The following is a 140,821-nucleotide window of genomic DNA, read 5'->3' as shown; positions in this document are numbered from 1 at the left end:
GGGAGGAAGAGGAGCACATCTCATCTTTGGAAGGAAGCAAAGGAAAGAAAGGTTTCTCATCGAGCTTAGCAGGGCCAAGTAAGTTGAGCTCAGTGTCTCTAGCAGGAGACTGTGATCCAGGAAGGCCGAGTGTGAGCTCAGTGGCCTTGAGGCTGATAGTGGCTTTGTCATCATCTGCAAGGCCGGAGAGATTTGAGCTTCCAACAGAGGAACAATCAGAGAGACCCAAGTAGTTATGCTCCTTGAGTACTCCTACAATGTTCCTGGTAGAACTTGCCACAGAGCCATTGCTCTGCAGCTCCTCTTCCGGTGACATTTTGAAAACTTATCGTTCCTTCAACTGCCAAAAAAAACAAACACATAACAAAAACAATAATTAGGTTTAAGATTGCATCTAATTAACAACTAAGAAAACATTCTTCTACAAAATCAACCAAAACTAGTAAATCGCTTCAGAAATCAAAGATACTAAACACTCAGTCACAACTCGAAATAAAAATCATAATAGGAAAAAAAAAATGGAAACAAGTCAACTCAGTAGAGTCAGACGCAGGAGGACTTGAACGAGACTCAGATACGTTCTTCTTCTTCTTCTTCAACCTATTCTCAGATTTCACCTTCTACTAGAGATTATTCATGCGTGAAGAGCGATAACAGAAACTACTATCAGCTACAGAAATTTAACCTAGGTATGGATAAAAAACGAAGAAGAGGCTCAATAGCTCGTGGATCTAGTAACTACCAACACAAACTCATCAAGCTCGAGTACCGATGAATCATCGAAGAAGAAAGAGAGAGAGAAGAGATAGTTATTATAACCTGAAAGGCAAAGCGAATCGCTGCTGGAAAATAGAGCTCACGAAGAAGATCGATTAGATTCAGATATTAACAGAGAAGGAGAATAATCAAGGAGCTGTAGAAGAGAGAGAGAGAGAGAGAGAGAGAGAGGTGTTAAGTTCCTTCCATTAAAGCACAAAAGCTTTTTTTTATTATCATCACACCTCAAAACTCGTAGCCGAGACGGAAATTAAAAAATAAAAAGATAAAAAATATTAAAGGAAGTGGCAGAATTGTTAATAACTGGAGAACGTTGCGCATTTACGTTTACGGTTTCTTTATGATGATTCTAATCCGACGGTCGAGATTTAATCCTGGTGAGAAATCCGGAACGTCCGATCTGCGCCAACGGGTTTTGAGCCGTTGATAAATTGCGGGGAGTATGATATTTTTAAGTTTCCCACCCGAAAGGGGATGGTTGTCTGCAAATATTAAATTCCCATCGTGTCCTCTGTCTCTAATGACTGATATTACCCTTCCTTTGCGAATTTAATAATCTGAAGTATGAAGGGTATAAACGTAGTTACGAGATGAGTAAAAGAGGAGTGAGAGGGGACAGGAAAGCGGCATCCCAAGTCGGTTTGCCGGGTGGTGAATGGGACATCTAACCTCCTCCACTTTCTTCTCTCTCTCTACTTTAATCTTTTTTCATTTTTCTAATTAAGTTCTTAATCCTTTTGATAATCTTTCTTTTGGTTTAATTTAATTCCGCCACCTCCCCTTATTTCTTTTAACTTTCATTATTGCACTTCCTTATCCTCCATTATTTCTTTTATTTTACTTAGATTGGCCCGACTAGATGGGGCCCATTAGACTATTGTTACTCCTCCAAACCTAATTTTTTTCGATTTTGCGCTTTGTATTTTTTTTTAATCTTTTGTTACTCTTTTTGGTTCATTAGTCTTCTAGTATAATTATTCGTCATTCCTAGTTTTTTGTTTTATTATTTTCTGTTAAGGTACAATATTTTTACATTTTCTCTCTTGTCAAAAAGGTGTATATACAATGATAATACTGGTATTTACTTATCTTGTTATTACATTTCACTATTTTTCAGTGTCCGTCTACAAAGACGGAAATTTTGATTGTGGTTGACTATGGTGAATTATATGTTTAAAAGTAATCTAAATTTTGATCCGCGTTTTTTAAGCGCAGTTTTATTTTTGAAATTAAATAACTTTTTCATATATAATTTCTATATAAGACAATGTATGAGTTTGCGTACATTTATTCGGGTGTACTAAACTGTACCAAATTGAAAAAAACAAAAATTAAGCTGAATTTCATAAATAATAGAGCATATACTATATCTTTGGAATCCAAAAAATAGAAATCAAACTGAGAACCAAATGAGTAATAAAATTTTTAAAATACAAATTACATACCTACAAACGTTGAATTAAAAATCCTATATTTTTTTCCAAACAACCTAAACTACCCGATTTAAAGCGCAAAATATTTTACATTTGAGAAAATTCAATAAAACATATCATATGCATTCTTAGAATTTGTAATGTAAATAAACATGTTCTATTTTAACGAATATTTTTTTTTACTAAGATTAATCATTTAGTTCATATATAAGAATGTAAAATCAAATCTTAATAATTGAATGCATGTAATTAATTAAATTAATGTTTCATAGTTGAATATAAGATCAGATCTTAATAATTGATTGCATGTAATTAATTAAATTAATGTTCATAGTTGAATAGTTGACATTGAGACTTTTAGTTACCAATTCACGTAAAAATGAAAAAAAATTGTTATACACCAGAGATTCTCCATTACAACATATATTAAACATAACTAAACCATTGAAAGTTTTATATTATCAATGGAACTATATATGGTAATGATCATTTCATGTGTAAACATGTTTGAATAATCTGTCATATATTCATGAGGATCCATTGCAAGGTAATTACATAATAGATTATGGGAGAATAATAAATGAGTTCATTTAAATTATGTAAAGTATTTATATAGTTAGAGAAATATAAGAAAATACCAGAAAAATAGTTAAGTCTAATGAAATGGTCCAACAACTTTGCTTAAATAGATTTTTAAAGAATTTTTTCACTTTAATAGTATAGATTTATTTTTTATATTTAGAAGCATACAATGAGTTTAGATCTATTAATAAAATTAAGTTTATGATAGCTAAAATAGACCTATGAATATTATTAATTTTATTAATAGGTCTAAGTGAATTTAATATTATTATGCATGTGTCATTTATAAAGGATATACTGGAATGCATAATATTATCCTGCATGTATAATATTAATTTTATTAATAGGCTTAAGCGAATTTAATGTTATTCTGATTAATAACTCTATATGCAATTTTTCATAAATTATAAAATCAATCGCTATATTGAATATCAATAAAAAATCATTTATTGTTTCTTAGATAGAATGCAATAATATTTTTTTAATCAAAGAGTTTCATTATATTAGTAATGTAATAAAAACGTAATTTTAAATTAATAAATTGCATGCAACATATTTTAAAAAGGATTATGTGTGATATACTCATTTAAATACCTTGCAATGCGGGAATATACTGGTGAGGAGGTTATGGGAAGTTGAAAATATATTGTTTATAGATTTTGTTAACAAAGAGTTAAGAAAAATATAATATATGTTAGAATAGAGAAGGAATAATGTATAAGAGAATATATCTATTATATTGCAACATATACGGTTGCAACATATACGGTTGCAATCGTGCTTTTAAATTAATAGACTCTTAAACTAAAGATAAAAACATATGTGGTTGTTATAGTGGTTAACTCATCAAAAGAGTAAAAATCGGATAAACATATAGTATAATGTTATTGAGTAATAAAGTGTTATAAATATATAAGATAATATCAAAATAAAAATTAATTCTAATGAAAGGGTTTAACAATCTTACATAAATAGATTTTTTCAGAATTTGTTTTTTAATAGTATTGATAAATAAAAGAATAAAAAGAAGGTAAAAAGGGATTGGGGAAGGGGGCATAATAATAAAAGAAGAGGCGGTGAAAATGGAGGAGTGGAAACACGCATGGGAAGCAAAAGATATGGCCGTTGGATTTTATGGAAGGAGGCCTGTGTCCGTCCATCATGAGTTTCTCTGACTGTTTTTAATCATCACTCTCCCGTACCACTATGTATTTCAATACCCCTCTCTTTTATAAAAGAAAAATTAGTTTTTATTGCAAACTAATCGAATTAAAAGACCATAAACATCTCCAGAAATAATCTTTATGCACGACGAGAAAGTAAGAAAAAACCCTTATGCACAGTCAAAAAGTTTATACCAACAAAAAAAACTTTGCAAAGTTCTAGTCTTTAATATTGCAATACCATTCGTCTTCAAATAAAATACTAAACCATTACCATTTGACTAGAATTCTACAAATTTCTTTTGCATTTTATAACTATTATATGTAAAATTCTACTGATCTAAATGTAGGTGAAAACATTAGAAAATCACCATAATTTACTTTTTTCATGAAAGGACTTATTGTAAAGAAGCGGAGTAAACGAATGACATTTAAAGTATAAACATTTAAGGTTAATAAAATTATGTTATTCGTTAACTACAATGTTAATTTTGTATATATAAAAACAAAAGCATATTGAAAAGGAAAAATAGAAAATAGAAATGATATTAACATTTAAGGTTAGTAAAATTATGTTATTTGTTAACTACAATGTTAATTTTGTATTTATAAAAACAAAGGTATATTGAAACGAAAAAGTGGATTAAAAGGTACAAGGATACAAATATATTTTTTTCAATATGGCATAATTAGCCAATTTTTCAATAAACAAAGGAAACAAATTATTAAAACATCCTACGAAATTTACCTATTTGTTATGTTACCAAAATAAATTGTGTTCTCACAGTTTTTATGCTAGAAATATATCTCAAACAAGATAAACATCTAAAATACAGAATTTAATATAAAAATGTCTGATTTACTTAGACCATTTTCAATAGTTTACTCTATTTTTTCTTTTAAAATAGAGTAATTCTATAATATATTTGGATGTTTCTCCAATGATATTCTATTTTAAAATGAAAAATAGAGTGATGAACAAAAAATAAAAATAAATATTTTATATATAGAGTAAAAAATAGATTTATACTATTATAGAATATAAAATATAGTAATATTAGAGCATTTTTATTTTAAATTTTATTTTAGAAAAAAAATAGAGTGGGATTGGTGATGTTAGAAACAAAATTTACTTTTCTATGCCAAATTTTAAATTGAACGAAAACGGAATTTCGGGGGAGGAGAGAAAAGAAAAATATTTAATATCTCAGGTACTTCAAAATGTGTGGCTAATTAAATACTAGTGATTAGTAAAAACACACAATAATAATCCTGATAAATTATTACAACAAATGCAAAAGTAAACAGTAGATCAGATTAGCAGTGCGAGTACAAATAATGCGGGTTGAGACAAGACAATGGGACCCATAGTGCTTTTGTCCTTCACGCTTATTTTATTAGTCTTTGATTAATTATGATTCTTTACAGACTTCAGGTAATTAAACTAATTTCAGTAATAACGACAAGACACATTAGACTCTGTGACTTGGGCCAGGCTTGGACACCACACACACATATAAACTATTTTTAGCATGAGGCCTTTTAACAATTCTCAGATTAAAACACAGGCCTATAAATCGTTTCCTTCTTAATGGGCCACATCAACCAGGCCCGTGAAGTTATTATGCTTAGGTCTCGTTACGTAATATGTACGAAAGATATTTATTCGTTAGTCAAAGGCAATAATGTTGCTCTCAATCTTTATATTTGTGTCCATTTTATTTGATATTTTTTACAATACATACTCTAGACCTAGACGACTAATTAATAGTTTATCAACTTGTTATATGTTTAACGCATTATAATACCGTCAAACAACAAGCTATTAAAATCAAAATTTCTCAGATAATTTAGTGAGTTTGGGAATTCGTATAATACAATGTAACAAGGCGTGATCATGAATGTAGGAGATGACCATTAAATAGAATTGACCAAAATCAGATACACCTTCGAGTTTTCACATATAAATCTCCAGTAAGATATTTCATCCCTCCTAATAGATTACATAAGATAACATTTAAAATTGTAGATATATACAGCTGTATATGAATTGGATTGAAGGGAAGAACAAATTTTCCTAAGTCTGTATTGGCTATTAACATCAGTACCTAAGTCTACATCAACATGGTCCCATACATCTTAGTTTTATTTGCGCGATAGCCTTGGATTATTTTGCAAGATACAAATGCATAGTAAATAATATTCTCTAAATGAAAAAAACCGCTATGTATCTTTAAGTAGTCTGAGGTTACAGAAGGATTGATGTCGTCTCAAAACAAACTCAGCATGCTGCATACCATAATTAGTAGATAATATGGAGTCCATTATATGAACAATCTAATTGAATCGTCGATATATATGTTGTATATATTATTGTTAAAAACGTTTAATGGAATTTAATATTGATATGAAAAGTGTAATTAAGTTGGGTTTAGTGGATGCATACTCACCTTGAAAGACACGGTGACGACCAATTCAAAGACCCATTTAAAGTTGAGTCTTCAGACAAAGAAAACTTATTATGTAAAAAAGTAACAAGTCTACTTCCAACTTTCAAGTAAATATGTAAACCTGTTCTATTTTATGTTTATACGTTTAATACCATTTCAAATGTTATAATGATATATTAAAAATAGTGGGAATCCAAATAACAACGTAAAAAGGCAAAGAATCAATGGTAGTGAACGGATGTTGTTTTACCACAACCATTAAAAGACAAGGATTGGTGGCAGTAAGGGATTCTCATGCCAATGTGAGCGTTTGTGTCTTGAAGAAACGATTGTTGACTGAAATCCAAATATCAACGTAAAATGCAAAGAAGCTATGCTAATTTGATAAATGGATCGCATGTTGTTTAATCACAGCCATTAAAAGAAACGGAATGGTGGCAGCATGGAATGTTCTAGTTCTCATGCCAATGTGGAACGTTTGAGTGTCGAAGAAACCAGAGTTTTTTGTTTCCAGAAGTTGGGAGACTTTGAATAAATAATTAAATTGTAGACTAACTGATTTGTGGCATTATGTGCAATTACTACTGCAAAAACAAATACAAGAAAAAATTGAAGTCAGAATAAAACTAAAGAGTTTTGTCAAATTCGAGTTCCACACGGCAGCTACTCTTTTGTTTTCATTAGATAGCATAGAAGCCGTAAAATCTATTGATAGCATATACGGGTTACTTGATGATACTATCCCATGTTACAAAAATTAAAATATTGTTATCTAGTATTTTATATTGTTCATATGTTTATCTTCAACAATCAAACATGTTCACTCTATATATTTTACAAGTACATAACACGTCAAACCTTTCAAAACTAATAAAATAAAGCAAGCCATTACCCATGAGGCCATGAATCATATCTTATCATCGATTTCTGTAGTTTCATTTGTTTACTCATTTATAATTGATGGACCGATATGTCCCTTTGGAACTCAAAGGGCCAAATGACCAAACCCAAAAACGCTCAGGTCCATTCTCGTAATTTCAAGTCGAGTGTGGTAGTTTTGAGTCGCAAGGTTTTTTCCTTCATTTTTCTTTTTTTGACAAAATAAGGTTTTTTCTTCATTTGACAACAATTTATTTATCTCCTCTAAAGATGTCAAACCCATTTTCTAATAATTTTTTTTCAACCAAACTATCAAATTAAAGAAAGAAATAGTTGATACGCACGCAGTACCGGCAAAAGTCCCAAACATTTGACGTAGGAATATGTTTCATAGTTATCCATAATCTTTGAGCTAGTTCCAATGTATTACAAGTTTTGGCCCTTTTTGCTATTTTAAAAAATTTAACCTATAATATTATGGGGTTTGCTGGATAGGAGGAGTAAGCACGTTTTGTATTTACTTGCATTCCAGATTTTCTGTTATAGAGCCCAAGTGGATAATCTATGAATGAACCACGTTCGCACAACTAATTAATCCTTAATTTTTGATTACTAGATGTTATTGCTTGGTTGTAAGTCATAGCAAATCATATCTTGTCTATCATGATCAATCAAAATTGATCGCCTGTCTATTAATGGATATGAAAACAATCGTTTTGTTGGCTGAAACTGATTGAAGACATAATCAAATTAAATCCCCTGATGAGAGACTTATAGTTGAAACTTGAAAAATCAAGAGAGCGTATATTTGTGAGGGAGACATGTTCAGTGTTAAGTGGGGACTGCTTTGTCTTCGGACGGTGTAGGAACCAAACACAATTCGTCAATTCCACAATATCTGCTTTGAAGTTCAACAACTTTTTATTATAACAAAGTTACTAGAACTTTTTCTCAACATGAAAATAAGAACACCTTTAAAATGTCGGTATTTGATCAAATATATTTTTCTTTTTCAAGGAATACCAAACACAAAAGGACGTACGTACGATCAAGAAGTACTCAACTTCTCTTCTAATCATTACAAGCTGGATGTGCCTGTTAACACGCACCCGCACAAATCAATGCACTGCACATGGCCATATAATTAGCATCATTTTTCATAGTGGGTGAAGTCAAGCTATATTATACACACATATATGAAATAACCTCCAAAGCAATAGACGAACTCGAATCAAAATTGTATCACGACACTAACACAAATTGATTTAGTACCTGTACTGGCCATATTGTTAATTTTCATGTGAATATCAACAATCCTCTATATATTAATTGAAAAACATTATAACTTTTTTTATTGTCACGTGTTAGCACTATGATGATTCTTATAATCATTAGAAAAATAGATTGGCCTATCTAATTATATAATAAGTTTTTTATTAAACGAATCATAAATTCATTATTAATTTTTTTTATTATTTTCTTAACTAAAAATTACAGAATTTCTTAATGTGGCTAAAATATATATATATGATAATTAATAATTTTGAATAATAAATATTTGATAAAAATTAGTGTATCTTGTATCATATTTGTTTAATTTTAAATTATTAAAATAAATAAAATAACTACATTAACCATATAATAAAATTTAGATTTTTCTGTATATGTATATTTTGAATTTAAAAAACGACTATAAATTACTAAAACTATTAAAAGTCTCACATTCAAATTTTGTGATTACAACCATGATTTAAAATTATTGTTATGACAAAATACAAATGATTACAAAATCATATAAGTAAAAAGTCTTTTAATTAATTATTAAGATTAAAAGATATATATCATTTTAAATTAAATTATATACCATATAAAGTACATAAATATTTTAATTTCAAATTTACTTTGAACAATTTTTTGATAAAAACTTTGTACAAAAATTGACACTTAGTTTTTAAAAATAATAAATTATTAAAATTATTAGTCTCATAATGAAAATTTTGTTATCGGTAATTAAAGGTTTTTGTTATAAAAGATACAAATGATCAAAAAACCATATAAGTAAAAAGTATCATTTAATAGACATTACTATTAAAAATATATTATGTATGTTAATATCATTTAAATTTAATTATATATCTAATCAAATAGAAAAAATATTGTTTGAAATAATAAAATTAATTTATATGTTCGGTAATAGTTACTAATTTTTAATTATTCAATATATATTTATTATTTTATTATATGTAAAACATATAATATATACAATAATTTATATATATAATCTTTTTTTTTTAACTGGCTTTCGTATTGATAAAAACACAAGAACAGAATTTTACAAGAGTTATACAAAGAAACAGAGCAAAAGAAAAAGAAAAACAGATGGAAAGTAAAAAACATAAGGACACGAATTCCAGTTTGAATCAGTCCTAGAAGGGAATAAGCAGAGGTTCACAAGCGGAATGAAAGTAAAATTGGTACGACATAAAATCAGACAGATCTAAAATGGTCAGACACACAGACAAGTCGAACAAACGACTCCGAGTCTTACATCTTATTCGCCATCCAGAAACTGTTAATCCAGAGAGGAGCCGGAGCTACCTCACTCTCATCCACACTTGCGAAACCACTGACGATTAAGCACACAATGGGTGAGGGACTTCATACCTGAAGGATAGAAGACACAAGCAACACCACTGGACGACAAGAGCGGGGAGTTAAGGAAGCTGCTTGGTGGAGGAAACAACAAGACCTGCACTAAAAGGAACAAGACTAAATCTGCCAAGGATAATCAACTGAAAACACCTCGACACTGGGATGATGAAGCCTTAATCGTGCCGTCAAAGAGGAGTAACCGGAGAACCAAGACCACGAACCCGATAAAAACCTCCCACGATACTTCTCTTAAGACAAGAGAAAGTTTCCTTCTCAGGAGATGGGGTCGAACGAGACAGAACGAAAGACCTTGGAGATGACAAAACCATATCCCGAAAACCCAGAGACTTGGAGAGCTCACAACCAGGAGACGGGCCTTCCTCTCACCATGGCCGTGAACCGAAGAGAACAAAGCAAGGGGTAGCTTGAACAGACAGCCAACGCCTGAGTACCAGACACCTCCACGCGCCTAATCCATCTTTTTAAGCGACACGCGCCGTCGGGAGAATAAACCTGACACCGCCAAGATTTTCAACACCGACGCGCGTCAGGTGAGCAAAGCCCACGAAGCCCTACTTGGATAAGGTTGAAAAGCCGCTTCCGCCTAGACACCAAGGCGAAGAGCAAAACCCACGACCATCATCCCAAACCGACACAGACCGGTGGAAACCAGATCTGTACCAAAGGCGCCTACTTCGAGCCTCACGCGCCTCCATAACAGACTAAAGATAAATCTCACCAAAAAGATCAGAAAATCGGGAGATCTAAAACCCTAGCCACCCAAAAAGCCGACTCTTCAAATCGTCGCACCTCCACAAACCTCACCATCCCACCAAGGTTATCGGCGTCTACAGATCGGGAGAAACCGCCATGGTCGGACCCCAAATCTATCTTCACACGAGAACCTCAGAGCTTTAGCATATCGGCAAGGGAGAGGAGACAAAGAGACGAAGCAAAGAGAAAAAATTAGGAGGGAAAAGGAAGAGACCCGACGCCAGCGGCAAGCCGCCTACGCCGGAGATAACGAACTGGTTTTTTTTTTTTTTCTTGAGAGAGGTTAGAGGATGAAGAGAGAGAGGAGATCTAATTGATATATATGTAATCTTTATTTCGCGTAAAGTGCAGATATATTATAGTCTATTATGATTTGCGAATTAGCACCATACATTATCAATAAATATTAAAGAAACTTATCACATCATGATCAATATTTTATCTTGAAATGTACGAACTACTATCATCATTATTGTAAACGTTGAAAACCAAATCGATCAAATAGAGACAAATAATGTGATATTTGTTTTGATTTGGTAGCATAATAGTACTTTTACCCAGAATTAATTTTTATCGCATTTAAAAACGCCAAAAACTATATACTATATAATGCTAAAACTCATTTAAAAATTAAACAGAATATCGTCGGTGGAGATCGACGAGCTAACACCTCGAATAAACAAATGATATTGCGATTTTGTCGTTCTCATTCATCTTAAAAAGAATGAGAATAGAATTATGTTACCACAATACTCTCTTATTGCCCGGCTTGATGCGTACTTAAACTGCAAGAACACGTGAAAGCACAAGGCATAGACGTGAATAAAAGTTTCAACTTGGGTTTAAAATTAAATAATACAGAGGAGAGAGCCTAAAACCGAACTTTCTCGAAGTGTAAACATTTCGTATAAGACAATGAGTAGTATATTTGGTGGGAGTAGCTAGTTGAGATAAGAGTATATGATTAGGGTTAATTAATGAAAATTATGTGACAACGGCGAATAATATTTAATACGCTAACATGGTGGACCTTGGAGTCCACGTCTTCTCCGTACAGGCGGCCTCTCTCTTTCCTCTTTCCACGTACATTTTCCACTCTCTCTTCCCTTTTTTACGCTTCATTTTTACAAAGATTTGATTAAATCGAGTTTAATCATGTAATTATTGATCGTCGACCAAAAAAACAATTGACTAAACATCTTCAACAAGCCACCAAAACACCAAATTTGGTGTGATTTCATTTCCAACAAGACACCAAATTTGATACTATCCCATCAAATTTAATGTAATGTGAATAGTGTTACACCAAATTTGATGTAAGACTATTCATCACATCAAATCTTTAAAATACATATTTTAATATGTTTCATTTAAAAATATAGTTTAATTACTATCAAATTTGTAATTAAACATAAATATATTGTATTATTTTTATTTTAAATTTACTTTCACATTTGGTGTAACAATATTTATCACATAAAATTTCTAAAATATATTTTAATATGTTTCATTTAATAATGTAGATCAATTACTATCAAATTTGTAATTAAATATAAATAATATTATATTATTTGTATTTTTTAATTTATTTTCATATAATTAAAAAAAATATTTTATTTTCTTATTATATTCAAAATAAATTAGTAAATAACTATAATTATTTATCACTTACAAATAATAAAATATAAATATAACCTAGATGTAAGAAAATTATTATTTATCAATTACAATAATAGAAATATAAAAGTTTTAAAACTGAAAATATCAAATAATATATAATATTACTTTTGGTGTAAGATTTGGTGTTATTGTTGGAGATGATATAAAAAAAATTAAAATATCAAATTTAGTGTAATTTTAACACCAAATTTGGTGTTATTGTTTGAGATGCAATAAACAATTTTGCATTACAATTTTGAAACACAGGAAAATAATAAAATATGTCGTCTTATGTATATAACATACAAAAAATATTATAAAATAATATAAAACATAACTAATATATATATATATATATATATATTTAAAAGTACTATAGCTGATATAAAAATAAAAATTGGACGTAAGGAAGCGATAAGGCAACGAGTTTGGTCCCGTTATTCGGAGATTCGAATCCTTATGTCATAAAGTACAGTCATTACGAAATCGATTTTCTTTTACTTTTGTATCATAGACTGAAACGCAAAAAAAATGTTTTCAGCTACGAGGAACATTACTCGGATGCATGTACGACTCATTTAAACAAGACTAGAAAATAATAAAGAATTTTTTTTTGAAATATCAAGTATCAATACATGTTAACAAAATGGAGGAACTTGATAAACTATCAGAAAACTTTCGTTATCAATTAAGTTGATTGGAGGCTACTGCTATTAGTTGTTATTTATTTTTGTATTGTTGATCAAAATACTTCTATTTCATAATATTTCTAAAATTATGGATCCCATTTTCTTTTTCTACATAAAAAGTCCAGCTCTGGAAGTCTTTGTCTTCGATTTTGTAAAAGAATCTCACATATTATTCCTATCAACATCTCCACAGAATACAAGTTTGCTAGTTTATCGTCGTGGGAAGAAGATATTTTCTCTTTATAAATCATTGTTGTTCTCACTAGATAGGTGAAACTTGTTTCCAGTACAAAAAATTACCTTTAAATGCCTGCATCATAAAAATGGTAAAATGGAAAAAGGTTCAACAAACAAAGTCAAGAAACATAATCCTTGCTTTTTGAAAAACAAACAAGAAAAATTATACCCTTTGATGATATAATAATTAAGGGGAATTAGAATTTCAAAGGCGAAAAGAAAAGGGACAACTTTAATACTTTATTGTACAGCATATTTGCTTTTTGTACTGAGTAAAACTTTATAAGTTTTTAACAGTTGTAAAATAAATAAAATATTGTTTTCTAAAACCCATTAAAATAAAAACTTTCTTTTATAAATAAACCCTCTATATCTCCCCCTGCTTCGTCGCTTGTCCTCTCACAAACTCACAAACTCTCTCTCTCTCTGTTTCTTTCTCAAACACATGATCGAAGAGAACCATCTCACAATCTCAGCCGTTGATTATATCGCCACCGTAGATGGAGAACACTCAAGATTTCTCTCCGCCCCACATGGATGCTTCTCGGCCGTCACTGGGATTCCCTCTCGGCACAGCTCTGCTTCTCATAATCATTTTCAGTCTATCGGGAATATTCTCTTGCTGTTACCATTGGGATAAACATCGCTCTCTCCGCCGCTCTTTGGCCAATGCCTCGGGTCATCCCTCAGCCACTTCCGCCGACATAGAGTCCTCTCCGTTCAAACCTAGACCCCCTTTTCCGGTATAGTCTCCTTTCCCTAATATTGCAATTATCATATTAATTCCAAAACTTCTTAGTTTGATAAATTACGACGATATTACCAAAAAGTAACAGTTTTACCAAAATTTTGGTTTCATTTCATTTTTCATTTTATTTTTTTGCTAATTTTTTTTATTTCCGATCTCTCATAGAAGATTACAATATTATAACTTGTAAGAAAAAGATAATTTTAGTTAAGTAGTTATTTGTTTTACTTAGTTATAATTTATTAATATTTAAGAAAATAGGTGAATAAGCAGGCACTTAAGTTATAATTTATTTGTGATAGAAGTCGGAATTTGGAAATTTGAAAGTAATAATAATGTAAAATGAGGAGGAGGGGGGGGGGGGTTTATAAGTAATATAAAAAACATTTATGAACATAAAAGTAAATATAGCGAGTTTGAGTATTAAGTTTAAAAAATATTATGGACAGGATTTGAAGAAAAACCAGAATCTGAGCGTACCGGTGTTGATGCCTGGAGATAATACGCCGAAATTTATAGCATTACCGTGTCCTTGTGCACCGCATAGGCCGGAGAAGCTCACCGTCGATGTTCAAAGTCCGCCGCATTCACCACCTGTGAAGCCGCCGCGCTTTCCCGTTCCTCTTTATTAGATTTAATTTAGCTACATGATAACAAAAAATGAGCGAAAATGTAGAAATGTCTCGTTTTTGATGTACATATGGATCATGAATTTACATTTCAATTTTTTCGCCCATTTTTGTGTTTAGTTGGTAACACTATGGAATGGTTTGATTGTGCGAATGAATAAATAATTAGAGAATGACGCTATTTAGAACCAAATAAACTATGTAATTAGAGGTTAATTTTGTTTTTTAAAGCGTGATTATTTGATTGATGAAACAGAATAACTGTAAAATTGCACGCATAAAAAAAAAGATAATAATGTTCAAAAAAGAAAGAAAAAAAAGATAAAATTTCATGGTTATTTTTTGGTGTTTTAACATTGTTCAGTGTTCATCGACTTGAGCTTATTACATATGTATGCCGTATGCAACAACAAAACACATGGCACGTTTCGTCAGACGATATTTTCGATGTAGATGTCCTGATTCAATTCTGTTTCCTCTGGCTACAAATATTAAACGATAGACGTTCACTGGAAACAAAACTACCTACTTATATATATTTACCATAAAAATATAGATTTCAACCAATTTAGGACATCTCGAGATCTGTTTGAATCGTACCATATATAGATAGCCAACGCAGACTGCATTTTTCTTCGCATTGCCATTTTCATTAGTAATCCAATTTTTAAAAGGTGTTTTATGCTACCACGTTTGATGCTTAGAAAAAACAAGCAAATAAATTTGATTTAAAGCTTACAACTTACAACAAGAAGCTTCATGATTACTCGCCGAACATAGTAAACATCGAAATATAGATGAAATAATTATTATTTGAGTTTGATCAGCACTACAATTATTTTATTCAGCCAATAGATATTTAGCGCTTGGATGGATTAGTAAGAACCAAAATGTTTTAAAACTCCTGAAAAACGAGACATTTTTTGTTTTATGGAATTACTGAAATTGACGTCTAACCACCAACAGTGAGATTGGTTTATTCCTATGATAAAAATATGAATTAGACGTTAGGTAGATCCCCGTAAATCTCTATCCCAGCTCCGTTAATTTCCTTTCTGTTCTAATAAAGTTTGGGACCCTCAAAATATATACTTTATAAAATTAGCACTGAAGTTTCCAAATGAAAATTGACGTCACTAAGTTTGTTAAGCAAGTTCTCAAAACACATCCCCACCACTTCGACAATCAACTTCATGACCTAATTTCACTGCTTCTATATATCTTATTCCTGTATTTTGTTGATTTGGCATTTTGAAATTCGAATTTCATCTTTTGCTAATTCATTGGTTGATCATAATATTCTAATCCACATAATACCGAATCCGATCGATAGAGATTTATCCTTTGTTCAAATCCACTAATTATCATTATGCAACCCCCTCCCCCCAAAAATGACAAATATTACTAAATTAACTCCGAATCAGATATCTTTTTTTTATCTTATAAATTTTAGAATTTCAGACGCATCACAACGACAGAGGATAATAATACCAGAAAATGTCAGAATAAACTAATTTCATTCAGTTGAAGCACAAAATGCTTGGAAAGAATGAATTCCATATATTTTTTAAAATGTTACGAAAAATGCAGTAAACAGTGTTGTATCATGTGCGTCCTACACTGCAAAGTACACACTGACTGTACTTATTCCATTATGACGTTATCTTTTGCTTCGCGGTTCTTCCGCGACCGATTTTTCTGCTTCAGTGGAATTCATTTTCTTGGTATTTAAATATAAAGCATATACACTAAGGAAGCCTCAATATTAACTATGAAATCTAAGCGATTATGAAGACACCAACATCATGGAAACATCCATCAGTATATCTGAGCTCAAGTTTCTGTTATGTGTGACGTTTTGTGTATTCCATGATGTATTATACCCTCAAACAAGAAGAACATGAATCAAGTTCTTTCTTTCTCAACGTAACTTCCTAGATTTTGTTTTTTGTACTACAGATTATTTTTGAAAAGAAAAGAATAATTTTTATTATTGTAAATGCGAACTAGTTTTATTTCATAAAATTGTTTGGTTAACAGATCTGAGTCATCTGACTATAGTTACTGTTAAATAAGAAAAAGGTGAGCAGCTTTATTCTCATTATTTTCGAAAATTTTGTTACCACGTATTTAAATATTGTCCCTAGAGTATTATTGTCAGAATATAAGATAGATTGTCATGAAAAACAAATTAAAATAATGTATAGTCATATGAAAGCATGTGAGGGCACCGCAACCGCCGCTGAAACCTAGGGATCATGCCAATTGATCTCTTTGTTTATTTTTGTTTCTTTAACTTGAAATTTATACAATAACACTTTTATAATTTCAGAATCCGTTGAATGATGTGAATATGAAAACAGGGTTTCATCAGATATACTATAAAACATTTTTGGTTTGGATGCTGCAAAATGAAACATTTTACAATCTCTTAGGAAATAAGGATATGTTGTTATTATTCGAAAATTCAAAACCTTCAATAACTTGTAACTCAAATAATTCTTTCCATACACATTTTACAAAATAGTGGAACTAAAATCAACCACAGTATTTTGTGAAGGTTTCAAATAATTCTTTCGCAAATAAGTTAATAATAGATTTCTGAGATAGTTAGTAACAAATACAATTCTCAAAATAACCTAACAAACAATAGTCAAATGGGAAAAAACCATAAAAGGGTTTAAATAAAATTTAAAAGAAAATGGATGAAAAGTGGAGTATAATGTAAAACGTACGGATGATAAGTAATACTAGTAAGCAAGACAAGGGCGGGCCGGAGATTGACGAAGGTCACATGGGGGAAACATCTCGTAGTGCTTCTCTTATCCCTTCTTATTTCCTGACGTCAGCTTTTTCATTTTTATTTAATCTTTGTATTCTTTTTTTTCTTTAATACTCCCTCCGTTTTTTATTATAAATCGTTTTAGAGAAATTTTTTTGTGCCAAATTATATGTCGTTTTCGGTTTTTTATGTAAAATTTATTAATAATTAATGTTGTATGACCAATGGTAATATATCTTATATTTTTCTATTGGTTGAATTGTGGTTAGGTAAATAATTAATGATGTTTTTGTTTAGAAAATATAAAAAATTAATGGTTTTCTTAATCTACGTGCATAACTGTAAAACGATTTATATTAAAAAACGGAGGGAGTATATTTTAGCGGCTGTTGCTCAAAAGAAAACAAAAAAAAAAAAATTAGCGGCTACAATTAAACTAAAGATTTTTCGAATATATGACAGAAAGATTGTGTTTTTTTTTCCTCTAATCTTTAGAGATATATAAAACGGTTGTAGTGGAATCCATGTAAATGGTTAGGTACACGTAGTTTTGATAATTATAAAACTCGACATGGATTAATACCAACCCCTAGTTTTCTTTTGCTGTTAAACACACAATTTGTTCAGAAACCTGGATTGGCCCAATAACTGAAACCATTCAAATCTTAAATAATGCAAGTTAATGTAGTCTGTGGACTGTAACCTCTCGGAGGTTATTATCCATCATAAATATGGGCGACACTAATAGGATTATTCACGTGTAAATGATAGATTCTTGTATTACGGACGCTATAATGTGTTATCTAAGATCAAACTATTTTAAAAGTATTTAGATGAAATCTTCATAATTTATTAGAAAACTAATTGGACCATCATCATCAATTCATATCCGTCCCATATATTCTCTTTTATCGACTTTATTGATTTTCTAACATCTGTCAGGTATGAATGAGAAAGGACTGCTACACAACTTGCTGGGCTGAAACACAGTTCGAAAAGGATTCATCATTCGTTTCCAAGATGCAGATAATGTTAAATAAGGATGTGGGCAACGTTATGTACTTTTGCAAGTTGCATACACTAAGATACTTGGTTAGACATGACTAATGTATATCTTCTTTAAACAATCATATTTGCTGTTTCAAACCGGTTTTATGTTAAAACGAGACATTGTCATTGTTTTAGTTTATTTCATAACTTTCAGTTATGTTTGTGCAGATTTCTAGTGAATGCCTGCTCATTTTTAGTTATCTAACCAAGTGAGAAAACGAGTTAAATGATTTTTAGGACCTGTTTATTGCCCTTTGCTCCGGATTATATGTAACCTTCTTTCCAGTGCTACTGGGTCTCCGGATTATATGTAACCTTCTTTCCAGTGCTATTGGGTATTAATAGTGGCAAGTGCTGTAACACATGGAGCTAATAATTTTATATTAGAGGGAAATCGATCCTTGACCCGGACCACCAGAACAACTCTTCATCTAGTGGAAACCATTAGGCCATGACGTGGTTTTGTGTGTATACTTTCTTTATTGGTTTAACTTCATTCTACATAAATGATGATCTTTAGTCCAATGATTGATTATAGTTCATGAAATAAGTCGAGGGAATCTAATCTATTAATTTAGAGTCTTATTTGAATTTTGTGTGGTATATTTTTAATTTGGACTTATTGAACATGTTGTCACCAAATATAAAGATGTGTTATCTATAATATCTTCTTTTTTTTATCTTATATGGTATTATCTTATAAGGTAATTTTAGTAGACAAATTTACGGCGCAACATCATTAAAGATTTCTGCAAATCTTTTGGTAACACTATTAGATTTAAAAATAGTTTGAAATGACTTTAATATTCATCATACATTTCATGAACTCACTGAATATTATATTGGTCTCTATGAACTTGGTGACCAACAGTTTATAGGTACGTTATACCAATACTAACCAAGGTATAGAAACTTAATTGGACATACTTTTCATAAGTAAATAAAATATTATACACGGCTTAATTGTTTTGATCCAAAATATAGAACATATACCTTTTTGAGATTACTTTATAATTAGCATGTAAAATATACCGCTATTTTATAGTTTGAATAACATTTATCTAATGATTTCTTAAGATGAAGATTATTTGTATACATAAAAAGTGTCATAAACCAGAATAAATTGAGAATTAACATTTCTACTAAACCAATCTAATCTATTAATTTAAAGTACTATTTTTATTTACTGTTAACAAGTCATACTAAGACCATCTAAAGAATTAGTTAATATGACATATTTGATTATTTACATTAATAATAAACCAACTATAAATTTAAATTTTATTTTTTTAATTATAAAAAAATCTGTTGTGAAAAAACTAGCAAAATCTTAATAAACTTTTAATTATTTTTTTATAAAATAACATACTAATTAATTTCTTAATTATCAATATTATATTATAAATCTATGTTAATTAAAAATTTATTATAAAACAAGAAAACAAAATTGTATACTATTTTTTATAAACTTTTAATTATATTCTGCATTATTAAAATAGCAGTAATATATGAATTAAATATGAAAAATATTAAATAGGTAAATTGAACTATTTTATTTTTAAAATTGTTTCGTTTAAATAAATTACCACTCTTCATTAAAGTGTATTAAAATTCATAAGCTATAAAATATTTTGTTACAAAAATAAATTTGTTAACATAAATTTATTAACAACATAGGTTAAACTTTTATATCTACAACTACAAATTATCTTTTTATTTATTTTAAAATCACAACAATTTACTGTTTAACAATGTTTATAATCAAAAATATAATAGTTTATAACTAACTTTTAGTTCATATACTATCTAAAAATATGCTATTCGAAAACTATGAAATTTTAACAATTCACTAAAAATATTATGACAAATCAAATTTTAATTATAAATTTAATATTTATATTAATCATAATAAATATGTTGAAAGATATAAAAAGCGTACCGAAAATTAAAATTATTTTTATAAAGTAATGTATTAATATAGTAATAAAAACCAATTCAAAAGTCATATAATAGTTTTCCAAAAAACTTAAAATTATAATTTCAAATTTTGCAAAAGATAAAATCATAGATAATAAAGAATAAATTTTTAAAATGTAACATGAAAAACAAACTATGTTATAAAAATTAAAGTAATCTATTTTTTTTTGAAATCTTAATTTTATAACAAAAAAAAAAACATAACATCATAACATCCAAAAATATTTTATATCAATAACATTTACTAAAATAATATGATAGATGCTACTATGTATACTTTCAATTTACTAAAATAATAAGTCTGTATTATTTAAACAAAACAGTGTTACACAATATATAACACTAAACTAAAAATTATATATTTAAGAAATTTATAATAATATCAAAGTAATACATTTATAAAATGGAAAATATCCGCACGGATGTGCGGGTCAAAATCTAGTCTATTCTATGTTTTTGGGCATAAAATCATTCTAAGAATATTTCAACAAGAAACATTATTTAGGTATTTTGATTAAAATATTAATTATACTAGTAGCTTAACTTAACTTATATAGTCGACATTCAATGTAGAAGTTGCTGTCAAAAGAAAACTTATATAGTCGACAAATTAAAAACTTAACTTATATGAATACTAGATTATATGATATATCGTGGATCCTTTTCAATGGTGGAGTTTATACTTGGGCCTTCAAACGAAAACCCATTATCTCTATGCTTTAATTGATGTTCGTGAACGGACTAAGTTATTTATACTCTTAAAAGTCTGGCGGACCAAGCCTAATCAAATCAATTAGGGTACTACTATGCATGTTATAGAAATCAAATAGAAAATCAAAGCCTTTGAGGCCCAATATATTAAAATAAAATAAATATGGGCTTGCCCAAATCAGGCTTCTTGGAATTATTTTTTATCGGCAAGATTAATTTAATTGACATACTGACACAGTGCCACCTAATGATGAATGCGCTGATGGTGGAGGGCCCGCAGGTACGGTCATTAACATTATAATCACTTTCATCATTAGCCATTAAAACTTTATGATTATAAGACGCTGTTTATTTAATGTATCTTTCTGATCAGAGACATCGGTCACTGTCATATATACAAAACCCTAATCTCAATTATCGAGTCCTTCACCCTTTTCCCCAAAAGCAAACACAATTTAAACCTTTTTCTTGATCAAATGACCAATATTTTAATTCATTAAAACATCATTACATCTTAATCCGATGTGGATTTTAGTTAAGGTTACAACCTACAATGATTCTCCAAGAAAACATCTGTCTTTTCTTTTATTTCCTTTTAAAATATTACAACTCATAATGTTTTCCTAGAAAATACAAACTAAAATGAAAATAAAACCAAACTTCTTCTAATCTTCAAAAGTGCTAACATCATTAAAACAAATTTTGGTTTATTAATTTCATCATTAAAACGCCTTACAAACAATTTCCTCCATAACCTGCGTTTCTAAATAGTGCTTGCTTTATATCTTCCGAGGTGATGAAATCTCTCTGCTGAGCTGCCTATAAAGACACACAACACACACACACACAAACTCATCACTCTTGCCATTGCAAATGTATTATTTGAATCATATATTTCTCTTTACATAATATATAGTTTTAGTACCTCGGAGCAAGAAGCCTGCAAAGAGAAATCACTAAAGCAGCTTATAACACATTGTTCAATCTCCAGGCCTAGAGTCTCTAATGTATTAACAGTTGATAGAAGCAATCCCGGTTTGGGAGAGCAACATATGTCAACCCGAGTATCTACGACTCTCCTGTCCACTTCAAACTATCCAAAACACAAAAGAATTTTAACAAAATTAGTCCGCATCAAACCACGATTTTCTGAAAATTCGAGGGTATTTATGTAACAATTCATGCACAGAGGGACTGGAATGTAAAACTATCAAAATCAAGAACAGTGACATGAAAAATATCATCATCTTTGTTTATACCTTTGGTGAGTTTCTGACCATAGGTTCGTTTGTGTTGAGATCCTTGATATCACCGAACAGCTTAGAATGATGTGAACCATTGCTATTTCCAAGTTCTTGTTCCTCCTCTTGCAATTTGTTGATCTTGTCTAAAAGCTCCTTCATGTAATCTATGGCATCTCCTAATATCGATGTCCTGTCCATCTAATTTTAAACATACCAATAATAATTATTTTTATAAACTTAAATGGTTAATCATTTATATATCACTTTTCAACCGGTTCTGTAGATTCCCATAAAAGTAAGAACATAATAATTATACAATCTTGAAAAAGGTTCAAACAAGAAGAAACAAACATATAGCATTGAAAACATAAAAGGCTATATATTTTTAATCAATTCATTCGTTAAAAAGGCCGAATATTTTGTTGATTTCTTGACCAAATTTATTTTAATTATTTGAAGCAAATATAAAATCTTCAAGGAAAACAAAAGTTGTAGCTATATAGGGTTTAGATTTTCAGATTTAACTAAGTGTTTAAAACATGAAGATTAAAAAGGCTAATCTCTTTAGGAACCCCATATAATAATCATACATTATACACTCATTGAAAAAAAACTAGGAAGAATATTTCGTTGATTTTGACCATTTTGATTATAATTATTAGAAAATGTTATTTCATTAAAAGGTTAGAATATTAATTTACCTTACTGATTTTGGGAACAATGGACCGGAGCATAGAGAGTCGATCATTAAGTCGTTTTCTTCGACGTCTCTCGGCCATGAGATTCTTTGAAGGTTGGCCTTCGAGCTTTTTGCTCTTCTTCTTGTTCGTTGTCTCTCCTCCACAGTAACCAACACTGAAGCTTTTGCTCTGATCAGACTCCATCAGTGGAGATGGATAGGACGTAGGATTAATGAAGCTATCTTCTTGAGAAGTTGGAAGCATCAATGGAGGTGAAGGGGAGGAAGAGTCGATAATCTCTTGTAACGCCTCAAGAAAAGGGTAATCGAATGTTGTGGCCACGGAGGATGTTAACGGAGGAGATGAGGCGGAGGGTGGTGGTAATAGTGGTGTTTGGTGAAGAAGCAATGGAGGTGGTTGAGAGATTAAATCCATGAAAGATGAAGAGTATAGAAGGGTATTTTCGTCTTCTTCTTCGTTGTTGAAACAGAGGTAGTCAATATTCCATCCATTTGGGAATAGTTGTTGATGGGGATGATGATGATGATCAAATCCGCCATTGAAGCTCAGATTGTTGTAGTTGGTGTTGATGTCGTCGGTAGTTTCTTGCTTTGTCTGAACAAGAAGCTCTTCGAACACGTTCATTTGAGTCGACAGTTCCATTTTCTGTAATAAAAGAAGATAGAACAGAGTGTATGTGAATGAGAGAGAATATTGTGGATTAAAGAAGATGAAGTGTAAGCGTATTTATATATAAATCTGGAGAGATAGATGTATGAGTGAGAGACTATACTGTTGATTAAATTAAAGACTCTAGTCTTAAATTTGTGATTAGCAGTAGTACTTTTTATTAACTATATTTTAATACTATTATTAGGAGCTTAATGCCTTTATATAATGTATGGCTCTATTTTGTTTGGTAACACATTTTTTTGTTATCTCTCGTGACAAATAATGAAAACATTTTTGTACCCCTAGCCTCTAGCTAGGAATAGATGAGCTATATATTACAAGACTTTACATGAATAAATGTAATTATTGTTTTACCAAGGATTGCCTATGCAAAATAAAAGTGCTAATGGTAATCAAAATTTACTCACAATCATATATAACGCAGAGTCTTTAAAAAAAAAAATTAACACTCGTTTGTAGAAAGTTGAGAAACAAATTATACAAGAGGTTTTAGTTTAATGGTTTATATTATGGTAGTATGTGGGGTTAGCTTTTTTAGAAATTCTATAAATTCGTCGGTCATAGTTCTACAATATAATATCTATCTTTTTGGGATTAACCGTAGATATCTAAGCTGAAACCAACTAATTCTGCCAAAATATAATAATGATAAATAGTTATGTTTTGGATTTTTAAGTGAGACCTAAAGCATAATATCATAAGTCTGCATAAGCAGACGACAACTTAATTCATACCAAAATTTGAATCTTTCGTTGATAGATTTATGTTTTGTCCTAAATTCTTCTTTTGCAACCGTTTGATTATAACTCATACTTGTTTCAGTTTTGAATATACCTCTTTGTCCGTTGTGTACTGTACGTAGATAGATTTCTATGTCGAAATAAATACGATAAAACATTCATATATTTCTAGTTTAAATGAAGACGGACAATTTATATTTTACACAATTCCTTAGTATTAGTGGTTAAAGAAGACGCTGTAAATTAATCTCTTTACAATAGGTATCCTCAAGATGTATTTTTTTTATCAAACCGTAATGAATCTAATAATTATTTGTACGTAATTGACAAGCAACAAGAAAGAGAGTATACGTTGATTCATTCCCTTTCATTGCCGGAAAGCTTTGATCCCACAAATTTCGTGTCTCGACCAAAACGGATCAACATTTTCTACCCCCTTCGTGCTTTATGTATTTATGTGTATTTGTCTGATATTTTTCTATATTTAAAATTAATGATGAAGTCTGAGAGAAAATTACTAATATCTGGTCACATAAGCACACGTAGTTGTCTATTGTGTATACGCAAATAATTGCGTCTAAATCTTGCCTTAATTCGAAAATCAGCATCAAGTTTGATTTTAATTGCAATTTGACCCTTAAATCAAGGTAATGTTTGTGAATAGTAATCCGGGCTTTTTTTAATGCATAGCATAGGCCGCAGAAATAATTGCCCTACTTTCATATTTGTCTTACGTTTGATATTGACGTTTATTCTTTAAAATTGCGCTTTTAAAGTCAAATTTTCATAATTAGAAGGCTACTTGCTGCGGTTATTCTAAACAAATCACCGAAAAAATTGGAACTTTCAGAATTTTCGTTTGCCATCAACTTGGTAGGGGGGTAAATTAGCAAATGTGAGACTAAAAGGGTTAAATCAAAAACTACACTTATAGAAGCAAATCTAGCTACTGGACTGCTTAAATATATGAATACTTGACTGCTAAAAATATATTATATATATGCGTGGTTATATCCGTGGAAAACCACGCATATGCCTAGAATGTAGCTTTTTGATTTCATGTGTAATTTTTTATGTTTGCATGCATGTGAACTTCTTGCTCCATCTTCAGTGCCATTCTCGTATATAAAACCGTAAAAACAAAACTTAAAGAAAGTAAATAAACAAATAAAGGAATAGAAAAAAAGAAAAAGCACATGGCAAAGGGAGCTCCATGTTCACGAAAACAAACAAACTGTCTAAGGCCTCTCTCGTCCTTTCAGTTCACTCACTCTCAATCTATATTTAAGTAATATATATACTTACATTGATATAATACATGAGTATATACACATATGTATAGAATTTGAAAATAATAACATTTAAAGTATTTCAAAATTCCCTGACCTAAACCAAAACGAAAAAGTATTATTTCTGAAACATTATTCTTTGATTAATCTTATAGGGCATGCATATGCACTCCATATGAAATATTTCCATAAGTAAAAACATAAATAAACTGAGTCTGCATGCATGCATTTACAATTTAACATATTGTTTTATCCACCATCTATATTTTTTTTTTGGTATGACCACCATCTATAGTTGCTGAAAACAAGTTAAACAAACAAAGAATCCGGAAGTCTGGCTGATCTTTCCTTCGGAAGTGGATGTTTTTATTTATTACGTGTATATTTTTGAGTTCTTAGTGTTTTATCATATTTTTATGTGCTTAATGCCCGTGTGGATGTTTTTGCAAACATATTGTTTCGAGCACAAAACATTTTATTTTCTCATGTAAATTAGACTAAATTGGTAAGAATGGATAGTCGTAACAGTGTTACAAAAAAAATACTCATACACTACAAAAAGGTTAGTTTACATCATTTATTTTATATATTTGTATTAGTTATAAATGATCTAAATTTTTTTGTAGTAATTAACATTTAAATAAATGACTATGAAAGTGGTGATGCAAATAATTGACATCACTTTGTTTAATTGATATAATTTTATATAATAATATCAGTTTCGTTAAAGTGATGCAAATTAGATACAAATTAGAATAAATTATATCAATTTATTGACCTGATGCTAAATTAGTTAATATTAACATCAGTTATTTAAAGTAATGCTAAATTATTTATTTTTGTTTCACTTATAAATAAACGATTCAAAATAGTATCATTTAAGTTTGTCACGCAAATTAAATGATACAATTCATCTTTTTTTTTGTAGTGGTACGTAACAGTTTACTTATCTGCCAAAACTTAGTTTAAACTTATGTGTTGTCGACATATGTTTCTCTATGGTCACACATCGACAAATGAGTACAAGTATTTTTATAGACTTTTTAATACGTGTATAGGATATACATGTTCATTAGTATTATACAAGATGAGCGATGCGAGGAAGAAGATGAGACGGACAAGTATGTGGAATGGATCGAGGCTTGTTTGTATTCGGAAGACTGTGATATACGTGAGAGTTTGTGGGGGCACATTGAGATTCAGTGAACTGTCATCAACTGTATCATGACCCTGTCCCTAATTAATGATCTTCTTCTTCCTCTTCACATGACTAGACTAACCAAAACGCTGCTCGGCAAGATTTAATTATAACTTCGTCTTCTTCTGTACGTACTCGTCATTTTTATTAACTTCTCTTTGTATTATAATCATAAGTCAAAAGACTCAAAACCCTTGCTGGATCTATGAAATTTCGACGATTGGGATGGTTTGAAATTATTGTAAATATTAGTTTAGCATATTTGATTCTCATCTACGTAAAGGAAATATTTAACTTCTAGATGTTAAAACTAGAGAGAGGATAAAGTAACTGATAGTACTGGACTACTGGTACTCACTGCCAGCTAATAACGAGTGCACTTTGATTACCAGCTAATGAATCTATAGTTGAACCGGATTTCAACTTCTCTCTTAATCTAAGTAGTTTGGTCTTATTTTATTTTAAGATAATTCTTAATTTAGCATTTGGAGCATAACAAGAAAAAGGAAGGTTAAACATAAACAAAGATTGACCTGATTCGGTTCTCAAGGTGAATGTATGACAAAGAGAAGGGGCCAAGACCACGTGAATTCTCCAAGCATTATCATACGTGTCTCTTTTTAAAGCATCCACGTGTCCATGTTACCATCGCTAGGCGACCCAGGCATCTTTTCCGTATGCTCCAAAAATAAAAATATGAAAGAAAATAGTTGTTCCTAAAAACAAAATTTAACAATTATACTTACTGACAAAATGTGATTTGTTATTAATTTGGAAAAGCTTATGGACTACAGTTTATTTTAATAATGATAATACATGGTGTGTCATATAGAGAATAAGCTTAAATCAGGGGATGCTGTGCAGATGCAGATTTTGATGCAGAAAATGTTTTTTTTTTCATGTTCACATGGTTTATTTTAATTTTGGGGAACAGTTATTTTGACTTTCGCAAGAAAGCATATTATTGTCTAATTAAGGACAATTCCTCGATTCATTTTATAATCATACCAGGTCGATTTAATACCATTTTAGTTTAGAAGACCACAGTTATGTCTTTTTTCTTTATAGTGAATACCGTATATATTAAATATACCGAAAAGAATTTTCAAATGATTTAGGAATTTTCCTAGCAGCTATAAAATATATATATCAATGCGCCAATGTCCAATTATTTGACCTGATTGAGATTTGAGAATCTGTAGCTAAAAAATGTATAGTTGATTGAAAATCTATATTTTTCTCAAAACTGAATAATAATTTATTTTTATCGTACGTAGGGAGATTTTGTTTGCATTGCATGAAATCGGTGGACAGCCCATAGTTTATCAATATTCTCTCATCAAAACCGCTTTTCACTTTTCGTTGTTCACTCCTTTTTTATTATACACTTGGAAAGGACATTTTTCTTTCTTCGGGCCCGTTTGTGGACGCCTAAGTTATATACTTGAATTCTTTAATTATACAATTTAGGTTAAGCACGTTAACAAATAAAACATTTAGGGTAAAGGGATGACTAAGGGCATCTCTAACCCTACTCCATTTTTTACTTCAAACTTAATTATGAAGTAAAATCTTCTCTAACCTACTCCATATTCAACTCCAAAATGGAGTAATAGTTAGGGTTACTCCATTTATAGAATAATCTTACCCATTACTCTATTTTGGAGTTGAACTTTTTCTATTTATGAAATGGTCCTTCTAATTTTTAATTTTTTATTTCATACATAAAATAATATAATAGCATAAAAAAATATAATATTCTGCAAAAGATTATTTAATAGTTTACATAAAATATGCATAAACTCATAAAAGTCAAAACTAAGAATAAATAATATAATATAAATAAGTAATTTAATAATTAATTTGGTAAATTGTTTTTGAAACTACCAAAATCGGTGAAGTATTATTCATACGGAACCGATGAGTTTTTTTAATCTTGTAGGTCAAAATTTTGATTGATAACATTTGTACTTGTTGAACTTGATATATGCACAAACAATAGGACCCAATACATAATTCAAATAACAAAACAAAACTTTGTTTTTTCTTTATGTTCTTTTAATGCATATAAATATTTTTGAATTTGAAAAATTGCATATGATAAAAACTGCATGAATTGTAATTGAAAGATAATCTCTAGTTATATTTTTAATGATAAATACTTAATTAAATAAAATATATTATTATGGAAATTTTGTAAAAATAAAAAAGTTGTGTTAATTGTTAAATTTTTATAAGTTGAAGGTACTACTAATAATTATTAATTAAATGAAAAAAAAAATATTTTTTTGGAGTAAAAAATAGAGTAATATATTGGAGTAAAACCCAACTCTATTTTGGAGTTATACTATTTTGGAGTAAACTTTAGAGTAATACAAGAGGAATACACTTTGGAAAAACCGAGAAATGTTTATCTAACGATGTTAAGACCCATGCCTCTTAGATTTGGTTTACACTACATATGTGCAAATTGCTAGTCGAACTATTGGAGAAACTGAAGACCCCAGCTAGATTACCCGTACGATTAAAAATATAAAATAAATTATGAATCAAATTACATCATTTATCTTTCCCAACGACTATTCTAAAACATGAGTTCATGGGCTGTACTGTATCTCACCAGAAATGTAATGGAGAAACAACCAACATCTCAGTTTTCCTTCGAAGAGATGAGAATACTTCTCTCTCAAGCGAAGCGAGCATTATCAAAGACGGTTTTCAGCCGTTTTCAAATCCCATTGTTGGATACTTCAATAACGGTATCAACCTGATATTTTTATTCTTTCAAATCGTGGGTTTAAGATTTCAAGTGAAGTTTTTATACAAGTCTATTCTCTCTTTTACCACCTATCTTTCGTCTTATTTTAAGGTCATCTTTGGTTATAATCGTTTAAGCTCTTTACTTTAATATACGTATTTGGTATTCACGAAAAAAGAATCAAATTAAAAATTCAGCTGGAAATTAATTGTGTATGCTGAAAGCCACAAATTTATCTTTAAAATTGCTTTTAGTTCATTATTATTTTGCATCGACAATAATATTTTAAAACCAAAACTGCACAAACTCATCTCTATTTTATAGAAAATGGAAATTGCTATTTTTCTTCTATATAGGGAAGAAATAACAATCTATATTTTTATCTATATTTATTATAGAAAATTTTCATCTCTATTTTAGAAAATACACTGGAAATGACTAAATCACAAATTCAAAAATAATATCTGAATGTATCTAGTTTACTAGATGACTTCCCGCGATCACAGAATAAAAAGATAAACGACCTATTTCCACACCAAAAATATCATATAGTAATAATTTCACACAATTTTTCAATCTCGACCTAGTTCCACATATTAGAAGTACTAAAACTTATTTCTCCCCAGTCAGAAAGATCGAAACTCATATCCCTATAAATGAATGTTTGACTTGGTTTAAATGGTTTGAACGTAAACCAATACCAAGTTAGTATGTTTTGGACCGAATTTAAAACCCGAGCCAACATGAGATCCAAATACAAACCTGACCTAATTCTCAATCAGACTTTGGTAAATTTTTAAAATCAGATCGTATCGATTCAATTAGGTTAGCCATTGGTTAAGTTTCAAATTTTTGAATAGTAAACCGATCTAAATCAGATTGTGTGGATTTTAGTTCCTACTTAATATATTATGGAGATACGGGTTTTGATCTTTTGGATTGGGGAGAAATATGTTTTAATACTTTTAATATGTTGAATTAGGCCGAGGTTGAAAAATCGTATAGAACTGTGTTATTATATGATACTTCGGGTGTGGAAATAGGTCATTTATCTCAGATAAAATCATTTAAATACACTTGCGGTAAATAAGTTTTAGACAATTATCTCAAATAGCTATTTTTAAGATTTTGTCACAAAATAACTTTCAATAAGAAAAGTGATCAAAATAGCTCCTTTTTATTTTGAAAATTTTAATTTTTAATTTTTTAAAATTTGAAATCAATCCTCAAAATTCCACCCCATAACTCTAACCCCTAAGTATATATAGATTATTTAACCCTAGGGTATAAATGTATTTTTACTCTTTAATAAGATCTTCTTTTGGTCGTTTTTTTCATCGAGAAATATTTTGTGACAAAAGTTTAAAAAGATTATCCTAGAGAATTTCTCTTATAATTTTTACTTCTTTCATAATTGTGAGATGAAAAATTTCTTAGGATAACTTTTTTAGGTTTTTATCACAACAATAGTCCTCAATGAGAAAAATGACTAAAAGAAGTTTTATTAAAGAGTAAAAATACATTTATACCCAATGGTTAACTAATCTATACTTAGGATTTAGAGTTAAGGGATGAGGTTTTTAGGATAGGTTTTCAGATTTAAAAAAATAAAAAAATTAAAATTTTCAAAATAAAAGAGGTATTTTGGTCATTATCCTTATTGAAAACTATTTTTGTGACAAAAACTAAAAAATGACTATTTGAAAGAATTGCACAAATTATAAAAAGAAACTACCATATGAGTTTTTGTGTCTACCACTAAAGAGAAATTTAATGTTTACCACTAAAGAGACATTTTCAAAAATACATTCTTCATTAAGTGGCAAAAAACTATTATACTTTTGTCCTTTATATATACAATAAATAAATATTTAAATAAATAAAAAATAGATAAAAATAAAAAATAATTTTTTTATTTTATTTGAATTATACTATTTCGAAATTCTAACCCTAAACCCAAAAACTCAACTCTAAACCCTAAATCCTATATTTGTTTTTGAAATACGAACCCTAAACCCTATATTTGTTTTTGAAATACAAACCCCAAACCATCAATCTTAAACCCTATACTTTTTTTTGAAATACGAACCCTAAACCCTGAAACATCAACTCTAAACCCTAAATCCTGAAACATCAACTCTAAACCCTAAACATTCAACTTTAAACCCTAAAACATCAACTCTAAACCCTAAACATTCAACTTTAAACCCTAAAACATCAACTCTAAACCCTAAACCCTAAACTTCAATTCTAAATCCTAAACCATCAACACTAAACCTTAAAATATCAACACTAAACCCTAAACCCCAAAAAATTAACCCTAAAACATCAACTCTAAACCCAACACCCTAAAACCCTAGAGTTGATTTGATGTTTAGGGTTTAGATTTGAAGGTTTAGGTTTTTGGGGTTTAGGGTTTATGTTTAGGGTTTAGAGTTGATGTTTTAGGGTTTAGATTTAAAGGTTTAGGGTTCGAATTTCAGAAAAATATTGGGTTTAAGGTTTACGTTTAGGGTTTAGAGTTGATGTTTTAGGGTTTAGATTTGAATGTTTCAGGGTTTAAAGTTTAGAGTTGATGTTTCATGGTTTAAAGTTTAGAGTTGATGTTTCATGGTTTTGGGTTTAGAGTTGATGATTTAAGGTTTAGAGTTGATGTTTTAAGTTTAGATTTAGGATTTAGGGTTTATGTTTAGGTTTAGAGTTAATATTTTAGGTTTTAGATTTGAAGTTTTGGGTTTAGGTTTGGAGTTGATGTTTCGGGGCTTAGGGTTTAGAGTTGATGTTTCATGGTTTAGAGTTGATGTTTTAAATTTAGATTTGTTAACCATATGTTTTTTTGTCAAAGTTAATCCAAGGGTTATAAATGTCTTTTACCCTTCGTTAAAGATGAGGGTAAAAGTGGTTAGTGTAAACATGAAAGTGATACTTTGAAAATTGTATTTTTTAGCAATTTCCTTAGTATTTATTATTTATATATGACAGAATTTTCACTAATTAAAATCTCTTACATTACATATGACAAATAAGAATTGGTCCTAACTCATCAAAATCAGATTAAATATAATTCTAATTAAATTTTAAAAATTTATTTTTTATATTAATAAATTATTGATTCAGATAAAAACTAATAAAAACATGACAAATAAGTAAAAATTACTTAAAATTATGGAAAACATAACAAATCAGCAAAATCACATATTTAAATTAAGGAGAAATTTTAATTCAACCACAAGTTTGATACCACTTTTCAAATTTACCATTAATGAATGACTATTTTCTCCAATATCCTAAATTTGTGATAAAATAACATTAAGTTAATTTTTAAAATATTTATAGAACATTTATAATTACAACCCCAACCCGTTAATAATAAACCCTTAACAATAATCACTAAAGCATAACCCAAAATGTTATTATTTTTTTTTGATTGATGATATTTTTGAAAATTTGTACTTAACTTGTGGTATTTCTTATAATTTCTGTTAAATTAGTCAGAAAAAACTTATTAAATTAATAAATCAGCAAAATAACTGATTTAAATTAATGACTGAGATAAAAATTAATAAAAAAAATGAAAATAAGCAAAAGAAAAATTGCCAAAAATACCACATTCCTAATACCACTTTCATGTTTACCTTAACCACTTTTACATTCACTTTTAAGATGTAAAAAGACACTTATAACCCTAGCGTATAATAATCTAGACTTATGGTTTAGAGTTGAGAGTGAGATAGGGTTTTGAAAATTGGAGTTCGAGATTCTAATAAATATATAATAACTACTTTAATTTTAAAAAAAATTCTTTAAAAAAGTTTCAATTTTTTTCGAACTTCAAAAATAAAATTTGAAAAAAGCGAAAAAGAAAAATTCGAAAAAAATTCAAAAAGTATAAAAAGTTCGAATTGGAAAACGTATAATTCCAAAAATATATATTTATAAAATAATAATGTAATATATATATAAAACAATAGTATAAGCGTCTTTTGTCACTTAATGAAGAAAGTATTTGTGAAAATGTTTATTTAGTGAAGGTAAACATGAATAATGGTATCCACAATGTAGTAAACATGAAAATTCTCCTAAAAAAATATCTAAAATCATGGAAAACATGACAAACCAGCAAAACTACTTTTCAAATTTTTTTTTGTGTCATCAGCTTATACAGACTCTGTGAACCAAACTGGATGATCTGCATCTATGTGAACGACGAAAGACAGTTGCACCCTAATACTGCGTGCTAGACTATCCGCCTTTGAAGTTTGCGTCCTTGGTACATAGATGATCTATGATCGGAGGAAACTTTCTTTCAGGGTCTTGATATCTTCTAAATAATTTGCAAAAGCTGACCATTTTTCTGGTTTCGAAACCATCTTCACCAATTGAGAACAATCTGTTGCAATCGTAACCTGAAATTGCCGTAAACTCCTCATGCATTCCATTGTCCATAATAGCGCTTCCATCTCCGCATGAAGAGGAGAGAGGCTAGCCCGAACATTTCTCGCCCCTAACAGTTCATCAAATCCTTATAGAGTATTGAGGCAACCTTGTCCGGAAAAGATATCACCCTCTTTCCAGGAACTATCTGTTTAACACCATCTTCTTGGAATTGGCGGCAGAGTCGTAACCGCAACTTGTGGTATTATCCTCTGTTCGTTCAATATATGTGCCTCAGCCCAAAGTGTGAATTTTGTTTTCGCCCATTTAAGCGTATCCATAGGATCAATGTCCAGATTACTGAAAACTTTTGATGACATGTAAACTTTCTGATGCATAAATTGTAGTATAGTTTTCAATAAAAATAAATATAAACATAAGATAGTAAATTATTATTAATAACAAAAAACATAACCTATTTTAAATAAATAATAATTTTTTTATTTATTCTTAATATGTATAAAATAAATTTTAACAAAAATTAAGTTGAAATATATATTTTATAAAAACCATACTTACTGATTATAATATTTATCCGATATCAATAACAAAATAATTTATAAATTTCCATTCCAAATAAAATTTACAACTAATAAGATTATGTAAAATAATAATTATAAAATAATAATTTAAAGTTAATAATACAAAAATAAGAACAAGAAAGAGAACTAAAAATAGGAAATTTCCATGTTTACGACATTGTTGTTATCATTATTCATGTTTACCACCACTAAAAAGACATTTTCAAAAATATTTTATTCATTAAGAGGCAAAAGACTTCATATCATTGCTCTATATATATAAAATAAACAATTATTTAAATAAAAAAGTAAAATATTTTTAAAAATATTTTTGAATTATAATTTTCCAAATTCTTACTTTTTATTAAAAAAATTTAAAAGTTTGAATTTTGTTTTTTCAAGTTTTCTTTGTGAAATTCGAATGTCATTTTTGAAATTATTTTTAAAAATTTTTAGTATTAATTTATATATTTATTAGAATCTTAAACTCCATATTTCGAAAACTCTATCCCACCTTTCAACTCTAAATCTTCTGTCTAGATTTTTTTTTTTTGACGCTGGATTCAATCAATGGTGTAAAGAGTAGTAATACAACGTCCCCCCAAAAGCAACACACACCTCCAAACAGAGGATTGAGGAGAAAATAAAAGGAAAGAAGATAAGAATAAGAAAAACACCAGTAGGTGCTGTAAATAATAACCAAGACCACGATCAGTTAAAGGAGCAAGGGCCCACCGCAGCTAAGTTCCAACGATTTTACACACGAACCACCAAATTCAACTCCTCCTCTCGTAATAGGGAACTCAGCCATGTTGGACCACCTGTAGCTACGTAAGATTGGTAGCGATGATCTCTTGTCACACTTAGTGCAATAGAATTGGCGATCCTGTTTCTGCTAGCAACTACATGTTCCAAACTCACTCCATCAAATTCATTCAATAAGACACTAATGGTATCAATCAGATGTCGCCATTCCGGGTACTCATGGGGTTTGAGAAGCGCCTCTCGAACTTGAGTGAGTGAGGACTCAATGATTACCCATTTGATTGTTAAGTCAATAAGCGCGCGAATACTCCACAAAAGAGACTGGAGTTCTGCTTCTATATTCGAAGTGTGACCAAAGAATGCTCGTCTACTATGTGATAGAGGGATACCACCAGCGTCTCGCACGATCCATGCTGCACCGCCCATACGATTATGAGATCCCCAAGAAGCACTTACATTGCATTTCAGCCAGTTCCTCGGTGGTCTACACCAGCGCAAGGGAAGCACCGAAGAAGGTTCAGCTGGGTGATTAGGTGGAGCTTGTGTCGAATTCAAGCCTCGCGAAGTTTCTGCTTCTTCAAAGGCCTTATCAAAAACCAGAGAAGGGTCCATACGGTAATGTTCATAGCAGAAACTGTTCCTGGCATATTATTGTAAATGTTTTTTTTTTCTTTTTCAAAAGTGATGATAAAAGTGGTTAAGGTAAAAATGAAAAGTAGTATTATAAATGTGGTATTTTTGGAAATTTTCCATTAAAAATCTGTGTCTAACACAAAATCAGGTGAAATTGCATATTATTGTTAAATAGATTTCCAGAAATAAGAATAAGATATTGCTAAGGTGGTTTTGGAAATATAAATAATATTTTATTTACAAACAAAAAATTCCAAAACGTATAATATAAAGCTTTTCATACGTGGTGTGTTTCGAATTTATTATTTTCACTTGTACTTTAGACATAAACTTTAGTTATAATTGTACTTCAACTCTAAAACATGGGATTAGTCATGATGTTACATTAAGTTTTGATTTAACAATTTTACAAAGAGCGTAATTCAAAATTGTACCCTTGCCAAAATACATGATATCTCAAACTTAAAAAAAAAATTAATGCATGATTGGTGATAATTTTGAGTTATCTATGAGTTCAACCATTAACTCAAACTAAATCAATCAAAGAATAGCATATACATAAAGGTATATGTACGACAAACCCATTTTCATCCATTCCAAAACCTGCATTTTATACAATCACTAATATAAAATAACTAATAAGAAAAGTAAGCTGATAACCGTTTAAAATATTTTCATCGTTTTGTTACCAATGTCGTTAACATACATCCAGTAGATATATTGTAACTGGACTGGACTGCGTATGAGTAAGAAAGCAGTTAAATGGCAACGTCATATTCTCGATCCGTTCCACATATATGTGTACGTTAAAGTAAGAGCTCACGAATAGTCAGCATGTCACACTCATTATATTTTTATTCGTCGATATGCCTTTGCAATCATGCTATGTATTATGGCATTTTATTAACGGCATTTAATTGGTCCATATAACTTTTCACTATCATAACTTTAAATTTGAGCATAGACTCACATATACACACGTCTCGGGTCCCCCGGTTTTATCTCGTCGACTCTCCCCTATTACCTATACTGATGTCGTCATGATATTTATACTCACATATTTCTTTGTGCGAACTAAATTTATACATTTTGCACTTTACGTGAAAAGAAGGGCAAAAGATCATTCCCGTTTATTCTGAATTTACGAGTCGCAACTTAAAATAATACTCCACAAAGCAGTATATCAAACCGGCGGCGGGTTGTTTATCTTAAACAAAGAAATATGTCCTAGGCACTCCAATGGAACACCAAATTTGGTATAATCTCATTTTCAAAGAGACACTAAAAATTATACAATTCCATTAAATTTAGTGTAGAGTAAATAGTATTACACATAATTTAGTGTATGTGTAACACTATTCATCACACCAAATATTTAATATTCATATTCTATTGTGTTTATTTAATAATATAGGTCATTATCATTATTAATTAGTAATAAACATAATTAGAATATATAATTTGTTTAAAAAAAATATTTTTAAAAATTAAAATAGATTTATTTTATTTTAAAGTAAAAAAATCACTAAATTATACTTTATAAAATATAGAAGTTAATAATTATATGATTAAAATGCATATTAAATTTGAAATAAACACTCAAAACATAAAATAAATATATTAGTTTGTTATGTGTTGTTCATAATTAATAGTTAGTAATTTTAATATAATATTTTATATAAAATAAATACATAAAAAGTATAATATTGTTAAATCCAAAAATATAAATGTAAATAAATTTTATAAACATAAAATTACAAAAATTTAACAAACATAATAAAGTATGGTAAAATAATTATTTATCAATTACAAATAACAAAAAAATAAAAATTATTAAAACTGAAAACATCAAATAATATATAATATTACTTTTGGTCTGATATTTGGTGTCATGGTTGGAGATGACAAAAAAAATTATGACACTTAAACCTAAATTTGGTGTCATGGTTAGAGATGTCCTTATAGATACGGATCTATGTGGACAAATGGAGTGTCAGGTGACACATGTTAGAATTATATAAAGAAGTTTTTACCATGTAACACTTAAGATTCTATAAAACATTTGGTTACTTACCCCATCTATTAACCCCCCCATAATTCAAGCTCGACACTAAGGTAGTGCACTTTTTCATTGTTTTTCTAAATTATTGTTATATTGGGTCAAATACCCACATTCTCTGACCCGCTTAAAGATGATTCTGAGTCTGCCATTGTGCCCTTAGCATATAATTTTTAGCTAATTTAATTAGATGCTCCATAAAAATCTTAAATGGTTCAGTGATCAGGTATATATATGAAAAAATTACAAAGGTATATCATGAATGAAAATATTTTGTTGGTTTCGACCTACTGATTGATCATACGATTGTTGTTTTTATATCAAAAGTTGTTAGTTGCAGCTCCACACAACAAGCGCGTGTTTGTCATAATTAGAAGCCTACATTTTTGTATCCTTCTTAGGAACTATGAAAAATATATTTGATCAGCGAAAATCAATATTCAAGGAAATCTTGGATATCAAACATATATATATAAATATAAATGTAGATAGTGCCTAATAACTTAACTGGGAATGAATATGATTTTAAGTGGTATAACATAAAATAAATATGCTATTAGTATTACTAATAAAATAGCATGATATGTATAAACATTAAAACTAACGATTTACATTTTATAGTTTTGAGGATAACAAATCATTTTAGTCATTAAAGAAAAAAAAATACTTCGACTTGTTTAAAACATATTAAAAAGTTGTTTCTTAAAGCTGAGATACTAGTTGTTTAACTATTCGAAAACCAATCTATACTATTATTTGAGAAGTGAATTTGCTGATTTGTCATCGTATCCATAATTTTAGGCAATTTTACTTATTTATCATGTTTTTATTAGGGTTTAGCTAAAACATTATTAGTTAGGGTTTAGCTAAATCATTAATTTATTATTAGTTTTTAGTTGAGTTACTAATTTATTACTTTAAAAAATACCCTTATTGAATCTTATATATAATTTAAACGAATTTTATTTTTATTTTATTAATTTATATGTTATATTAAATATTTAGTTAATTTTTATTTTTTTGTCATATTTTTATTAGGTTTTATACTTTTGGTTGGGTTATTAATTTATTATTAGTTTCTAACTTATTCACTAATTTATTTACTTAAACAATACCCCTAATGAGTTTTATATATAATTGAAAACGACTTTTATTTAATAATATTAAATTTATATGTTATATTAAATAATTTATTATAAAATAATATAATTATCAAAAAACATATTAAAAATAAGATAAGTTTTATATATGTTTTTATTAGGGTTTAGGTAAATCATTAATTTATTATTAGTTTTTAATTGAGTTACTAATTTATTACTTAAAAAATACCCTTATTAAATCTTATATATAATTTAAACGAATATTATTTTAATTATATTAATTTATATGTTATATTAAATATTTAGTTAATTTTTCTTTTTTTTGTCATATTATTATTAGGTTTTATACTTTTGGTTGGGTTATTGATTTATCATTAATTTCTAACTTATTCACTAATTTATTAACTTAAACAATACCCTTAATGAGTTTTATATATAATTGAAAACGATTTTTATTTAATAATATTAAATTTATATGTTATATTAAATATTTTATTATAAAATAATATTAGATGAAGTTCAGGAGGGTTATTAATTTAATAAAAAAATATTGGTAACCCTCCTATAAAAAATTATTTAAGGGTATTGTTTTATAAACCTCTTGGATAATACTTGAAACCGGTAACAATTTAAATAACGTTTTTGTTTCATAATGTAAAGAAACACATACATAAGAAGAACTTTTTAAATCCACGGTTATAATAAACCCAAAGCTCCAGTTAAAAGAAATAAACCCAAAGCTATCCGCTAATTACATTGTAGAATCGAGTTTTCGAGAAATCAATCAGTCAAAAGTTTTTGAATCTTTATTTTTATTTGAGGAGACATCAAAAATCAAATTCGACACGATACCTACTGTACATTTACTTGGGAGCAATGGAACGACTTAACAAAAACAATGGAACGAACATAAAAAATAAAAAAAGAGTGGGCCAATTCAATTATTACAACATAGAAGGAGAGCTTTATGAGAACACGAGCCAGATTCAGTTAATCATGTCTATTTTTGGATATATTGTTAATTTAATTTTGTTTTTCACTATAGGCTTTGTACGAATCATCCATCAAAGAGTCACATCTCATCTTACATTCACATGTCCAAAACTATTTATTTCACGCTACAAATCAAGTTAACAATTAATTCGTATCTTCTAAATTCTTCCACATCTCTAATGACAGCTTGCCACAGTAGTTTTTTATTGCCTAAGTCAATGCATAATAGTATAAACTGGAACCACTAATGTTATTTGTTTGCTCGTGTATGCTTAGTAGTTATTACTATTAGATATTTTAAAATAAACATACTCTATAATCTCTACCCTGAAGTAGTCGAGTAGGAGAGATTGGAGCAGTTTGTACACCAAATGGGAGAGAGGGCAATTATTCGGGCCTCCACTCAAGTGGGCAAAGGGAGCACTTGTTTGGGCCTCTAATAGTAAGAAACTATATTTAATCGGCTATTACATTAAAACCCATTGGTTGGTAGCCCGTTTATAATGATTTCCGATATATACGGCTAGGAAGCGTCAGTAGCCCAGTTATCATGTAAATGAAAGAATCCGCAAATCAACCGGTTTTGGTTCATGATCCTAATTGGTCGGTTAGTTCAGTTGATCTACTCCTAATAATTGGTTCAAAGAGCAAACATATAACTGTTAAGATAATTCAATTTATTAGCGGCTAAACTGCAATTTACTTTTTGTTTTGTCTGAATCGTTCGAAATATACTATTAAGTCGTTTGGAAATTTCGATTTACATGGAAATTTCGGTAAAATTTGAAGAATATTTCCTTAGAGCATCTCCAATAGTTGACTTCATTTTTATCTTCAAAAGTTTACTTTCTTCAAAATGAAAAAAAATGAAACAACATTCACTCTAATGGTTTACTTCATTTCTTTCTAATAAAAAGAATATTCCAATTATATTTCATCTCCACTTTATCATTAATTATTAATAGACACCTTATACTTTTTTATTTACTTATTTTACCTAACTATTTTTTTTAACAATAATCCAATATAATTATTATTTCATATAAATTTAATATTCTCATATAATGAATTTATTACATAACATGAATAAACAAACATAAAACATCATAATTTGTATAAAAACACCACATATTTTTTTTTCTACAATTGATTAACAAAAGTGTTTAGAATAATAAATGAGCTTATTTATCTTTGATTCTTTTAAATCGAGTTAAAAAGTTCTTAAAAACAAATATTCATATGCTTTTTGATATAAACATCTGATTAGATAAAAATAATAGTCAAAATTTTGAAATTAATTGGATTATATTAAAGCATATAGTTTATTTTGGCAAAAGATAAGAATAAATAAAAGTTAAGAACCAATTTACAATGAAAAAATTCATCTCAACAAAAATGAAGATATGTACAGTAGATCTTCAAATTTGAATCAACATTGTTTATTACTTCATTTCGAAGCAAAAAATGAAATAGGGTTGAGGCAAAACTTACTTCAAAATGAAGCAAAAAGTAAAAAAAAAAGTGGGGATTAGAGATGGTCTTAAGATATACTACAATAACTGTTTCTAGAGAAATTGCATTCACTAGCCTTCAAAAAAATTATAATTAAGAATCTAACTAAAAAATAAAAGGTCTCTAACATTTTTACAATATATATTATATTGCTTTTATTATTTATCTATCATTTTTTGCTTTATTTTCTTATGGAAATAACTTTTTCTCTTCTAATTAATACTATTTCTTCTATATCCACATATATCACATCATTTTTACCATGACCATTATCATAGTGCTTTTATCTATCTATCATTACAGTTTCTTCCAAAACCACAATCACCAGTTACTTTGTAGTCATCATCACCGTTCCAGTTAACGCTACCATTGATGTAACCACCACCACCACAAATTTTTCTTTGTAACCAAATCCGTAATCCTCATTTTCATATTTTTGGCATCACATTTTTCAAAACAACCATCATCTCTTTGATATCAGTCACTACCTCTTCCGCCTTAACCACCACCACTCATTTGTACTGTAAGTTTCCGGTTGTACTATGCTATTTGAATAATATGTATAATATTTTGCTTGTTACTATTCTATTTTAATTATGCGTCATATTATGTACTATGTGCATATTTTAATATTTGGGCTAGAGTTTATATTTTTTTTTAGGGTTTAGTAAATAGTGTTTTGAGTTTAGTTTATGAAATGTTTGAGTTGACGTTGGGTAAATATTACATTTTTCCCTACAATCATAGACATTTCAAAATTTGAACAATATGTATTATGCTAATGTGTTTGTTACTATTGTATTTTGACACTAGTTCATATTATGTTAATGTGCATATTTTGATATTTTAGTTAGGGTTTATATTTTTTTAGGTTTTAGTGATTAATGTTTTGGGTTTAGTTTATGGAAGATTAGAGTTAACATTGGGGTAAGCATTAACTCTTTCACTGCAATCATAAACATTTCAAAATTTGAAAAATATGTAATATGCTATTTTGTTGGTTTTTGATAATTGTTCATATTATGTACTATGTGCATATTTTGATAGTTGAGTTATGGTTTATTTTTATTTTTAGGGTTTAGTGATTAGTGTTTTGGGTTTAGTTTATAGAAATTTTGGGTTGACGTTGGGATAAACATTACCTCTTTCTTTGCAATCATAGACATTTCAAAATTTAAACAATATGTACTAGACTATTTAATATGTTCCATTCTATTTATATAGTCTCTTTCTTCAATCTACATTAATTATGTCGGTGATCACCACGAGCTCCGCCACAAACGTAGTAATCTTTGTTATAAAAGATCACCATTTTTATGTACATGCAACCGCTTCATTATCCATAACCATGACTACATAGTTTCCACCACCGTTGTTGTAATCACCACCACCACATCTTCCGTCATTGTCGTTGTGGTAACCACCGCGGTACATACTCCATTGTTGAGGATCTTTGATTTTCTAACCGGCTACATTCTTGATTTTTTTGGTTCATATGTTTTTTTACCATCAACATTATCATTTATTTTTTTCACAAAAAAATTGTTATAAAAAATGATAAAACCGGATGAGACTTGGGAAAAAATATTATTGACTTAATAATGTTAAAATCATAGCTATGATTTTCATTTTGCGTCTAAAATTAGTTATTTGAAAAATTAACCTTTGTTTTTATGAGGAAAGAAATAATAGTTCTTTTTTTCAATAAAAACAATATTACCACATAGTCATATGGTAGTGTGAGCGCACGCACTTTATAATAAGCGCGTGGTTGTTAATAAAAAATATCTCGTGCGTGCATGGTTAGCTGTCGTGGATCCCATAATTTTCTGAAAATTGTTCTCACTTCAGTTGTTGGGCTTATACGCTATCCTTAATTAACATCCACATTTATTTAATACAGATATGAGATATGAACTATTTTCTCTTTATACCATTTTTTTTTCTCGTGGAAAAACTTTTTGCAAGTTTGTACGTAATTTTTTTTTGAAACAGATAATGTTTAAAAACTGATAAATAATCAAAATGGTTAGTTCAAAATCAAACGATGTGTAAAAAAAAAGGAAACTTATAGTAAATTAAAATGAATATGAATATTAAACAATGGTCATGACAGTAAAGAAAAAGTAGGTTGGAAGAATTTTGCCCGCGGCACAATCAAAAGATTCAAAACTCAAAAAGGTTGTATAAATAACTAATGCTCAAAATGGGCTTCCCATGGGGAAATGCTTTTCGTTTTGTTTTTTTTTTTTTTTTTTTTTTTTGTCTTTTTTTAAACACAAATGCTTTTCGTTTTATAAAATAAATTTTTCAGTCCAGATTTTTTTCCATTGGTTTTGAAAGTATATAGGCAAAAACTGCACTCATTCTCTCAATAATTGTGTATTATTTACTCTTGCTTGACCTCTCTCTTTTTTCTCTATCTTCTCTTTTGTTATCTCTCGTTGCTGTTCATGTTTTCCTCTGTTTCTGAGAAGAATGAATCCTTGTTCACTTCCAGTTTCTTGGCTAGTTTGAATTAGTTTTTTTTTTCTTTTCTTGTGGAGGATTATGATTTATGATCAAAAGGCAATATTTAAAGTCTTGTGCAAGGGCGAAGCTAGACAATTTATCTAGTGCACAACCTTATTTTTCCATCTGAACCAACAAATTTTCTATGTTTTTGTGAAGTTGGTATTCGACTTATGAGCCCAATGGGCTTATGATAAGTGAAACTCGGGAAGACAGAAGCTGGGCCGCGGAGTAGATTCACTGAGGCCCAAAAGTCTAGCTCTTGTATAAGAGTGAGACGAGAAACATAGGATAATTATCTCTCTAACAAACTCTTTCTTCTTCAGCTAGTGATAGAGTGCCATTGTAGCTCGTAGAGAGAGAAAGCTTCTGTAAACACTGATCTAGTGGATTACCAGGTTCCGATCCTGAAGCAGATGTACCCGGTGTGAAGGGAAACTCTAAAACGTTGCTTGTGTCGTCTCTTTTCTTGCTTTCGTTTACGTTTGCTTTGCTTGATCGTGATTCGGAGTCGCGACCTACACACGAGAGATAGAGAGTTAAACACACGAGAGTATTGAGAGAGATTGAGAGAGAACAACCAAGATCGAGCTAGATTCTTTCACAAGTGGTATCAGAGCACGGTTCAAGTGCGATCAGAGGAAGGATCAAGAAACTCGAAGAAATCAGAAGGATCGGGAAGAGGCGAAAGAGATTCGTCAAAAGTACTACGAAAGATCTCAACCAAAATCTCAGGGAGTGTTTCTTTCTCATTAGAATAGAAACGAGGCATCTGATATTGATTTGATCTCGCTTAAGGTTCTGGATATTGTTACTGTGGTATTGTATCTCGTTATCTGCAGGAAACATGAGAAGAAGCAATCACCACGAGGATGGATCCAACGCCGGGAAAGTTCGAGGTCATTAAGTTCGATGGAAAGGGAGATTTTGGATTGTGGAAATTCAAGATGTTAGCGCAACTAGAGATCCAAGGACTACTCTCAGTCCTGGAGGAAGGAGCTACCACATCAGATTCAACCAAGACCGTTGAAGTTGCAGATGTGAAGATTGACTTAAAGAAATCAGAGAAGGATCTGAGAGTAAGGAGTCTCTTCAGCACGTGCCTATCAGACGTGATTCTGAGGAAGATTATGCACGAGACGACTGCACTAGGGATGTGGAAGGCACTGGAACGTGACTATCAAACAAAGTCACTACCTAACCGGATCTACCTAAAGAAGAAGTTTTCATGCTTTAAGATGGAAGAAGATAAGTCAATTGAGGAAAACGTCGACACCTTCTTGAAGTTGATAGCAGATCTTGCCAGCATAAAGATCTACATCACAGATGAAGATCAGACAATACAACTACTTTCAGGACTGCCATCAGCTTATGAGCCATTGGTTCACACACTCCAATATGGGACGGGAAAAGACACGCTCACAGTAAATGAAGTGATGACTGCGGCTTACTCAAAGGAGGTGGAGCTGAAGCAGAAGGGACTGCTGACTCGAGGGAAACAAAGCGAAGGGCTTTATGTGGATTCAAGAGGAAGGCAATCCACACGAGGAGAGACAGCTAAGGGAAAGCCTTAGAACAAAGGCAAGGGTAGATACAGATCAAAGTCTAGAGGGAGGTCCAGCACAAAATCAGAGAAAGCTTGTTGGATATGTGGGAGTGTGACCCACTGGAAACGAGATTGTCCAGACAGAAAGAGAGGTTTCCACCAAAACAACCAACAAGACGCAGCAAACATTGCATCTAGACTACCTGGTCCTGTGGCCCTAACAGCGAGCCTGATAGTTTCTGAAGATGACTGGGTGCTAGACTCAGGCTGCACATTCCATATAACACCCAGAAGAGAGGTGTTATCTGACTTCGAAGAATTTGAAGGAGGAAAAGTAATGATGGGAAACAATTCTCACTGCGTGGTTAGGGGAAAAGGGAAGATAAAGATCCTAAATGCAAACGGTTCAACAATTACTAAGCAACGTGCGATATGTGCCAGAGATGGGAAGGAATCTCATTTCCTATGGACAACTAGAACAGACAGGGTGCACCTACACAGGAAGAGACTATCTAGTTGAGTTCTACTTAGGAACTACGAAGGTCTTGACAGGAAAATACGCAAATGGTCTGTATTATCTTCAAGGAATTGTAAAACCAGCAGAAGCAAATTCTTTTGAGGCAGTAATTGATCACACTAAGAAGTGGCACTCACGGTTGGGGCACATGAATATTCGATCAATGGAAACACTGGTCAAGAAAGGATACTTAAACAAGGAAGAAGTAGGAAGCTTGGGGTTTTGCGAAGCTTGCACAATGGGAAAATCGCATCGACAGAAGTTCCCAAGAGCGAAACATACATCAAAGGGAGTGCTTGAGTATATACACTCAGATCTTTGGGGTTCTCCAAGCACGGTCTCAAGTTTATCGGGGGCTCATTATTTCCTAACTTTCATTGACGATTTTTCTAAGAAGGTGTGGATCTACTTCTTAAAGACTAAGGATGAAGTGTTTCAACGATTCTCCGAGTGGAAGCTACTAGTAGAAAATCAAACTGGGAAAAAGATAAAATATCTCAGAACTGACAACGGCCTGGAGTTTTGTAACCAGAGCATGGACAAGCTGTGCAGAGACTCGGGCATTAAGAGGCACAAAACATGCCCTTATACGCCCCAACAGAATGGAGTCTCCGAGCGTATGAACAGAAGTGTAATGGATAAAGTGAGGTCTATGTTACACGAGACATAAACAGATCTCCAAACTCTTCTATCGGGTTCGAGATTCCAGAAGTCAAATGGTCAGGGAGGTCAATTTCTTATGATCATCTAAGGAGCTTTGGATGCGTTGCATATGTTCATCAAGTAAGGGAGAAAACGAGTGCTAGAGCTACTAAAGGAGTGTTCTTGGCTATGAAGATGGAACTAAGGGCTATAGAGTATGGCTCGTTGAAGAGGAGAAGATAGTAGTAAGTAAGAATGTTATCTTCAACGAGCAAAACTTCTTCAAAGATATGAAAAAGGATGAGGACATTGATAGAACACCTGAAGAAACTGCGAAGAGTAAATGAAAGAAGAAAGTCTCATTCAAAAGCGTTCTAGTAGAAGTCGAAGGAGAGGACTCAAACTCAGGTGGAGCAGTCTCGAAGGTTTCAAAAGAAACTGGAGAATCTTCAGGAGAGATGTCAACAGAAGAGGTAGAAGACTCAGGAAGTGACACTGATGAGGATGATGATTCGACTCAGATAGAAGACTTAGGGAGCTACGTCTTAGCAAGGGACAGAGAACGCCGCACAATAAGGCCACCCTCAAGGTTTGAAGATGCTGACCTTATAGCCTATGCTTTGGCTAGTGCAGAAGACTTAGAAGAAGAAGAACCTAGAAACTACAAAGAAGCAATGGAAAGCAAGGATTGGAGGCTGTGGAATGCAGCTTCAGATGAAGAGATGGACTCTTTGAGGAAGAACCACACGTGGGATTATGTCGAAAGGCCTAAAGATCACAAGGTCATCGGGTGCAGATGGATACATAAACTCAAACCAGGAATACCGGGAGTTGAAAAACCAAGACATAAATCGAGGTTGGTTGCGAAGGGTTATGCGCAAACAGAAGGTGTAGACTACAATGAAATCTTCGCCCCAGTCGTCAAGCACGTATCAATCAGGCTTCTCCTATCAGCAGTAGTAAACTATGACTTGGAGTTGGAACAGCTTGACGTTAAAACAGCTTTTCTCCATGGAATATTGAAGGAGAAAGTGTTCATGGAACAACCTGAGGGATATATACAGAAAGGAAAGGAGAACATGGTGTGCTTGTTAAAGAAATCCCTATATGGACTCAAGCAATCTCCGAGGGAGTGGAATCACAGGTTCCACACATTCATGATAAAGAATGGGTATACCAGAAGTGAATATGACCCGTGCGTGTACCTAAAAGGGTCAAGAGTTGAGAACATGGTCTATCTATTGCTCTACGTAGACGACATGTTGATTGCGTCTAGGGAAGGAAGTATTATTCAGAGGCTGAAGGATCAGCTCAGTGCAGAGTTCGAGATGAAGGATCTAGGGGCAGCTAGGAGAATTCTAGGCATGGATATCATACGAGACAAGAGAAGACAGACATTGATGCTTTCACAAAGTGACTACCTAACCAAAGTTCTAAAGACGTTTGGTATGAGCGAGTGCAGAGCAGTGAGTACACCGCTCGGATCACAGATCAAATTACAAGCCTTAACTAAAGATCAGGAACGTGAGCAGGAAGAAGAAATGAGGAAGGTACCGTACTTCAGTGCTGTGGGCAGCTTGATGTACGCAATGGTAGGATCAAGGCCAGACTTGGCGTATGCAGTAGGTTTAGTCTGCAGATACATGAGCAAACCGGGAAAAGAGCATTGGTTAGCAGTGAAATGGATTATGAGATATATAAAAGGAGCTCTTGGGATAAACTTAACTTTTACAAGAGGGTCTGACTTCAAGGTGAGGGGCTACTGCGACTCAGACTATGCGTCAGACTTAGACAAGAGCAGGTCAACTACCGGATACGTCTACACGGTGGGAGGTAATACAGTGAGTTGGAGATCGTCGCTTCAAAAGGTTGTGGCCCTGTCAACAACAGAAGCAGAGTATATGGCGTTATCAGACGCAGTCCGTGAAGGCATATGGTTAAAAGGCATATGTAAAGAATTGAAGCTAAGTGACGAGGTGTTTGAGATTCACTGTGACTCGCAAAGGGCTATCTATCTAGCCAAGAACTTCGTCTACAGAGAAAAGACCAAGCACATTGCGACTAAATACAATTTCATCAGAGAAGTTATCGCTAATGGAGTGGTGAATGTTCTTAAGATTCATACTTTGGTGAATCCGGCGGATATGTTAACTAAAGCGTTACCTGGAGAGAAATTTGATGGTTGTTTGGCTAAGCTGAAGGTCATCGAAACCTGAGAAGATCGGCAACAGTCATCTTTGGAACTGAGAAGGTGACTGCAATTGAATCTCGTCTTGGAAGTCAGAGAGATGTGGGAATCAGAAGATTCAGCAGAACCCGTGTGAATATGCAAGGGTTGAGGTACCGGGATCAGATTGAAAGACACGGCGGTGACTGGTCAAGAGAAGACAAGCTCACGGTGACTTTCAGACATGGAGTTTCGACTGAAGGAGAAGTCGATACCAAGGTGGAGAATGTGAAGTTGGTATTCGACTTATGAGCCCAATGGGCTTATGATAAGTGAAACTCGGGAAGACAGAAGCTGGGCCGCGGAGTAGATTAACTGAGGCCCAAAAGTCTAGCTCTTGTATAAGAGTGAGACGAGAAACAGAGGATAATTATCTCTGTAACAAACTCTTTCTTCTTCAGCTAGTGAGAGAGTGCCATTGTAGCTCGTAGAGAGAGAAAGCTTCTGTAAACACTGATCTAGTGGATTACCAGATTCCGATCCTGAAGGAGATGTACCCGGTGTGAAGGGGAACTCTAAAACGTTGCTTGTGTCGTCTCTTTTCTTGCTTTCGTTTACGTTTGCTTTGCTTGATCGTGATTCGGAGTCGCGACCTACACACGAAAGATAGAGAGTTAAACACACGAGAGTATTGAGAGAGATTGAGAGAGAACAACCAAGATCGAGCTAGATTCTTTCACAGTTTTGTTAAGTGAAATTTAAACTATATATAATAATCACGTGTGCACAGGTCTCCATAATGTATGGTTGGCTTCGCCCCTGGTCTTGTGATAGGTGAATGATGAAATCACGAACATTCAATTTTTTGGGTAAGTTCTGCTCTAGACATTACCTTATTTTTCTTGGTAATAATGGCTCACATCTATATTATTAAAACACAAATACAACTATAAATTCACTCTTTTAACTTGTAATTATTTATAATGAAATGCCACTGAAGTATTAAATAACTCTAACATTAATCATTGTCTTTTTTATATTAATAACTAATTTTCGAAAACGAATACAAAATAAAAACTTGGCTTCTACCTTCTTCGTTAATCTGGGGGAAAAGGAACCGTCTACCAGTTGGGAAGCTAGACATTACATCAAGTCATTAAACCGTAAAATAAGTAAGCATAATACATGAAAGTAATGAATGACATAGAAAACATTTTTAATTGCTCCCATAAAATTACTCACCTAAAGTTTGTTTTCGTTTCATCCTCACCAGTAGCTCAATAGCTGCTCTAACATGTACCAAAAGAAATAAATGTTTAAAGAATTTTATTATTCAAAGTACTTACAATTTTTCTAATTCGTAAGCTACACGTTCATTCATATCACTCTGGCGTCAAAATCATAAACAAGTGTTCATGTGCTTTATTTTTTTTTGCTAAAAATGTTCATGTGCTTTTTTATGAATCAAAAACCATGTTATATTTTTGTTATACTCTTAGCATACGTTCATTCAAATCAGATTCTTAAATATTTCCGAATCAGATAATCTGTTACCTACTATTTAACCGCAAAAAAATCAATTATCTTTTGTATTTCGAAAAAAACACATTAACAAAAACTCTAAATTTACGGAATATTCTGTTGAGTTAGTGTACAAACTACTTCCTATATTTATGAGCCAGCCTATAAATTTAAGGAAATCACTTAAATCTACCATTTACTTAGGATTCTCATTTATTTCCAATTCAAATCAAGTATTTTTAAAAATAGTAATTCATTCATCATAATAATTACAATTTATGACACCAATTTAATAACTATTATTAATTAACTATAAATCATTTATTTTGTTAGATTATTCTCTAACCAAACTTGCCATTATTCTCTAACCAAAATATTGTTTAATTAAATTTTACTATAAAATTTAATAGATTTATTAAAATGTGACATGCAAACTTTAAATATTATATACTCATGTATTATTATTTCATTCCACATAAAAAAATAAATTATAAATGTTTTATTAAAACATATAAAATTATTTCTCAAATAAATGTTAAATAATTTGATGATTAATATTATTTATATATATATCTTATATATTAAAACAGAAGTCACAACCTTGATTCATGTGTGATTTTTTTTAAAAATGGACCTAATAGGCCTATTCATAGAAATTCATACTACATTTTAATTCAGACTGATAATAAATAGAATTTTTAAAATATTTTAATCATAATATCTTTTGATATCTTTTCATTTTAAATATAAATATATTTATTTTAAAATTCTAACAAATCCGTTTAAAAAGATTTTTACAAGATCTTCATTTTTGAAATAATATTTAAATATTTTCACTAATTTTGAAATTAGTTTAAAATATTATTATACATTAATATATTCAGTTATATAAAATGAAAAATAAAAAATCTATAATATTTTATTTATTATACAATCATAATCAATCATCAATTAAAATAAAATTATTATATTGAGCTAAATATAATACAATTGTATTAAATTTATATATTTATATATTTTATTTTCGTAATTATAAAATATTTATGTTCACAAATAAAATTTAATATGTTGGTAAGATTGGTTAACATTATCAAACTATATAATACATGTATAAAAATTAACATGTATTTCTTTAAAATTAATAATATAAAATCTTTATAACTACTTTAATCATAATATATTTTCATTTTAAATATAATATATATTTATATATTATATTTTAAAAATTCTAATAAATCTGTGTAAAAATATTTAAACAATAACTTAATGTATTTTAAGTTATCATTTAGAAATGAAAATAAATAAAATATATCCTATTTTATCTACTTTTATAGTCATGATCATGTTAAAATATAATTATCATACTAAAATAAATATGATAAAATTATATTCAATTGAAAATTTTATAAATTTTATATCCATAAATATAAACTATTTATTTAAAATATAATATGATGATAGAACGGCTTAAAATTAAAAAACTATATAATACATGTCTAAAAATTAACATATCTTACACTTTTATATATATAATAATAAATTATCTATAATGAATAAGCATAAAAATATTGGTAAAAAGAAATCCAGTTTCGAAATACGGGTCAGAATTTAGCATAAATTAAATACAAAATATTTTTTAAATATATTTTCTCATGAATATATTAATTTGCTTAATAACTAAATGCAAATACAATAAGATAAATATATAATAAGAAGTGGCAAATACATAAGGTTTAAACAATTAATTAATTATAACATGTAAATTATAAAATTATTGTATTTGAAATAGTTATATAAATATTTAAATATATGATTAACAATTAAAATATATACCACTTATGTTCTAAAATAATAATTTATGTATATAAAAGTGAAAACAAACACCCGTGCGGTTGCACGGATCAAAATCTAGTATATAATTTATAAGAATATAATTTTTTTAATTTAATATTTTCTTCAAACATAAACATAGAAGAAAATGTATTTGACTTTTAAAAATTTAGAGACACATCTGTTTTTCTTAAACACAAGTAAATTTTACTTGACATATTTTATTTTATTTTGGAAAGATAGATTTATTAATATACAACACAAACATACTAATTTGTGCTTTAATTTATAAATAAATACGTCAAAATACTATTTGATGAATATGTTATATAGGATATCATTTTTGGTTTAGTATCCAACCATAATATGAACAATCAACAAATTATAGAAAATTAAATTTTTTTGATCTATCATAAATTTTATATACTACAAATCGAAAACAAACATATGGATGCATGTCTATGCAACCATTACATCTTTGTACTCTGAAGAATTTTATATATTTATTTTATTAAAATAAACACCCGTGCATTCTAGTTTTATCTTTACAAACTCTACAATAAATCGCTTTTCTGGTCAGGAATTATATTAAATCGTTTTTTCCTTCTTAAAATCATATAGAATATGGAAAATGATTTGATATAGACTTTTTTCGGGCGTTAGCAATTATAGCCCAGAGATCTGAAAGGAGAAGCCAGCCCAGCCCATTAGTGATTTGGGTTCATAAAAACGGATAGTAGTTTCGTAATATACTAATATGCATTGATAGGTGTTGCCCTAAATTCGGTCGCTGTCTATATAGTCGGTGACTCTGTGCGGTCATGTAAAAATGATTTTTGTTTTTGTTTGTTTCTTTTTCTTGTCGAAATTTAAATTTTGTTCGATATACTATTGCAATATGTACTTGGTAAATTTAGATAATTTTCTAAAATTATTGGTATCAAAATATTATGATGTATATAGTCTCGCATAATCCTAAGTGAAACTTCTTCTTCGAATAATTAAAAGTTCAAGGAGTTAATCAAAAAAGGTAACGAGTAATCCTAGCTGTCTACACGTGGCCATCGCTGACCTGGCAAAGAAAAAGCGACCAATGGGAGAGACTAAAACCAAAAAACAACAAATTTGAATAAAGAAGAAAACGTCACAGTGGGACCCATAAATTTAAACAAAAAAAAAAAAACACACACGACGCCTCACGAACAAACGGCTTAAAACACGCCACGTGTCTACGTACGCGATCTTAGCCATCCGTGGCAGATTTCCCGGGCAGCAGAATCTGAACCGTCAGATCCAAATTAAACGGTTAGATTGGAACGAAGGTCAGATTCCAAAGGCCTTTAAGAAGAGATGGTGCCTCCCATCTTTTTCCTCATCCCAGTCATCTCAAAACCCCTCCTCCTCTCATCCTCCCTCAAGCTCTCAAAATTTTTTTTATTATCCGATCGCCGGAATATTAACCGGTGACGTAATTTTCCCGCCCTTTTTTTGGAGGCTAAAACTTTTCTTAAAAAAAAAAAACAAAAAAAGCTGGAGATTCTATAAGAGCGAGAACGAACCTCCCCGCGAAATGACCCTGAGACCATCGCGATTCGCATGGCACCAGCTGTTTTGTCTACCTTAAACGAACCGTCCTTCCATGGACAATGCGGCGCCGTTTTTATGAGGAAATTTACAAAACAATCCGTCGCCGAGAACAGCACTACCCCTCTTCCTCCCCTCTTCACCCCTAACCCTAATTTCGATTCGAGCAATCCGTCTAATTACGGAGGCTACGCTACTTTTAACCTCGCTGGGTACAACTCGAGTCAGCTCAGGGAGCTGAAGAAGCGCTTTACCTCTGAGCTCGAGCAGATTCGGATCCTCAGGGAACGGATCGAGTCGGGAACGTTCGAGTCTCAGCAAGTTCGAGTTGAATCGAAGAAGCAGAAACCGAAGAAGCGATGCAATCCGTTCGCTTCCGAAGAGACTCCTTCGAACCCGGAGTCGGAGAGAGTGTTGGCGGCTATGTTGAATACTTGCGGTCAGATGTTGGTTAAGCTGATGAAGCACAAATGGGCCTGGGTGTTTAACACGCCCGTCGATGTGGTTGGTTTGGGGCTTCATGACTACCATCTCATCGTGAAGAAGCCCATGGATCTGGGCACGGTTAAGCTGAATCTCGAAAAGGGCTTTTACATTTCGCCGCTTGATTTCGCGACGGATGTTAGATTGACGTTCAGGAATGCGATGGCGTATAACCCCAAGGGGCAAGATGTGTACTTTATGGCTGAGAAGCTTCTTCATCAGTTTGATGTGATGTTTAATCCTGCTTTCAAGAAATTTGAAGCTCAGCTAGTGAAGCTCACTGGCTCAACGTCTCGTTCTGAGCCTGTGGTGAAGCAAAGACAGTGGAGTCAGAGTCCAGTGGAGGCGAATGTGAGGAGAGGAACTGAACAGATCTCAATTGCGAAGAAGTTGGATTCAGTGAAGCCCTTACAACCTACATTGTCTCCTCCTCAAGTAGTTGAGCCGCCACGGGAGCGAACTCCTTCACCTTCTCCTCCTCCGGCTGTTCAGCCTCAGCCTCAGCCGGTTAGTGAAGTGGAAGCACCTCCAGATGTGAGTGAAGTAACCAAAGGGAGGAAAGGGAAGTTGCCGAAGCCTAAGGCTAAGGATCCTAACAAAAGGCTGATGACAATGGAGGAGAAGTCAAAGCTTGGTATGAATCTACAAGACTTGCCTCCCGAGAAGCTTGGACAGTTGGTTCAGATTCTTAGGAAGAGGAACGGTCATTTGGCTCAGGATGGTGATGAGATAGAGCTGGATATTGAAGCTGTAGACAATGAGACTCTGTGGGAGCTTGATCGTTTCGTGACTAATTACAAGAAGATGGCTAGCAAAATCAAGCGCCAAGGGTTTATCCATAACGTGTCAACTCCTCCAGCTGCTAGACACATGGTAAGCAAACAATCTCTTGATCCTATTGAAACAGCTATTGTGTCTGTAGACTGTAGTTAAATGTTGTTTCTTACCTTGTCTCTCTCTCAGGCTTCGGAGGCAGAAATGGGTAGTGCGGAGAAGAGAACGAGGAAAGGGGATGCAGGGGAAGAGGATGTAGACATTGGAGAAGACATACCAATCGAAGATTACCCATCTGTTGAGATCGAAAGAGATGGTACTGCAGTAGCAGTAGCTGCTAGTAGCGGGTCTAGCTCTTCAGGCAGCTCTAGTTCTAGTAGCGGTTCTTCCTCTAGTGGTATATTTTACTTTAACCCTTTTCCAAAATCCCCTACCTCAAAAGGTTTCCACTTTATTGTGTATCGCTGACAACATTGTATGGTTTTGATGCTAATTTGCAGATTCAGGGTCAGGCGGGAGTTCATCAGGTAGTGATTCTGATGCAGATAGTGTTCAATCGCCATTTGTGGAAGCAAAAGAAGCTTAAGGATAGTCTATTGTTCGGCCTTCAAGCTCCAAGAGAGGTGGAAGCGTGGGTGTAAAGGGAGGAAACCTTAGGAAGCAGTAGTAGTTAGAGAAGAAGATGGTATGGTTAGATAGAGAGAAAAGATAGTTTGATGGAGAGGAGTTCGTTATTTAATTCACCTTTTAGATTTAGAAAGTTGTTTAATTGTATTTGTGAGATGATGAACAGGGAAGGTGAATCTAGGAGAAAGAATCAACGCAATGTAGTGTTGGAACTATTTTTTGAACATTATGAATAATGTATTCATATGTCAAAAAAAAAGTTTTATTTGAATGAGAAATGGAGGTCTAATGTGTGTGATTTGAAAAACTTGTATAAAGTAGCAAATACACACATTGGATATTTGAAATTGGATTTGGGTTTTTTGATTTGTTAGTTGGACTTCATGTTCATTGACTTAATCTTATAAACCAAATATATGTTGATCTTTTATATTGATAAAATATAAAAAAGAAATCCATTTTAAAGTATATTATTTTGTTTGAATTGGTCAAAACAATAATAATTTTATTCTTTAATTTCTTGGTCAAAATGTGGAATAAATTCACATAATAATGACAAGAATTAAAAACTCCATTAGTGCACTATGGAGGTTTCATTTTTGTGTTGAAAAATGAAACTTGTGCTTCTCATTATATTTCTATATAAAGGCTTGTGAGCCATTTAGAAAACACACACATTCATACAATCAAGAAACATTTCTCCCACTCAGAATAGTTATGCTAGTATTTTTTTTATTTTGAGTCTGAGAGTACATCACAGAAATAGGTTCGATAGATTCTGTTTTTCGGTGATGGTAAACAGAAACAATGCTGCAGTTGTATCTTGGGAATCTGAGCGCCATAAAACCGTCACACTACGGGGCGTTTAAAGATTTAAGGAAAGAGATTATCTATCTCGACTCTGCAATTCTTCTTTATTTTTATATTTTGGTATTGAAACTTTAGTTTATGTTCTTATTATTCTTTACAAATATCAGTTGTACTATGGTAGTAAAATAAGGTTCCTACACTCTTAAATCTTTAAATATTGTTTATGCTTTTGCACTAACAATACTGATATTTGTTAAAAGTTATTGTTTTTTTTAAGAACAGGTTAAAGATGCTGGAATCGGATCTTGTTTATCATAAAAACAGGAATTCGAGAATTCATGGTGATGAAAAAGCAATTGTTATGATCTTTTCAGATCGATCATGCGCAGGGATTTCTTATAATAATCTTAGCTATTGTTTTTCTGTGAATCTTCTTTATCATCAAGCGTTGATCATTAGTTACAGATTTTCTGAAAGAAAAAAAAAAACAATTTGATTTGATTTGTCTTTTGACGTGTTGAAACCATCGTGTTGCACTTTCGCTTGATTTTTAAAATTATTTTGAAACAAAAGTGTGACTTGTATGATCTAATCATGCTTATACGACTGGTTTTTATCAAAATTCAAGCGTTTGATCTTGCATATATTAGCAACTGTGGAGCGTTTGTTCTTGTGGTTTTTTTTTTAAAACTTTTAATGCATTTACTTTGTGTATTTGTTTTGCATTTAGTTGTGATCAAATTCGTCAGTTTACATGATCAAATAATTTATTTGTTCAAAATCTGTTAATGCTTTGACTTGGCTAAAGATAATTATTTGTTTTAGTTATCAAGAATGCTAACGTTTTTTATTTCTGTTTCAGATTTTTTGGAACAACTTAATTTGATTATTAAGTGTTTGATCAAGAGGAAAAAAAATGATTCAAGTTTCAAAAATATGGTGAAACCGTCGTCAGAAAGAACATTTTGATTCTTAAGGAATCATGTTGTATAAATGGAAATGGATTCGTGAGTCGACGCCCCAAATTAAGTTTGGGAGAGGTCTGCCACATAAGAATCATTTTTCATTTAGAAAAGATAATGTTGTTGATAATGATCAAAACATTCATATTTTGTCAATGCTTAAACGCTAGTTGTAAAAAGATTGACCATACAAAAACAATGAGAATTTTCAGACCAATATGACTGAAACTAACATGTGTATTGTAGTTTATAAAGTCAATATGGTTGAAAATAATCATATAATGGTTTTGATGGTAAAATAATATCTTGTAATGATATGTTTATTTGCTAAAAAGCAAAATATGTGTTTGGAAAGATCCAAAACATACAAGTTGGATTTATAAATCAACTTAAGAAAACTATGAAAATAGTTGGATGTAAAATGTGAATTTCTAAGAATGAAACACATTTTTCAAGAAAATTGTAATAATTTTTGAAATTGCTTTTAATTCATTTAAATCTAAAGGAGTTGTAGATTAATTTTCTAAACTCTTAAGAGATGTTAAATGTAATTATGCATGTTTTGAGCTATCTCAAGAAATGTGGGGGGAAGCTTTGCTTACCATATAAAGTCGTTGGCAAGAGGCCAAATGAACTTAGTGATAGTTATCACAATATATTTTTTTTATTAAAAAAAAACAAACTAGTGTCATACACTGAGTTTTGTGTATAATAGTTAATTGTATCTTGAATAAAAGATGACAAAAATCATTAGACAATTGATCTCGACTAATCTCAAGAGATTATGTTCACTATGGTGACAACCTAGGATCCTTTAATTAAAGGTGTGTCATGAGATCAAATTGTTATATCATCAAAAGGAATGGGTCGCCTGTGAATTAAGATGAGGTTTCGCGGTAACTCTACCTAACTGACTGGAGATCCCAAGAAATAGGTTCAAGGAGACAACTAAGTGAAACTAAGTCTGCCCAAAGCACTGTAAGACTTCGGTCTATACCCAATTCCTATGATGATTAAACAGTGCTACATGTAAGGAATACAGGATAAGCATTAGCTTTTAATGATTTGTGTCCATAGCTTTGAGATATGAATGGAGTAGTACATGATACTCTTCTAAACAAAGTTAATGGCAAATCACCTTGTGAGTGTGAAATGGGGCCGTTTCTAGGAGAATGAAGGAAAGGCTATATTCTCCAAGTTCACTCATGATTAACCAAGACTGTTCACGGCCAAAATGAACACAATAGAGAACCTAATTCTGTGAGAGAATGAAGCTGTGTTATGGCTATTGTCTAGGTTTACACCAAAGCCCGGGAGGTTCAAGACATCATGGCCACCTCCTGGCCGAGTAAATCCGATAGCTATTAACAATGACTGGTTCAAGGCTGAAAAATTGCTACCAACTCATCATGCAGTGGATTTTTCGTTTGTACTCTCAAAAGTCCTTAGTTAGGTCTTGTCGAGTCTTGTCTAGGAAGTTGAGTCTTGTCTAGAAAGTCTGTCGAGTCGTCTAGTGTCTAGAGTCATTTCTATTCATGTGGGGGATTGTTGGAACTATTTTTTGAACATTATGAATAATGTATTCATATGTCAAAAAAAAAGTTTTATTTGAATGAGAAATGGAGGTCTAATGTGTGTGATTTGAAAAACTTGTATAAAGTAGCAAATACACACATTGGATATTTGAAATTGGATTTGGGTTTTTTGATTTGTTAGTTGGACTTCATGTTCATTGACTTAATCTTATAAACCAAATATATGTTGATCTTTTATATTGATAAAATATAAAAAAGAAATCCATTTTAAAGTATATTATTTTGTTTGAATTGGTCAAAACAATAATAATTTTATTCTTTAATTTCTTGGTCAAAATGTGGAATAAATTCACATAATAATGACAAGAATTAAAAACTCCATTAGTGCACTATGGAGGTTTCATTTTTGTGTTGAAAAATGAAACTTGTGCTTCTCATTATATTTCTATATAAAGGCTTGTGAGCCATTTAGAAAACACACACATTCATACAATCAAGAAACATTTCTCCCACTCAGAATAGTTATGCTAGTATTTTTTTTATTTTGAGTCTGAGAGTACATCACAGAAATAGGTTCGATAGATTCTGTTTTTCGGTGATGGTAAACAGAAACAATGCTGCAGTTGTATCTTGGGAATCTGAGCGCCATAAAACCGTCACACTACGGGGCGTTTAAAGATTTAAGGAAAGAGATTATCTATCTCGACTCTGCAATTCTTCTTTATTTTTATATTTTGGTATTGAAACTTTAGTTTATGTTCTTATTATTCTTTACAAATATCAGTTGTCCTATGGTAGTAAAATAAGGTTCCTACATGTAGTACCGAGTGATGTAAATGGTTGGAAAATCTAAAAAAATATCTTATTTGTTGAAGAAGTTCGAGTTTTTCATCTTATATCAATCAAATCAAATCTAACTTTGGAAGACTAAAGTACTACCAAATGTAGTGAAAAACTACTCAAGCGGAAGCAGAGGCAGCCAAGAGTCCATTGTGTCTTAGAAGAGGCTCTGGTGAAGGTTCACGTCCTCTGAACTCAACAAACACCTGAACATAGTTTCGAGTCATTAAGATAGTATTGTCTCAATGGCCGTAAAATACATATTGAAGATATTAACATATGACAACAAAACATATACCTTGAGAGGCGCTTTTCCTCCTCCAAGTGCAAGTACTGTGTTTCTGAATCTCTGTCCTGTTTCTTGAACAGCCTGTTTGCATCAAAAAACAAGTTTCATAATCTCGTTCCTCAACTTTTTGTCTCTATTTCAGTATAGAGTTCATATAATATATAATACCTTGATGTCGTCCAGTCCAGCGTCTTCAAACGCTGAAAATGCATCTGCAGACAAAACCTCTGCCCACTGCAAGTTTTTTATTCAGAAATTTGGGTGAGCATTTTACAGCCGGATAGAGTTTTGATATACAGAGAAATTCAGAATTTTCTTTATACCTTGTAACTGTAGTAGCCGGCTGCATATCCTCCTGGAAATTCATGGACATGTTTATAGGTGAATGGTTACGATTAAAAAAAAAAGCAAAAATATATACATCTCTATCAGGGTTTCATGACTGAGGACTGTTACCTGCAAATATGTGACTGAAGCCACATAGGAATCTATCCTCAGGAAGTGGAGGGATAACTTGGGTTTTTACTGATACCCTTTGATCAACATCGTAGATGGATTCTGGTCCACCTGGTACGTAATTTGTGTGAAGCTCCAAATCAAGACTGGCGAATTTCAGCTGAAACCATCAAATCATCATATTATTACACATAAATTTCTTGATCCATTACAAAACATAAAATGTCACTGAATATCAAAAGCATTCACCTGACGAAGACTGAATGACCCTGCACGGAATGTTCTTGCAGCAAGGAGTTTCTTGTATATTTCCTCTGGGAGTGTTTCTCCTGTTTGATAATGCTTCGCAATGCTCATCAAAGTGTCCCTGAAACCAGTAATCATAGCGCTGCTTTTACTCCCACTATAAAAAACATTACAAAGAGTGTAACTCGTAATGAACTCGAGAGTACCTGTGGTAGCACCAATTTTCCATAAACTGTGATGGTAATTCAACCGCGTCCCACTCTACATTTCGAATACCAGCCACTAGCCCCTCATCCTGCTTGGTAAGCATATGCTGGAGAGCATGTCCAAATTCATGAAACACAGTCTCTACCTGTATATATTAGCGTGAAATGAAGTCAGCAAATTTATGTCATACTAAGATACAAGCAGGTTTAAAGGATGTAATAAAATCTTTAAGATTAGATTCTTCATTTACCTCACGGAATGTCATAAGGCTTGGCTTGTCACCTACTGGAGGAGTTTGGTTGCATACCATGTGCGCAACAGGCAGCCTAACGGAAGTACCTTTCTGAGCCATGACTTGGCTACGGGAAAAAACCTCACCCATCCAGGCACCACCTCTTTTCTCTGAAGGGCGAGAGTATGGATCAAAGTAAAAGTAAGCGATTGGGCTTCCAGAAGAATCTTTGACACGGTAGAACCGAACATCGCTGTTCCAGACCTTCAGATTATAAATATATATGTCAATTAACAAGCTTTAACTAGTATCTCACATGCGACGCAACAGATAGGGTTCCAGATTTTACCGGAGCTACACCATCTGCTGGTTCTATTTCGACTCCAAATAATGTCTTAGCTAGGCTGAAAAGTCCATCCATAACCTTTGGCAGGGAGAAATATGGACGTAGTTCTTCCTACAAAGACCAAAACGACAAATAAGAATGAAGACTTTCAAAACAATAAAGTTGTATTGCAAGTTAGAGAAGGAGAAAGAACCTCATTAATATCGTATTTGGATTCACGAAGCCTCTCACTCCAGAAAGTGGTGTCCCAGTGAGTCAAGCTGTCAGATTCTTCAGCACCTTGGCTCTCTGCGAAACTCTTGAGGTCTTCCATGTCTAATTTATACAATATAAACGAACCATGAGTATCAAATCTCACGCTATATTTGACTGTTACAACAGTGGTCAACATGTTACCTTGAACAGCTGGACCCCACGAAGCACTACGAAGCTTTTCTAAAAGCTCTGATGCTTTCTCAACAGTGGCCATTTTCATAGTCATGCTTACCTAAAACAATAGAGAGTGACATTAAACCAACCAGAAGAGAAAAAAAGAAATGGTTTTACTTAGGTTGCTGAGTCTACCTCAGCGTAATTGTTGTAACCAAGAAGTTTAGCCTTTTCCAAACGAAGCTTCAGGATTTGGTCAATGATCGCTGTGTTATCCAAATCACCAGAAGAGGCACGAGTTAGATACGCACGGTAGAGTTCCTCACGAAGAGCACGGTTTTTGGCATGTTGCATGACAGGGAGATAACTAGGAGCATCCAGTGTAATGACCCATGGTCCATTCTCAGCAGTTGCATTTTCATGACCCTTGTGTCACACACACATATCAAGAGAATAAAAATGACGAACCCCAAAAGAAAATAACATGGGAATTTGCATATATATTATAGCTAATATCGATACCTTGGACACAGCAGCTTGTGCAAATAGCCCAAGAGCGCTTGGAGGCAATCCATCCATCTCTTTCTTGTCTGTTATCAACTTTTCAAACTTCTTTGTAGCATCCAAAACATTCTCAGAAAACTTATGGGAAAGTTTCTCGAGTTCCTTCAATCCAGAACAAAAAAAAAAGAGTGAGCATATTAATAGTATTGAGAGATTAAAAGCTGTGACAAACATAGATCTAAGCAATCACTAAACAAGCTGACATTTATTAGTGTCAATGAGTTAAATCGAACCTGTTCAATTTTGTTAAACTCTTCTCTCTTTTCATCATCAAGAGCGATACCAGTGAGAACCGCCTCCTTTATTTGTGCTGAAACAGTGATCAAAACAATAGTCAGCACACTAAAAAGTTGCACAGAGATAACAACAGTTAGGTCACTAAAGTGAGCCATTTAAATCTACTTGCCTTCAACTAAACGTTGACGAGCTTCACTAAGCGACGACCAGTCAGGAGATTCACGAATAGCTTTGAAGGCATTGTAGATAGGCTTGCTTTGCCCCAGCCTGAGCTGAAACTTCACCTTCTCCGGCTGCAGAAGAAAGAACAGTATGGTTAGTTAGTAAAACAAGATAATTGAATTCTAATTTCAAAAAATACATAACAAGATTCAACCTGAACTTCTTCAATGGCAGCACGAAGCTCGGGAGTGTCCTTAACCGCCTTAAGGTGATTGATCACTCCCCAAACAACACTCAACCGATCAACGAGCTTCTCTAACGGTTCAACCAGTTTTGGCCACGATGGCTCCACAGAGTTCTCTAACTGCTCCAATTCACCTTCCTGGAAAATATTATATTATAATCAGTTCAAATCCAAATCCATACAAACAATAACAATATAGTTTCAACATTGATTTTAAAATCATAGAACGAATAACACTGAAGAAGAAGAGAACATACGAGGTGCTGCAGCAGAGCACGAATCCCGGGACGAACGTGCTCAGCATCAACGGAATCAAACGGAGGGAAATCGAAGTCCTGCAAGAGAGGATTCGACGAGAGGAGACTCTCATCGGAGACGGAAGAGGAAGCGGCGGCGGCGATGGCGGAGGACATGGAGGGAGGAGAGGAGGAGAAGTGGCGGAAGGGGAGAGAGGTGGAGGTGGATCTAGGAGGGAGGCAGAAGGAGAAAGAGGAGGACCAGATGGGGCACGGGTATGATTTAGGTAAAGTCGAGGGACGAAACTGACAAGAAGAAGAAGAAGAGAAAAATTTAGAGTTTCGAAGTTTGGGAGGGGAGCGGCGAAGGAGGAGGTTGAGAGAGGCTCGAGAAGTTGTAGTCGTCGCCATTAGAGTGTTGGCTATAACAAACGTTGTTGCGATTATTGTTGTTATTCTCTTCATTTTTTCTCGGGGAGAAAATCTCTTATCTCTTCGAGATTTTTTTTTTGTTTTGTTTTGAATGTGATTATGTGAGGTTCCAAGCCTATCGATGTGTCAAAAGGTTAGGTTTTGTCAATTTTAAACTTGATCCCGAAGTAAAATTAGTTTAGTTACATCAGTAACTTCCTACCTAAATGGAAACTCTATATCTAAATTGAAAGTTTTTTAATGTAAGAAGAAATGCAGTAAACATAGGTGATTTTAACTTGCGGGATGATGATCGTAAAAGCTGTTTACATATAGCTTGTCAACATGTATTAAATCTGGTTTTATTCTGCAGTATATAACAAAGCTGGAATAGCTCAGTTGGTTAGAGCGTGTGGCTGTTAACCACAAGGTCGGAGGTTCGACCCCTCCTTCTAGCGTTTTCACAATCTGTTTTTTTTTTGTCGCTCATTTTCCTTTTATTATAGGTAATAGTTGGCCCACAAAGTCACAAGTCAGGATACACATGGTAGTAACTTGTTTGGCGAGAGGATCTAAAAGCCCGACAAGACACGTTCAAGCTGGTAGGGATAGTCTGTGATGTCGTGTCCATTTTACGACAAACGATCCCACTGTTATTTCATTAATCATACCGCCTAATGATAGAAGTGTGGAACATATTTTTACATGTGTGGTATAGGTGAAACTATTAATTATAACTATTACTAGTCAAGTTATTTTAAGGATTGGCAAGTGGTACTGATTCTTACACAGCCAGAATATACCGATTTACTACCAAAACAGATATTACAACAACAAAAAGTTGACCACCATGAACTAACAAGTTCGTCACAATGAATGCTACATGCCTCCACAAAACAAGAAATTATATGATTGGACCGCTAAAACTCTACAATATTTTATAGCCATTCATTTATTTTTACCTCAAAACTCTGTCGTCGATTATAAAACCTAAATACTCACTCATATTAAAATATATCTTTTCTCTCCCCCAAGAAATGGATAGAGATCTAGCTCTCACCAACCACCGTAAACAATCGTACGTCACCGGTCGATGCTTGAGTTCTCCGTCGTCTTGTCTCTCGTTACTACACCGGGAAGCCGAGTACGCTCGAATCAGTAACCGCAACAAGAAGACAACGTCAAGTCCTAGATTAAGGAATCTCCTTAGAAGGCTATTGTTTTTGGTTACAAGCTGCGGACTCAAGAACGCAAAACCGAAGAGGTTGATAAAGTTTCACTACGATGCTGTGAGTTATGCTCAGAACTTCGACGATGGTTTTAACTTGCGCGATGATGATCGTAAGGGTTTCAGAAGTCTCCGAACACAGAGTCTCCATCACTAGCTAATATTATTATATTTGCTCTCTTTTTATTTTCTTAAATTATATTTTCGAACATGGTATCAAATTTCGTATGTGCCCTCAAGTTCTGTTAATTACATATATGTAATCTGATAGTTTGGTATTTGTTTGAGAAAGATGGTCCCTGCCGTTTCTTTAATTACATTTGTACCCGAGAGGTTTTTAATTACATATGTATCATGTACTTTTGGTTAATGAGTATATATACCCGTTAGATATGTTTTTCTATTCTTTATATTTGTGTTTAAATGAGCTTCTGAGATAAACTTGGTAAAAGCATAGAAAGGCAAATGTAACTTGATGTGTTATTAAGACTATTGTTTAGTCTTATGGTAGCCTTGACTCACACCTATTCGGTAAGAAAGCTCATCTCACATGTGCTGCTAGGTGCAAGATATCTCTAGGTGTAGCCTCTGTGTTGTTTTACCTTCATGAGGAGTGGGAGCAATGCATTGTCAACAGGGACATCAAGGCAAGTTGATGGTTCGCGAGCTAGGTCCCCAGACTACGGGATTGGCTGGAACTTTGGGTTACATGGCTCCTGAATACATAAGCACCGGAAGGGATAGTATAGAACCTGACGTCTGTAGCTTTGGAATTGTTTTGGTAGAAAGTGTGTTCAATGGCGGATCTAGAAAAAAAATTTATCGGGAACAAATAATAATTTAAATAAAAATTATTATTCAATAATTATTAAATATTTTATAAATGCATTTGTCAATTTTATAACTGAAGTATACAATATAGTTTAATAGGGACGCAAACCTCATATTTCTTTTTGTTTATTAATGTAAATAAAAAATTTTGAATTTTGTAAAAACAAGTATAAAAGCAAAAATTTCATGTTTTTCTTGGTGTGGCAAATATAAATACATATACATTCAGATAATAAAAAAAACTTTCCTCAAAAGAAGTATTTTATTTTTCACTATGAGTGGATAACTATTTAAAAACAATTTTATCACCATTGAGTATATTATGATAAACTAAAAATGTTTATTTATTAGATAAATAGATTTTATTTGATATTTACAAAATTCATCAACAAGTTATTATTTAAGCAACAATGATTAAATGTTCTCAAATCAAATAAGGAATCGTGGTAATGCTATAATAAATAGCCTTTAAAATAGGGAAATGATATTTTACACTGAAATTTGAGAACATATTAAGTTAGGGAGGGAGCAGAAACTATTTTTCGACGGGGCAAATTAATTTTGCTTTTAACATTTAAAGAAAAATTTAAAATTTTATGGGGAGCAGCTGTCCCTCCTTACCTTAAGTAGATCTGTTCCTGAGTGTGTTACATGAAAGAAGTCGATGGAGCCGAGACAAGGAAAAATTGAGTCTGAGGCAATTGTAAAGAGGGTATGTGAGCTCTACGGAAGTGGAGAACTTATTTCAGCCAGTGATCATCAAATGTGTAAAGATTATGATATGAAACAAGGAGAGTGTGTTATGATTGTAGAGTTGTGGTGTGCTCATCACCCTGATATAAACTCTAGATCTTTAATAAAACAAGCGATACAAGTATTGAATTTTCGAGGCACCACCATTGCCTAATCTACCACACAAAATGTCTTACATATCATGTGTCATCATCATCATCAAGCTCAGGTGGGGTTAGCTACAACAACTTTTTATAGCGCTCAACTTGGTCGCTGACTACTCCCAGCCTCAGTAGATGTATGCTTCTGTATCCCTTTGCTCTGTTTCATCTGTTGTCATATACTCTTTCCGTTTTTTATGTTTGACGTTTTAGAGATTTTTTTCCTTTTCCAAATTAAATATTTTTCCAATTTTCGATATAATATTTATATAAATTATGTTATATATGACCAACGGTACTATGCAATATATTTTGTTATTGGTCAAATTATGATTAAGTGAATAATCAATGGTATTTTTGTTTAGAAAATATTTTGTTATTCTATATGTTTAATACTAAAATGTTGTCTATTAGAATACGGAATTAGTATTTAAATCTATTGGTGTTTGTTCTCTTGTAGCCTCCTTATTTCTTGTGGAAGTATCTCTGTTTTGTGCACTTGGTTGTATAGTTTGTTACCAACTTTCCATATCAAAGCTGAGCTGTTATAATATTTTATCTTTGCTTTGAATCTTTAGGTTTATTCAAGAATCTTAACTTTTCCAGATTTTACCATATTCTTGGAAGAGTTAAAAACATAATAATGAGTAGGACAAAAAGTCAAACTGTTTGAAGATTGTTGTACAGCGTGTTGGTTTGACTTGTGATTCAAGAAAAGTAAACTAATACGAAACTTCCTGTGATCAAGCATAACTGATAGTGATCTATTGAAAAAAAATAAGCCTGTTTTCTTGACCATTCTTCTGGCTCTTGACTGGTTTTATTTGATGATCATAGATCTTCTACAATCTCATCTTGTAAATCTTTTCTTTCTTCCTTCTCAATGGCCAATTCTATCTTGTTCATTTCCCTTTTCATCCTCTTCCCTTTTGTTGTTGATTCACTTTACTTCAACATCACCAGCTTTCAACCAGATGATCCTTCACAAAACATAGTCTACCACGGTGATGCAGCAGCCGATGAAGATGGGACGGTAAACTTCAACAGCGCTGCACGTACATCTCAAGTTGGTTGGATCACTTACTCAAAGGAGGTCCCTATATGGAGTCGTAGAACTGGTAACGCTTCAGATTTCAACACCAGCTTCTCTTTCAAAATCGATGCTCGTAACCTCTCAGAAGATAGTCATGGTATATGTTTCTTTCTTGCTCCTGTGGGAGCTCCACTCCCTGCATACACTCCTTCTGGTTTCTTGGGTCTCTTCGGTCCAAATATTGATTACAAATCTTCTTTTGACCTCGTTCATATCGAGTTTGACACGTTTAGCAACCCGGGTTGGGATCCTAGGGACGTTGCATCTCATGTCGGGATCAATAATAATTCTCTTGAATCTTCTAACTACACTTCTTGGAACGCAAGTTTGCATAGTCAAGATATTGGTCATGCACGTGTCTCTTATGATTCTGTTAACAAGAACTTGAGTGTGTCTTGGGGTTATGAGCTAACAGCCTCTGATGATGAGAGTTCAAGCCTTTCTTACATCATTGACCTAGCTAAGGTTCTACCATCAGAAGTTATGTTAGGGTTTATAGCAGCTGCTGGATTAAACACAGGTGAACATAGACTCTTGTCTTGGGAGCTTAGTTCAAGTCTAGATCCCGAGAAAGCCGACAACAAGACAGGACTGGTTATTGGCATTGCGGTTGCTGTCTTTGTTCTAGTGACGGTTCTTGTCATCTCGACCGTTGTGGTTTGGTCGAGGAAGAGGAATTCAAGAGAGATAACAAACATGGTATCATCATCATCAATAAACGAAGACCTAGAAAAGGAAACAGGAGGACCAAGAAAGTTTTCTTACAAGGATCTTGTGTCAGCAACAAACGGATTCTCACACCAAAGGAAGCTAGGTGAAGGAGGCTTTGGTGCGGTGTATAGTGGGAACTTAAAACAAATCAACAAGATGGTCGCGGTGAAGAAACTATCTTGCGGCTCAAGGCAGGGAAAGAAAGAGTTCTTAAACGAAGTTAAAGTCATCAGCAAGTTAAGACATCGAAACCTAGTGCAACTCATTGGTTGGTGTAATGAAGAAAACGAGTTCTTGCTTATATATGAGTTAATGCCAAACGGTGGCTTGAACTCTCACCTCTTTGGTAAAAGGGAAGGGACACTATCTTGGGACACAAGGTACAAGATAGCTCTTGGTCTAGCCTCTGCGATACTTTATCTCCATGAGGAATGGGATCAGTGTGTACTACATAGAGACATCAAGGCAAGTAATATAATGCTTGACGGCGACTTCAACGTCAAGTTAGGTGACTTTGGGCTTGCTAGGGTTATGAGTCATAAGCTTGATTCTCATAAAACAGGATTAGCTGGAACGTTTGGATACATGGCACCCGAGTATGTTATGACAGGTTGTGCAAGTAAAGAATCTGATATGTATAGCTTTGGGATAGTGTTACTAGAGATTGTCTCGGGGAGAAAATCGTTGGAGAGAAGGAAAGAAGATGAAGAAGAGGAAGGGAACAGTGATGATGATGATTCGGAGAGTGATGAGAAGAGTCTTGTGGAGAAAGTGTGGGAGCTTTATGGGAAGAAAGAGCTGTTGAGTTTAGGTGTAGATGAGAAACTTGGTGATGATTTTAATATAGAAGAAGCCGAGTGTCTTCTAGTTTTGGGGTTATGGTGTGGTCATCCTGATAAAAGTTCGAGACCATCGATAAAACAAGCGATACAAGTTATGAAGTTGGAGTCACCATTGCCTGCTAATCTTCCGTTGAAGAGGCCTGTTGCTACGTATTACAACTCGGCTTCTTCTTCTTCTCCTCCTTCGGTTAACTCTAGTAGAGCTTCGATAACGTTCTCGAGTAAGGAATTTGGTCGTTAGCTTAAGATTTGAGATTAACTCTTAAGTTCTTACACTTACTATCTCTGTGCTCTCTTGTTTTATTTTTGTTATAATTGTTTATGCTCTTGAAGTGTGTCTATTCTTTGTGGGATTATCGTTAATCCCTGCATTTTTTAACTGTTTTTCTTTATATATGTAGTTGTGAAAAAAACTCTTTTGTTACGTATTCGTTTTGGAGACGAGAATGTGAAAAAATAATAAAGTTCTCATGATAGAAAGCTTTTTGTCAAATTGGATGTTCCTTTGTCTTCTCTCTGTCTCTTCTTTCTTCTTATGGGTTATGTTCGAATTAGTCATTTTCAGTAGCAGTTTTTTTTCAATTTCAATGAAATGTTGTAGAAAAAGATGTAAATGTGTTTTTGTCATAAAGTTTGACGACTAAGGTTTAATAAAAAGCGTCCATAGTATTGTTCAACTTATGATAGGTGGAATGTTGATTGGTATGGTCCGAATAGCCACCAGAGGGTCCACATAGGTAGTCTCTTTCGATAGTCCTAGACCCATATAAGTATATAGCCCATCTTTAGGCTATTCTCAGAACAAAGCCCAAATAAATACTAATGGGCTTCCGCGAATCAGCTCTCTATCCTTTTCAGTTCTCGTGATTAGCTTCACTCACATGTTTCATTTCCTCTCTTCTGTTCTCTTGTTACAAGATCCCTCGTAGATAATTATGATCTCGGACAGAGCTCATAAACATAAATGTCAAACAGTTAATGAAAAGTCAGATCAAATTACGGCCGGAATAAATGGGAACATGGCGGGTAAATCAGGTGGTATAGTGTATGGCTGATGGCTCTACAACGTTTGATAACGATATTACATTTGACCAATATCTTTAATGAAACTGCTATTTTTTTTACCTTGAGTCATTTTGTGTCATGTCTCTTTCTTGCTTTGAACAAATATATTAGAAAGTCCGTAATAAATTTTATACGCCTGTTACTTTCGAGAGAATCTATATTTTTATAAGCTCCTTTGATAACTCGTAGATATAAAGTGGTGAGGTTAGAACGTCTAATTCTATCATAGATTTTTAGTTTTCTATTTGAAAATTCCTATTTAGTTTTGTTCCTTGTTAATTACCTTCAACAGTAAATGTTGGGAGAATGGCTATTAATGGTTATGCATATGAAGAATAGTTTTAAAATTAAACCGGGCGTGTAGGATTATCATCATTTTCAATTTGAGGTAGATGGTTTTTTTTGGGGGGGGGGGGGGGGGGGGGGGAGATTATTATGAAGTGGCAGAAAAGACAGAACATCTATGACTGAACAAATCGGATAGAATTTGTTATGTGTGTCTTGTTTCTATTGTTGTGGTAAGTTTTTTTCTCTGTGTATGCGCTGCACCAATCTTTATACGTAGACTAGATATTATATACTCCTTTATACATGCAGCTATACTTATAGCTTTCGGCCAGATAATATTAGTTTTTAACTTTCTGACATTTTGTGAAGTTATTTCCTTAATATAAACTTGACCATTAATTCCTAAAAGAATTCTCTGACATCTTTTGTAACGCCTTTTCTTCTCCTTTTTTCTATTGTATGATCGCTAGTAATGCATATGATTAAATGTACACTATTTGACATTTGCTGAGTAGTTGAAGTGAATTGCCATCAGAATCAAATTCAATTGTTTTCTTTTTGTATACGTATTAAATTCCAGTTACACAATTGTTGAGGCAATGTCCTTCAAAAAAGATATACTACGGCATTTCTATACACACATATAGATAATATATAAATATGCTGACAAAAAAATATAAATATTGTAATAAGTAATACGTCCAAAAATAAAAAGAGAAGATTGTGTTTCGATGATTGAGTAAACGTCTCCATCTGTGAAGAAACACGAGAGAACGGAGAAGATAAAATGGGAAACATGTGAGAGCTTGAAGAATGGATCTCTCGTGAGACTTAACCGATCATCCTCTGCTACATTTTTTGTTTTGTTTTTAACTTACAATAAATCCAAAGACTTTAACTATAAAGAAATTTACGATGAACTAATCAAATGTAATAAAGGAACACCATAGAGATGTATAACATTTTCTAATACATATGTGGCCAACAAAGTTAAAAAGTGTTTAATTTTATCTCAAAGAGTTTACTAAAACATGTTAAATACATATTTAATTTGTTTGCAAAAAAAAAAAAAATACTACTCTTGTATAATCGTTACCAACAAAATTTACATCCAACACAGCTATCACAATTTGATTTGTTATAACATAAATATTGAGTTTTCAAATTTATATAGATTATGTTTATAATTTTTTGTGTTACCATAAATTTTGTGTAAACTGTACAGTACGCATAACTAAGATTTTTAATAATACTGTATTTTTTTGTAACTTAATAATACTGTATTTAATGTCTTAGAAATGAATAACAAAACTCAAGTTATTAAAGTTTCACTATAATATAAACACACTATATTAGTGCAATATAAATACAAATAGAGTTTTCTTACAAATAGAGTTACAAATGCCAAAATCTCAAATAATTAAGTACTTCCAATTCTTTACGATAAAACCACTTTTTATATTTGCTAAGTCATTAACAAACGAAAAGTAATTAAGTCTTTCTCTCCAACTTTTTGAAGACAAAAACACTTTTTGTTTTCTTCAAATAAATCAATATCTATAATTATTTATGCCAAAGTGACTTTAAAAAAAAAACACAAACACAAACATATCATATTCACATACATTACACAATCATTTGTATAAATATATAACACCACACGAAACCCTTGTACCGACTGTTCCTCAACCTCTCTTTCTCTCTATTCTCCTACTTTACTTATTTCCTTCAAACTTTTCTCCTCTCGTCCCATCATCATCATGTCCTCCCATACCAATCTCCACTCTCCTAAACCGGATCACCGTACCACCGGGACACCCCATACCAAAAAACCACCGTCCTCCTCCACCTCTCAAGACCAACAAACCCTAAAATGCCCTCGTTGCAACTCCTCAAACACAAAGTTCTGTTACTACAACAACTACAGCCTCTCTCAGCCTCGTCACTTCTGCAAAGCTTGCCGTCGTTACTGGACACGTGGTGGTGCCTTAAGAAACGTCCCCATCGGTGGAGGATGTCGGAAAACCAAAAAATCATTCAAACCTAACGCAGTAGCAACTCCTTCTTCATCTCAGAGATTTTTCTCTTCAATCATGGAAGATTCCTCCAAGTTCTTCCCTCCTCCAACAACAATGGATTTTCAGCTCGCTGGTTTGTCTCTCAACAAAATCAACGATCTTCAACTTATGAATAATCAAGAAGTTCTTGGCCTTAGGCCCATGGACCAGGTCGAGACAACACCAGTAGATGTCGGGTCGGGTTTATCTTTAATGGGTTTTGGAGATTACAGCAACAACAACCATTCAACGGGGACGTTCACAACCGCCGGAGGAACCGACGGAAACTTAGCTACTTCGATAGAAACTTTGAGTTCTTTAAACCAAGATTTGCACTGGAGACTTCAGCAACAGAGGATGGCTATGCTTTTTGGTAGCTCTAAAGAAGAGACTGTCGTTGTGGAGAGGCCACAGCCGATACTTTACAGGAATCTCGATATCGTGAACTCATCGCAGTCGCCGACGAAGAAAGGAGATAATCAGACAGAGTGGTATTTTGGTAATAATAATAATAATAATGATAATGAAGGGGTGGCTAATAATAACAACACAGGAGGAAGTGAGCAATGGAACAATGGAGTTCAAGCTTGGACTGATCTTAACCATTATGATGCTTTGCCATGATTATTGGTAAGTTAAAAGGAACTATATTATGTGATCAGATATTTAAAATTATGTGTGTTTCTTATGTAATGCCAAAGAATATTTATGTTTTTAGTATTTGTTGGTTTGGGTGCTCTTTGTAGTCAGTTTTTGTTGTTGTTGTTGGTTACTATTTAGATTTATAAGTTTCAATTTGTAAACAAAAATTTAAGAATTGAGAGATATACTATAATAGATTCTCTAAACTTGTGACTTTTCTGTACTCATAATTATCTCAATGTTGGAAATATTCGAAACAAGATTTACTGCGCTTAAAGCTTAATTATTCAAAGGCTCTTGGTTTGGTAGTGAAATAGTTGGTCGTTTTTGTCCCAATGTTAATTCGAAAATTCTTGAAACGTCAATTTCAGTAAACAGACAATGTTTCCTTGGGATTAGTTATAGACTTACTATTACCTTTAAATAATTTTACTAGATTTTTGTCAAGTTTAACAGAGCCTAATTATATACACGTCTCGAGCCAAGCAAAATAATTGCCCATCCACATCAACTGTAATAATACCCTGGTAAAATTAGAATCTCAATAAATGGTGTGTAATATTCGCTACAACATCGACAGTTGTGCTGCAAAACTGAAAACATAAATTGTATGTTACATTAAAGAACTGTCAGTGAAGTGTGGTCTGATTCATGTACATTCAAGCATATGGCATCTTATAAGTCACTGAACTATGTCGAGTCTACGTGAAACATAGAGACCAGGCATTAGGCTTTTTTGCAGTCTCTCTTTAGCCCCATCCTTAGATTCTCGCTACATATACATGAACATAAATATATATGTATATATATGTTTGTATCTGTACTAATGTGTATGTATATCTTATTACTGATCAAGGGAAGGTCTGCGACTGCAAGTACGAACGTCTTATGCAGAAGTAGGCATGTGCAAACGGACTAGTTCGACTAAATCCAAACATTGATTATTTCAAAAATTGTATAATAGTGTTTGAATTGTGTCAAAAGCATACACAACATTGCAGGTTCTGGAGAAGTATTATATAGGGTTTAGATGCATATGTAGATGATAATCATGAATTTGGTTTAAATTTTAACGCTTCATTTGAAATTGTGGATTTCTAAATAGTAAAGAGAAAATGCTGCCTTTGATCCACTTTAATTTCTGGCTTCTAGAAGAACATTAACTTGTAAATCATAATCTACTTTAAATTATTTTTTGTTAAGTTATTTGTTTAGCCATGCATGCGACTATTACGTTCTTTACTCAATTGCATTTGACTACGAAAGAAATTGTGGCCCCTGCTGCCTGCATGTGAATTGTGAATAATATTTTGCCTAGTGTTTAAAGGTTCATCTACTAACAGACTCCTTTCCCGTTCTACTTATTTGATAATTAATACTATGTCAATTACATTTCATCATTATTAAATTAGTTAACTAAATTTGTGTTTCTTTGCAAACTCAATTAACGATCGACTCCCATCGTGCGCATCGTAATCAATGGTCATTATTTAAGTCATATCATAGTACGTGGTAACTCATTTTCCCTCCCTTTTATTCCAAATATCGTTTAGAATTGTCAATGTGACTTTTGATCACATTTACTTCGATTGGTTCTACAACCTAAAAAGTCACCTATTTTCACAAGCGTGTTTTTTTTAACTAATCCGCTGGAAGAAATGTCAAAAAGATATGGCATATATACATGTATGTATATATAATTCTAAATGAACAAACTATATATTTATAGAATCTTTTATATCATTAATAACAAATAACTGAATTTTACGTGGTAAAATAATGTATGTAAATAAGTAATACAATGGAGTTATATATATTCAGTAGAGACCATATAAGAGCTCACTCGTTTTCGAGTTTTAGTTCTTTTTAAAACAATTATAGAGACAAAGCTAGGTAAATCACAAAGCAAAAAAGTTTTAAAATATATTAAAAAATGCATGAGTAATTCACTTTTAGTTCCAATTATTTTTATTATATCTAAAGATCAATATATTACTGATATATGTATATGCTACAAAAGAAGAATTACTTTTTCTTTAGGTTCCAAGTACTTTTACAAAGAAGGTGATGTTGGCACTTTTGCATATATACTACAATCTCCCTTTAAGCTTTTTATGATTGATCATTAGTAAGTTTGCGTTATAAGACTTTTCATCCTAAGAACATTGCCTTTCCGAGATCCGAACTTTTTGTTTCTCCTCTTTTTAATTATCCTAGAAAGGTAACAACAATCAAGAATTAACCTTTATCTTGCTTTTGGTTAACTAGCCAAATAAAGGCTAAAGTCATGTAATGTCATTTATAACAAATAAATATTAAATATCTCAATGTTACAAATAAAAATAAACAAATATTTTCGATGATTTAATGAAACGGATAAACAGGGAAGGAGCATGATGAATGTGAATACAAGTGATGCAACAGCTTTTAGATCGTATATGAATAAATTTATTAGGTCGTTGTTTCACGGCTTTACAACAAGAACCTAAACCAATTGCACTTAACATTTTTACCCAAAAAAAACCTAAACCAATTGCGAGAAAGCTCACGGTTTTCGACTCGTGAGAGGAAACAGTGTAGTTATACGATCTCCTTTCTTGGAGTAATATAATTCTCCGTTTACCTTGAGTCTGGCTAAATTAATGCATGCAACAACGTACGTGGAGGTTTGAGCATACTGATACGAAAAAATGAGTCGCGTCGTCTGGAATATTTGATGCATATACATGACCTAAAATGGGTGACGGTGGTAGACCATCCCACTTGGCATTTTGGCAAGATAGGAAACAAAGTGAAAAAGGTGAAATTGTTATTCCAAACGAGTAAACGAAAGAGAAAAAAATATTCAAAATGATATATAACTTCTACTTTACTTTCGAACCAAGTTTTGTACATATGGCCGTCGAACCTAGCACAACATACGAAATTTCTCATAACACTCACGCCTCATCACAAAGTAACGTACTGTATTTTGATAATGATGAGAAAAAAGAAAGAAGAGAAAGCTTCCAACACAAAACATGTTACATGTTTTCGGTTTGTCACATCATTACCTTCTCTTCATGGTAACCGAAATTTTATTGTTTTTAACGATTGTTCTTTTGGAGTTATATATAACAACACGACGTCAAAAAAAAAAAAATATATATAACAACACAAAAGTTACAAAATATAGTATTAGGTAAAAGGTGTATATATATCTCAAATTCAGTTTTGGCTTGAAATGTTTTTTTTTTGGGGAAAGTATTGCCAACTAAGCAATTAACAGTTGACTATAGCTGAATTTTTCTTTCAAATGCTTTGAACTAATAAATAATGAATCATTTATCACTTGACTTGATTTTTCTGAAAAAAAACTAGGAATCCCCAAAATCTGCCAATGTTGTTGTATTAGAAAATTAATCATGAATTACATTGTTATCAATTTAAAATGAAAACATTTGACCTTTTCTACTTTTGTTAAAAATGTAACATTGTCATTTCAAGACTAAGAGCATCGGTATTGGTGGGACTCAACCCACAAGCCCTTAGCATTTTATATTAAGGTTTTATGTTAAGGGACCTAAGCTAAGGACATTTAACAATTTGGTAAATTATTAGTGGGACTTTCCTGGTCCCTTAGGTTATTATTTAATTAATTTATTATTTTCATAATGTATAACATATAAAAAGAAGTTGTAAATGAAATATATTTTAAAAAAGTTTAACATTAAAATTGAAATCTTAAGAAAATTACAAAGTTGTAAAATAGAAATACAAAACATCATAATTATTAAAAAAAAACACACAAACATTTATTCCAATACAAATAGAAACTTATAAATTATATGTGATGGGTAAGATGTCCAAATTTAGTCCAAATATTTTCAATCAAATCATTTTTTAAATGCTCATGGACTTGTCTATTCCGAACGCTCGTGCGACGCTCAATTGTACTCACGATAGGTGAAGGCATATTGACGGAAAATGTAGCCACGTCTTCTCTTTCTTCGAATTCACCACCGTTGGCCTGAGTTCCTGATGATCGTTCATCTTCCACAATCATATTATGGAGTATGATACATGCTCTCATAATATTTCCTATTTTTTCTTTATCCCAAATATTAGATGGATTTCTAACAACGGCAAACCTAGCTTGTAATACACCGAATGCACGCTCGACATCTTTTCGCACAGCTTCTTGGGTTTGAGCAAATAAAGAATTCTTCTGACCTTGTGGTAGTCGGATAGATTGAATAAAAGTAGCCCATTTCGGATAAATACCGTCGGTGAGATAATATGCCAAATTGTATGGATTACCATTAACATGGAAGTTAACTTGTGGCGCTATTCCGTTAATAATGTCATCAAAAACGGGTGATCGATCGAGAATATTAAGATCGTTCATAGTACCTGGAGCTCCAAAAAACGCGTGCCAAATCCAGAGGTCATATGAAGCTACCGCCTCCAAGACAATCGTTGGTTTATCGGTTCCTCGTGAATACATTCCTTTCCAAGCCGTGGGGCAATTCTTCCACTCCCAGTGCATACAGTCGATGCTTCCAATCATCCCTGGAAACCCACGTTGTTCTCCAATATATAGTAGTCTTTGCAGATCCTCCGGTGTGGGACGTCTTAGGTATTCCTCGCCAAACAAGTCGATTATTCCCGCCGCGAAATTGTGCAAACTTCTTCGAGCTGTTGTTTCTCCAATTCGGACATATTCATCAACTGTGTCAGACCCACCACCATACGCCAATTGACGTATTGCTGCGGTACATTTTTGCAGCGGAGTTAGACTCGACCGTCCGGTTGCATCTACTCTGGGTTGAAAGTACTCAACTTCTGTAGACAGACGATGCACAATACGCAAGAATAATGCCTTGTTCATTCGAAACCGTCGCCGGAATATATTGTGCGGGTATGTTGGAGTCTCGCTAAAATAATCATTCCAGAGTTTCTGATGGCCTTCCTCCCGGTGTCTCTCGATAAAAACTCGTGTTTTTCGCTCTTTTGGTTGTGGATTGAAATCAATATATTCGTCACATAAATCTTCAAATATGTCATCTAATTCATCATCATTATCTTTGTGGTAATGATAATGTGAAGAAGAAGCCATAGAAAATTTTAAGAAAAGATAAAAGTGTTTAGAATTTGAGAGAAGATGAGAGAAGAAGTGTCAATACTTATATGATAAAGAAGAAGTGTCTACGAATCCTCCCGTGAATGAATATTGATATGAACTCTTTAGTACATCTTGTGACTTATTGGTAGAAAGCATAATAAACATGTGACTTATCAACTCACTTATTGGTACAAAGAATCTCAACTTGTGACTTTTATAAATGAAACCATTCTAGTTGTCAGCTTTGATATGAACTCTTTGGTCACGAGCACAAATAAACCATTCTAGTTGTCAGCTTTCATTCTAGTTTTCAGCCATTAAAATTTACAAATGAGTTATGTTACAAGCAAGAAACTCGATCATGTTAAAATTTACAAATGAGCACAATTAAACAAAGTTATGCGTTATATTAAAGAGTAATTGTGATGCCGGTTCTATTTGAGCACAATTACAACAGAGTTCAAACGATTAACATCCGGTAAAAACCCATACCATGCCGGTTAGAGAAGTTAAATTTATCCAAACATAACAACCAAGCCTATTACAACAACAAGAACAACTATGCCTATTACAAAGCACTCAAACCCATAACTAAAAGAAGATTTCTCCTTAGCCATATCACCCACAATCTTCTCTAGGTTTCGTATCTTCTGCTCTGTGTCATAGTCACTCAAAAGGGTTAGGCTTTCTACCTTTTCACCTAGCTGAAGCACGTGGATATCTCTGGCTCTCATTTCCTCCATCAGCGCCTCATCCCACCATTTGTAGACATGGCATTCGCCGTCGTCTTTGTTCGCACAAGTGAAAAATCTTCTGCCTGTTTCACAGACAAGCAAAAGCAGCTAAACACATACACAAACTAGCACATAAGCAAGTAAATTAATAACAACCACATACCTTGATCTTGCCTGTTGTTAGACGTTGCTAGCAGTGGCGTAGCACCACAATAGCAAACCTGCGGAAAACCAAACTCTACCTCCGGTTGCGGAGGGTAGTCAACCTGTTGAGTACGTTCCAAGCTTAACTCAGCTTGGTCACGTCGTATCAGATCATCCGTCTCGCTGTACTCACTGTCCTCATTGTTTCCAAATAAATCATCCTCTTCTGATGGCTGCGTATAGCTGTAATGTCCCATTTTAACTTAACCTGCATACATTGTCAACATTTAAATTACATACACATATTTAGAGCGAAGACATTTAAAGAAAATGATTCATTAATAAAAACTCATTTAAGGAAACCGGACTACATGGACCAAACACCTAATAAGAACATAGGACATACATCAAACAAGAACATAGAGCGTACAGGAAATATCATACATAAAAAGACATTTTTTTTTTAGAATAACTCCAGTAGGAGCTTATTCTTCGCAACAACTTCCGCCTCAGTCAATGGTTCAGAACGGGTAAGGAGACTGTCTAGTATTGCTAGCCTCGACAGTCTCTCCTTCCTCACCAAATCGTCCTTCTTCATTTCCCAAACGGTCGCAATCTCAGCCACAGACTTCCCTTTACCCGTGTTTCTTTTGGCCTTAGCAGCCTTGACACCTTCGGGCCTGCTCTCAACATCAACGAAGCCTTCGGTATTAGATGTTTGGGAATTTACGTCCACATTCTTCCTCTTCGAAACGCCAGCCGTCGTGGGTGTGTTGAGGCTGAGCCACTTCTGTTCAAACCTCAACACACACCAAGCGTGTTCAAGTGTGAACTTGTGCGAACAATCAGAGAAGAAAATCTCATGTGCCTTCTTCAGAACGTCAGTGTCACTCTCACCACTACTCATTTGCCGCTCTGCTGCCGAGTATGCGGCACAGAACTTGTTAACATCTTCATTAATTCTGTGCCACCTCTTCTTGCAACAACCGTGCTCCCTCGCACCATCCTCTATTCCATGGGGACTTGCTGCATAATAAGCAGCAACCCGTTTCCAGAAGGCCCCCGACCTCTGCTCATTTGCAACTATTGCATCTTTCGAAGTGTTAAGCCATGCACTGATCAGCACTTCGTCATCTGCTGGATTCCATTTGCGCCTTACACCACGGGCAGCCGGTGTCTGTACTGGTGGCTCTAATGGTGCATCTTGAGATTGTTGTGAGCTGAAAGGCGGAAAAGGCTGTGGGTCTCCGAAGTTAACACTAGAATGAAAACTTTCATAAGGAAAGTTCTCATGGAACACGCTACCTTGTTGACTGTGAAGCAGTCCTACGTAGCTAGAGGAGTTGCTAGGAACATTGTTTGGATCCATAACAGAAACTAAATATAAGAGATTTGTTGGTGAAAGACTAATGGGATGATAGAAGATAGAAAGGAGAAGAGATTTAAATAGGAGGAAGTGAAGAATACAAAGTACATAACCGCCTTAATGGCCAACTCCGAACAAGAAATGTCTAATCCCAACTTAATACACAACTAAAAAGCTATCAACTTTCTTTTAAAACATCAGAGGCTTAAATGTCTAACAGAAGACAGAGAAACAATCAGTTCACTGCATTAGAATAAGAATATTTAGATTTTAATAGACATTACTCTTAAAACTATGGAAAATGCAATGTGTCTAAAACTCTTAGATTTTAATAGACATTACTCTTAAAACTATTAGTCTATACGATTCAAATCTATACAAATCAAACATGAGCTTAAACAAGCGAATTTGCAGACAAATTAAGATTTTAAATAACATGAGCTTATGTTCACGGGTTCGAATTAGCAGACAAATCAAACTCTAAACCACTTAAACAATTGATCTCGAACCATAGAAACAATCATACATTTGTTCATAGATATATATACTAAAGCTCCAAACTTAAACCCATTTTGAACAAGCATACAATCAAGACATGGCAATCACAGAAACAATCATACAAGCGATTCATAGAAACAATCATACAAGCGATTCATAGAAACAATCATACAAGCGAACCATAGAAAGCTGCGGATATCTATACGAGCTCCGAAAAATTCCCGAACCCTAGCAACAATACAATTGTTCTCAAACCAATGAATCTATTTCTTTTTCCCATCGAATCTAACAAACACTCTGATCAATACCATTTTATTCTTCGAATTTCTAGAAAACCCTAAAAAATATTTCAAAATCATATCGGATTTGAAAAACATACCTAGTTAAGATTAGGACGATTCTCAATGGTTTTGGGGAGGATTGCTTCTCGTCGTTTTGGAACGGAAGCGAACCGATGTGGATTGGGCTTCGGAGAAGGATCGGGGGATGAAACGACGCCGGAATCTGCGACCTCGCCAGCGAAGAAAATAGCGATCTACAGCTCCAGTGAAAGAGAGAAGACGCAGGGTTGCCTTTCGATTTGAAGAGATCGATTTGGAGATCAAGGCTTCGCCGTCGCCATCGCAATCGCCTTTGAGCTTTCGAAATTTTTTTTTTTTATTTATGATTTCGGAGTCGTCGAGGAGAAGAACACGCGAACATCACAGATGGAGACAGCCACTCGCGTGCTGCCACGTCGTCAACGGGACGAGCCCGAACAGCCCTTACTTAAGGCCCGTCCCACTCTCTTTTAATTTCTTTTCATTTAAATTAAACCCATTTTATATCACGGGACGGGCCTAAGGGCCCCCGATACCGATGCTCTAAAGACCAAAATAATACAAAAATGTCGGGCTCATTTCCACAGCTCATATGAAATGGCGTTGGGCCTAATTAAAACAAAGTCTCGTCCTTTTTTTCCTTTTTCTTTTTTTTTTGAAACACAAACATAGTCTCGTTCATTTACCAATAATCTCTACAAGAACAAGACCCATCTCTGAAATGATGAAACCTCTTTGAATCTCTACAGATAATCTCTCTGTTTATAACTCTTGATACAATCTTGATCCAACTGTGACAATCAACACAAACTCTAAGGTTCTTTAAAATCCTTATACTTCCACCAGCATTTCTCCAAACCGCAAAAGCTATGGCCAATTTTTCGCTATGTTGATGCAAAGACCTCTCTTTTGCACTCTCCTCCATGTCTTGAAACACACAGCTTTTGTCTTCAACATACCCCATTTCTTTAGCTTTCTTGATCAGCTCCTCAAGAGTTTCAAGAATCTGCTCCGAGTTCGGATGTGAAAACAAATCTCCAGCCATGAATGTATGCGTCTCTCTATCAACGTCAACCCAACTCATAGCTGGACTCTTCTTCAGCTTCATCCCCCTCATATCACTCTTCATCTCAATCACTCTGTTCCATTTCCCAGTAGATGCGTAGAGATTCGACATTAGAATGAGAGTTCCTTCATCTCCAGGTGCCATCTCAAGGATCTTTCTCTTTAACCTCTCAGCCATCTCAACATTTCTATGGATCTTACAGGCGCTGAGCAGTGTCCTCCACAGAACCAAATCAGGGTTTACCACCTCGTTCACAAGCCTGTCCGCCTCATCCAATCTCCCTGCTCGTCCAAGCATATCCACCATACAAGCGTAATGATCATTCGTTAACACGACCTTACCCTTTCTAAAGGACTCGAAGAACTCACAACCTTCATCAACTAATCCAGAGTTGTTACAAGCCAAGAGCACGCTCAAAACCGTTACATCATTGGCTTGCAGTCCAAGTTTCATCATCCTCTCAAACAACTCGAGTGCTTCGCGTCCGTAACCATTCTGTGCATAACTATAGATCATTGTGTTCAAAGATATAACGTCAACTTCATTCAAAGTATCAAAAACAGACCTCGCCATGTCCGAGCATCCACATTTACCATAGAGATCTATAAGCCCTGACCCGGCATACTTATCTCTATCTAAACCATATTTAGTCACTATCCCATGAATCTGCCTGCCTTCTTCAAACATTGCGAGATTCGAACACCCTCTGAGAGAACTAGACAACGTAAAAGAGTTTGGCTTTACTGAATCACGCATCATCTTCCTAAACTCTGTAAGTGCCATTTCTTCTCTACCGTTTAGGACAAGACCCGATATAAGAGACGTCCAAGTCACCTCATTTGGGTACTCAATACACTTGAAAATCCACAAGGAATCGTCGACTAAACCGCACCTTAGATACATTGTAAGAAGAGAAGTTTGTGAGCCAAGAGCAGAATCAAACCCAGACTTGATCATAAGTCCATGAATCAACTTCCCATTACTTACATCCTTCAAGTTTCCGCAAGATATCAACACGCTAGCGTAAGTATACTCGTTAGGCTGGACTCCCTCCCCCAACATACTCCGAAACGCCTCCACAGCTTCTGCATCTTCACCCTCCTGAGAGTAACCAACGATCAAAGCAGTGATTAAAACCACATCTTTCTCTTCCACACGGTCTAACACCAACTTCGCCTCCCTCGTTTTGCCAAACTTCACATACATATCCACAAGAGCGCTTCCAACGAACACATTCGACACTTCCAAACCCAGAATCACAGCAAGTCCGTGGCTTCTCTGAGCTTCCTCCTCAAGACCCAAATCAGAAAACGCCTTGAAAACACTGGACAATGTGTACTCATCTGGCAATACATTACTCGTGATCATCAATCTATACACCTCAACAGCTTCCTTGCTTCTTCTATGCTTAATAAAATACGCAATCAGAGAGTTCCACGTCACGATATGTCTCTCAGTCATTTCATCGAACACCTCGCGTGCGTAACCGATCTCGCCGCACTTCAAACCCGCGTCGACGAGTTTGCTGCCGGAGAGTTGAACTGGGAAGCCAGATTTGAGCATCTGGGCTTGAATGGTCTTGATTCCTGGTAACCATCTCTCGTCTATGCACTGTCTGAGAAGCGGAGAGAAAGTGTGCGTCGTTGTAAAGGAGTTGCTTGCAATGCAGAGAAGCCTAAATTGACTACGAAAGTTTCCTGCTTTAGAACCAAAGAAGCTTGAAATTCTAGAGACGACGATCAATCCGCCGTAATGATCTCTTCTCATCGCCGTCCATCACCTGAGTAGTTCAGTTCCGGCGGAGTAATAGAAGTTGCGCATTTAATAAAAGCCCATTAATCTATTAAATTTTAATAGCCCATGAAGGCCCATAAAGGCCCACTAAGAAACATCGAGCTCTCAAACTCTTCTCTGGTTCTGGAGAGGATGCAGACGCCGTTCTGCAAAGTTTCTTCCTTTCTTCACCGGAGCGATCCAAACGCCACCAGGGATCGATGATCCGTCGAATACAACCACACCGTGATGCAGCCTCACCCGGTTCAGTATCCTCCGCACTAATCCTGGCGATGAGAGTCTCCAAAGATCTTCGCCGGACGTTTTGCTCCGTTTCTCCCCTCATACGCACACTCCCGCCGGAAGAATCCGACCCGAACAGCATCCCACACCGTCTCCTCTCAATCCTCACCAAAACCAATTGGCACAAGTCTCCGTCTTTAAAGCAAATGGTCCCATCGATACGCCCTTCCCACGTCTCATCCCTCTTCTCGCTCGATCTAGATCCCAAAACAGCTCTCAACTTCTCCCACTGGATCTCGCAGAGCCCCAGATTCAAGCACAGCGTCTACTCCTACGCGTCTCTCCTCGCTCTCCTCGCCAACAACGGGTACGCGGAGGTCGTGTTTAAGATCAGGTCGTTGATGATTAAGAGATGCGAATCTGTAGGAGATGCTCTGTTCGTGTTAGATATATGCAGGAAGATGAATAAAGACGAGAGCTTTAAGCTTAGGGTCGAGTGTTACAACGCGTTGTTGAATTCGTTGGCTAGATTTGGAATGGTTGATGAAATGGAGAAGCTTTATATGGAGATGCTGGAGGAGGATGAGGTTTCTCCAAACGTTTACACTTATAATAAAATGGTTTTTGGGTATTGCAAGGTGGGGAACATGGCTATGGCGAAAGGGTACGTGAGTAAGATAGTTGAAGCTGGATTGGAGCCTGATTTTTTCACTGATACGTCTCTGATCATGGGTTACTGTCAGAGAAAGGATTTGGATTCTGCTTTTAAGGTTTTCGAGGAGATGGCTTCGAAAGGTTTTAAAAGAAACGAGGTGGCCTACACTCACCTTATACACGGTCTTTGCGTGGCGAGGAGGGTCGACGAAGCGATGGAGCTGTTTGCGAAAATGAAGGAGGATGATGGTGATAACTGTTATCCAACGGTTCGTACTTACACGGTGCTTATAAACGCCTTGTGTGGATCAAAACGCAAGTCCGAAGCTCTTGACCTGCGCAAGGAGATGTTGGAGAGAGGCATTACTCCGAATATTCACACTTATACGGTGCTTATCAGCAGCTCGTGTAGTGAATGTAACTTCGAGGAGGCGAGGGAGTTACTTGGCGATATGGTGGAGAAAGGGTTGATGCCTAATGTAGTCACTTACAATGCGCTGATCAATGGGTATTGTGAGCATGGGATGATGGAAGACGCGCTAGACGTTGTGGAGTTGATGGAGTCGCGTAACGTTAGACCGAATACAAGAACTTACAATGAGCTGATACATGGGTTTTGTAAGAAGAATGTGCACAAAGCGATGGGGGTGTTTAACAAGATGCTGGAGCGGAGAGTGGCTCCTAGTGTCGTCACTTACAACTCGTTGATCGATGGACAGTGTAGATCTGGTAATTTCGATAGTGCGTATAGATTGCTTAGTATGATGAATGATAGAGGATTGGTTCCAGATCAGTGGACGTATAATAGTTTCATAGATTCTTTATGTAAAAGAAAAAGAGTAGAAGAAGCTCGCGAACTATTTGATTCTCTCGAGGAGAAAGGTGTAGTTAATGCAAATGTTGTGATGTACACTGCGTTGATTGATGGATACTGCAAGTCAGATAAACTAGAAGAAGCTAAACCGGTCCTCGAGAAGATGCTGAGCAAGAGTTGCTTGCCAAACACGTCTACTTTCAACGCCCTGATTCATGGCTTATGCACCGATGGGAAACTGAGTGAAGCGATGTTGTTAGAGAAGAAGATGGTGGAGAAGGGTCTGCAGAGTACAGTCATCACAGATACGATCTTGATTCATAGAATGCTGAAAGAAGGGGATTTTGATCATGCTGAGAGACGTTTTCAGAAAATGCTGGTGTCTGGAACAAAGCCTGACGCGCATACTTACACAGCGTTTATTCAAAGCTATTGCAGCGCAGGGAGAATGAAAGAAGCTGAGGGTATGATGGAGAAGATGAAGGAAGACGGTGTTTTCCCGGATTCGATCACTTATTCCTCTCTGATTAAAGGCTATGGCGATCAAGGGCTGACGGATTCCGCGTTTGGTGTCCTCAAGTGTATGCTTGATGCTGGTTGTGAGCCTTCTCATCATACGTTTTTGTCTCTGATCAAACATCTTGTAGAGATGAAACATGGAAAAGAGAACGATCTCTGTCTGACGTCTAATATGATTGAGTTTGACATTGTTGTTGAGCTTCTTGAAAAAATGGCAGAGCACGGCGTTACTCCCAACGCCAGATCCTATGAGATGCTGATCAAAGGGATCTGCGAGACCGGGAATCTCAAAGTTGCGGAAAAGGTGCTTGATCGCATGATGCAACAGGAGGAAGGAATCTCTCCGAGTGAGTCGATGTTCAATGCTCTTCTTAGCTGTTGCTGCAAGCTGGAGATGTACATGGAAGCAGCGAAGGTGGTGGATGATATGATCTGTGTTGGTCAGTTGCCGCAGCTAGAGTCTTGCAAAAGCTTGATATGTGGGCTGTATAAAAACGGAGAAAACGAGAGAGGGGTTTGGGTTTTCAAGAGTTTGCTTCGGTGTGGTTATTATCATGATGAGCTAGCTTGGAAGATCGTTGTTGATGGTGTTGGGAAGCAGGGACTGGTGGAGGCGTTTAATGAACTGTTCGCCGTTATGGAGGAAAGTGGTTGCAAGTTTAGCTCTCATACGTATGCACTGCTAACTGGAGGACCTCCTGATAGCACGTAAGGGGTATATTGCCAGAGGCTAGTGCAACTTTTTTGGGGATGTAAAACCAGATAGCCTCGCTTTGCTGCTACAGATTATACAATAAGGTACCGCACTAATACTAATATTATGGGTTTAATTGTGTGACAAATCTCTCACAACTGACGTTTTTTACTTTGTTTCAGGGGGTCAAAGCATGATCCAGGCTTTCTTCCCGAACTTCAGACACAACTCTGGAGTGAACGTACAGTGAAAGGCTCATTGGAAGTGAAAGTCGTTTTCTCTTTATTTTATAAATTGGCCTTTCTGCATGGAGAGAAGGCATTAACACAGGACAAACCCTCGAAGCAGCTTTGACAATCACGATTCTTTTGACAAAATCCGACATTGTTTACTTCTGTTGCAGCTGTTGAACCATTTGATTCTGCAGGGTAGGTATATCAAGGAGATGAAAAAAAAAGACCAATGTATGCTTTGTTGTTTGAAGACATCCAAGGATGTAGGAGGATGTCGTGTCTGATGTCCATTCTTTTTTTTAACTCAATAGTAAAAGTGTACTTTTCTTTTGGTTTTCATTGAATGTAAAACGTATTTGAGCCGCAACAAAGAGCAAATACTATTAAATAAAAAGTTTACTGTCTACCCCATCAACGTCAACGAGATGTGTAAACAGAGTTTAGGGGATAAGGCACAATAAACTTAAACCACTTTGCACATGTTTTTATAACATACGTTAACGTTCTTCAGATTTTATCAGATAAAATACATTAACCCAAAATGCTAAAAGCCTAGGAGGGATTTGTGTACACGTACAATACAAATAAGCGACCTTGGTCAGGGTATCAAATGCTATTTGGTAGGTGGAGATCTCAGCTTATCCTCCGTCTCATGTTTAAGAGAAGAGTCCCCTCCCATTAGTTGTTCGAATCCTTCAACCTTAACGGGTTGAGCCCTGACCGTTCCTGTTGTACTGCAAAATAGAATGTGGACAAAACTCTCAAAACCAAACATAGGAACCATGTGACTTTTTTGAGTTTTTGCAACGCTACTTACGGTGTTTGCATTTGTGGAATTTGCATTGAAGCCAATTGCCTGAATTGGTTATAGCCCGGTTGTTGCTGTTGCTGTTGCTGTTGCATATTCGACAGTGCAGCAATCTGTTGCTGCTGCCTGAACTGCTGCTGCATCTGTTGCTGGTGTCTTGGGTTCATAGGGTTGAAGGCATTTCCATCTACTGCCATTTCAGAAGGATTCTCAAGCTTTACCTGCACCAGCGGCCGATCTTTTTCCATACCCATATCAGGTCGCGGTGATGTAACTTGACGTTTACGCATTCTCTCTAGAAGTTGCTGCTGCTGCTGTAAAGATTGGGGATTAACCATTTGCTGCATCTGTGGATGCATTTGCCGCTGGATCTGCAATTTATCAAAGGACTCAGAGAAGTTAACCAAAAAACAACTTATCAATTTATGTGTACATACTTGCTGCGGTAACCGCTGCGGAGCTTGTTGCTGCATATGTAACTGTTGTTGAAGCACTTGTGGTTGTTTCTGATTTTGGGGATGATGAATCATCCTAGTACCATCTTTAACAAGCTCTGCTAAACTCCCAAGATTACTGTAAAAACGTCAAATATAATCCCATGAATAAAACTAAAACTGGACCTTTTATCACTAAAATATGTAAATGAGGAGTACAAACTACAAAGAACTTGTATGAAGCAAACCCACTTAAAAGAAACTCACCTGTATCCCGTAGTATTAAGGAACATCTTAATCAGCTGCGTCGCTGAGCACTCCTTTTTGTAACTGTCAGTAAGAACCTTCAAAATACGGCCTAGTTTACAGATATGTCGGCTGACCAACTGAGAGAAGACATCAACCGGAACCTCCGTAGCACCTTCAAATCCCATTGTCAAAAGCATGCGCGCAACAACTTTCCGTGACACCTGAGCAGCTTGTTCGTCACTAAAACCCACCTTCTCAGCTTTCTTACGGCGCAAAACCCCTCTTTCTTCCATTCTAAGGTACTCAGGCATCATCCCAAGCCTCTCGATCATAACATGACTCCTGGTAGTAACTTGAGGTAGCGTATCAAGTACCCCGTAAAACTCTGTTTTAACATCATCGTCTTGTGTTCTCGCAAACGGCGAAAGGGCAGTCTCGGGTACACAGTTCATTCTAAACATCGTCTCCGGAAGAAGTATATCATCATCCGAACTACTTCCGTCGAATCCGGAGCCTGGATGTATATTAGATCTACCCATGTGGGCTGAGCTTCCGGTACTTCGATCTTCTAAAAAAGGAGCACGCTTTCTCTTATGACTGTCAACGACTCTGAGGTAAGTAGACATCCCTTCAGGCGTGCGTTTGTCAGATTCTTGTCCTCCAACAGACATCCCGTATTTAAAACCACACCTTGAAATAAACTGAGTGTACCAAGTGTCGGGTAACTCCTCATACCTGGACCTTTGAGCAAGATTGCTGAAATCAGACTCGCTACCTCTCCTCCCAGAGTTAAAACTTGGCTTAGACAGGCTCTGAAAAATAAGCAAAACACAAATGCAATGAAAGATAAACACATAGAGAACAAAAAGTACCATGATTCACTTCAAAAAAGCCCAAAACTAAGACTGTAGTGTCTCACGCAATATCAGTGTTAATGGAATACTGAACAACAATGCTCAAAGATCCACAAAGTATTAGATAGAGAATCATGAAGTAACCTAATTCACTACCACCTAAGCATATAAGTGATATAAATTTAATGTTCCGCAAGGTGAATCCTTTCGAATCAAGATCAAACAAGAGCTACTTTGGCTCACCTTGGGTAAGCTCTGGTTGTGGCGAAGCCCACCGTCTCGCTGAAACCCACCTTCAGGAGAAGCGTTCTCCAAAGTGTAGTACACATCATCTCCGTGCAGCTGTAAATCTGAAACCCAATCAAAATAAAATTAACAATTCAACACCTGAAATTGCGAACAAAGCTCTATAAATAGAAATCAACATACAATTATGATTGAGCTTCGACACGGCGACGGAGGTAGCATCGGAGGAAGCTGACGAAGCGGAGATTGAGTTGGATCGGAGGAAGAGCGAGGCGGTTGCCTTGTCGAACAGAAGGGCGCGAACGCGGAGCTGGAGTTGAATCTGAGCCCTAGACTTGGATTCGTCTACGCGCATAAAAGTTTCCCAGGAAGAAGGAGAGGAGAGGTAATGGTTGAATGATAAGTAGATGGAATCTCCGAGCCATGTCCGCCATACGCCGGAAGCTTCGAGTCTCCTCGCTAGATCGAAGCCTCGGCCGTCGTCGCCGAGAAGCGCCATCGTCACTCTCTAACTCTGACTTTCGATATTTGGATTAAGTCTCTGTTTTGTTTACTAGTAAATGGGCTTAGGCTTCGGCCCATCAGGTGCCCCAGAGAAACAAAAGAAGAACTGTCGTTTAAAATAAAATGAAAATTGTAAATTAAAAACAATAAACGCGCCAGGAAGGGGTCGAACCTTCGGCCTTCTGCTTAGGAAACAGACGCTCTATCCACTGAGCTACAGGCGCCTTTTGATATGTTAAAAAGCAAATAATAACGTAATATACGTCCATTTAGTCCTATCATAAATCTGTGGTCTTCGATGGTGTTGATTTGGTTATATGATACTAATGTTAATAACTTAATATGATGATTTGAGAAAACAATATCCATAAATTATAATACTTCTTTCAGTTGATGACGATAACTATTTTTCCATGTAGACATGTCACATCCACTTTCGATGTGGTTTGGTTAGATTTTATATATGACATGTTACTAAATACAAATCTCTAATCCGTTGTTGGGTTAAGTGACTGCCTCTTTATTCAGGATACAAAATATCCACGTATTGCTTTCTTATTTGAGAAAGTTACGATTAACACACGTCACTTGGTTTTTATTTTTGATTTGATAACCATTAATTAGTTCTAGATGATTTTTTTTTTTTAAAAGCACACCATAATTTTCAACTTCAACCTAACTGAACTTCAGATTGGAACAGTGTGTTTATGACTGTAAGTGAGAATGAAAATCGGTTAGACTGACTTCTCCGATATAAACTGACTGGTGAGTTTGGTGGCCATTCTGATTTGGACTTTGGGGCCCAATAAAGAAACAGGGAGAAAATGGGATTAGATTTGGAGAGACTAATTAGTTAAGGGGTTTAGTTCACCCACTTTGCAAGATACCTCTTCTCACTACTATTACCTTTCTCCTTTGAAATTACCAGTTAACTAATAACTTTATTTAATTTGCAGTGTTAGTATTACGTTATCAAATTCGCATGTCACCAAAGGCTTCCAAAAAAATATTTTTCAGCAACAACTTCACTTACCTTGTTATCTTTTATATGTGTTTGTCTAGCAACAACTTCACTTGAAAAATATTACAACGAATAATCTACACGCAAATGCAAAAGCCCTTTTGTAGAATCTCCTAAACATAATTAAACAATTAAACTTTTAAGATAAGTCAGACTCATATACGTTTACTTGACTAGTTTCTCCCACGAAATGTATTACTCTATTGATCTTTGCTAAGCCAACATATATGTATGCAGTATGCATGAAAGTGATATATCTATATGTTAATCGTATTAGTTGAATTTTTCTTCCAGGTGAATCGTTTCTTGATAGTATAATTTGTGAACATGAACGTATCGCACGTAAGCTTCATCATAAACTAAGTTGTATTCACCTGATCAACTGAAGTTATTGCGGAAAAGCTTGACAAGGTGCATGGGGTCCAACCATGTCGCGCCTGGTGTGCGGTTGGGATAAATGTTTTTGTAACTAAAAAGGTTCATGATGACTCGTGACTATCGTGTCGTTAACAAAAACACTCTCATAATTGTCGTCTATCTTTCTTAGTTATAAAAATCTAAAATGTTAAGTTTGATATGATATTTACCAGTGTCAAATAAATAAAATAACTGAAAACTGTAACGATGGCATGGTCTCTAGGCCTCTAGAGTGGTCAAGCGCTTCTTTTGCCAAATGTTGCATGTATGTTGACGGTGGTGCCACGAGAACTGAAAACAATTCTTACTTCGAGAAACCACACTCTTATGGCATTTCTTATAAAAATTTTGTTTGTGGTGTTCTTACAGTAATGAACAAAAGAGTTGCTTGACAGGACCAAAACATATAAAAGAAAACAAGTTGTCAGCACGTTCACATGGCTAAATATTAAATGGCAACCGATAAATAACAGAAAGAAGCTAGCCCAGCCCAGCCTCACAAGTCACAACCATAAGCAAAGAGGGATGTCTTGTCTTCTCATTCACTGTATTTACGGAAAACGCCATTGAGCAGCTCTAGTTATATCAACCGACATCGTGTCCGTTCTTTGGAAAGCGATGTATACGCCATCGTATTATCAACTCATCTTCTTCAATATTAATTAATTAATTAATTAATTATTATTGCTGTTAAATTCAAAGTTAAAATATTCAAAAATAAGCTAAACAGAACATGACTTGCATGGGGGGTAGAGTTGTATAAATATAGCAGAGAGAGATTCCAATCCATTACAAGTCATCTTCTTCTTCATCCACTTTGCTGCTTTCTTAATCTTCTAAAAATAAACAATTTCTAAAGATAACAATAACAGAGTCTTAAACGAGACAAAAGAAAGACAAAACCCTCTTGTTTCCCTGTTTCTCCGGATTCTCTCCGAGGCCTCCGCGCTTCTTCCTTCTCCTCCTCTCGGAGATGGAGAAACTTTCATGAAAGCTTTGAGTTTTTTTTTTAAATAATAATAATTCAAACATATGGCTGTCGAAGGTAAAAATTGACTAAAGTTAGAATCTTTCTGTTAATTTTCCGTTATGTTCATAAAAAAAAAAACTCAAAATCAATCTCTGTTTCATTACAGAAATGGAGAAGAAGAAAACCAAAGGAAGCAATGAAAAAACAGAGTCCGAAGATCCATCGCCAAGATGCGTGCTTGAGATCCCAGCAACGAGTTCAGATTCCGACAACAGCAGCAGTTGCAGCTCGTGCTCGCCTGATAAATCGTCGTCGTCGCCGTTGTCCACGACCGCTACGAACGGTCGTCAATGGAACAAGATGATCGAGTCGATCAAGAAGAAATCCATAAGGAGATTCTCTGTTATCCCTCTCCTCGCCAGCTACGAGCTCACGCGCAAGAACATGCGGCGGAAACAGCCGAAGCTGTCTCCTCTTCCTGATAACGTATTCGACTGCGACCAGTTCCTTGTGGCTAAACCCTCGTGGCGTAATTTCACTTACGATGAGCTCGTCGCCGCCACCGACGGTTTTAATGCTGGTAAGGACTAGAGCTAGCCATTTGGGTTCCCGGTTCGGGTTAAACCCTTTAGCAGTCGAACATTTTCAGATCGGTTTTGGGTAATGTTGAGTTTGGGTCGGTCGAATTTCTATTTTCCCCTAAAACCCGAATCAGAACCAAATTGGAAATGGTTTGGATTTTTGTTTGGGTTTAAAATTGAAAATGGAAAACCCAAGTTAACCCGTAAAACCGGAAATAAATTCGGTAGTTGGAGTTTTTAAAAATAATTTACAATTTTATAAATAATATCTTATTATATATACTTATTTTAAAATTAAAATAATTAATATTTTATTATATTTTGTATATTTAGATATTCGTTTGTCTTTTTTGTTTGGATTCGGTTTTAATTTTTCCGTTTAGAAAAATAGGAACCGTCAAAGTTTTTTCGTGAGTCCTAATTATTTTTTCCCTAGTCTGTTTGGGTTAGGTTGTAGATGGATGTGTAAAAGAAGCAGTATATTGATAAAATATATATATATATATATATATATATATATATATATATATATATATATATATATATATATATATATTTCCAAAATCAAAAGAGTGATTAGGTTAAAAAATAAAAGATTTCTAATCATCTTGTTTTGTTATTTTATAATATAACGAACAGAAACCTATTAAAGTTAGAGAATCCAGTTAGCAGTCTACCTGTTTATGAGGTATTTAGTGCTTTCGTAATCTAATACCTTATTTTAACTGTATCGCACTATGTGTCATTTCAGAAGTCAAGAAAATAAAGATTTTACTTTTAGTTCAAATCGAATTTTAATCCAAATAGAGAAATTTCAAGGATATTTAGAGTTTGATGGGGCTCGTCAACAGAGTTTTCTATATCCACTTTTTCGGGACTATATTTATGTACTTGTTTATGATCACGGTTTAAATAGATTAAATAGAAACCGCCATATTTTCTTGAAAAATGCGGATTATGACAAAAAAAATATAGTTCACTAATTGTGAAACTTAGTTTAGTTTTTTTCGGTCTTGTTCGGTTTTCGGGGTTTGGATAATATTTATATAACCATGACCACGGTCCATGAGTAAATACATAAACTGTAAGAGACAAAAGTACCCTCCTAGTTTCTGACATTAACATGGGTCTTCTTGGGTTATGTTGTTAGAGAAAATGATTGGGAAAGGAGGACATGCGGAGGTGTACAAAGGAGTTTTACCTGACGGAGAGATCGTGGCGATAAAGAGGCTTACGAGACACGCCAATGAAGCAGAAGAGAGAGTCAGCGACTTCTTATCTGAGCTAGGGATGATCGCACACGTTAACCACCCAAACGCAGCTAAGCTTCGCGGTTTCAGCTGCGATCGCGGTTTGCATTTTGTGCTTGAATACGCTCCTCACGGCAGCCTCGCTTCTCTGCTCTTTGGTACACTCTCAATAAAAGTAAAAACTGCTTTAACACATTGTTTGGTGTTGGTTGTGTTTATGTCTTTTTCTTTAAAAAAAAAAAAATTGTAGGGTCGTCTGAGGAGGAGTGTTTGGACTGGAAGAAACGGTATAGAGTTGCTTTGGGTGTAGCTGATGGTTTGAGTTATCTTCATAATGATTGCCCTCGACGTATTATCCACCGTGACATTAAAGCTTCCAACATTTTACTTAGTCAAGACTATGAAGCTCAGATATCAGACTTTGGACTAGCTAAGTGGCTCCCAGAGAATTGGCCTCATCACATTGTTTTCCCTATCGAAGGCACATTCGGGTCAGACAGAGACTTGTGTGAAACATTTTGTTCTGTTTGATCAAATACTAAAACATATAGTTTGGTTCCTTTTGTTGTTCTTACAAGGTATCTAGCACCAGAGTACTTTATGCATGGGATTGTTGATGAGAAGACGGATGTGTTTGCATTTGGAGTGTTGCTTTTGGAGATCATAACTGGTCGTCGAGCTGTTGATACAGCAAGCAGGCAAAGTATAGTTATGTGGGTAATGATCTTAAAAACTTTTTGTAAAGCTTTAACCAAAAAAATAAATATAAATTGCAAAGCATTTTCCATTTCGTAATCAAACAAAATTAATGATGAATGATTTTCGTATATATAGGCGAAACCACTTCTGGAGAAGAGCAGCGTGGAGGAAATAGTTGATCCTAAGCTAGGAAATGAGTTTGATGAAACAGAGATGAAAAGAGTGATGCAAACAGCTTCAATGTGCATACACCATGTAGCCGCTATGCGTCCTGATATGAACCGGGTATGTTCCAAAACAAAAAAAAAAAAAACAGTCTCTCACTAGTGGTTTGCATCTAATAAAAAGCAAACTTGGATGCAGTTGGGGCAGCTACTGCGTGGAGGAGGAGATGACCGGTTAGCTGAGACGCAGCAGATATCAAGAAGAAAGAGTCTGGACGGGTGTGACCTACAAGATCACACCTCTTCCTCCTACCTTAACGATCTCACTCGCCATAGACAACTCTTGATGGAGTGAAGTGAAGCAATCTCATCAAATCAATCAATACACACAAACAAGAAGGAAGAAACAACAATAGAAACGTTTCCTTTTCTTGCTTCATCTACTCCATTGTAAAGAAATATATCTCCCAAAGAGGGAAAGTGTTGTATGTATGTATAGTCTCTCAGCTTCATGCTTTTTGTCTTTCAACATGTGCTTTTTCCATTAGTAACAACTATCAAGATATGAGGAAGATATTCATAAATGAAAACAAGAGTTATACTGATAAGCCGCCGATTACATACAAAAACAAAGTTCACTAAAAAAACCCATAAACCACCGCTAACAAAAGAACACTAAATCACTTCCACCACTCGCAAAATACAAAATTGACCACAAAAGTTTGTCTGCTTCTTCATCCTAGAGCCTAGAGTTAACAAAAGAAAGGGATAACACTACTAACGTGTCAGTCAACCTTCTGGTCAGCTTATGGGTTAGACCATATAATTTTAGTAAGACTGGTTAGACCACATGAAGAACTGATCAGCTTGGTTCATAGGAACTGTAGGATCAGGATAATGCTGAAAGAAATTCTGGGGATGGTAGAGAACCGAAGGGTCAAACGGAATCCCACATGGGATTGAGTTAGGGTCTAGCTCCACGGAAGAAGACGGAAGCAAAAGTTGTTGGATGTTATGGTCATCAGTAGGAGGAGGAGGAGATTCAAGAGAGAGCTGCTTATGACGTTTCACAGCTGATCCTCCTACAGGGAAAGAACTATTCATGATGGCTTCAACATCATAACGGTTCATCTCAAAGTTTGTCACCGCGTTGATTCCTCTGAACTTAATGGCTGCAATGTCATAAGCCTCTGCTGCTTCCTCTTCAGTAGCGAAGGTTCCGAGGTAAAGATCTTTGTTTCCTGCAACACGGCCGATTCTTGCTTGCCAGCGACCTTGTTGATGGTGCCTTGTGACACCTCTATACATTGAAGCGCCTCTCGAGAAACCGCTACTTTTCCTGAAAACATTTTACATATTTAAAAAACATTATATAAGATATGTTATATGAATTTTCATTTGGACTAACCTCCTGATGGATGCAATGAACTCTTGCTTGGTCATGTGATTCATTTCTTCCAATTCTTTTGAATAACTTGCTATCTAAAATTAGACATAAGCATAAACAAGTTAAGCAGAGTTAACATATAAACGCAAACAAAAGCAAAAGTTATTATAAAGAGTGAGAGAACATAAAAACCTGAAAATTGGTAGTAGCAGCAGGACCCCAGTATTTTAAAGCTGCTAAGTCATAGGCTCTAGCTGCTTTATCTTCTTTGTCATAACCACCTTTATTTTATACCAATCAAAAATGAACCATCAATTTGTCAAGACTCGATTTATCTTTACATTAAACTGTCAATAGAGTACTTATGATCTTGCTTACCTAAGTACACTGTTGATTTGAAGCCGGGATTACAAATGAAGGTACATGCAAAACATAGAAAAAAAAAACAGGTTTAGCCAATACAAGGATCATTTACAAAGTTAGCAGAGCTGACCTCATGTGATTTGAGTCTATTTACTTGTTATAATTCATGGGGACACAAACAAAGGACTGGTTTAATCTTAGGGTCAAAGCTAGATTCCTCTCGTGTGTTCACAGCTTTTACGTCACAACTTTGCTTTTGTTTATGATGTGAACAAAACATACAAATCAATCTGACAAGTTATACAGACATAAAGAAACCTACACATCAATCTCATAAACCCCAAAAAGATTCTTAAAATTTCAATTTCAAAACCCAAAAGCTAGCAAAAGAACACATTGCATAGTGGCTAAAATAGTCTTACATCACATGCCTAAATAATATCTTTGAGCATTGCACATCAGATATTAATAATAATGGGATAAAAGGGTCAAAAGTGGGGTCTAAAAACATGTCTATCAAGAAACATATATTGCATCAGTATTGGGTCCCCCCCCCTCCCAACCCCTATCAGAGATTTTTGAAAGAAAGATTTGTCTAATGAAGAAACTGAACAAAAATGGCGGCAGTATTGTTATGAAAAATTCAATCACAAATATAAATAAATATACATATTCTATTCTATTATTGTTAGTCCTTTTCGTTTGAATTTCCAGTTTAAAGTTTGGCCCTTTTCTCCACAGAGTCTATCAATCATCACAGAGAGATAGACATATAACCAGAACGAAAAAGCTTTAAAGTAAATTAATATATATATGAAATCTTTTGCATGCATTATTTATTTTCATTCTTTCTTTATTGCAGCAGAGCATTGCACTGCTTCCATACTGAGACAACAAAGATAAACTGATCTTCTTAACGCTTTGCTAACACATGAAAAGTTAGATAATGTGTTTACCCAAAATGATCTCAATCAACAGTTGCTTACTGGAATGCAAACATTCAAAGATGCTAAATCAAGCAAATGATTCATATGATTTTTTTTCAAATTTTATTTAAATAATAGAAAGTGAAAAAAACAAATTACCCTGACGTCCTTTTCGGGCTTGACCTTCCCTCCTACAGCTGTTGTCCCAAAGATGCGCTTCGTATCTTCCCGTCCATCTATGTCTGCATCAATCAAAACTCTATTTAATCAAAAAATATCAAAACTTTGAATCTGTATCTCATAGATAGATCTCTTTAGCATTTATTCATCCTGCTACATTTGCATTTCCAATGGTAAAGAAGTTAACTTTGATTAGCTAACTATCAATATTTTCCTCACCCTTAAGAAAAAGATCCAAAACTTTGAGATCTCAACGTTGCAAGAAAGTAAAAAAAACTTGAGTTAATATGCACTATGAATCTACTATTTACCGTGTGACACCTCGGTAAATCGAAGTTCGTTGTCCAAATGATTCAACAACCTTCTTCTTCTTCTTCGTCGAATCATCAGTTGATGTTGTTTCCACCGCCTTTGCTTCCTTCTTCGAAACCGTAACCTTTCTACTGCTTTTGACTCTCTCGCCATCAGTGTTGTTTACCGCTAGAGACAAAGCTCCTTCCTTGGTGCAACCCTCCTTAACCCCTCCCTCCACCGCCTGGAAATCGTCGTGTTGATGATCGGAGAAGAGACCTGTGACTCCGGTGTGATGACGTGGATGGTAGAGAGAAGAAGAGTCTAGCGTCTCGGGTTGGTTATCGGGGAAACGGACGAAGGAGGAGGAGGAGGAATCGCCGAGAAAGTCTTCGAGCTTGGGAATATGAGTGGGAGAATGGGTTTGCGGGTTGAAGAAAGACGCTAAAGCTGTTGAATCCGCCATTGATGTCTCAGCTTCTTCTTTCAAAACTTTTCAATCAAAAACACACATAAAGTTAGCAACTTTAACTAATAAACACAAAAGCAACGAAGGGTTACAGTTAAAGATCTCTCTCTCCTTTTTTTTCTCGGGGAAAAAGACAAAAAAAAAGAAAGCAAGTCACCGAGAAAGGAGGCGGTGAGTGAGTTCACACACGCGTTATACGTCACCGGGAAGAGAAAGGAGGAAACTTTTTACCATACAAGTTGTCGATGAGGTAAGGAGCTGAAGAATCGTCGTCGTAAGAGACGAAGTGGGGATGCTCAGGTGATTTCATCATCTCCATTGGTGACAGAGCAAACGTTAACCAATTCGCCATCGTGAGAGAGAGGTTTCAAAGTTTGAGACTTTTTTTGATGTGAGGAAAATCTGCGGAAAAGGACAAAAATAAAAGATTAATGAAAGCAACTCACAGGAGAAAATAAAATAAAGCTGATAAAAGCGTAACAGTCACCTTAGCTATATAGTAGTAGTAGCTTTAGAAGTTTTTGACGAAGAAGCGATGCGCATAGGAAGAAGACGAAAAGGAAGAAGGATAATTAGAGAACAGGAGATCACTTTATATAGAGTGTGACTCCGAGTGTGAATGCGTTGAGAAAAGAAAAAGTAGGAACGGTTTCTTCTGTATCGACCGGTGTAAACCGGAAGGGACGAAAGAGTGACACTTTCGCTTTTGAAAAACTTCCATATCATTTGCTTTTAATTTTTTTGTTCAGTTAAAAGGTAACCAAAAAGATAATTGATTAAGTTAAAGTTTAGGTTATACCATGTAGATATATGTCATAAGTTAAATGAATTTGGCCCCAACCAACTTTATTTACATCAACACCAAGAAATCAATCGAATTATTACTTAATCGGCATGGTAATTAATTTTAGACTGGTGTAGTTTATTAGATCATAAATTTTTTTTATAAATTTAGTACATCAAATTAAATAAATAATGTTTTTAGGAGGTGGAGGTGAGCTTTAGCCCTGCGGAAGAGAAATTTTGTCTGGAACAAAGGTCGCAAAATATCTGGAAGACAAAACATAACACGTTTACTATTACTACTAGAGGTATCACCGCGCTACGCGCAGTTTGTTTGTCTATAAAACTTGCATATATATTTTTTATATTAAACTTAAATAGTAAAATTTAATTATATAACTTATTTGTTTTGATATAATATTTAACAAATTAGAAGGATTATTTTGCAAAATATAAGTTTTTTCTTCAAAATATTGTTAATTTATATTTTAATATATATTTTAGATTTAGACATAGTTAAAAATTCTATTATTCTTTTAGTAATCATGTTAAATTTTATTAAAAGTTCAAATACTCTATATTTAATAATTTTTTAATATTTTCTATTATTTTATGTTTCATATATTTCTTTATAAGTAATCTGATTTAATTTTTCAACATTTATTTGAAAAATAGGTAAATAACCTTCATTTCATATATATATATATATATATATATATATATATATTCATAAATGTGTAATCATTTTGAATACTTAAATCTGTAAAGTTTGATAACCAATAAAATTATTCAATAATCTTTAATTTGAAACTATAATTTTTCAATATTAAAATTCTTTGGTATTTACTATTTTTAAATGATAACTTATTAAAAAAATGTGAAAGCTGGAGATTTCAATGAGAATGATTCCATGTTTAGATACTACGTAAAAGTACTTTGGATAGATTATGCGTATTTCAATATGTAGATGTTATTAGTCATTGTTGTTGTGTAAAAAATAATATATATATATATATATAATAACATTGCAATATTGTTTGTATGTTAGAGTAGAAACATACTTCCATTACTATTTTACATTCTTAAATTAATTATTAATTATTAAACAGTTTAAAATAGAATTAAAATAGCGGAAATCAGAATGTAAATTTTTCGAGATTTGAAAATTTTTCTCATATTGCATCGATTGATGATGTTCTAACCTAAATTGATCTTTACAGAAAATTATTTCATAATGCATTGATTGGTGACTAAATTGAACTTTACACAAAATTATTTGGTATAACATTATAAATAAATGATAGAAAATTAATCTAATGGTATATATATATAATATATATATATATATATATATATATATGATAGAGTGGAAATAACAACTAAAAGAATTACGGCAAATTTTTCAAATTGCTCTTTTAAGATTTAATAATTCACAAAGAGGAACATGACTAAAACATGTTTCATTACAGAAGTAAAAGACCATTCTACCTTTATTTTATAGATTTAAATATAATAATTATTTAAATAAAATACAATAATAATTTTTATTTTTGAATAATACAGTTTTGAATTCGAATTTTTTTTATTTTTTCATATTTTAACTTGAAATCCCAAATTATTACTGAAACTAAAAAATTATATGTTGAAATTGTGTAGTTTGTTTTAAAGAAAAATCATGTACACACCCCTCTAATTTAAACCATAATTATATATTAGTTAACCATAGAAGTATAAATGTCTATTTATCTTTTAATGAAATCTTTTTTTTTGTCATTTTGACCCTTGAATGCTATATTTGTAACAAAAAAATTATAGATCATCCTAAAAAACTTCTCAAAAAAGTATTTGTAATGAGCTAATCAAAAGCCACAAACATATTTTAATTTTTACTTTAATAGTATATGCTGATTTGTTTTAGTGGTACTGATGTTAGGAGTTTTCAAGACTCCTAAGACAAATGTTGTAGTATAAAAGATTGTCGAACCAGTTCTGAGGGATATCAAAGCACTGAGAATGCAAGTACTCACTTAATCTAAGTGCAACCAATGATTTAGATGGGTTTTAAACTATGACTAAAACTAGAAAGCAATAACAGAATGATACTTTCTTGACTAAAGGAAAAGAGAACTCATGGGCATAGGGATTAGACCTTGGGTGATCAAGTATCGAACTAAGGATGGCAAATGATCAATCAAACTATCAACCTTAAGCCTAGACACAATTCTAAGCAAGCTCTATGTCTAGATGAATGCTCATTTGCTAACATATCTCAAACATCAAATGTCTTTGGTTGAATAATATGAAAGCAATCATTACTAACAAGTCTATTAGCTATCTTAGCATCTTTAACAACAAATGTCTTTGGCAAAGTATACTAAAAGCCTAGGAGAGTTGTCTCGGGCATTTCATCGAACACCTTTCGGGTGAGAAATGCCTAAGGATCAACAACTGAGTGGCCAACTCAGAAGATGCATTATGATTACTCTACTAGCAAGGAAATATGAATGATCTACACTAAAACATCCTAGCTCTAACCTAATCACCCTTAATCTCCCTAACCCATGAATTCCAAAGGTGATTACTCACTAATCTCCATGATTCCTCTTAAACCCATATTGGATTTCAGATTAATCATGTAGAGAAATAGATAAGAAATCAACAATAACACAAGAACATAACAATCAAAATCCAAGAGATGAACTTCTCAAGAGAGTTCTTATGTATTTCTCAATAGATCAAAAGATAAAAGATAATCTGCCTCTGGTGGCTACAAAAGATGTTTAAAACATAGGTTTTAGAAATGTAAAACGTGCATAATGAAATGACCAAAAGGCCCTTAAGTAAAATAGAAATCGAGCAGATAATAGGCGCGGAGCGACCTCGGCATGTCGCTCCGGCAAGTCGCTCCGGCCTTCGGTAGCGACCTCAGTGGGTCGCTCCAGGCTTCGTTTCGTGTCGTCTCGCCATAGAGACGCGAGCGACCTCGGGGTGTCGCTTTGGGAGGTCGCTCCGAGAGGGGTGTGAGATGCGAGCGACTTCGTGGTGTCGCTCCGGGAGGTCGCTCCGGGCTCGTTCTCGCGTCTCCGAGTGATGAAACCGCGAGCGACTTCTCCCTGTCGCTCTGGGAAGGTCGCTCCAATAGGGAGGTCAGAGCGACTTGGTGGTGTCGCTCCGGACTGGTCGCTCCATGCCTTGCTCGCCCAATGACCACTCTAAACACTCCTTTTTGAGCTCCAAATGCATCCAAATGTCTCCAGAAACTCCATGTGGTACTCAAATACCTGATAGAGACATATGTATGCAAAATGCAACCTAAACATGTCTAAATTCTAATCTATATGATGAAAATATTTATGAATGAATGGATAAAACAATGTAAATATGCAAGATATCAACTCCCCCAAACTTGTTCTTTTACTTGTCCACAAGTGAACTTTCTAGAACTCATAGGGAGAGAGGTTGAAGGTGGGAGCACATAGCCAAAAGAAACACAACTAGCACACTCTCTTATTACACTCTAGCTTCTCTAGGCCTATCTTAACTCTTTTTGTTCTTACACTCATCATCAAGCATCCACACATTCAAATCAACCAACTCTCACATTCATTAAGCACAAAACATCAGGTGAATTCTTGCAAATGGTCAGTTGGTCCAAGTCATTTGGTTGGGTAAGGGAAGGCTTTTATTCAAGTGATTCAAGAGGTTCAAAACATATGATCTTTAAGGTGGTTTACTCTCAAAACAAGTAGCCTTGACATTGCACATAATATATCTAAGAAAGGGACCAACTCATGCATACAATGCTCAATCTCCATTGTTCTACCCTTTTCTCAAACATACAAATCACACAATCATTTCCCAATGTCAAACCCAACTCACATCTCTCATCAAAAGATCCTAAGAACTTTAACTCCTTCTCTTTGAAATCTACAAGGGATTTTTTTCACAACCTCAAAACATTTCTTAGCTCCTAACAACTTTGCTAGCCCCCTTTTCTTTCTTTTTTTCTTTTTTTTTTCTTTTCTCTTTTTTTTCGTTTTTCTTTTTCTTTTTTTTTTTTTTTTTTAGGCTGGGGGCCAAGACTTTTCAAAACTTGAGCTAGAGGCTTCTATACTGGTCCCAATAAAACAATTCACTTAAGCACAAAGAGTCTATTCTTTTCTTTTTCATTTCTCCCAAATCATAATCACAACACTCACCCCCACCTATAGCTAGACAATAGAGTGTCCAATCTAGCAAGAATGAAGATCAAGCATTGTCGTTCCCGATACTCTCAACATTATGCACATGTAAGACTTTCCGAAAAAGGCCTCACTCATCAAACAATGAAAGCTTAAAAGGAGGAAAAGGTTTTGGGAGTGGTCTACCACTAGAGTTTGTCAAAAAAAGATTGGTATAAAAGATGTGACAACTCAAGTGTGTATAGCCATGACTCAGTACACAAGGGACCATGAGCAAGAAGCATTAAGTTCGTTCAGTTCAAATAAGGTTGTAGTTGGCTTCAAAGACTGAGTTTCAGCAATCAACAAGTTTCAGGAAGAGTTTTCAAGGCTCGAAACATACAAGTCTTTTTGAGAGGTGCAAAAGCTAGTCAAGTGCAACGTAGTGTTCTTTACAAGGCATTCAAAATCATTGCTCCCAATGCAAGTGAATGCAACCTATATGCTCTAGACTCTCCTAAAAATGCAAATGATGCAAACTAAATGATTGATTTTTTTTTTTTTTATCTATGCAAATAGGTATGCCATGCATGACTCAATGAAACAACATCAAAGCAAACATGATCAAATACTTGGTACCTCCCCCAAACTTGAGTTACACAGTCTCTGTGTCGTCAAGTAGAGAGAGATACCGAAAAGAAGACTAATATGCAAAAATGAAATGGTATATACAAGGGAGTGTGGTGGGTTACCTTCTATAGGGAATGAGTAGAGGGAGATGCTCCCTCCTCGTCGTCCTCAGGTGGTAACTCTTCAAGGTGCTCATCAGCAGGAGTGTCCATCTCTTCAATGTAGAAGGCTTGCCCGAACACAGTTGGTTTCCTCATTTTCCTCTTGATGTCAAAGTGGAGGATGTTCTCTTTACCCAAATGGAGATCAATCGTGCCCTCCTTCACATTAACAATAGCTCCTGCTGTAGCTAAGAATGGCCTTCCTAGAATCAATGGATCTTGAGCCTCCTCACCCATCTCAAGCACCACAAAATCTGTAGGTATCTCATACCTTCCAATCTTCACAGGGAGGTCCTCTAAGATGCCCACAGGATACTTCACTGAACGATCAGCTAACACCAGAGAGAGTCTACACTTCTTGTACTGAGTGAATCCAAGCTTCTTTGCAACAGACAAAGGCATCAAGCTGACACTAGCTCCCAAATCGCAGAGACTTTTCTCAAATACCATAGGTCCAAGAGCACAAGGTAGTGTGAAGCTTCCTGGATCCTCTAATTTCTCTGGAACATCAAGCCTCTGGATGATGGCATTGCACTCATGGGTAAGAATCATCATGCCTTCCATCTCCTTCTTCTTTGCAGCTACAACATCTTTCAGGAACTTGTTGTATTGAGGAATCAACATGAAAGCATCGATGATGGGCATTGCAACCTGAGCTTCACTCATTTGCTTCTCAAACAGAGCCTTGTACTTCTCTAGCAGCTGCTTCTTGAATCTACCAGGGAATGGAAGTTTGGGTTCATAGGGAGGAGGAACAAAAGAACTTTCACTTGCTGGAGTAACAACTTCACCATCCTTTACTGTCTTCTTCTCTTCCCCAACCTTTCCTTTACCTTTGGCTTCCACTATCTTCTCCAAGATCTCGTCATTGATCTTCTCATCAACAATCACCACTTCATCATCTATGTTGATGGCAACCCCCTCACCTAGTTTCTCAGCATCCTTGGTGAGGGTTCTAGGAGGTAACTGCTTACCACTCCTAAGGGTGATAGCTTTGGCCTCCTTGGGATTTTGGTCAGACTTTCCAGGTAGAGATCCTTGCTGGCGATTCTGGTGAGTGTTCATGGAAGCAAATTGATTCTCTAAATTCCTGACTGTAGAAGCAAGGTGTGAGAATTTGTTGTTGAGCTCATTGTAGCTCCCATCAATCTTGGAATGAAGGTTCTTCAACTCATAACCAACTTGCTTCTCACTTCTAGTCTGAGACTCCAAGATTTGTTTCAGTAAGGTATCAGTGCTGCTCTCTTGAGGAGCAGAGGAACCAGACGAGGGGTTTTGCTGAGGCTGATAGCTGCCTTGCTGGTTGTTTCTAGGCGGATAACCACTCTGTTGGTTGTTGGGATAGGATTTCTGTTGGTAGTTGTTGTACTGAAAGTTGGGCTCCTTTTTGTACCAGCTACCATTGTTGTTGATGAAACACAACTCCTCTTGACCTTCCAAACCCTCAACCTCATTGACAGCAAGTGGATCTTCCTGCTTGGAGTTACCAACAAACTTCAGCTGCTCTTGGGTTGCTTTTTCAGCAATGAGTAGGTCGATCTTGTCTTCCAAAGCTTTGATCTCTTTCCTCGTCTGCTTATCATCTGTTCTACTGCCTCTGTCGTGGTCTCCACTGTAGACTGCATCACTCTTTACCATGTTGTCAACCAGCTCTTCTGCATCCTCCTCAGTTCTCCCCAAGAAGAACCCATTGCTAGCTGTATCCAGTCTGGCTCTGTACTTAGGAAGAGCACCACGGTAGAATGTGCTCAGCAAGCTCTCCTTAGAAAAGCCATGGTGTGGGCATTGAGCTTGGTAGCCCTTGAATCTCTCCCAGGCTTCACTGAAGCCTTCCAAGTTCTTCTGTTGAAAGCTGGAAATCTCGTTTCTCAGCTTAGCAGTTCTTGAAGTAGAGAAGAACTTCTCCAAGAATGCTTTCTTGCAGTCATCCCAAGTAGTGATGGAGTCACTGGGTAGAGACTTCTCCCACTGACGTGCCTTATCCCCCAAAGAGAAAGGGAATAGCTTGAGCTTTAAGGCATCTTCGGACACACCATTGGTTTTTGACAACCCACAGTAGCTGTCGAACCTGTCCAAGTGATCAAATGGATCCTCTAGAGCCAAGCCATGATACTTGTTGTTCTCGATCACGTTGAGGAGTCCTGATTTGATCTCAAAGTTGTTGGCTGCCACAGCGGGTGCTCGGATTCCCAATCTATGACCATGAATGTTGGGGCGGTCGTAAGTGCCAATGGGTCGAGCTGCTCGCTGTTGGTTTTGAGGTATGTCTCCCATATCAGTACTCAATCTCTGCAAGTGAGCCTGTTGCTCTTCTTCTCTTCTATTTCTAGCACACTCTCTCTCTAAAGCTCTGATGTCTGCAGCTATTGGAACTAGGTTTGATGGACCCCTGCTCCTCAAGTTCATACACCTGTAGATTAAAGGGAGGTGAAAAAGAGAATCAGTAACAAAAGAAAATAAAAATGACTTAGTCTCAAGCAAGTGACTAAATCTCAATGTTCAAATCTACTCAGAATTTGGCAACGGCGCCAATTTGATGTTAGGAGTTTTCAAGGCTCCTAAGACAAATGTTGTAGTATAAAAGATTGTCGAACCAGTTCTGAGGGATATCAAAGCACTGAGAATGCAAGTACTCACTTAATCTAAGTGCAACCAATGATTTAGATGGGTTTTAAACTATGACTAAAACTAGAAAGCAATAACAGAATGATACTTTCTTGACTAAAGGAAAAGAGAACTCATGGGCATAGGGATTAGACCTTGGGTGATCAAGTATCGAACTAAGGATGGCAAATGATCAATCAAACTATCAACCTTAAGCCTAGACACAATTCTAAGCAAGCTCTATGTCTAGATGAATGCTCATTTGCTAACATATCTCAAACATCAAATGTCTTTGGTTGAATAATATGAAAGCAATCATTACTAACAAGTCTATTAGCTATCTTAGCATCTTTAACAACAAATGTCTTTGGCAAAGTATACTAAAAGCCTAGGAGAGTTGTCTCGGGCATTTCATCGAACACCTTTCGGGTGAGAAATGCCTAAGGATCAACAACTGAGTGGCCAACTCAGAAGATGCATTATGATTACTCTACTAGCAAGGAAATATGAATGATCTACACTAAAACATCCTAGCTCTAACCTAATCACCCTTAATCTCCCTAACCCATGAATTCCAAAGGTGATTACTCACTAATCTCCATGATTCCTCTTAAACCCATATTGGATTTCAGATTAATCATGTAGAGAAATAGATAAGAAATCAACAATAACACAAGAACATAACAATCAAAATCCAAGAGATGAACTTCTCAAGAGAGTTCTTGTGTATTTCTCAATAGATCAAAAGATAAAAGATAATCTGCCTCTGGTGGCTACAAAAGATGTTTAAAACATAGGTTTTAGAAATGTAAAACGTGCATAATGAAATGACCAAAAGGCCCTTAAGTAAAATAGAAATCGAGCAGATAATAGGCGCGGAGCGACCTCGGCATGTCGCTCCGGCAAGTCGCTCCGGCCTTCGGGAGCGACCTCAGTGGGTCGCTCTGAGAGGTCGCTCCAGGCTTCGCTTCGTGTCGTCTCGCCATAGAGACGCGAGCGACCTCGGGGTGTCGCTTTGGGAGGTCGCTCCGAGAGGGGTGTGAGATGCGAGCGACTTCGTGGTGTCGCTCCGGGAGGTCGCTCCGGGCTCGTTCTCGCGTCTCCGAGTGATGAAACCGCGAGCGACTTCTCCCTGTCGCTCTGGCAAGGTCGCTCCAATAGGGAGGTCAGAGCGACTTGGTGGTGTCGCTCCGGACTGGTCGCTCCATGCCTTGCTCGCCCAATGACCACTCTAAACACTCCTTTTTGAGCTCCAAATGCACCCAAATGTCTCCAGAAACTCCATGTGGTATTCAAATACCTGATAGAGACATATGTATGCAAAATGCAACCTAAACATGTCTAAATTCTAATCTATATGATGAAAATGTTTATGAATGAATGGATAAAACAATGTAAATATGCAAGATATCAGGTACACACCAAAAGCACAAAGTTTCATTAATTATTTACTTTATTTAGTATATACAAATCTTGTATGTTCTGACAAACGTTTTGACATAACTTTATTTTAATTTATTTTGATATCAATTTTACAATACATTTAGAGTAGACATCAAAGTAACTCTTAAGATAATTTTTAGTTTTATTTTTACTGAATTTTAATTTTTATTTATAAATATGATTTCTTTATTTTTTTAACAAATTAAACACAATGTATTCATTTAGTTAGTTAAACGTTTTGTGTTGTTTGTCTGAAAATATCATATGAAGTACACTCTAAGAGAATGCTAAAATTTACTTAAATCGTATAGATTTTCTTGCGCTACACCTAACTGCTGTCTTATATATTTTAATTTGTTGCAAATGTGTTATGTATGTTTTTTATTATCTGTTCCTCTTTTCTACAACATTAACTTAATAAGTTATTTTTTTCTTAAGTGTTCTTGCATGTAAATGTTAATTACTTTATCAATATTGAGATTTGAGAGTATATTATATATATTAAAGTGTATTATATTTGGTTATAAAAGAAGAATATATAGTGCAACAAACATAGTTAAGGAGAGGAAGATATCTCTAGATTCGATATTTTTTAATGATGTTGATTGATTATTAATATCCATTTAGTTATCATGTAGGGTTGTCTAGTATTTGTTTGGGCAGTTAATTTTTTTTAATCATCTTGTTTTGTTATTTTATAGTATGTTCTATTTTAAGGAAAATTAATGAAAACCTGATGTTTTGGTTTTCTTTTAGCCAGCGAAGTGGAGATCGAAGGAGGGAGGAGCATCGTATACGTCGGCTATGGTTTAATAAATTAATAATTAAAGTATTTTTTTTGCAAAAGAATATGACATATTTGAAAACATATGATTGGCTGATTTTTTTTGATGATGTGGATAGCTTCTCCTTTCAAGTTATTCTCCTTTTTAGTATAATATAGATTTGCAACTCTTATTATTATTGCTAGTAGATTAGTTTTATAATTGACCTTCTTTCTTCAATAATGTCATTACCAGCTTTTTATCCTCTCATCCACTTGCCCTTCATGCGTTTGCAAAATGCCGGTTTTACGTTCACCTTTTTCATCTGACCCGGATCTGGTTTAACCTGGCTATTTGCAGTTCGACCTATTCGAGTATGCTTACTCTGTTTATGTACAAAATCTTATACAGCTAAAGTAGAATACAGCACAACGTGAAGCTAAAACAATGTGAATACAGTGGAACGTGAAAACTAGAGCAATGTGAATACAGTGCAGCGTAAAAACTAAAACAATGTGAATACGGTACACCGACTATAGGTTAAATTGTTTTTGTTTATAACAATTATGTTAATGTAAAAAAAAAAGGCTTATGATGTGGTGGATGAGACAAACTTCCAGATGGTAGGGGCGGGTTCCCTTTGTAAGAAAACGAAGGAACATAATTTTTTTTTTATTGTGCCCAGCAATTAAGGCACGTGATTAAGGCCTACTGTCGTACTATTGTTTAGAGCATCTCCTATCCTATAACTTTTACTTTATTCAACCTTTTACCTTGACATGTATAATTGCAATGTATATCGCCAACTAAGCCTAGTCGTGTAGTGTCAAATACAAACTTAATATATACTCTTTCCAAGAGAAAATATAGGAATAATTGTTTTGGAAATTTATGTGAAACAATCATCTTACCTGATCATGGGACCAAATATTGAAGTTTAAAACACTACGTAATTAAAATTGATCAAAAAAAACATTATGTAATTAAACAAAACTGAACCATTAAGTGGAACTAAATGCATGTTTAACCCTACTTTATTTTCCCTTCTAAAATAGAGTTTAAAATAAAAAATACTCTAATGATATTATATTTTTTATTCTATAATAGTGTAAACATATTTTCTACTCTATATATAGATTAATTTTATTTATTTTATGTTCAACATTTTATTTTTTACTCTAAAATAGAGTATCATTGGAGCAATATCCAACTCTATTATAGAGTTACTCTATATTAGAAGAAAAAATAGAGTAAACCATTGGATATGGTCTAAGAGCATCTCTAACACACCTCTATTTCTACCTCTATAATAGCATTTAGAGGCAAAACCACTCCAACCCATCTCTATTTTTGCCTCTAAAATAGAGATTGTTATTTTCTCCTCTATTTATAGAGAAAGAAATAGCATTCCTCTATATTTTGCTCTATATGTAGAGATCTCTATTTTAGAAAAATACATTGGAGTAAAACCCTCTATAATAGAAGAAAAAATAGAGAAATACATTGGAGATGGTCTAAGGGCATCTCCAATCCTACTATATTTTTCACTCTAAAATAGAGTTTAGAGTAAAAATATCTCAATTGTACTATATTTCTCACTCTATAATTGAATAAAAAATAGGTTTACTCTAAATATATAGATTTGTTTTTTTTGGTTCATCACTCTATTTTTTACTCTAAAATATAATATTATTGGAGCAAATTCAAATTCGATTATAGAATTAGTCTATTTAGAGTAAAAAAATTAGAATAAGCCATTAGAGATGGTGTAAGTGTAACAAAAAGAATAAGAACGAATTTAATAAATCTGACAGTCTTGGCTTATGGTGGTTCACTGGTTCTGTTCTGAAGCTTTTAATATAACGCGATGATTGTAAAATTCATTAAAAATTAAATGTGTAACTCGGTTTTAAGATTAAGTGTCTGACTGTAAAGTATTGAAAAGTAAAAGTTAATGGTGAAAAAAATATAACGCTGGTTCCTATCATTTGACAACCAGTCAAGTGAAAAAATAAGAAAAGAAAATTGATAAAATTTACTCTCATTATCGCTCCATGTGGCGTAAGATTGTCATCCTCCCTATCCAAGAGTAATCCTCTTTTTTTTTTTCGTCTAAGTAGATTTTTAATTGAAAAACGACCGAAGCCCAGTGAAAGCTTACAGACACCCGAAAGTCCACATCGAAAGCCCATAAAAAGAAACCATACAAATTAGGCCCAAGTCCATAACCCAAACACCTCATTCCCGACAACAAGCGATTCGCCCTAGCTCAGGGCCCAAACCCGCAACGTCGCCACCACCGGGAGCACCTACGTCGGAGAGGACGCGTCTCACCGGCATTACAGGAACCTGCATCACTGTGACCGACCTAATCCATGACCTCCACACCCTCTTAACCGCAGCCGTGAGTTACTCGTGTGTTATCTTTATCGGATAGATCAATCGCCGTAGCGAGATCACATCCGCCACCGTTCGAGCAAACACCCGAGGAACATCACCGCCGCACAGACCATCACCAACTTGCATAAGACACCTCTCTCTTCCAACCACGAGAGATCGCCCTCGGAGCTCAACCGACAAACTCAAGAAAAAATGAAAAGACAAACCCTAAAACCAAATCTAAAATAAAAAAACAAGAGCCGACGAGGTAAGGTAAAGAGATCCTTCACCCCTCGGAGCACGAGCCGGCGACGCAGAGCTGGGTAAGCCTCCACCTCCCGAGGACTTTGCCGACGACGCAGAGCTGAGGAAGCCTCCATCCTCCCGGAATCTTAAACGGCGACGACGGATCTATCATAGCCTCCGCCTCCCGAAGCAAAAACTAACCTCAAACGAAAACCTGTAGCGACTAACCGCCGTCCTACAACTTCACTACGAATCCAGAACAGGAAGATTTGCCGCCGATTGAAGCTCTCCATCAGCAGAACTCTTCCCGGAACAAACCCTAACCCAGATTCGGAAATATATCGGAAGGGCCACCGGATCGAAGCACACAGAGTAGAACTAGACTGGATCGACAAGGGGAAGAGCCACCGGCGCCGGCACGCGCTCGGACGCGCAGCCGGACGCCGGCCTTCTCTCACACGCATTTTCTCTCTTTCTCTCTCTTTCTCTCTCTGATATAGTATTGGTTACTTATTTGAGAGTAATCCTCTTTATCTCTTATATTAGGTCTTTATTATTATTCATTTACTTTATTTTACTCTCATTTATTCTCATTTACTCTAATTTATTACCAATCATATTTTCTTTTTTTTACTCTCATTTACTCTAATTCTCACCTTTTCTTTTTCTCTCAATTACTCCATTTTTATTTACTCTCAATTACTCTAATTCTTACCAATCACACTTCCAATAACTTGGGCTAAGTGTAACAGTTGCTTTTGTTCTTTGACCGAACAGGCACGTGCGCGGCATGTTTTGATTCATTATTTTTCTTGTCGAGGATTTCGGCCACGCACGTGCATCCCCGTCCTCGTCTCTAATTACTCTCTCTAACCTTTTGTTTTTTTTGTCTTAATCTCTATTTTGTCTTAGTCTCATAATCTCTATTTCCTGTGAATAAATCACTATGTTGTGTTGTTAATATCGAATTTTACGATCCATGCTTGATTTTGGTATATGACTATGAATTAATTATTATGACATGATATCAGAACCAATATTATTGTGTCTGAGAACACAAAAAAATATTTAGAATACTCTGGTAAACACACATGCAAATGGTATAAACTTCAAACAATGCTACACGCCTACAGTTCGTGGCTGCATCGTAACAAACCACTTGGGGGTGACAGTGCTAGCACACTGCACACCTCAAACAATGCTTTACATTAAACTACAATACAATACGAATGATTTTCAGAAACGAGTTAACTTAACAGTGAGAAAACAGGAGAACATATACTTAAGAAAGAAAAAACAACTAAACAATCACACACAATTTCACAAAGAATACGTGGAGTGTGATTGATTAGTCAAACATTACAGCCATGCGATTAAAGAAAACGCGACACTGCAAGCTGTAAATAGCTGTATAAAATTAAAGTTACCCCAGTAAATTAAAATATTCACCGGTTTATTATTATTCTAACGAATATGACATGTTCTTTTTAACAAAAAGAACACCATGACATTGTCATGATTACGCATTCATCTGATAAAGTATCTATGATTAACAAGTCTAAATGTTATTGTGTCAGAAATATACATTTGCTAATATATATGTGTAAGGAATTTGTTGTTATACCGTCAGTTATATTTCTTCCACATATTTTATAAAATGCACATGTTTAAGATGTGTGATGTATATTCTATATTTATTCTTCACTGACCTACTTACAAAACCTAATACAGATTTTACAATCTCAAAGGATGTTTATGAACTTTAGGCTACGAATGGGGACTCAGTTAAATCAAAAGGAGCTCTAATGGGCTTCAAAAGTCATAACGAGTTGAAGACTGAACCTGGTGGGCCTTTTCAAAGCTTCTGTGCTCAGGACAAGACTCTTACCTGACATATATCATACACACAAATTATGAATCTTTAATCTAGCTGATGCTTTGGTCACCACGATGTTACATGGTAGCACGTCATGTTGTGTGTATTTGTTTTTTGAAATTTTCAGGCTGTTTCCAATAGTCAACTTAACAAAAATACGAAAAGTCAAAAATCTTTCTCTCTCAAGATACAATTACATAAAAAAAACCAGATCGAAACTCTGTCTTCGAAAACCATTCATCAGATACAAAACACTCGCAAGAAAAACAAAAACAAAAACAAAACCAAAAAAAGGATGGAAGAAGTTCAGAATCAGGTATTGGAAGAAGAAGCAAAAGGATCAACGACGGTGGAGAAAGTGTACATAGCCGTAGGAAACGATTTACAAGAAGGATTCAAGACGATCGACTGGGCTTTAAAGAAATGGAACAACATACCAATCTCCATCGTTCTTCTCCACCTCTGCAGCATTTCTAAAGATTTCGTCTACACCCCTTGTACAATCTCTTCCTTCTCAATTCGCACCTCTTACTTTTTCTTTTCAATCATTTATTTTAAACCCCCAATTTACATCATTATCATAGTTGGGAAGCTTCCAGCGAGTTCTGTGAGCGAGGAGAAGCTTCAAGTACTGAGAAAGTACGAGGACCAAAAGATCAACAAGTTGTTGTCTAAATACGTTACTTTTTGTAAAAAGGTTTTTCTGTTAATTCCGTTATTATATTCAGGGCAAAGTACTCCGTTTGTTTTTAATTTTCTTATGCTGTTTTGTTAAATAACAGTTACAGGTGAAAGCAGAGTTACACAAGGTGGAGAAGGAAGATGATTCAATCCAAGTACTAATCTTAGATCTGATCACAAAGCTCCGAATTACAAAACTCGTCATGGGAATCACTTTCATGAGATCTTCTTCATCTTGGTAACTTCTTAAACACGTTTAAAGTTCCCAACTTTAACCTTAGAAAAAAAAATCCATTTTAAAAAAATGCGACTTTTTTTTGTTTTATGAAACTCAGGAAATCGAAGAGTGCGATAAGCGGATCGTTCCACATATATCAGAATAAACCGGATTTTTGCGAGTTTTATATAATATGTGGAGGCAAAATGGTTTTGCTAAAGAGAGAGAACGATGCCAACAATAATATTAGAAGCTGGATTGGTAAAATGTTCCATGATCCGGGGAGAAACTTAGACCGTTCATCTAACGGCAGTGATGATCCAGCGGCTAGTGGAAGTCCATGGGATAAGAACTTGCAGGAGATGGAGATTTATTTCCAGCAACTGTTGAGTTTGAATCTTGAAGAAGACGATGAAGACAATGTCCAAGAAGAAGAGGATGAAGATGGTGGTGCGGAGGTGGCACTAGACGTGCTGCAACATTTGGTAAGAGAATATACCTTTTTCTTGATTTGTTTTTTGTTTTTTTTTTTAAATGATTCTGATTTGACATTTTTCATGTGTTGAAAATGTCAGAATGTAGGAGAGAAGTTAGAGTATGTGAGAAGAAAGGTGAATGAAGCTAAGCTGGTGATAGATGAGAACATGAGAGAAGTCAAAGTCAACGCTGAGAGATCAGACAAAGCTGAATGGGCTATCTCTTTATGCAACTGCAGAGTAAGTAAACTGACACTTAAACAAGAACTTTAAGGCTTCGAATGTTTACAACCGTAGTTAATAGTAACAAAAATCTCTATATATACCTATGCATCTATATGTTTTGTTACTATTAAACCCGCATTGTTTTGCATGTTGCCATTCGGACATTAAGATTTAGTGTCCTAAAACTTTTTGGTTGGTTTGAAACTAGATTGAAGAGCTTGAAGCTGGGATCAAAGAAGAAACCGAGAGACGAGAGAAACTCCAAGAGACGCTAGATTCAGACAGAGAATGCATTGAACAAACAAAGAACGACGTCGAAAAAGGAAAAGCAAAGCTAGTTTCTCTTGGTGAGCTTCGAGAAGAGCTCTCAAGCAAGGTTGAGACAATGAGGGATGCTAAACTACAAGCAGAAGCTGAGCTGGAGAGGGTTGCTTTAGAGAAAGGTGAGATGATAATGGAGATCGAGAAGCTTAAGAACCAAAGAGATGTGTTCAACCGTAGGATTGAGTTTTGCAAAGAGAAAGAGGCTACAGGGTTTGCTTCAGATGAAGTGAAGTGTGGGTATAGAGAGTACGTTGCAGAGGATATAAGACTGGCCACAGAGAGTTACTCTGATCGCTTGAGGTTAAAATCTGGCGGCAACTGGACGAACGTGTACCGAGGGAGGATCAAACACACAACCATGGCTGTGAAAGTGATCGGCGACCGTTTATCGGATGAGGAGTTTGCAGCAAAGGTGAAGCTTATGAATGAGATTAGACATCCTAACTTGGTAGCAATAGCTGGATTCTCTCCAGAGAGGCCTAAGTGCATACTCTTCGAGTATATGCATAGTGGTAACTTGAGGGACAATCTATTCACATCGCAGAGGAAATCAAGAAGAAGCAAGATACTTAAATGGCACGATAGGATCCGTATAGCTCACCAGGTTTGCTCTGGACTGGGGTTCTTACATTCCGTTAAGCCGAAACCGATAGTCCACGGTCGCCTCACGCCGTCCAAGATCCTCTTGGACCGTAACCTTGTAGCTAAAATAACAGGTTTTGGACTTGCAATGCATAGTGACCAGTCTGATACAAAGCCTGATGTGATGGCTTTCGGAGTATTGCTACTTCATCTTTTAACCGGGAGAAACTGGCCCGGTTTGCTTAAGGCGATGTCGATGAACCAGGCGAGTATTCTCAGGGATTTGGACCAGACAGCTGGTAAGTGGCCGTTGGAGTTAGCTAAGGAGTTCGGTGCACTTGCGGTGAAGTGCTCTTCGGTTAACAGAGGAGGGAACATGGAGTTTTCGACGAAAGAGATCATGGAGGAGCTTGGTAAGATAATGGAGAAAGCTAATGAGTTTAGAACCAAAGGAGGATACGAGGAAGCAACTAACTCAAAGAACGATGAAGCAGATCCGAATGATATACCGAGTGTTTTCATATGTCCTATACTTCAGGAAGTGATGAAGAATCCACATATTGCAGCAGATGGGTTCTCGTATGAGCTTGAGGCAATAGAGGAGTGGCTAAGCATGGGACATGACACATCTCCTATGACGAATCTGAGACTGGATTATCAAGTTCTGACACCGAACCATACTCTTCGTGCTCTCATTCAAGATTGGCATAGCAAAAAAGCAGCACAAGCTTCCTCCTGAGTTTCTACTTTTGTATACACACAACACAACAACAACTAAAAAAAAAAGTTTCTAATTTTGTAATTTAATTAATTGATATTATCAAAACACAAACAACAAGAGAGAGTTTTTAAGTGAGGAAGAGATTCATAGCAACAGAACAAACAAACAGAGGAGAGGAAGAAGACGAAAGATACTTCATTTGGTTGAGAAGAGGCGATCGATTCGATCTTTCTGCTCTTGGAATCTCCGTTCTAAGAAAGCCTCCATGATCTCCATGACGGAAACGAATCTCTTCATCTGCTCTAACCGACGGCTGAGCTCCGCTTCTCTCGCTCTGGCTCGTCGCAGCCGCGCCTCTGTTTCCGCGAGCCGGTCACGAAGATCGTCGACCACCAACGAATCTTCGTTTTCTCCGTCGTGGGATCGGCTACGGAGGGTGTTGCGTGAAAACGATTGATTGTGACCGTAACACATCGTACATAAAGAGGAGAGAAAAGATGAACACAAAATTGATTTTTCTTTTTCTTTTTTTTTTGGTTTTGAGTTTCTGTCTGAAGAAGAAGAAACAGAAACGAAAAACTGAACAAGGGTATTTTGGGAAGTTGACCAAGATTTCAAAAACCTTCTATAACACCGAGAAGGTTTTATCCTTTCTCTTAGGTCTAGTCATATTTTTCTGAATTCGAATAACCGAACTGAACCAAATCTAAATAAAGTTTGGTTCGAATTCATCATATCGATTATCCAAACGGATCTTATATCTTTAGAATCAAAAAAATTCAAAAGCAAATCAAAAGCCGAATAGATATCCGAATTAATTGTAACTAGAGTTGCACCGGTATTATTTTTATTTTTAAAAATCAAATTAAAATTCATTATGTTTTTTTTTTAGTTTTGTTTGCATTGTGTTAGTATATTGTTCTTAGATATTTAATCAAACATCTTATTATATAAAGCTTGGTTCTTTAAAGTTGCTAATTAACACGATCTTGATACATGGCAATTATATATTTAAGATTGTGACATGTGTTAATATTGTTTTTTTTCCTAAAATCATAAAAAAAAAAGATAACTGTAAAAAAATGATAGTAATTATCCTTTTTAAAAATCTTAAACCAAAAAATTGTTAAAAAAGAGTGTTTAATGTTAATTTTCTTTTATTGGTTCTTAAAGTTTCTAATTAATATGATCGCGACACAAACCAATTATATAATTAAGATTGTGACATGTGTTAATACTAATTTTCTTTTTCTATCATAAAAAACTATAATTATTCACATATTAACATGATTTTTTGAAAAAAATAATAGTAATTTTCGTTTTTACAAATCCTATACCAAAAACGATTTGTACAAATAATTTATTTAATACTAATTTTCCTTTACTAAAATCATAAACCAAAAAAAATTTGTACAAATAATTTTCCTTTTCTAAAATAATAAAGAAAAGATAACTGTAAAAAAATGATAGTAATTATCCTTTTTAAAATTCTAAAGCCAAAAATTTGTAAAAGAGTGTTTAATGTTAATTTTCTTTTATTAAAATCTGATTTTTTGAAAAAAGTAATAGAAATTTTTCGTTTTTACAAATCCTATACCAAACACGATTTGTACAAATAATTTATTTAATACTAATTTTCCTTTTCTAAAATCATAAAGAAAAGATAACTGAAAAAATATTAATAGTAATTATCCTTTTTAAAACTTTTAAACCAAAAAATTGTAAAAGAGTGTTTAATGTTAATTTTCCTTTATTCAAATCCTAATTAAAAAGATCATAAACCAAAAGGAACTACAATTATTCACATCTATATATAGGACTAAGCTCTCTCATATTTTGACACTTCTCATATTTGATCAGTAAGCATAAAGAAAAATATTAGGTGGGTTTTTTGGTCATCGCATGTTCTTTTCTTCTTATAAACGGATGTTAATTTTTTTTTCATTATTGTCATGTTGGGCACGTAAGTTATTGCCACAATAATGCTTAGGAGTTTGTACATACAATATATAATTAGTTATGATGTTGTACATAAGTTAATGTCAACGCCAATTTACTACTTTAATACGTTTAATTATGCTTATGTGTGTTCGTTCTATTTATTATTTTCTAACTGAAATTGTAATTCAATTTGCTACCAGGAATTATCAAGAGACAATGGCTTCAGAAAGTTATCTAACACTAGATCAGTTAAATAAGAAATGTCCTTACCGTCGTACTGAGTACGTCTTACTAGAAAGTGGGAAGCAAGAAATTTAAATAAGAATAACGAGCTTATAGGAATAAATTTTCTCATACTTGATAAGATGGTAAATATTTTAATTTAAAAAATCTTATATAGTTTTATTGTTAAAAATAATTTGTTTATTATATAGGAAAATACAATTCAAGGTTGTGTGCATCCTTCTCTTATTGAAAAGTTCGGAGATGGATTACATGAAGGGGCCATTATTGAAATCTGCAAATTTAATTTGCAAGATTACAATAAAAACTACAAAATCTCATATCATAAATTTCAAATAAGATTGACCGAGAGAACAACAATTGCATGTGTGGAGCAACAATTACCTCAAACACCGCCTGAAAAATTTCAATTTCGAAACTATGAAGAGTTTGCTCAACTGAAAGATTCAACATACGATTTATATGGTAATATTTAGTATTTTCTTTGGTCAGTTATTTCTTTATCTTTCTCCTTTTGACTTCGCTTTATATATTCAGGATAGTTAAATCTCTTGCAGTATTGAATGCAAAGATTGATAGGTTTAAATAATTATTACATTGACTGAAGTTGGATCCTTTCGTATAGAGTCTGCTTGACATTGGTTGATGCATTTGTATGTTTAGTAGGTCATTGATTGATTGATTACTAGGAACACGTAATCTGTTTTTTTGTAGCAATTTGGTTGTCAAACATCATATGTTTCAGTCAAATTATTCGGTATTTGTAATGAATTTTGCTTGAAATAACATTATTATATAACACAATTTTTTTTACAGATGTAATCGGATGTATAAAGAATATTGAGAAAACGGATGTTCGTAGCAAGACCACACCTGTCCTCCGAAGAGTTATTCAACTTTATTGAGAAAGGTATATTTTTCAATTCCAATTCTATTAATCAATTTCGATTTTTATTTTTTATTTCTCTTTTACAAAAATTCTATCTTATACAATAGAATTGAAATACAAGCAACACTATGGGCTGAACAAGCAGAACTATTTGAAGATAAATATCGCGCTTTGAAAAGTAATAATATTGTTCTTATCATGACAAGTGTTTTGATCAAGACATATCAAGGTGTAATTTGTCTCTCAGCATCTTCTGGGACTAAATTCTATTTGAATTATGATTTTGATTCTGTTACCGACTTTCGAAAAAGGTATTATTTAAAAGGTTCAGTTCAGGTTCGGGTAACCCATTTAAATAATTTTTGAAATTTTAAAATTCATTATATACTTTAAATCCTCAAAATCTATAAATACAATAATATATTACATATAAATTTGAATAACATATGTCAAAACACCTAAAATTAACATATAAATTGGTTTGGTTTGAATATTTTGATAGAGAATCAATAGAAATTTCAAATATATTTTGGTGTTTTCAGTATATTTTAGCTATCTTAGACATTTAGTTTTAACTATTTGTTTATATTTTCAAGTATTTTACACACATTAAAAGTATCTTATATATTTTGGATGTTATTAATATACATTAAATCTAAAAATAATTAATATATTTAGGTATATAAATCTATATAATATTTATTCGGATACCCGAAATACTTCGTTTCATTTCTCTAGATACCAAAATTTTGAACCCGTTCGAATATTTAATCAATTTCGATTCAGGTTCGGTATTATTTTTTTGGATCGGGTATGGTTCAGTTTTTCGAATTTTTTTTTTTTTGCCCAGCCCTATTTTAATCTCTGTTTCATAGTAACATACGAAGACGTTTTCATTAAATTAATATAATAAAAACATGTTATAAAAAACTTTTAAAACCATTCCAAATTACTATTAATATAGCCTTTCATCATTCCAAAATACGATTTGAGTTGAACTTGAACATGATTATTCCAAAACAGACGATATAGTCTGATCATTAAAAGGTGAACTATTTATTAAAAAAACAAAAACAAATTATTAACTATTGTAAAACACGAAAGACAAACATCAAAAATTATGTAGAAAACAGATTTAAATTCAAAATTGTGTCCATAACATATACATATATTCTAAAATTGATGTAAAAAAAATTGTCATTCTTTATATGTTTTCATAAATTTAAAAATCAAACAAAATCCGTGCAACGTACGGGTCCATACCTAGTATTGAATGTTTTATGGACTGAACCGACTAATTAGATCAGTTCAATCGTGACTTCTTTACTAAGCTGAATCCATGTTGTTTCTAAAACAGATTTGTGTTGACCCAATAAAATTGACCAAAACTATTAGAACCGTTAGAATAGATGTATGATTTTGTTGAAAATCCCAATTTATATTTGAACGATTGTTCTTCTAGTGGTTGTACATCAAATATAGTTTCAAACATTCAAAATCAAGTGAAAACCCAAAAAGAATCTACGCCTTACTCAAGTTCTCACTAGATTTTGACCCGCGCTCTGAAGCGCGGGTTTTTGGATTATAAAGAAAAAGCACAATTTGATATGAATTATCATTTTGAGATTGTTTTACATTATTATATTTTGAGTCGTATTATATCAAAGAAGGATATTTATTTAGATTTAATTAGCTTATTTGAGATTCTCAATGTATATTTTTATGTACATTTCTATTAGGCATATGTACTCTATCCGAACCCAAAAATTTGAACCAAAACTGATCCAAAAATACATATTCAGTTTGGTCAATTTCTAAAACAAAGTACTTATTGGGTATACTTTTGAATCCGCGGGTCTCGGTTAGGTCCGAGTTTTATCTGAGACTCGATCGGCTAAACAAAGTACCCAATTGTTTTGTGTATATTAGGCATATCTGGATATTTAAGATTGGTATTATGGATATTTTTAAGTTAAAAGGTGATGCTATTTACTTATATATTTCAGGTATTCAACTAAAATTTTGGATATTTTCTGTTTTTTTAGTTCATATTTTGGGTAAAGTTTGAGTTATATAAACTATTTGAACCTTTTAGAGTTTTGTTTGAGTTTTCAAAAAATTTCATGTGTTCAGGTATTTTTGTGTTTTCGGGTATTTCAAATTTTTTCGGGTTTTACATATTCAAATCGGTCAGACCCGTCATGTAACCAAAAATTATAGTTATTTGAATTACGAATCTGAACTGATCCGGAACCAACCCGAATCCGAACTGAAATTTTCAAATATCTAGTTGGTTTAAATGTCTAGGACATAAAAGGAATCGATCCAACTCAGCCCGAAGATCCAAATATTAAACTTTACTCTTTCTCATTATATTTGGTGTGCATTTTACAATATTTTTATTTGTTGAGTTGATAAGACTTCAGATTTATTTAGCATATTTTTTTTTAATTTAGTATTGTAGTCCCAAATATATAATCTAATAACATAATATGAAACCTTCTACATTGATATAATTTGTTTTGTTAATAGTGTTGATATTGGTATAGCACGTTAGTTAATGGTAGATGTTATAAGTTGTAAATCCTATAAAGGTCAATTACGTTTGGTATTATATGTAGATAAAAAAGTGGATCCAAAAAAATATTAGAATTAAAAGAGAGATTACAATATATTTCTAAATGTTGGAAAATATTATTTGGTTGCTATATAATAGGAGTTCAGTTATAATATCTAGTTATATATAATAGGTTGGACTAAAAATGAAAGGGTGCAACAACCTTATTTAAGTAGATTTTTTAGAATGATTCTCTTTTAATAAAAACTAGATTTTGACCCGCGCTTTCTAAGTGCGGGGTTGTTGGATTATATTATAATACAAAGTCTTATAATACCGAAAAACATAATTTTTAACAGCTATATAATCTACAAATTAGTTTATTTGAGATTTTATATGTACACTTTTACGTAAGTTTTTTTTCGACATGAGAATTATATCCGGATCAAAAAAAACAAACCGAACCGACCCAAAATTATAGGTTTAGTTCAGGTCCAGAAAAGATAACCTATTGGGTTTTTTGGATCCGCATGTCTTTGTTTGAGTCCGGATCCTACCCTAGACCCGATCATAAATATGTGTTTATTAGGTATATTTGGACATTTCGAATATGTTTCCGGTATTATAGATATTTTTTTAAGTTTTTGGTTTACGATTAGAGTTTTGATTTCAGGTAAATTTTACAAATTAAAAATAAATTGCGTATTTGGATAAAATTTTGGGTATTTTTCAGTTCATCGTGTCAGATTTTGAATAAGATTTTAAGTTTTTAGGTATTTGAATTTTTTTGGTATTTGTTTGGAGTTTCAAATACTTTTCGTGTTTCGGATGTTTTTCAGATTTTTTAGATATTTCAAATTCTTTTATGATCCTAAATACCCAAACAAATGTGGACCTATTACGTCCATATCAGGTCTAACAACCTTTTGATATAGATTTTTAACGTTATTGTATAAAAACATGGTTGATGAAATATTTTTCTGAGTAAAAGTAGCATAAGAAATAATATTAAGATCTGTTAAAAATATTTAAAATATTGTATGTTTAGAATGATTAATGTATTATCAGAAAAATAATAAATAGTTATACATAACTCCAACAACTTTTTTATATTAGATTTTTTAAAACTCTTTCCCTTTTAATAGTATTGATTCGTTTTAAGTGAAAAGTATATAAAAGTATAATATTTAAACCAATAATTTTCAAAATCTCGAATAATCAATACTGATATTGTGAAGTCGGGTTAGCTTTAATAGAACCAATGAATTTATTCATTTTTGTGAAGGTCACATGAATATTCTTAAAAATTATTTTTAAATATGAAAATATTATCAAACTATAGACGGTTGAAAGTTTAGTATATGATATGAGATTTTAGTGGGAAAGTTTATATATGATATGATTACTTTATTATAAACGAAAGAGGAAGCTAGAATGTACACATGTATGTCTTGTAATTTATCTTGCTTTAAATCATATATTATATGATAAAGTGGTAATATAAAATATTAGTTTCAATGCTTTTACGATTAAAAATCAAAATGGTAAATATAGTAATAGTAATGATTAGGATTTAGGAGTGAGATTTAAATAAATAAAAGAATTGAATAAATTATTGTTAGAGAAATATATGGTAATATATTGTTAGTCTAAATTTAAGGTAAGACCAAAAAATAATGAGTTAAATGAAAGAGTCCAAACAACTTTCATAGGTAGATTTTTTTAGACTCCTTCCTTTTTAATAGTATTGATGGATATATTGATAGATAAAGCGACGAATACATTTGATTTAGTTGGGTTTATTATAAAAATGGATATATTGATAGATAAAGCGACGAATGCATTTGATTTAGGGTGTGACTGGTTCAAACGCAGCGGTTGCGGTTGCGGCTGCGGACGTTTGCGGTTGCGGGTAGTTGCGGTTTCTAACGGTTTTAAAAGATTTGTACGACTGGTTCTGCGGTTAGAAATTGGTGCATTTGCGGGTTACTTATGACTGGTTAACTACCAAATACAGCAGCGGTTAAATAATAAATTAACAATATTTACATTTTATATAATTATAAAATATCAAAAATCATAATATTATAATAAATATGTAAACTATATTTTCAAAGTTATAGTTTTAAATTTTTAAAATTATAGAAAATATTTTTATTTTAAAATTTTATAATATTAATTAAAATATAATAGATATATTTTAGTATTTTTATAATTTCATTTTAAAAAATTTATTGAATATTTTTATTTTTGTATTTATATGATTTTTTTAAAAAAAGAAAAAAAATTATCCTTCCGCAACCGCCCGCAACCGCAAACGCTACCTGGAACCAGCTTTTGATTTTAAGAGGTTCGGAGCGGTTTGAAACGATTTGTAGCGGTTTGTATAATTGTTTCGAAACGCTGTCAACCGCTACCAACCGCAAAAGCTGCGTTTGCGGGTGGTAGCGGGGAAACTAGTCAAGCTCTTAGTTGGGTTTATTATAAGAATGGATATATTGATAGATAAAGCGACGAATGCATTTGATTTAGTTGGGTTTATTATCAGAATGAATATATTGATAGATAAAGCGAATATATTGATAGATAAACTGATAAAGCGACGAAGAAATGCTTGTTGTGTACGAATAAATAAGAAAAAATAAAATAAAAAGTATTTTTTTATGAATGTAACTATCATACAGGGCTGTGCCCGAGAATTTAAGGTTCTGAAGCCCAATTAATTTTTGGCCTTCCAAAATCATAAGAATTTAAAATGCTATGTGGAAAAATCGAACTGCACATTTTATTTACTTCTAATAAGTACATTATCAACATATCTATTTAATTATTTATATTCAAAATTACCTTTTAATAGTAATACAATTTTTTGAGGCTCCAAGCCTCTTGATTGGCTTGTACTCAGGCACGGCTCTATTGTCATATATATTGTTTACACAAGAATTCAAGTTATGAATCGATAGAACATGTTAATATATTTTTCTTCATCTACAAATATGATATAGTTCGTTCATGTTATAGTGTTTATATAAATTGATTGTTTTAACATATAGTCATCTATCACATAGGGGTTAGCGTATTAATCTTTTTGACATATGATATATATGTCTGTTCATCTTAAATGTTTCATAAAATGTCATGGGATGAAAAGATTATAATATTCTCATAGCTTAAGTGAGATAGTTTTGTCTTTCGATTTTTTTTTTTAAACACTGGAATTTCATTAACATTGGAAAATGACAAGGATGAGATACGGTTTTGAAATACAATTGCCGGCAGGTTCCAAACCTTCGGAGACGAAGCTCCAAACACGGAGAAACGAAGTCCCAAACACGGGAAGATTAAACAAACCAGAACAACGAAACAACCGTACTACTATCCGCAACAAAACATGGACCATTTTTCAAGAAAGAGCACAAGCACAAGGACCATAAGTTCAGAGAAACAAACAGTAACAAACAGACCTTGCAGCACAAGTAACTGGATAAAGAGCACATCACCTCACGGTTGATGATGGTGGCTCCGTCGGAAAGGTTGTAGCTGATAACATGGCTGTGAGCTTCGGTTTTGCTTAACTCACGGTGATGAAGAGCAATGACAGATCACATCTCTTTGGACAGCACTTTTCTTTTGGCACACGACTGAACAACACGACAACAAGAGTGGCGATAGAATCATGGACTCCGCAGTGACAGCGCAGCTTTTCAGTGGACTGTGATAACTCCGACGTCGAGCGATTGTAGTGAGAAGAGCGGTTGATGATTGAGACAAAGAGATGGTGACGATCGCAACACTCCTCTATATATCGGTACAGTTACAACGTCAAATAAAAAGAAGAACATAAGTAAAAAAGAAGTAAAGAAAAGAAGGAATAAGAGAGAGGTATACAATTGGAAAGATCAAAGAAGGAGAGGGTATGTGAAAAGCGGCACATGTTTTAGAGAAAGAAGTACTTAGAGCATGAGCATTGGTGAACCCCACTTAGGGGTTCACCAAAATTTTTTAATATTTTTTTGTGGGTCCATGAACAGTTATGAACCCGAATTTGTTGTTTTCTGCATTAGTGAACCCGAAGAAGGAGTTCATAGGAATAAAATAATAATATTTTTTAATTTTTTAAAAAAATTTAAAATTATTCAGAATACATGAATACAATATTAAAATATATTATAAAATTTATGAAAACATTTTATTCAACCTATGTTTTAGTTTTGGAGTTTAAGTTTTGGTTTTGAGATATGTTTTAATATTTTGGTTTGTGTTTTCAGATGTAGAAAAGGTATGTTAGAGTTTTGGAGTTTATGTTGTTTCTTAACTTAAATTCAATTCATAGAAACATTTTGTTCGATGATCAGTCTACGCATTCAACAAAGCAATTAAGTTCGAGAATGTTTAACTTAGCATAAAAGTTCACATAGAAAAACCATTCAAGTTTTACAAACCGAAATACATAAGTTGATAAGTTGCTAATGAAACAAAAAGAAACAAGTTCAGATGATAGAGAGGAAAAACCGCAAAAGAGCCATCTAATTTCGTGAGGTAGAAGCAATGCTACCTGTAGAAGAAGAGAACACAAGTTAACGCAGAAGCAAAGTAGTAACATTGAAGTTATAGACAACACAAACAAGTAAAATGAGAAGACTTACCATCGATTCTGCTGAAGTGCTTGATCAGTAGTTCAGTACACTCCTTCCTTTCCGGACATACACACAGTAATGGAGTTGTCGTCCCGTCTCCAACCACGTTGAACACAAACAAATCTCCGTTGGTGCATCTGTTATCACGACAGAACTTTCTCCACCCTCTGCTGATGTAATATGCGCCGTCTGATTCGCTAAATCCGAAGCGCGCAGTCCATGACTTTCCCTCCTTGTTGACAAGTTTGACCTCTTTGCATTGTTGGTTCAAAGCACCACACCTCATAGCTTCCACAGGAAGAAACTACAAACACATACATAACATCAGCCAAGAAGCAGTACTAGAAACAAATAAATAACTAAATTTTACTCACCATTTTGTCGTCCTTTTGATTTGTAGCAGTAACCTCAGCCAAGAAACAGTAGTCGTATGAGAAAGTAGGAGCATCATCCGCGTCGGCTTCTTCCTTAACGATGTGAGGATGTGTATACTGAATGTCACAACAGCTAGGACCAAAAGGTGTCACATGAAAGACCATGTCTCCTTCGTGTTTGAAGATGACAATGTCACCGATTCGAAGATCATGTGCTTCGGTGAACTCTTTCCAACCTTTGGTGAGTGTCCTGCCTTCTCGGATCACCTCCCAAATTTGATCCGAAGCGTCCGATCTTAGCTTCCATGGTTTATTGATCTCAGCCCCTTGTATGTGTTTTGAGTAGAATTCAAGTGGTATTGCCACGCCACTGTGAAAACCAGGAAGAAGAGGCTTGAAGAAATGAGGTTCTCGGGGAGTTTCCATCTGCAACAATCGAGTTTTAAACAAACCGTGAACCCTCAATCGCAATTATTAGCACACATTAACGACAGATTATTAGCACACATTACCACAATTGAACTCCCATATCGATTAAGAACCCTAAAAAAAACCCCCCAAATCGATTTTAATCACAAATCGCAAATCCCTTTCGAACATTCATAGAAACGAACCCTACATGAAACGACCATGACGATTTACAGCTATTATTCGAAACAGAGACTTCGATTTACATCCCTAACGCGAAAGCCCCAATTTTTAATTGAAATCCGAGAAAACGGTTTCGAGTTTCCACCACAAAATCGAACCAATTCAACCCTCAATCGAACTACCATATCGATTAAGAACCCTAAAAAAAAAAACCCCAAATCGATTTTAAATCATACAAATCGCAAATCCCTTTCGAACATTCAATCGACGCTAACTCACTGTGAATCTAAGTAATACTGACCTAAGAGCGTCGAGAAGAGATTACAGAGTCGATTTGATGGAGAAAACCTCCGGAATTCGCCGTCGCACGGTGTGTCGCCTCCGCGGAAAGAAACCCTAGGTTTTTCAGAGAGGAGACAAATGAATCGCGTTACGCGGAAACCCTTTCGACCTCGTCGTCAACGCGGAAAGGAGAAGCCACTCAGCGCCCGACGCGTGGCATGAACTCGCCTCTTACGGGTTCAAGCGTAAGGCCCGGTTCGTCGATTAAAACCCATTTTTCATTTTCTTTAAATCATTCGGGCCTAAAAACTCGAGCCCACGACCCCCTCATGAACCCCTGATGCGCATGGTCTTACGTCAATGTAAATACCTACACGGCCTGAGAAGGATTAAATAATTGGCTTGGTTTCTAAAATTAATTAATTGAACCAAACAAACCGGATTTAGAAAGAAACGCCGAGTTAGGTCGTTACAATTTTGATTCGTCCCAATCAAAAGTCTGATCGCCGATGTCCACATGAGACAGATTAAAGACTATCTAAAAATGTTAATAACTTTAAATTTAAACATTTTGGTACTAAAAAAATCTTCAAATGTTAATAACTTTAAATTTAAATATATAAAAAATATCAAATTGAAAATATTTTAATAAAAAAAAATGGAAACAATTCCGCAGTGTAGCGCATGTGTTGACCTAGTAAACTGCAAAATGGTTAACTCGATATGGGAACATACATAAATGCAATCGATTAATGTACTTTATAATATAAGATAGATATATCAATTATACATCTAAATGTAATATCCTTACTACGAAAACAAACTATACAATACTCCTCTAATATCTATCCTTACTGAAAATTCTAGACAATGAACAAAATTATTCCACGTAAATATAAAGTTAAATTTATATGATGTTTTGTTTTAATAAGAAAATAGATTAATAGGTTAGTTATTTTTATTGTTATGATAAATGGTATATGTCAATTCTAATAGGACCATTAAAACAACTTAAAATGACAAGTTGACAACTTTTTATAGTAGATAAAAATAAGACTCTAAGTTAATAGATTAGATTTCCTCATGAAACCAATATTCAATACCAGATTTTTTCATGCATCCATCTTTTAAGACAAATATAATTTTCTCCTAACACTCCTTTGGTTATAAATACGCAAAATATTACCTTACATTCTCCATCTGTAACGCAATCTAAAAGCTTCTCGGAAACGAAAAATACCCTTGAAATATAAGCAGTTATCTTGAGAACATGGCTCTTGGTATGTTTTTTTATTGTTTATTGCTTATACTTCTGCTGTAGTTACGATAAAAGTTGCTGAAGCATTTTCTAGGATATATATTCAAGTTTGTAACTGACTATATAATGAATTTGTGTCTTGTGAAAATATTCACAGATGGTAATGGGATTGCATATGGAGTCACTAGGCTTGTTCGTCCTAGAGGAACCCACAAAGCCACTATAGTTTGGTTGCACGACATCGGGGAAAATGGCGACGAGTAACATTCTCGCATTCATTATTTGCGTTTTTTTTTTACATATGCTCATTTGTTTTCAACAAACAAAACCTGATCTTAAGTTTTAAACATGATTTAGAAAAGATTCGAGTTTTTTTTTTAAATGTAAGAAAACTAAAACTGAAAAGGATGTTTAAAAAAATTAGATTTCGGAAGGTTCTATAAATAAGAACTAGATTTTGACCCGCACATTCGTGCGGATATTTTTCATTTTATGAATGCATACTTTTGATTTAATATAAACATTTTAAAGATATAATTTTAATTTTAGTGTTATATATTGTGAATATAAACCTATTATTTTAGTAAATTGTATACATGGTAGCATCCATCATATTATTTTATTAAATTTTATTGATATTAGAATATTTTTTGGATGTTATGATATTAAGTTTTTTTTTTGTTATTAAATTAAGACTTCAAAATATTAGATTACTTTAATTTTTATAACATAGTTTATTTTTCCGTGTTACATTTCAAGAAGTTATTCTTTATTATCTATGATTATACCTTTTGAAAAATTTAAAACATTATCATTTTAAGTTTGCATACTTATTTTTTAAATTTTATATTTTGTCAAAATTGTTTGGAAAATTACACAACTATATTTGAGGTGGGAGATTATATGATTTTCGAAATTGTTTTGTTACTAAATTAATACATTATTTTATATAAATAATTTTAATTTCGGTAAGATTTTTATACATCTCTCAGAATATGTTTATAATTAATATAAATATTAAATTTATAATTAAAATTTGATTTGTCGTTAATATTTTGAATGAATAATTAAAATTCGTAGTTTTCTAATAACATATTTTAAATAGTATATGAACTAAAGGTTAGTTATAAACTATTATATTTTTGTATATTATTATTTCTTAAACAATATATTGTTGAGAGTTTTAAAATAAAAAAATAAAAAACTATGTAGTTGTAGATATAATAGTTTAACCTATGTTAATGAATTTATGTTTATAAATTTATTTTTCTAAAAAATATAATATAGTTTACGAATTTTAACATATTTTGATGATGAGTGATAATTTATTTAAATGAAAGTATTTTAAAAATAAAATAGATAAATTTACCCATATTTAATTCATATAGTACTTCTATTTTAATATAATACATAATATAATTAAAAAATATATAAAATAGTATAGAATTTTATTTTCTTGTTTTATAATAATTTTTTAATTAACATTGAATTATAAAGTTATATTAGTATTTACGAAATTAATTAAGTGTTATTTTATAAAAATATTTAGAAGGTTGGTAAGATTTTGTTAGATTGTTTTTCAACATAATTTGTTATATTTAAAAATAAATTTATATTTATATTTTTTTATTATTAATGTAAAATGAAATATATTAATTTTTTAGATGGTTATAGTATGACTTGTTAACAGTAGATAGAAAATATGACTTTGTTTTAATAGATTAGATATCTAAAGAACCAAACACATTTCCATGTCCAAACACGTGCTATTCTAAAGGAAGTCCGAAAATAAATAAGAACTTGTAAGTGGTAGATAAATAATAGGACTCTATTTTAATAGATTAGATTTCAATATTCTTTTAGTGCCAAAGAATAATAAGTATTCTCTTTTGTTCTTTTCCTCACAGTCTTCTTTTTTTTTTTTTAAATGAGATTTAAAGATCATTTCATATAGCTTGTATATACCTAATTAAACTCTTGTTTTTCTATGTTTTTAAAGTTTTTTCCTTACTATATATATATATGTTAATTCGTTCTGCAGCTCAGCTCGGTTTGTCAGAGAGTTGAATCTTCCAAATGTACAGATCCGTGAACATGTTTTTCATAAATCTGTTTTTATTGCCAAAAGAAAACTTGGTCGAAATTTCTAATTGAATTTTATGATGGATATGCATAGATTAAATGGATTTGTCCTACTGCTCCTAGACGTCCCGTTTCTCGCTTGGGTGGAGCGGTAACCACTGCTTGTAAGATCATCAGTTAGCTTTAAACTTGAAATTACGTTATGTCTTCCAAAACTTTTAATTGAAAACCAAGAAGACTGTATTTACAATATGTTGTATGAACTAGGGTGCGACGTCACACAAGTTTCTGAAAACATGGAAGATGATTTGGCTTCTATCAATACTACATGTGTGTTAGTGACTAACCTTTTGGCTGGTGAACCTGCTCATGGTAACCCATAACCATCTACATCTAACATGCATAGTTTAGACTCTATAGTATGCATCAAATTTATATATCAAATGTTACTAATCCTTGGTTTTGATAGTCATGAAAGGAGTAGGAGGTATCGGCCTGGGTGCAGCGCAAGGTCTCTACTTTGCGAGTGGTTATGTGGCTGGAGGTATGGGTGATATGGCCCTAAACGCTGTTGTAGGGATCAACGGCTGGCTACCTGCCTGGACGTAAATATTTCTACTTACACATTATTCCATTTTTTTTATATTTCTTGAAACTAAGTTAAATACCATTTAAACATGGAAACTTAAATCAACCTTGCAGAAACTTCCTGTACCATATTGATTCCCTCACTGTGTCTGGAACTCTTGCTGCATCGTTACCAATATTACTTACAAATGAAAATTGTATGTGTAACAAGTTATATTATCATCCATTGAGATAACAATCGCAAGATGATATTGACTCTTCTCGATTATATTGTGTTACAGCTATGGTTCCCTTCCAATTTGGATGGCTAAGTGAACAATCCCTTAGTAGGGCTGGAATTCCAGTCACGTTCAGACCAAACGATGGGTCTAAAACTTCACTTTGTTTTGGCTTTAGTTTCCATTTGACCTTATTTTCTGAAACTGATTTTGGGGGTTATGCCAAATATGTGCAGGAGGGATCCTACAGCTATTGGAAATTGGCTCAAAACATACCTCCAGCTCTAGGACTAACGCTAGAATTCTCGTAAAGGAAGAAACTGGAGAGGAAACACTATGCACAAAATTTTAGCAAAAAAAAAAAAACAAAACACTATCGTACATTATAAAATATTTTAAAATACTATTTCTTTCTTTGGCCTTTGCTATTCGTAATCATTAGTGGATATATTCTAAGCTATAATATTTTACAATAATAGAAATTTGTTTATCCCTTTTATGTTATTATATCCTAGTGAGAGGGATCTATTTTTATCATAATCAAGTTAATATTTAATTTATCTTCAACTTTTTACAGTATTTATGTTTTAAAAAGTCATATTTATATGTACTCCAAACAACGAAAAAAATTATATTTAGGCCATAGACAAATACTTTTACAATTCGTTTAAGGCTGTAATACTAATCTTCTCTATTAAAAGATAAATACCATTTTTATCTACTACAAAATAGTCATACTAAAAATCTAAGTCCATATATTCAAATAATATTTTTATTGTTTATATTAGTTTATTTAATATATAACATTTCTAAATAATTATAAGAATATTAATAACAAATCCGTTTAAAAAGATTTTGTTAGATTTTTTTCTGAACAGATTTTGTTCCTAAAACTAAAAATTAAATTTATAGTTATATTCAAATAATATTTTTATTGTTTACATTAGTTTATTTAATGTATAACATTTCTAAATAATTATAAGGAAATTAATAACAAATCTATTTTAACTATAAATTTAAATTTTAGTTTTAGGAACAAAATCTATTCTGAAAAAATCTAACAAAATCTTTTTAAAGTTTTAAATATTCTTTTAATTAATGCACTGATTAATTTTGCAATTAGTAGTATAATGTTATTATAAATTAATTTTAATTACATTTTAATTATCTAATTTTATAAATTTTATAAGTATAATCTACATTATATTAAAATAGAAGTAATTAATGAATTACATATTAAAATTATTTTTTTGTGTAAACATGTTAAAATTATGTTGAATTGGTAAACCAATATATTTTGAAAAAAATACTTTCATTAAGATAAATAAATAAAATATCATTCAACGTTTAAAGTGACTAAAATATTATTCACTTTTTAAAATAATTAATATTCATAAATTATGTAATAATTTTTACAAAAAAATAAAATTGTTAACATATGTTAAATTTTAATATTTTAAAACTATATATCATCTATTTAGTTATTTTTAAAATGACAGTAATATATTATCATATACAAAATAATATAAAATTTTATATTTATAAATGAAATGTTACCCGTATGGATATACGGGTTAAAATCTAGTTGCCCTACTTACAACATATATTCAAGGGATTTTTGGTTTGATGACAAACAACGAAATCTACCATCTAACACTACTAAAAGCCGAATAAGGAGAGCAAAGAGTGTGCCACGTAGGATTTTTTATTCAGGCCAATAGGATTACTTTATTTTGCCACATCACACTTAATTCAATCGATACAAGAAAAATATTGGGCTATTCGTATGGGCTCACAATAATTTGACATATTGCCCATTTCAAGCACACCTCTCCCATTCAACTGAAGCAAAGATCGACTCCGGCACTTCCACTTAGTCGGAACCGTTACGCATCTATACATATCTGAATTTATCACCCATCTTGATCATTCAATTCTGTTCTTTACTCCTTATATCGGAGCAGACGTTATCGTTCTGACTCCTTTTGTTTGTTACCTTATATAAACCCCTTCACCACAAATCTCTGCTCGTCATCAAAATTCACAAGAAAAACATATACAACAAAGAAGCTTGAATCGGAAGTTGCAGAGAAGCAATCAAATATCGGTTGATTGAAGCCCAATCTCAATGATATTTCTGCGTACAATAAATTTCTGAAGAAACTCATCGCGAGTGGATCAGACTCTCCGTTCGATATCATCATGTTTCTGAATTTGAATCTTAGCCACTTTGTTCAGATTCTAGGTTTGATGTTAAGATCCGTACGAAACTTCATCAAATACTGTGAAGGAATATAATTGGCGAGCTGGAATCCCAACACTGCTGCTTCAGCGCCGTCTCAATACGTCTGAAACGCATCCACCGAACCGTCTTTCGCTGCAGTGGTAATGTGTCTGAAAATGTGAAACTTAACTAACGGGTCTTTCTGATTATCAGGTAGGCTCCCTTTTGTCCTGGAAACAACACCTGTAAGAAATGCTTCTGAAATTATTGCCATCTCTCTAGATAGTTTTTGTTAGATAGATTGGAATATATACTTTGATATGCTATTCCTAATTCAATTCCGTTAGCGTCAGTAGTCTTCGATATAATTAGTAATTTTTCCCAACTATTTCTTATAATGCAGTGACTACTGACTGGTGTGTGTATGTGGGACTATTTCACTATGAAAGGTGATGTTGTTAAACCAGATCCTAATTGGGAGGAAGATGAGATCTTTTATTGCTCAATTTGTGATTTAGAGGTTTGCCTTTTTCAGAAAATTGGGACTTCTCTAGACTGTTTTGTTTGTTTGTTTGTTTATCCATAAGCTTTCTCTTTGGATGTTTGGTGTAATCAGTGGCTCAATAACTGCCTTGGGAAAAGGTACTACAACACTTTCATACTTCTAATGGTTTTCGTCTTGCTCGTGGTTTGTATTGTCTTTCTCACCTACCTATATAGCTCATTCACGTGACAGAACTGATTGGCCTTTGTTGCAAAAGCTAAATTTAGAAGGTGGAACAGCCATTGCCATATTTTCAGGTGTTTTGTGGCCAAGAAAGGGATGGAAACTGAACTCAAGAGAAGGCTTCATGTAGTGTTCCCTAGATGGTCTCTTGCTCCAATATCTGTATGCTCTTCACACTTACTTATTTCTCTTGAAATCTAATCCAATTTTTCTTGTCTTATGAAGTTTGTAATATTTTGTGTTTTACAGGTTATGTTGGTTTGGTTAGCAGGCTATGTTTCAGCAGCCATGGGGAAATTTTTCCTCTTCTATCTGGTTCTTATCAAAAAGGTAATTCTTATACAGTCTCCAAGCCATAATTAAAGCTAGCAGAATTACTCTGCTTAAATTTATTGTTTAACAGGTAGTGCCCAAATACTTGCAGAGGATGAAAACATGTGACTATATATTAGCAACGGGGGGAGGAAATCGGTTTACAGAAGTGGACCCTTCTGATCAGTTAGATTCTTCTTCAGATGAAATATGAAATCTCCAATTTTGATTCGCCTGAAAGACCAAGACAAATGTTGATCTCAAAGTTTATGTTCAAAAAAGCAAATAAGGTGAATACATAACTCTCTTTCAGTTAACTTTTCCCTTTTCAAATAGTCTTCAGGTGTTGATAGAACTAGCAGAGACCATCGAAAAAGAAGTAATCAGATGGGCGCTCAACTTCTTCCCTGATCAACAAGCAACCAGGTTTTCCATGTTAGCATAATCCCATTGAAGATGATCACTTTAAGCTGGTATCGAGAATGCTGACCTCTGTGAAAGAAGACAGGTTGTTCGTTTGAGTTCATGAATCAATGAAACAAACTCAGACAGGGCTCTAAAGTCCCTAACTTCTGAGTTATTAGCTTCAGATGATCATTTGTGTCAGTTTTTCCACAATTCGGATTGGTTTCCAGTTATTTTTTTTTTTGCACAAGTAAGAGAGGATTAATAGGTTGGCAAAGTAAATAATAACTGTATGAAGCTAGAAAGTAGCAACTATAAACTCTCGATAAAAAAATGTATTAATCAACATATATATTCTTGAAAATTAATTAGTTAGACAAATAATAGAAACAATTATTTTAAACAACAGAACTGTTGGCCCAATGTTTTATTTATTGATAAACATTGGGTGCTTTTTCAATAACTCGCATATTTTAGATCAATCACATTTAAATTTTCAATCTAGCAAATCATTTAATAAGCATATACTCTAAAAACAGAATCACTTTTACTAGAAAAAAAATACTTAAATTTTCATAACAAAACAAAAGAAGAAAATGTACATATAACATTAGTCTGTGGGTTGCACAGTGTCAGTAACTTATGATACAGAGAACTCCTCCAATTGATTGTAAGTAAAAAAAAAAGATATTAGTTGATTTTTAAATTAAAAACTAATTTAAGTATTTGTAGATTAAAAATTCAAAAAAAAAAAATCCAAACAAACAAAATGAATAAATAACAATTAATTTTTAATTAATTATATATTCAACCTTTTCACCATTATTTATATATATATATATTAATATTACAGATAATAAGGTGAGTCTCGAACCCAAGACCTTACCATGTAACAACACTCCTCCAGGATGAGTTATCACCAATTAATAATTGAGAAAATTGTTTTTTAGAGAGAGAAAAATGATAACTATGTTCTTTTAAACTAATATATATTTTGTGCCAGTTTTACTTATAATATCCTTTAATATTTTTGAAAATAAATTTAAAAAATAGTTTTATAAACAAAATATTTTTGGAGAAATGGTAACTATTGATAAATACCTATATAAATTTAGTGGTATTTTTTTCAGTTCTAAAAATGTTTAAATCATAAATTCCAGATTATGTTCTAAATAAAGTAGAAATGACAATTTACGAAGTAGAAAACAAATTCCACTTTTTTCATTGGATCTACAATGTTTAGAATACGTGATCTACGTAAATAAGAGTATTCTAAAAATATTTAGAATACACATTCTGTGATTAACCTACCGATCTAAAATCTTTAAAATTCAAAATCTACACATTAATATAAATCTAAAACACGTAGAAACCGACTTCTACAGATTTACTGTCAATCTAAAACATGTAGAAATCAAAATCTACACATTACTATAATTCTAAAAACATGTAGAAACCAATTTCTACAGATTAGTTGTATTCTACGGATAAGAAATCAGTTCCTAAAAATATGGAAACAAAATATTTGGGAATATTCACTTTCATATTTTGAAAAAATCGTTTAAAAAAAAAACGAGCCCATTATTTATTATATTTAAAAATTATAATTTTAAGGGCATTATTGCCATTTTGAAAATAATTAGCTTAATGGGACATAAAGTATATGATATTAGTCTAAAGAAACATATTTATCATTTTTTGCTCTAAAAAACAGTTTTTTCTTAATAATTTCATATCACTATTCAATAAAACAATACAAAAGAAAATAGTTTTAATTTTTTATTTTTTGAAAACGGCTTAAAATAGTTTTAAGTTTGTCTGATAATTTTATATCTATGATTGATCTAAATATATATATATATATATATATATATATATATATATATATATATATATATATTTAACTACAAATATGAATAATATAATTGTGGTTATATATATATATATAGAAAATACCCGGACGTAGCCCGGCACAGCCTCTAGTACTTCTAAAAGGGAATTTCCTGAATTTCTAGCAATGCCACGTCAAATTAATTCAAGTCATGCAGTTTTAATATATTTGTCACGTCAGTTTAACCTAGAGTGATTAAGGTGAGTGCCCCTTCGAGAGGCCCAAATTGGAAAAGTATAATGGAAGAGGTAGTGTGAAGCAACTAACAATTATCACATAGACTGAACTGAAAAACATTTCAAAAGTGCATCTTTCTATAAGTTGAGTTATCACCAGATGAGAGATAATTTCTTTCCTTCTTCATACTTTTGATCATGTGAATCTCGATACAATGAGCTACAATTAAAAAAAGAATTCATGAGAGACGTTTCACTTTTGAAATCATATCAAGAAGCATGCGCAAACCATGGTTCTTTTTGTGAAGAACTTCCAAACCTTTGAACAAACTTCCACCACATAATGAAATGTAATTGCAGGTGAAAAAGAAAAGTTTTAGGTAAAGAAATTCACAGTAGTTATCAAGGAAAAAAAGACGGTCGCGAAAGTCTATTGAAATAGAAAAATGAGTGATCTCTCAAAAGGAAGATAAGTCATCTATCAAAGACTTCTTGAGATCATCCTCACCTTGCAAGCTCTGATATCCAGTAGCGCAAATGCAAAACAGCAAAAGGTATTAACATAAGTAAAACACCTCTTACAGATAAAAAATAACATTGGTATAAATGCCCATACCTGGACACAGAAGACTTTTCGTACATTTTATGGCAATAATTTTATGGCGATAGCTTTTATATAAGAGGAGAAACAAAACCATAAATAAAAGAATAAAGAGCATACTGAATGTTCAGAGTGATGTGTGGTAACGCTAATTGGCAGGGATGCGAAGCGAGTCCGACGAAGAGGAAGAGTCGGAAATCATCAATGGCGTTGAAGATTAGGGTTAGAAGAGATGGGCTTGAAACGGGCTATCTCGAATTGTTTTAAGCCTATACAAATAACCTGACTTTTTCTGTGAAAACTAAAAACATGTGTGACAAAATTTGAAGATCTCTGATTGGGAGATTTTTAATCTGACGTAGCATGTTTATCTTTTGAACATTAAGGTCTTTTAGTATTGTAACAGCACTTTTAACGGCAGCTCTTATTGTTGTCTTTTAAAAAAATGATTCAAATATAAACTAGTCCCACTTTATAATCAAGAGTTGTCCCTTCTGCCTCTTCCATAGGAAGCGAGTTTACTTAGGTTTTTGGAGTGTGCGGGCTCCACCGATACGTGGCGGCTCGCAATTGGTTATATATATATATATATATATATATTTTTTTTTTAAACCAAAAGAAGAAAAAAACCTTAAAAATTGTGCCTAAGAACTGTGCCCGTTAATCATGCTCTAAGATTCAACTCAAATATTTTTATCCAAAATATTTAAAATTATTTGAATTTTATGAACTTTATCCGAAAATATTTTTTTTTGATATATAATCTTAA

The 140,821-nt window shown here is 33.5% G+C and overlaps 20 protein-coding genes, 1 long non-coding RNA gene and 3 other non-coding genes across 32 annotated transcripts in view; 12 read left to right on the top strand and 12 right to left on the bottom strand.

The window, feature by feature from the left end:
• The window catches only part of LOC103874002 (auxin-responsive protein IAA9), a 2,520-nt gene extending 1,443 nt beyond the window's left edge, over positions 1-1,077 (bottom strand). For both annotated transcript variants that reach the window (XM_009152408.3, XM_009152407.3), the window contains exons 1-2: positions 820-1,077; positions 1-340 (exon numbers count right to left, since the gene is read on the bottom strand). The exon at positions 1-340 is cut by the window's left edge and continues 196 nt beyond it. In XM_009152408.3, the coding sequence (XP_009150656.1) occupies positions 1-316 (316 nt within the window). In that variant the 5' untranslated portion in view covers positions 317-340; positions 820-1,077. The remainder of the gene's footprint in view (positions 341-819) is intronic.
• A 12,584-nt stretch (positions 1,078-13,661) lies between these two features.
• LOC103874001 (uncharacterized protein At5g65660) lies at positions 13,662-14,878 on the top strand. The gene is made up of 2 exons (XM_009152406.3): positions 13,662-14,038; positions 14,493-14,878. The coding sequence occupies exons 1-2, from the start codon at positions 13,796-13,798 to the stop codon at positions 14,673-14,675; spliced, it is 426 nt and encodes a 141-aa protein (XP_009150654.1). The 5' UTR covers positions 13,662-13,795; the 3' UTR covers positions 14,676-14,878.
• A 6,874-nt stretch (positions 14,879-21,752) lies between these two features.
• On the bottom strand, positions 21,753-24,027 carry LOC103874000 (transcription factor bHLH93). The gene is made up of 4 exons (XM_009152405.3): positions 23,138-24,027; positions 22,452-22,634; positions 22,118-22,285; positions 21,753-22,011 (listed from the first exon to the last, which is right to left on the bottom strand). The coding sequence occupies exons 1-4, from the start codon at positions 23,777-23,779 to the stop codon at positions 21,925-21,927; spliced, it is 1,080 nt and encodes a 359-aa protein (XP_009150653.1). The 5' UTR covers positions 23,780-24,027; the 3' UTR covers positions 21,753-21,924.
• Positions 24,028-24,354: 327 nt separating this feature from the next.
• Positions 24,355-41,681, top strand: LOC117125955. Its single transcript, XR_004448416.1, has 2 exons — positions 24,355-32,264; positions 32,535-41,681. It is a non-coding gene; the product is annotated as an uncharacterized LOC117125955 (long non-coding RNA).
• An 11,604-nt stretch (positions 41,682-53,285) lies between these two features.
• LOC103873999 (transcription factor GTE7) lies at positions 53,286-60,197 on the top strand. Of its 2 annotated transcripts, XR_004448748.1 has the most exons (4): positions 53,286-55,485; positions 55,576-55,783; positions 55,887-56,211; positions 60,136-60,197. XR_004448748.1 is itself a non-coding variant. In XM_009152404.3 (3 exons), the coding sequence occupies exons 1-3, from the start codon at positions 54,142-54,144 to the stop codon at positions 55,970-55,972; spliced, it is 1,638 nt and encodes a 545-aa protein (XP_009150652.1). In that variant the 5' UTR covers positions 53,286-54,141; the 3' UTR covers positions 55,973-56,311. The 2 variants fall into 2 exon arrangements, 1 of the variants encoding a protein (XP_009150652.1); XM_009152404.3 differs by lacking the exon at positions 60,136-60,197 and having other exon boundaries at positions 55,887-56,311.
• On the bottom strand, positions 60,149-64,271 carry LOC103873997 (probable cytosolic oligopeptidase A). The gene is made up of 17 exons (XM_009152403.3): positions 63,770-64,271; positions 63,483-63,650; positions 63,276-63,399; positions 63,103-63,179; positions 62,828-62,971; positions 62,501-62,731; positions 62,333-62,423; positions 62,130-62,251; positions 61,940-62,047; positions 61,609-61,854; positions 61,358-61,503; positions 61,155-61,272; positions 60,906-61,065; positions 60,773-60,804; positions 60,618-60,683; positions 60,459-60,530; positions 60,149-60,366 (listed from the first exon to the last, which is right to left on the bottom strand). Exons 1-17 carry the CDS (start codon positions 64,211-64,213, stop codon positions 60,280-60,282), a joined length of 2,436 nt encoding a protein of 811 aa, XP_009150651.1. The 5' UTR covers positions 64,214-64,271; the 3' UTR covers positions 60,149-60,279.
• Positions 64,272-64,501: 230 nt separating this feature from the next.
• On the top strand, positions 64,502-65,784 carry LOC108872180. The gene has a single exon (XM_018659494.2). The coding sequence runs from the start codon at positions 65,197-65,199 to the stop codon at positions 65,542-65,544; it is 348 nt and encodes a 115-aa protein (XP_018515010.1). The 5' UTR covers positions 64,502-65,196; the 3' UTR covers positions 65,545-65,784.
• TRNAN-GUU lies at positions 64,544-64,617 on the top strand. The gene has a single exon. It is a non-coding gene; the product is annotated as a tRNA-Asn (tRNA).
• Positions 65,785-65,953: 169 nt separating the features above from the next.
• LOC103873996 (L-type lectin-domain containing receptor kinase IX.2) lies at positions 65,954-72,327 on the top strand. The gene has a single exon (XM_009152402.3). It carries the CDS (start codon positions 67,995-67,997, stop codon positions 69,996-69,998), a length of 2,004 nt encoding a protein of 667 aa, XP_009150650.1. The 5' UTR covers positions 65,954-67,994; the 3' UTR covers positions 69,999-72,327.
• A 318-nt stretch (positions 72,328-72,645) lies between these two features.
• LOC103873995 (dof zinc finger protein DOF5.7) lies at positions 72,646-74,024 on the top strand. The gene has a single exon (XM_009152401.3). It carries the CDS (start codon positions 72,871-72,873, stop codon positions 73,789-73,791), a length of 921 nt encoding a protein of 306 aa, XP_009150649.2. The 5' UTR covers positions 72,646-72,870; the 3' UTR covers positions 73,792-74,024.
• LOC103838787 lies at positions 73,853-78,957 on the bottom strand. Its single transcript, XM_033273947.1, has one exon. The coding sequence runs from the start codon at positions 78,905-78,907 to the stop codon at positions 77,633-77,635; it is 1,275 nt and encodes a 424-aa protein (XP_033129838.1). The 5' UTR covers positions 78,908-78,957; the 3' UTR covers positions 73,853-77,632.
• Positions 78,958-79,385: 428 nt separating this feature from the next.
• Positions 79,386-80,090, bottom strand: LOC108872334 (uncharacterized protein At4g04775-like). The gene is made up of 2 exons (XM_018659811.2): positions 79,811-80,090; positions 79,386-79,730 (listed from the first exon to the last, which is right to left on the bottom strand). The coding sequence occupies exons 1-2, from the start codon at positions 80,046-80,048 to the stop codon at positions 79,429-79,431; spliced, it is 540 nt and encodes a 179-aa protein (XP_018515327.2). The 5' UTR covers positions 80,049-80,090; the 3' UTR covers positions 79,386-79,428.
• A 164-nt stretch (positions 80,091-80,254) lies between these two features.
• LOC103874159 (glutathione S-transferase T3-like) lies at positions 80,255-81,160 on the bottom strand. The gene has a single exon (XM_009152575.2). The coding sequence runs from the start codon at positions 81,158-81,160 to the stop codon at positions 80,255-80,257; it is 906 nt and encodes a 301-aa protein (XP_009150823.2).
• Positions 81,161-82,588: 1,428 nt separating this feature from the next.
• Positions 82,589-84,866, bottom strand: LOC103873994 (pentatricopeptide repeat-containing protein At5g65570). The gene has a single exon (XM_009152399.3). It carries the CDS (start codon positions 84,806-84,808, stop codon positions 82,658-82,660), a length of 2,151 nt encoding a protein of 716 aa, XP_009150647.1. The 5' UTR covers positions 84,809-84,866; the 3' UTR covers positions 82,589-82,657.
• A 112-nt stretch (positions 84,867-84,978) lies between these two features.
• Positions 84,979-88,354, top strand: LOC103873993 (pentatricopeptide repeat-containing protein At5g65560). The gene is made up of 2 exons (XM_009152398.3): positions 84,979-87,842; positions 87,921-88,354. The coding sequence occupies exon 1, from the start codon at positions 85,036-85,038 to the stop codon at positions 87,754-87,756; it is 2,721 nt and encodes a 906-aa protein (XP_009150646.1). The 5' UTR covers positions 84,979-85,035; the 3' UTR covers positions 87,757-87,842; positions 87,921-88,354.
• LOC103873992 lies at positions 88,327-91,097 on the bottom strand. 2 transcript variants are annotated; one of them, XR_004448747.1, is made up of 7 exons: positions 90,746-91,061; positions 90,560-90,666; positions 89,481-90,274; positions 89,217-89,352; positions 88,789-89,150; positions 88,497-88,705; positions 88,327-88,464 (listed from the first exon to the last, which is right to left on the bottom strand). XR_004448747.1 is itself a non-coding variant. In XM_009152397.3 (6 exons), the coding sequence occupies exons 1-6, from the start codon at positions 91,059-91,061 to the stop codon at positions 88,585-88,587; spliced, it is 1,836 nt and encodes a 611-aa protein (XP_009150645.1). In that variant the 5' UTR covers positions 91,062-91,097; the 3' UTR covers positions 88,343-88,584. The 2 variants fall into 2 exon arrangements, 1 of the variants encoding a protein (XP_009150645.1); XM_009152397.3 differs by having other exon boundaries at positions 88,343-88,705; positions 90,746-91,097.
• Positions 91,098-91,217: 120 nt separating this feature from the next.
• TRNAR-CCU lies at positions 91,218-91,290 on the bottom strand. The gene has a single exon. It is a non-coding gene; the product is annotated as a tRNA-Arg (tRNA).
• Positions 91,291-92,935: 1,645 nt separating this feature from the next.
• On the top strand, positions 92,936-96,771 carry LOC103873990 (receptor-like cytosolic serine/threonine-protein kinase RBK1). 2 transcript variants are annotated; one of them, XR_004448749.1, is made up of 7 exons: positions 92,936-93,549; positions 93,641-94,054; positions 95,206-95,463; positions 95,556-95,796; positions 95,884-96,018; positions 96,140-96,289; positions 96,368-96,771. XR_004448749.1 is itself a non-coding variant. In XM_009152396.3 (7 exons), exons 1-7 carry the CDS (start codon positions 93,537-93,539, stop codon positions 96,521-96,523), a joined length of 1,371 nt encoding a protein of 456 aa, XP_009150644.1. In that variant the 5' UTR covers positions 92,973-93,536; the 3' UTR covers positions 96,524-96,719. The 2 variants fall into 2 exon arrangements, 1 of the variants encoding a protein (XP_009150644.1); XM_009152396.3 differs by having other exon boundaries at positions 92,973-93,549; positions 95,884-96,022; positions 96,368-96,719.
• Positions 96,734-100,186, bottom strand: LOC103874158 (AP2-like ethylene-responsive transcription factor AIL7). The gene is made up of 7 exons (XM_033273946.1): positions 100,016-100,186; positions 99,336-99,807; positions 99,004-99,086; positions 97,934-97,942; positions 97,748-97,836; positions 97,577-97,650; positions 96,734-97,507 (listed from the first exon to the last, which is right to left on the bottom strand). The coding sequence occupies exons 1-7, from the start codon at positions 100,134-100,136 to the stop codon at positions 96,997-96,999; spliced, it is 1,359 nt and encodes a 452-aa protein (XP_033129837.1). The 5' UTR covers positions 100,137-100,186; the 3' UTR covers positions 96,734-96,996.
• Positions 100,187-102,268: 2,082 nt separating this feature from the next.
• On the top strand, positions 102,269-118,167 carry LOC103873987 (putative U-box domain-containing protein 50). The gene is made up of 7 exons (XM_009152393.3): positions 102,269-102,487; positions 109,537-115,327; positions 115,415-115,527; positions 115,613-115,749; positions 115,847-116,213; positions 116,304-116,444; positions 116,638-118,167. Exons 2-7 carry the CDS (start codon positions 115,126-115,128, stop codon positions 118,072-118,074), a joined length of 2,397 nt encoding a protein of 798 aa, XP_009150641.1. The 5' UTR covers positions 102,269-102,487; positions 109,537-115,125; the 3' UTR covers positions 118,075-118,167.
• On the top strand, positions 107,287-107,393 carry LOC117126375. Its single transcript, XR_004448943.1, has one exon. It is a non-coding gene; the product is annotated as a small nucleolar RNA R71 (small nucleolar RNA).
• LOC103873988 (protein SKIP34) lies at positions 118,113-118,928 on the bottom strand. The gene has a single exon (XM_009152394.3). The coding sequence runs from the start codon at positions 118,528-118,530 to the stop codon at positions 118,252-118,254; it is 279 nt and encodes a 92-aa protein (XP_009150642.1). The 5' UTR covers positions 118,531-118,928; the 3' UTR covers positions 118,113-118,251.
• A 7,965-nt stretch (positions 118,929-126,893) lies between these two features.
• Positions 126,894-129,906, bottom strand: LOC103874157 (B3 domain-containing protein REM9). Of its 3 annotated transcripts, none has more exons than XM_033273323.1 (3): positions 129,590-129,906; positions 128,698-129,123; positions 126,894-128,627 (listed from the first exon to the last, which is right to left on the bottom strand). In XM_033273323.1, exons 2-3 carry the CDS (start codon positions 129,121-129,123, stop codon positions 128,295-128,297), a joined length of 759 nt encoding a protein of 252 aa, XP_033129214.1. In that variant the 5' UTR covers positions 129,590-129,906; the 3' UTR covers positions 126,894-128,294. The 3 variants fall into 3 exon arrangements, with proteins under 3 accessions (XP_033129214.1, XP_033129215.1, XP_009150820.2); XM_033273324.1 differs by having other exon boundaries at positions 129,614-129,906; XM_009152572.2 differs by having other exon boundaries at positions 126,894-128,241; positions 128,333-128,627; positions 128,698-129,905.
• Positions 129,907-130,171: 265 nt separating this feature from the next.
• LOC103874156 (acyl-protein thioesterase 2-like) lies at positions 130,172-134,189 on the top strand. 3 transcript variants are annotated; one of them, XM_033273320.1, is made up of 8 exons: positions 130,172-130,850; positions 130,986-131,088; positions 132,870-132,906; positions 133,005-133,074; positions 133,178-133,282; positions 133,380-133,515; positions 133,613-133,695; positions 133,780-134,189. In XM_033273320.1, the coding sequence occupies exons 1-8, from the start codon at positions 130,841-130,843 to the stop codon at positions 134,025-134,027; spliced, it is 792 nt and encodes a 263-aa protein (XP_033129211.1). In that variant the 5' UTR covers positions 130,172-130,840; the 3' UTR covers positions 134,028-134,189. The 3 variants fall into 3 exon arrangements, with proteins under 3 accessions (XP_033129211.1, XP_033129212.1, XP_033129210.1); XM_033273321.1 differs by having other exon boundaries at positions 130,172-131,088; positions 133,780-133,864; positions 133,953-134,189; XM_033273319.1 differs by having other exon boundaries at positions 130,172-131,088.
• The last annotated feature ends 6,632 nt before the right edge of the window (positions 134,190-140,821 follow it).

This window comes from Brassica rapa, chromosome A06 (genome assembly GCF_000309985.2).
Source record: "Brassica rapa cultivar Chiifu-401-42 chromosome A06, CAAS_Brap_v3.01, whole genome shotgun sequence".
Taxonomy (NCBI): domain Eukaryota; kingdom Viridiplantae; phylum Streptophyta; class Magnoliopsida; order Brassicales; family Brassicaceae; genus Brassica; species Brassica rapa.
The sequence above is the reverse complement of the archived record's forward strand: the minus strand, read 5'-3'. Positions and strand labels throughout refer to the sequence as shown.

Excerpts from the sequence above, each read along its gene's own strand:
- LOC103874001 (XM_009152406.3), top strand. The coding sequence starts at position 13,796 with ATGGAGAACACTCAAGATTTCTCTCCGCCCCACATGGATGCTTCTCGG. Across the intron at positions 14,039-14,492 it reads AACCTAGACCCCCTTTTCCG|GATTTGAAGAAAAACCAGAA; the intron begins GTATAGTCTCCT and ends TATTATGGACAG.
- LOC103874000 (XM_009152405.3), bottom strand. The coding sequence starts at position 23,779 with ATGGAACTGTCGACTCAAATGAACGTGTTCGAAGAGCTTCTTGTTCAG. Across the intron at positions 22,635-23,137 it reads TTGTTCCCAAAATCAGTAAG|ATGGACAGGACATCGATATT; the intron begins GTAAATTAATAT and ends GTTTAAAATTAG. Across the intron at positions 22,012-22,117 it reads TGCAGGCTTCTTGCTCCGAG|GCAGCTCAGCAGAGAGATTT; the intron begins GTACTAAAACTA and ends GTGTCTTTATAG.
- LOC103873999 (XM_009152404.3), top strand. The coding sequence starts at position 54,142 with ATGGCACCAGCTGTTTTGTCTACCTTAAACGAACCGTCCTTCCATGGA. Across the intron at positions 55,486-55,575 it reads CTCCAGCTGCTAGACACATG|GCTTCGGAGGCAGAAATGGG; the intron begins GTAAGCAAACAA and ends TCTCTCTCTCAG. Across the intron at positions 55,784-55,886 it reads TAGCGGTTCTTCCTCTAGTG|ATTCAGGGTCAGGCGGGAGT; the intron begins GTATATTTTACT and ends GCTAATTTGCAG.
- LOC103873997 (XM_009152403.3), bottom strand. The coding sequence starts at position 64,213 with ATGAAGAGAATAACAACAATAATCGCAACAACGTTTGTTATAGCCAAC. Across the intron at positions 62,732-62,827 it reads CACAAGCTGCTGTGTCCAAG|GGTCATGAAAATGCAACTGC; the intron begins GTATCGATATTA and ends GTGTGACACAAG. Across the intron at positions 60,684-60,772 it reads CCGGCTACTACAGTTACAAG|TGGGCAGAGGTTTTGTCTGC; the intron begins GTATAAAGAAAA and ends AAAAACTTGCAG.
- LOC108872180 (XM_018659494.2), top strand. The coding sequence starts at position 65,197 with ATGGATAGAGATCTAGCTCTCACCAACCACCGTAAACAATCGTACGTC.
- LOC103873996 (XM_009152402.3), top strand. The coding sequence starts at position 67,995 with ATGGCCAATTCTATCTTGTTCATTTCCCTTTTCATCCTCTTCCCTTTT.
- LOC103873995 (XM_009152401.3), top strand. The coding sequence starts at position 72,871 with ATGTCCTCCCATACCAATCTCCACTCTCCTAAACCGGATCACCGTACC.
- LOC103838787 (XM_033273947.1), bottom strand. The coding sequence starts at position 78,907 with ATGGCTTCTTCTTCACATTATCATTACCACAAAGATAATGATGATGAA.
- LOC108872334 (XM_018659811.2), bottom strand. The coding sequence starts at position 80,048 with ATGGGACATTACAGCTATACGCAGCCATCAGAAGAGGATGATTTATTT. Across the intron at positions 79,731-79,810 it reads TAACAACAGGCAAGATCAAG|GCAGAAGATTTTTCACTTGT; the intron begins GTATGTGGTTGT and ends TCTGTGAAACAG.
- LOC103874159 (XM_009152575.2), bottom strand. The coding sequence starts at position 81,160 with ATGGATCCAAACAATGTTCCTAGCAACTCCTCTAGCTACGTAGGACTG.
- LOC103873994 (XM_009152399.3), bottom strand. The coding sequence starts at position 84,808 with ATGAGAAGAGATCATTACGGCGGATTGATCGTCGTCTCTAGAATTTCA.
- LOC103873993 (XM_009152398.3), top strand. The coding sequence starts at position 85,036 with ATGATCCGTCGAATACAACCACACCGTGATGCAGCCTCACCCGGTTCA.
- LOC103873992 (XM_009152397.3), bottom strand. The coding sequence starts at position 91,061 with ATGGCGCTTCTCGGCGACGACGGCCGAGGCTTCGATCTAGCGAGGAGA. Across the intron at positions 90,667-90,745 it reads GTCGAAGCTCAATCATAATT|ATTTACAGCTGCACGGAGAT; the intron begins GTATGTTGATTT and ends ATTGGGTTTCAG. Across the intron at positions 88,706-88,788 it reads ATTCCACAAATGCAAACACC|TACAACAGGAACGGTCAGGG; the intron begins GTAAGTAGCGTT and ends TCTATTTTGCAG.
- LOC103873990 (XM_009152396.3), top strand. Across the intron at positions 95,797-95,883 it reads CCTATCGAAGGCACATTCGG|GTATCTAGCACCAGAGTACT; the intron begins GTCAGACAGAGA and ends TGTTCTTACAAG. Across the intron at positions 96,023-96,139 it reads GGCAAAGTATAGTTATGTGG|GCGAAACCACTTCTGGAGAA; the intron begins GTAATGATCTTA and ends TCGTATATATAG.
- LOC103874158 (XM_033273946.1), bottom strand. The coding sequence starts at position 100,136 with ATGGCGAATTGGTTAACGTTTGCTCTGTCACCAATGGAGATGATGAAA. Across the intron at positions 97,651-97,747 it reads CTGCTACTACCAATTTTCAG|ATAGCAAGTTATTCAAAAGA; the intron begins GTTTTTATGTTC and ends GTCTAATTTTAG. Across the intron at positions 97,508-97,576 it reads TTCATTGCATCCATCAGGAG|GAAAAGTAGCGGTTTCTCGA; the intron begins GTTAGTCCAAAT and ends AAATGTTTTCAG.
- LOC103873987 (XM_009152393.3), top strand. The coding sequence starts at position 115,126 with ATGGAAGAAGTTCAGAATCAGGTATTGGAAGAAGAAGCAAAAGGATCA. Across the intron at positions 115,528-115,612 it reads ACGTTACTTTTTGTAAAAAG|TTACAGGTGAAAGCAGAGTT; the intron begins GTTTTTCTGTTA and ends GTTAAATAACAG. Across the intron at positions 116,214-116,303 it reads TAGACGTGCTGCAACATTTG|AATGTAGGAGAGAAGTTAGA; the intron begins GTAAGAGAATAT and ends TGAAAATGTCAG.
- LOC103873988 (XM_009152394.3), bottom strand. The coding sequence starts at position 118,530 with ATGTGTTACGGTCACAATCAATCGTTTTCACGCAACACCCTCCGTAGC.
- LOC103874157 (XM_033273323.1), bottom strand. The coding sequence starts at position 129,123 with ATGGAAACTCCCCGAGAACCTCATTTCTTCAAGCCTCTTCTTCCTGGT. Across the intron at positions 128,628-128,697 it reads ATCAAAAGGACGACAAAATG|TTTCTTCCTGTGGAAGCTAT; the intron begins GTGAGTAAAATT and ends ATGTGTTTGTAG.
- LOC103874156 (XM_033273319.1), top strand. The coding sequence starts at position 130,955 with ATGAATTTGTGTCTTGTGAAAATATTCACAGATGGTAATGGGATTGCA. Across the intron at positions 133,075-133,177 it reads TGGAGCGGTAACCACTGCTT|GGTGCGACGTCACACAAGTT; the intron begins GTAAGATCATCA and ends TGTATGAACTAG. Across the intron at positions 133,696-133,779 it reads ATTACTTACAAATGAAAATT|CTATGGTTCCCTTCCAATTT; the intron begins GTATGTGTAACA and ends ATTGTGTTACAG.